Source organism: Puntigrus tetrazona, chromosome 17 (assembly GCF_018831695.1).
Source record: "Puntigrus tetrazona isolate hp1 chromosome 17, ASM1883169v1, whole genome shotgun sequence".
Classification (NCBI taxonomy): domain Eukaryota; kingdom Metazoa; phylum Chordata; class Actinopteri; order Cypriniformes; family Cyprinidae; genus Puntigrus; species Puntigrus tetrazona.
Genome location: NC_056715.1, coordinates 16003094 through 16106354, shown reverse-complemented (window position 1 = coordinate 16106354; position 103261 = coordinate 16003094). Strand labels below are relative to the sequence as shown.

Sequence of the window (103261 nt, the reverse complement as noted above, 5' to 3'; positions counted from 1 at the left end):
TTGATCGTTATATTATATACATCATTATTAATTTAATAGATTAAATTGAAAGATTTTTCCTTCGCTTATCTTTAATTTATCCATAATTTAATTTGATTTAATTTTTTTGTAACTTAAGAAACCAACATTATACTATATTATACTAAAAACAACAACATTAAGAGAAATTGTACTGATTTATCATCAAAATTGTAATATTTATAAAATACTGTAGTATATATATAATATAAATAAATAATTAATATTAATTTTAAGATTAAATTGAGAGATCTTCAATTTATCCATCATTTTATTTATTTTATTTGTATGTAGTTTGGAAAATAAATCAATATTATATTATATTAAAAATAATTAAGATAAATTATTTCTATAAAACAAGTTTCTCAAATAAGCTATGTTTAATTTTTACCTATTTATTTGATATATTTTTAAATGTATATGTAAAATATGTTGTGTATTACATTTGTATTATATTTGTATGTTATATATTTACTGTTATTTTTAAACATTTAGCCTGGTAAGAAATCTAGTTCACCTTGCCTCATATCTGTGTACTATATTGTGTCCAAAAGTTTGCAGTAAAAGTAGTACAGGCATCTTAAAATAGTATTATTTATAATCCAAACTAGACTGGCGGTCCTTACTTCTAAATGATTAAAAAAATCAGCATTATTATCTTTTTCCCTTTGACATTTGTCAGACTTGGATTCACACAGCCTGTCTTAGCATAAAAACAATCCCTTAATCCACTCCAAGTTCTTCATAAACATTCATGGAAGCCAGCCAGTGTCTGGAGAGAGGCCCACAGCGTGTATGGCTCTGAGTGAAGATGCGCACTTCTCCAGTGACGTCTCAGCTTCCTCTTACGTGTCCCTATAGCTGCACGTCCCAGCCGCTGGGAGTCCAGCCGGGCCGAACGGGCAGCCTTGCCTTGGCGCAGTTGTCCAGAGAGCGCAGGCAGGGGGGCGCCACTGTGGATGTAGGTGGGTCAAAACAGAAAAATTTCTCAGAGTGATGGAGCTACTCTGACTAAGCCTGAGTAGTTAAACAGACAGAGAAAGAATGCACGGGATCATAGGGGCTCAGCGGGACTACACTTATGAGTCATAAAGGCAAACCAATAATTTTACACAGACTTTCTTTTTAGTTTCCAGTTAAAAAACAGTTCGCAAAAGAAACAAAAGCCACAGACATGACTCATTCATCCTCATGTTGAGAATTTTTTGAAAAAATATCCAGGTCACTATTTTCAATGTAATATGACCAGTGCTGTTTTAATGCTTAGCGATATGATATATTTATTATAATATTTGTAATATTTTAAGGTAGCTTTATTTTTATATTTTATGTTTTGAAAAGAATTTCTTTTTCTAGTATAGTAATAATATAGCATGTGTTAGCGTCATTTATATATTATTATAATATTAAAATTATTAATATTAAAAATTAGCTTATATTTTTATATTTTAAGTTTTCATTTTTATTTTTAAGAAATATCTCAACTACTTCTCTTTCAATACAGTATAAAGAGTGTTATTTTAGTATAATGTATTTATAATTATATTATTAAAAATATTACAAAATTAGCATTTATATATATATATATATATATATATATATATATATATATATATATATATATATATATATATATATATATATATATATTTATATTTCTAGTATTATTTATATACAATTATAATATTTGTTGTAATATTTTTAATATTTGAAAGCTATTTTATTTTAAAGTTTGCATTTTTATTTTAACTTTAATAATTTCTTGTGAAATTTTAGTGGTGCTGGAGTCATCATGATTGGTATTAAATATAACGTTTTCATTTATATAATAAATATTTGTGTACTGTGTATAGTTATTATGTATGTATAAAAGACATGTACATCATATATTTTGAAAATATTAAAATGTAAGGGATCACCGTATATATATATATGTATATATATATATATATATATACACATATATACACACATAATACACACACACACATGAGTATGAATATAAATACGTAATATTTTATTATATTTTAATATATTATACATGCATGTGCGTGTATTATAGTATATACATAATATAATAAATATACACAGCACACTCCCACATATATTATATACACAAAAAACATATTTTTTGGAGTGATTATTTGTGATTAATTTTGGTAAAATTTTCAGTTGCCAAGACTCAAATTAACTAAAAATAATTTTTACATAATTACAGTTTTTTGAACAGATTTTTGGGTCAACCATCTCACAAATAAATGAGAAAAACAACAAGTCTTATTGTCTCCGTCCGATCAAGAAGACACCTTCAGTCCAGTAAAATCCCAACTGGTTAAAAACAGATTTGACCCGAATCGACATCAGATTATAGAGCTGTTTTAATTACAAACACTCATCAGATATCAATGCATATCATTTTTCCATTTAGGTTTGACAGCTCTGACAAGTTTCTATTTGAACCTGCTCCTTCCGATCAAAAGTTGTACCAAGTTCTGATAAAGATTTACAAACAGTCTGATGGACAGACGGAGAAAGAAAGAAAAGATGTACAGATAAAGTTGTCAAGGTCCGAAATGGATAAAAAACCTTCATAACCACAAACACAGTTAATGGCAGCAGTCAAAAAAAAAAAAATAAAAACGAAACCGAAGCATCATCACAGTGAAATGGGTTTTTTCACAAGCGTGATCAGTATCTATAATTCACCGCTCCTGCAAAACCTAAATGCTTGTAGTACATGCTGAAATTAATGATTGAGCGGATTGCTCTGTGCCTTGTCAACAGTCACTCCAATCAGCTTTCCTCTCGGTTTTTTCCTCCCAATATTTATCCCCTGAATGCAGTAGGGAATCAATTTTATGATGAAGTTCATAAGCAATCCTTGAGTATGCCTTTCAGTTTTCTCGGCCACCAACAGATGAACCGCCTTAAAAGGGACAAATTCACACACACACACACACACACACACACACACACACACACACACACACACACACACAAAAGAAATCTTGCAGTGTGTTTTCTGTGCAAGCGCACTATATACAGACGGTTTTATGCTAATTAGTGTAACTGCAGTGCAAGACGCTTCCTCGTAAAAAAGAATAATCGGCAACCATTAACATTAAAAGCGAGGATGAGAAGGAGTGTATGTGCGTGCTCTACTTGTACGCAATTATTAGTGCAGCAGACCCACTGTGTTTTGTTTATGCTCATTAAGCTGCTCTTTTAAACAGCATGCTGTCTGGTGGGCTGATTCCCAGACCGCGCGGCTGCTGGGAGACGCTGCGGCGGGAGAGACAGACTTGTGTCAAAATTCGCCAAATGAGTCGAGACACGTACTCCTGCTTTTGATTCGCTTTGCGCGCCACATGGAGAAGAGAGAGACACATGAGCTGTCAGCGGCTGCAAAGAGAGCGCTCGTCATTGCATTAATAACTAGTTGTTCGGTTCGGTTTAGTACACACTTCTCGGCTGAATGCAGATGCGCTTGTATGGAAGAAGTAAGAAGACGGCTTAAACGGAAAATAATTATAATAAAGGTCCTCTTTTAAATACATACATTTAAATTAATCATTTGATACAATTCCCTTTATTGTGTACATACGTGTTTTTGCATTGCACTTATGTTTTTAAATATACATACACGCAATTACATCTGTAATACATTGTTGACCCATTCTATTACACTTTAAATCAACCCTTAAACCTCACCGCATACCACTCAAACTGCAGCTCTAACCTTACCCGGTGATCCTTCAGTGTTTTGCAATACAATATATGGACACAATAAGCAAATTGTACTTTATATTTTGATGTAAGTACATAGTAGTTAAGCCACCTGATATATAAAGTGTGACCGAATGAAATAAAAAGAGAAATGTTCTTTCAAAGTGACCTATTATGAAAGGTTCACAGGTCGACATGCATGAAGGTCAAAAAACACACTTTCTTTATAATTTGGATTTTATTTTCACCTTTATTTGTTCAACAACAAAAGATGGAATTGAAAAAAAAGAAATGGAACCTAGTGGCGAGAAGAATGAATTTGCATTTTCATTCAGACCAACGTGGAAAGACCATATTGGGTGGAATAAAAATGTTTTTGGACTCGTTTTTAAAAATGACTCGCTTTGTACAGGATGTTTCATTCACTTTGAGCTGAAAGTTCATAATAGTACACTTATAAATTCCATTTAATGTTTTATTACATTAATACATTCAAAACAGCTTTTGGAAAAATTTCCGCACCATTACTGAATCTACAAAGCCAAGAGCAAATAGAAATGAGTAGGCTAATTTTCTTTTTGGAAAATACATTTAAAGAGATAAAAATAATGTATCTTTCTACTACATATCTGGCAGGCTACAACCAAAACAAATGTAATACGGTTTACTGACAAACTGAGTGATTGTTTTTATGCCGCAAAGCTGATTGAAACAGTGAACAGGCAAATTCTTCCTGAATGCTTCTCAATTCAAGTCATCAAATCATTTCCAGATGTTGAATAAAAAATAGAGCAAACTGAAATCAGTGTCATTACCGACGGATTATTTGTATGATGCTGTATAGTTGAATGATACAAAGTTGCAGGTTTCTTTGCATAAAAAAATATTATATATTACCTGTTTCAAATAAATGCAGCCTTGGTGATCATAAAAAGAAGACTTATACATTTTTTATATTATATATAAAAAATATTATATATTTATTATATTTCTAATAATATTTTTAACTTGTCTTCTCAAAAATTTAAATGGTAATGTACAAAAAATATTCAATATTAACTAATTAACTAGTTATAATTAATTCTAATTTATTAATTAAGTAATTAATAAATAGTAATACATATATTATAGAAATACATTTCGTGATTTCACTTGTTTGGGGTTAGGTTTTTTGTGCTGCTGTAAAAAACATTCTCTAGTATCATAAAATGTTTTTTTATTAAATTATTTTTATTATTATTTTTTATCACATGAAGGCAGCAAATTGTGAGATGTTTGCTACTTCTCTCTCTCCTCAACTTGCCTTTGCTGTGAAGACATATGGTTATTAAATAAAAAAACAAGCTCCTGAGACAAAAGTGTTTTCTTTCCTTATTCATTAAAGAGAGCTGTTTCAGTTAACACTACTGTAACATTTGACATGTCGACACTCGTGCCCCTGTGTGGCCCACCGACCAACAGAGCATGCTCAAAGACTTTAGAAATAAACAAAGTGCATTGTAATGCCATGAATTAAGGTAACATATTTAAATGTGGAATAATTTTTGGTACAGCGCTAATAATGGCCACTGGTCTCGCTTCAGAACGTGATGTGGATCTTTGGGTTCAACCCAACCTGACAGCTTTCATTTGCTTAATTACACATGCACAAGTCTCAGTACAATAACTTCTAGCTTCTGACAGGGAGAGGGTGTCACCTTGAGGAAATGAGGCCTTCTAACAAATAATAATTAGGAAATAAAAATGCACAGAGTGCAGAGCAGCTGGCAAATGAGCTAAATTAAGCTGTCCTGGGACCGGGGGATAGAGTCAGGGCTGTGTCCAACAGGGCCCAGAGGACAGTGGCAGGACTGAGGCGGGACATGGACACACACCAGCAGCGGTGGTATGGTTTCAGTGCCAAAGACACTTGACTGAGTGAAATTTCACATCTGTTCAAGGCAAGAAGGACAAACACACCACGGGCATGTAGTCAGTACTATACAACAGTCGCTATGGACTGATAATTAGTAAAACAATATAAATACATACAAGCTAGATTCTGGTCGATTCTGAAAAAAACTAAAGATGAAACAAAAATATCCAAAAGAAATGATTTATGATTTGAGAATTCATTCCTGAAGCTAGCACCTTTTACAGAAAAAAGTAAAAGTAATATATATATATATATATATATATATATATATATATATATATATATATATATATATCATTACATATAATATTTACACAAGAGCAATACATTTTTACAGTTGTGTACTTCAGTGTTGTTAATGACAATTAATGTAATACATTTTCTTTCTCTTAGTATTGTTTTATCAATATGGTGCAATATTGTGATAAATACATTGATTGCACTACCTCAAATACGTAGTGCAACCAGTAACGGATTAAAGTTGGTCATTAATTAAAAAGAATGAAAAATTCTTCAAATTTGAACCTGAATACCTTACTAACTGGACTTCAGTGCCAATGTAGCATAAAAGCTGAAGAGTAATGGGAAACAGCTCTGGAATGTGTCCATCACTTTCTCAAACGCCTGCATGTAACATGTCACATGTAAATGTGAGGCGAAAAGCGAGAGTAGAGTTCTCTAGACCTTGCCATCAGGTAGTGTTATTTAAGACCTCTATCGAGGGGGATATCAGGCATCATTACAGCCGCCTTTTGATATTTGCCCATTTCCCATCTTGTAATAGGGCCACATATGGCTCTGCTGAATGCATATGGCTATTTCTCTGCTTTACCCATCAAGAAAAAAGAGCTCATCCTTGAATGGAGTAACAGTCCTATCTTTGTTTTTGATTGCAGAACTGCTGTCACAAGGCTGCCGGCACTTCAGAGACAGGCTTTGTTATAAAAGGAACCACCAAGGTAACAAAAACAGAACTGTGTGTAACAGTGTCATGGCCACACATTGAACTGATGCTGTTCATGGTAGATGAATCATCATCAAAATGAACATTTTTAGTTACTGCAATCCTTAAATTAGAACTTAAAGTTCTGGGTTCAGAATTAGTTGCATTCTATGATTAGAATTTTTTTTTTTTTTTTTTTACAAATATGGCCACATTACATAAACATACATTAACATGAGACTAATCATTTTATTATCCTCGTATAGGCCTTATATTAACCTCGACTTGGTAACTAGACGCCCAGACATTTCTTTTAATATAAAACAGCTGTTTCAGAAAACAACTTTTTATGGCTCAAATATCTCCCCATTTTTGTTCCTAAGAATCTGTAGAGCACTTTAACAAAAACATCATTAGCTAAACATTTTAGTTTAACGAATTGAGTCTAAAAATAAGTAAGTCTTCATTTATTGACTTGAGGCCAATGATGCTTTCAAAAATGCTTAACTTGTATCGAACCTGGAAACATCTATTTAAAGATCCAAGATTACACTGTGTGGCCGTGGAGAATGGATGCCCGAATATATATCAGCCCTTTAGTGCTACTACTGCCTCTTCTGACATTGAGCTGGTGCTTTTATCCAAAGCAACAGTATACAATATTTATTACAGTGAAAGTAGCCCTGGAGCAACTTGCACAAGGCTCAATTGTAATGCTTAATGAATGGCTCCACATGCTGGATTCAAAACTGCAACCTTTTGGAAACCGTTCCAGATCTTACCATAGTAACTCACTAAAAATAGTAAATAATAAACACAACAAATCCTGAATAAAAAGTGGTCCATATAATCTAAAAACTATATTCGAGTCTTCTGAAGCAACAAATTATACATAAAGTTGATAGCCAGTGACTGATTTTTGTAATTCAGTGACAGTCATTGAGCAGTAACTTATATTGGATGTAATTTTACTTTGTTACTTTACTTTTACTGGAAGCATTCTTTATTTTGGGCAACTTTTTACACTACATTCCCATCATCATAATATTGCACGCTTTACTACACTACATTTCATAAAACATGCCGCTCTCATTCTTTTTGAACTGGAGAAATCGGCACGCACTATGAGATGCGATAGAGGTGTCCGATTCATAAACGAGTGCGATTCTTTTTAATGAGGCTATTAAATCGATTCGCAAAATCACACTGGATGATGCATTCGCAATTGGCTTGAGTGGAGTGCAGCTGTACTTGAGTCGAGCAACTGATTCAAATGATCCAGTCAGAGTTAACAAGTTAACAGAGTTAGCAAATCAATGAATTCACAAATCTGACTCAAAATGAGCTGTAAACGTGAGATCCTCAGAGCTTTTAGTGCATGTGAAAAGTAAGTTACTAATGCTGAATTTTAGCATTTTTATTGCAATGAAAATCAGGTCATGAATGACCATTTTTTGTGAACTTGAAATTGCTGTGAAAGGCCTGTTGAAGTGACTGCCTGAAATACTCTTGAATGCAGACTATATTTGTGTGTTACCATCTGAACAGGGTAGGTGTTATTTAAAAACTCAAAACATAAACTTCAAATAATGCAAATGCATATACCCAAATGCATATAGCAATTTCAAATGATGTTAAAGTACAATGTTTGAATGACATTTTCTTAAATTTATCTTTGATAACACACATTTTATCCTCATTTTTATATACTGCATGATGTATATTGTTACTTTCACTTGTTTGAACACTTGAATTATCAGCAATAATCAATGCATGAATCAATGATACATTAATTGTTTGCAGGAGGATAGAGTATAAAAATAGCAAAATGTACAAACGTTTATCATTCGCACTTATATGAACTATACTTTAAACATTACATTAAATACAGCACATTAAAAAACAAAATTACTTTAAAACAAAAATACCATTTACTCAAGTATTTGATTCAGCACACATTCTCCACCTCTGCAATATTTTTTTGTCCAGATGAACGTGTTAAATCGGCAACGGAGCCAGTCAGTGAAAGAGATCACTCTGATTGGCTGTTCAGCTTACCAAACAGTAGCAGTAGCGAAGGCAAGCCAATGATCAGATGATTGTGGTAAGTGAGAATTATGTGCTAATACAGACTACTGCCACCTAGTGTTACGGAGAGTTGTTTATTTTTTCACACAGGCACAGAATCTACGCCTAGTTTGCTGTTGTCTTTGCACTGATCAAGCACAACATTTCTCGCCCAAACTGAGCAACATGTACGCGACACTACAGTCAGCTTTTGTTCCCGCTAGTTCTTTGATGTCGGTTTGGTGTGTCACGGCATTAAAAGAGCGGAGTTTTAATTATTTACATTTCAGTCTGTCGTCACACAAAGCTATTTTATAACTTTCCTTTCAGGCCACTTTTATGTCACTTCTGGAGCTTGACAGGCACTTTTACTACATGAAAATACTAAGAGATTGTACAAAATAACTTCTTTTTGTGCACTGTGGCAGAACGGTAAATACGCCTTCATGTCCTGTTTTGAGACAATCTGCTGAACTTATTTTCTTGATACCCGTTGCACCATTTCAGCGTAGTGCTACGCCTGACACTATATCTTACGCCTAGTCAGAGGTAGGTGTAAAGTAAAAAGTCATGATTTGCATTATTTGTGTTTAGGATTCATGTCTGTTGTTTAATTATTACTCATGGACGTGAACTGTAATGTTTATAACTGTAATGACAGGATAAGCAATGTCAATAACAAAGCTTAGTACACTATAGCTGACTTACAACAATATAAAATGTTTCTGTACAGCTTGTAATAATGCAGTAAAATATTACATATTATCTACATTATTATTATAAGCCATACCATTCGACGTGACAACATCTTGCTTGGAAAGACAGTATAAATGCTTGAAATATTTTACATTAGGCTATTTGTAAGCGCTGACATCCAATAATTGCAGTAAGTTGTGCACTTTGTTACTTTTAATCAGAAATAGAGTATTCTGTCAGTTTTATAACGGGATGCAAATTATAAATCAAATTTTTCAGCCGTGGAAAGAGATACACAGTCACAGTCGTAAACACACAGTTATCTCAGGAAAGACATTCATTGCACATAAACCCAAAAATAACTCTAAATAGCAGCATTGTATTACATTCGTTACATAACCTGCGCTTTCAATTGTAATGTTTGTTTAAAAAAATCTGTCATGGGAACATGCAGGGAGACTTCAGACAAAAACAAGGACTTGTTTTGTCCATTTAATAAAATCACGGCACGGTGGCTTCATTTGTTATTGTCTTGAACAATTCAGTTTTATAATAGTAGTTTTAGTCATTGCAGCTATAAGTCCTTTCAGCAAGGACGCGCATTGTCTACGCTGGGCTAGCTGCGCATGATCACAGTTTTAGTTGGTGCAACAGGTGTAAATATTTATGGACACTGCAAAACCTAGAGTAGGGCTTACGCGCAGCTTTAACTAGTGCAACCGGCCCAAGGGGAAGTAATATTTCATATCATTTTAAGAATGACAATGACTATCCCTTTAACTGCTAAGCTACACCAGTCGACTAGCAAAATGCGGATAATGAATTCATATGAAGCACTAAGCGGTTAGTCACCTTGCCGTCACAGTGAGAGGATTTCGAAAGCGTTTGAATATTTTCACATTCATGTAGTCTATCTGTGCTTAACCTTTCACTGCAGTCCGTGATGATGAGCAGGCACACACAGTGCCTTTGATCTACCTCTGCACCGCCCGGAGAAAGAGCGAGAGAGAGAGAATCAAATAAAGAGAGAGCTCTGTATTTGAGATGTGGTTTGCGATGCAGCGGAGGTATTGTGTGTATAGAACTTTGTATGGAAAGCCATAGTGCACTACCCCCTCACTTCACCTCAGTACTGAAGTGAGTGCTCTCCACGGTCAGGCAGACCCATCTAAACCTCTAATTGCTTCACAGGCCGAAAGGCGTATGAAAGATTAATTGAAAAGGGGTGAATGTGAGCTTGCTGCTCTGTGCAGGTCTGCAGACAAGCTGCTGTCACTCTCTGTTCGTGGTACTGATCTCTTCTCCTTTCTCTCACCACTTCAACTAGCTCAAACAACCTCAAGTCTTACGGGCCACCAATCAGACATTTTACACCCCGATTCAGATGCACAGCATGCAGTTTAGTTTGACACAGCCTCGCAAAACTCAGTGCTACAATGATAAGGTACTGTCAAGCAGTTGCTAAGTGGCTAAATAGCAACAAACATTAACTATTAATAGTTTTTTATGTACGTGTTAAAACTCGACTGATGCTAACCGTATAAAATCTCAATATTAAGCTAAAACTGTATTTGAAATACACAATTTTACTTTAAAGTGTCAACATTTTCTGTGTAGTTGGAACACTACACTTGTCTCGTTTGAGACATATTTCATCCTGCTGCACAAATATACATTTATTCATATTATCCAACTGCGTATCATTATATGACCATTATATGAGCTTAAAATCACTAAAACTCAATGAAAAAGTCTTTAGGATTCGTTTTGAAAGATTTATCATACACCACATGCAGGTCATTCTGCCTAGAATCTGCTTCTCAACATGCAACACAATTTGAGGCATCACTCATGTCTGTAGCACATTTGTTGACATCCCTAACCCTGAGTGTCAGCCACAGTAATAGTAATGCTTGCCTTCACTATTATCAAGCACCACTATGAGATGAAGCACTGCAGGCGTTGTTTTCTCTCAATATACTGAGCCAGAGCAAGAGAAGGATGCTTCATTTGCTTGGATCTTTAATTGGAAGGAGGGTGAAGGTGCAGAGGGTAGATGAGACAGACAGGAATCCTATTACCCCCGGTGTGACTCAATTCCACTGGAACAGCATTGATCATAACCACCACGACAGTTGCTGGAGCCTCGCCCCCACAGCCACAAGAAAGCCGTGGTTGTTTAGTACGATTTTTCATAACCTCCTCCACACATATTGTCAGTCTGGCATTTAGTATGGCCTGATAATATTGTTAATCACTCCGAACAAGCTTTCCATTCCCGCCGATCCCAAGACTACAAGCAACAGGCGAAGGGAAAAAAAAAAAGTCATGTAGCTTTTTTGATTCGAAAATCTACACGGCAAACAGCGACGTGAGAAAAATCTATATTCTCCAGCTCTTTTCCAAAGGATGATGTCATTGGTCTACACACACAGTCAATCCCCGGAGAAATTCATTATCCGACATACCTGCCACTCATCTATCACTCGCTCGCTTCTTCCCATGTGTGAAATAACCTTTAGAAACCCTCTCGACAAAAATGTAGTCCACGCCCCGGCGAACCGACCCGCACTCCTGCATACCGAGGTGCACCGCCGTACCTCATGGTGCTTAATCAAAGATTATGATGAGATACAAAACGATGCGAAGCTCTCACGCGCAACAAACACCGAGGGGAAAACCTAGCCAGCTGCAGTGGGAGTGGAAGTCCCAGGGGTAACCGCTACAGAACTATGAGTAGTATGAAAAATACACTGGCAGGCGGGATATGATATGCTGGTGAGGGTAGGGAGCAAGATCTAATGGAGGGAAATCCACAGGAATGGTTTCGCTGCAGTGTTGCATGACAGTAAAGGAGACACAACACGACAGACCTGAGATACGTGTGAGGCGATGGAGATGTTTGGGCTGTGCTGGAAGTGGGTTGCTGGGGGATCCAGGTAAGCAACTGCCTGCATTGCTCTCAGTCTAGTAGATTATTCACACATACAGTATGTGACTGGAATTGGAACTCAAAAACACACTGTGTGCAAGAGAACACTGGGAGGAAATGGAAAAAGAAAGCGCTTGCTCACACACATAGATGCTAGCCTTGAGAATTCCAGGTTATTTTAGTCTGATGGTGGCTTGTTTCAAAGAAATCACAGTGATGTCCTCATCACTTTGTAGGCAAATAAATGCATATTTAGGCCCGTTCCCAAACGGCACCCTAAGCTCTTGTGGCCATCTTATGATTCCTCGCTTTTTTGATGTTATACCGCTTTGACTATCAGGTAGAAGTCTCCTGTGGGGCTGTCCTCAGATCTGTCAAAGTACACGCTGTGAACACCTATCTGAAACTGTAAATGAGGAATGGGACACTCGGTTAGCGCTGTTGACTCTGTACTGCTTAGTACTGCTTTAGAGAGATGGGATTATTCACATGTCGTTTTGTTTGTTGCTCCATCAAGCTCTTGCTGGATCTGCTCTTCGGCTATCAACGAGGAGAACGTCTGTACTTCCAGAACAGACACGGTTTGGTTGTTTAAAAAAAGGTGCGTTCGTTCAAAAAAAGGTTGCGTTAGATCCTTCGCTGGCTGTGTTGATTTAAATCTAGCAGGTTTGGTGTCTAAAAAATTTAATCTCATTGAAAGGAGCCAAAATCTGATAGAAACCACCTGACACTAGTGAACACACAGAATGGCCTAGCAAATAGCAAGGCTCTCAATGCCTGTGTTTGAGTAAGCCTTAGGTTTATTAATTTGGACTTTTGGTCTGAAAGGTCTTTACTGTTACCAAAATATAAATTTTTAGTTTTGTTAGTAAAAAACACATAAGCATACCAAGCCCAGATAAAAAAAAAAATAAGGCAAAAGTAATTCACTACTCCTCATAAAAGTAACTACATAACACAATAAGTAACTTTTTATGTAGTAACAAGAATATTGTAATCCATTTTTAATAGTAACTTTTTCAAACTTCGCTCATAGCCACATTATTGTAGTTTGTAGTATGTAGTGAAAAAAAAAAAGTAATTTATTTTTTGTAAAATATTGAAATAACTATTATTATTATATATTATATAATAAAAATAAAAATAATTCTTATTATATAAAATATTGTTTAAAATAGATGAAATATCTAAGTTCTTTTTACTGAAAAAAAGAAAAGAAGATTAATTTGTGATAATGAATTTTTGAGGTCGCTCCCACCAGTCTCAATTACGATAATTACAAGTTTCTATGTCTTGTAAAAAGCATTTACGGTCTTGTAGGACTTGTAATTACCATGTTGTCAACTAACATTTTCTGAAAGCTCCTATTTGACTGCTGCAACGTCACAGGAAAGAGATGGCTTCACCAGTAAACAGTAGATATATTCTTTTATTCTTTCTGTTTAATAATTCCTATAACTGACTAATGTTAATGCCTTAATAACGCAAGAATAATCTGAAAATAAAATATATACAATGTAGTTGTATTTAACACAGATTCGGATGACTAATGTCTAATATCCTCCTAAAAAACTAATTTGGTAATACAGCATTTGCTTAATGACTGTTTCTTGTTGTATTGTGATTTTGTCTACTGATTACTCTAAATACAGAGATTCATTTTGCCATTAAGAGCATTGTCATGGAAACAAATAAGTCAGAGGTTCGAGTAGAATGCCTGGGTTGTTAGCTGGTAATTACGGTAATTATGTGACGTGAGCGTGACTTCAAAAAAAAAAGGTTTGCGCAAGGGTACAGGCCTGTGTATGGACTACCAGATTTAGTCACTACAAACTGTCATCATATCAGAATGGATCCTTAAAGATTATTATAAAATGCCTACTTGTATCAAAAAAATAACAGCATGTGAGTGTAGAGTGAATCAACAAGTCATCTTCCTCAGCAAGTAGTTGATCCAGAAGCAGTCAATGGAAGAAGTTCGTTTATACTGGCTATAGTGGCATTTATGCAATGCCGAGATTGCAATGCATACTAATTACTACATCATGATTGTGATTGGACACATTTCATAACAACGTATAACTATAATTATCTGTCTTCATGTGCTGGCACAGAGTGTGTTTTATGTCTGAGAATAATACACTCAACCCAAATCAATTCCATCCCGCATCCATAAAGTGCATCTGTTCTTACCCTCACACACAGGACAGCACTCTCCGGGCACAGTGACAGGATTGAGACAGCTGTGGCCGCAGGCAGCTGCTACACAGCGGGCCTCTCCACTCACACACTGGCAGAAGGTACAGTCGTCCTCACGCCAGTGGTCTCCGTGAGCCAGGATCTGCCCATTCACATAGCAGCCGGCTAAATTGAGCACTGGGTAGATGGGGTCTATATGGAAGAAGATAAGAGAACAGAAAGACAAGATGATGATAGTTGCCACACATCAGTACTGACATCTTGCAAAACGCACCCTGCTGAAAAAAGGCTGTTTAAGCTGTTTTAGAACATAGCAGATCAGCTGATGAGTGGTTTGTTGCTGGTTCTGGATGGTCTACAAGTTCGCACAAGCTAATGACCAGCTTGGACCAGCTAAAGGCCAATTTAGATCATCTAATGACTGATTTGGACCAGCTAATGGCCAGCTGGGACCAGTTTGGACTAACTAAATAAATAGTAGTCTGGACTAGCTAATACTCAGCATATACTAGGTGATGACCAGCTTGGACCATTTAATGATAAGCTGGGACAAGTTTGGACAAGATGATGATGTCCTATGCAAAGAGATTCTGGAAAGTTTCTGTTCGTGTTCAGTTTATATATTTTGGTTATTTACACTGTCTGAGCTTTATTGTTTTGTATTGTATTCTTTTTTTTAGGGTCAGTGTTACGGTCAGGGTCTACACACCAACAATGAGACAAGAAATCAATCCTAAACAGCAAAGTATTATTTTTAAAGGTGTAATCACATTTATTGTTTTCAGAATTTTCATGCTGTTTTCTCAATATAGGATTTTTCCTTTGGGTTCAAGCTGATCATGCAAATTTGCCACACTGCCCATGGAAAGCTGCTAGGTTTAAAAGTGACTTCGGTGTGAGCTGTGTACTTTTTTTGACTGTGAAATTTCACTAATGAGACCTCAAATTGGTGGTTGTCAACTGCAAACTGGGGCCCACTAGGCGGGGGCCTGAAAAATGACTTAAAAAATTTGAATATAAAACAAAACAAAACAGAAATTGCAATAAGTGTAAAGAAAATACAACAATATTTCATAGTTTAAGGAATAGTTCACCTTAAAAAGAAAATTCTGTCATTAATTACTTACACTCAAACCCCCTAGACCTAATAAGACTAAGATATTTTTAATGAAATCTGAGAGCATTCTGACCCTGTTTCTATTCATCTTCTCGAAAACTGTATTCATTGATTAAAGTATAACTTCTACAACTGCATATGAAAAAAATGAACTATTTTTAGTAATGCTGAAGTCTTAAAAAACTGTATCCAGTACATCTTGAATGTCACAGAGCCTTTGAATCTTGTGGCCCAAAAAGGTTGGGAAGCACTGTTCTAAGTGGTTGATTAAAATGATTTACCTCCTCTATAAGCCAAGACTGCATATGAGTCAGCGTTTGGAGTCATACAGTCTTGCATTTACTGTGAGCCGTCTAAGTTTAGTTGCCCGATTTCATTTGTTTAATTCACGGCAGTAAAACTCTCAGGAGGACGGCTACAGGGGAGTTAGGGAGTTTCACTTTAATTAACTACATAACAGCAAAATCATTCGCAAACTAATTTCAACATGACCACAATCTGATAAATATAACATGAGCGGAAAATGTAGCAAGGTAATTCCAAGCAGTAATGTATTGGACAACAACACGTACCCACAAGAGAAGCATAGCATTCGAAATTACATGCTCCCTGGCAGCCTATTACAGGTTGTCTACAAAATAAAACAATGAACAGTTTCCCCGAACTAATTAGCCCTGTATGCTCCTGAATTGGGAGAACGAAAAGATTCATCCTGCAAATTTAATGTCCAATTGACAGAATCTTCCATATCACGAACGCAAAAGCGCACAATATCTTCGTAAAAGGTAAAAAACTAGTCACGCCATAATTGCTTTAGAATCCAGCTTTGGACCTGGATGACACTATTCATTAAAATTCACAAAAATCACCTCAATTACAGGCAGAGCATCAACAGCAAATGCAAAGCAGGCCCTAAGGCACAAGGCTAACGCTAAAGACAGCTTGATATCATTCGGAGAAAGGTGCACATATGCCTCGCTATACGCTCTTGACGAGCAGTTTATGAGGAACGGGAATATTTTCTCTTTCTGACCTTCGCAGACAGGACAACACTCTCCGTCAGGGACGTAGTAGCGCTTCGCAGTGGAGGACGCCGCACTGGGCGGTGAAGCACACGGACACCCCACCCTGACAACGGCAGAAGCGGCAGGCGTCCATCCTGAACATGTCCCGTCATGGTACTCCACTCCGTTGAAAGTGCAGGCGGCTTTGTCTCTGCAAAACACAGTAATCCGGATGCAGTGCATTAGAGGTTGTCGGATATATGACTGACAGCACAACAAAACAAATAGGGTCTTGATGACAGGGCCGAGAAGAATAGTTAGTTGTGGGGTACGCAGGACCTAAACGGTGTGCATTTGTGTCCAAGAGAGCTTTTAGCAGCCGAGTTTCAGATAGCTGTGGAATTGATGCTCACCGGTCGCCATGGCAACCTTAGGTACCAAATTCCCTTTCAGCTCATGCATTACAATGCCTACACTTGTGTACATGACACCAGGCTGCATTTTGCTCCAAAACGGCTTAAAGAAAATTATTGCGATTAAAAATCGCGCATAGGTCTCTCTTCTTATATTAAATTAGGAGATAAACGATTAGTTTTAGTTTATAATTGAAATAAACATATACATTTCAATATTATCGAACAATTTGGGGGGAAAAAATCTGATTTTTACTTTTTTTTTTTTTTTTTTTAGTAATTGTTTGGTTTCTATAGCAAGACATGTTTGATTCAGGGAAGGTGTCTGTGGTCGGCTGTCAGTTGAATGACGGCAAACACGTCCTTGAAAACACCTCTGATCAGCCTGTCTACGACAAACAAGAGGCCTTGGAACATCCTATCAAGCGAACGAGTGCCAGATTATCAAAGAATTCCATTAAGAGGGGAATTATTAGAAACCTGAACCAACAAAAGCACCCAGAGCCAAGTGGGAATTGATCTCTGCACGCTTAACTATTGAAAGATCAGCCAAATGTGGTGCACAGCGTTTTTAATTCCAGTGAATAATTTTGTCAATTAGTACAGGCTCAGTGAATTACCTAATAATCTGGTGTGGCAACTGTGAGGTTGTCACACTAGACAGGCTTCACAGAGGACTGTGTGAATTTGCTCAGTTTTCTAATCAAAGCTTTTTTTTTTTTGTTCCATCAGCCTGGGTCTGTCACTCTCCTCTGGGTGACTGCTACCGCTTCTGAGAGCGGCAACTAATTGGAAGGAGCTGCTTAAAAATCAATGCACAAAAGAAAAAAAACTTAAAAAAGTAATAAAAAAATAACCCCCTGCCATTAGACAGCTGTAAAGGAATTGGATGCTAAAAGATATTTATTAGAGGAGAGCTCTCTATGAGTGGAATATGTCAAGTGTCTTGTGCTAACAGGTATCGTCTGTGTTGTATGATCTTAATGATATAGTACGCCAGAAGGATGAGCAGAAGGATTCAGATCTGTTATTAATAAACTATATCAGGTTTAATTGTTTGTCACACACTTTCAGGAACAGAAGGCATCAGATGTGTGCTATCTGGGCAATTAGCTGAGGAATTGTAGGTTATCAAGAGGTCATTAGCTTTTAGTGAGAAATCCAAGATGGTGAAGAGATTATAACAAATTACTAATTAGCAAGAGCAATACATCAATATTGTCTACACACCTTTTGAAGCAGGTCCAAATAAGAATAAGGATCAAATACGTTTTTGAACATAGTTTAAAATATCACATTCAGTATCTTATTCTCATGTTCGGAAGTTGCATATTGCACTACTGAAATGTAGTTAATACTTCCACATTCTTCCACATAAACAGTCGTCAAATGTTGAAGGATCTATGGGCTTCTTCTATGAAGCCTGATCTTTAGTTCTTATTTTCTATTGGATTCAAGTCAGCTGATTGGCTGGGCCATTCTAGCAGCTTTATTTTCTTTCTCTGAAACCAACTGAAAGTTTCCTTGGCTGTGTTTTTGGAACATTGTCTTGCTGAAATGTCCACCTTGTTTCATCTTCCATCATGTTGGGACTGAAACAGCTAATATTATTTCCTCTGACAGGGCGCAGGATTGCTTTCTAATTACTGATATATTTCTGCTGGCGTCTTGGCTTTTCACGGCTTTTGCACCTCTTCATGTGTTCAATACTTTTCCCTGTGTTATTTTTGTTTTATTATGCATAACTTTATTTTTTTGTTTTGTTTTCTGTGTATGTATGGATTATTTGGGTTGTTACATCCGGTGAAAAGATAATGTCAGCAGGACCTTTATAAATATATATCCTAAAAAATGCTGACACATTCAACGCTTATTTTACCTGCTGTATATGTATATAACAGTTGATGCTAATGCTAATGCAAATGAACCAGTTGCAAAAATAAATAAATAAAAATATTCAATAATAATTCTCTGCAAACAATTAATCAGTTAAAAATTATTTAACAATAATTCTCTTGTGAACAGTTAATTGGGGACAAAGACTACTTTTGTTTTCCTGTTTGCGAATATATTTGCAAACAGTAAACTGGTTATTTTATTTTAATCATTTAATAAATGATCATTTCAATGAACAATTTCAATGAATAACTGAATTCAAAAACAAACACAACTACAACACACTCTACAATTGTTTTAATCTTTGCACATTTAGATATTTATCAGTGCAAAATTAATCATAATTAAGGATCCACATTATTTTGTGCCAAGAAATAAAAGGAAACTTTTTTTTTTAAACAACATGAAAATGAGAAATACATTTTTTGAATGAACTAACTATCCCTTAAACTACTTTACATTATAAGTACCTTATAAATCTGGCAACAGTTTGTAAATAGTTTCCCACAACACTGCTCACTACGCTATCGAGTCCCAAACAATTCTGATGGTTGGGATCCGATGCTAACCTGTTCTACCTAAACTCCCTTTCCCTCAACCAACACCCCCCACCCAATATTATTTTTCCCACTCCCATCTTAATTAACCATTCTATCCTGCCCATTCCCTACCCAGTTTCCCCTTATCCTACATATTCCCTACCCAATTAACTAAGGTTTACAAACAATATCATCAAAAAAATCTAAATGCTTATATTCACATTCATACATTCTATGCAAGTAAAAAGGGTAAATGGGATTGGCTTGATCTCTGCAATTAAGGGGCTCACGCTTGAGACTTGACTCAAGCTCTGAAACACCCCTCTGGACCTAATTATAGAAATAAATAGTGCTTGGGTGGTGGAAAGAGTAATACAGCTGTTTATATACAGTACACTTTGCTTTGAGATTGCAACGATATATGAACACACTTCCCTCATGCGCTTATTTTGTGGGAAGACGTCATTTGAAAGTACACCCATGCTTTTTGTATCAAGTGAAATGACCCTTTTCATTTATCTTAATGATTAATGAGCTTCATCTTATTGGCACAATGGTGCAGCCACAGTCAGGTGACGTGTTGTGGCAGAGGTGAAAAACTGAATCAGTATCTTGAACTTCCCAGATGTTCAATGCAATGGACTCACACAAATGGATCTCATTTGTTAAAAATGACACATGCGGCCATCACGGTTAAGACTCAGTGTTGGGTCTTATAGGGGTGACTCTGACATGCTAGAAGAAGGTACCTATTTCTTTATTTTGTCGCACTGAATCTCAGTGTTTATGTAAAATGGCTGCTTAAAACCCCTGCTGCATCTCATAAGTTTTCAAGATAAAGCCTGACCCAAGCCGTCTGAATGTCGTGAAAGATTTGTAGGAGAGCAGATAGCGAGCTCGCCCCCACTTGTTTTGCTGGCTGTTATGACCTCACAGAAGACGAAACCCTGCAGAGAAACGGTAAAAGGAGAACCTGCTGCATTCCCATTTTTGAAGGGCAAGCCATAAGTGCTGGTGTGCAAACAGCTGGCAGAGGCTCACCGAGAGCTTGGTTTATCCCTCTCTCACCACAGTAGGACAAGCTGGTTGTTGAACAAATATGCAAAGTTTGTCAGGCTTGAGCTGGTGGCTCCATTTCTCAACCCACTGGCTGCCTTGATTTGGGCTTTACCCATCACAAAGGATTATACAAGTGCAGCAAATTCCTTCATAGTTTTATGGAAAAGTCTTTGACTTGGACTTATTCCGGAATCCTCTGGCATTAGGGATTGGGTGTCGTGTAGGGAGAACGAGCTTGAATGAATTCTGTTTAATATTCAAAATTTCCTCCCAGGGCTGTAATCCTATAACGACTCTGTCAGGAATGAAAATGCTGATTCAAAGTCTCAGTAAACTTTTTGAAGGAACTTCTTGGAGATGGCCATTGTTTTCTTGCATGGAGTGTGGCTCATATCCCCAAGTTCTAAACTGTTGTGTTCTGACAGACTGAATTGAAGGGTGAAGGAGGTGCATTAGCTCGAACAACAAAACAAAAATAACACAGATATATCAGTTAGTTTAATAACAGATGGAGGCTCTAGCATCTGCAGTTCTGCACCAGTTTTTCTCAAGTCATTTTTGGCACCTTCAGAAACACAAAGATTAATGATACACTGTAAAAAAACCTGCATAAAAACAAAAACAAAAACAAAAACAAAAACAAAACAAAAAAAAAGTTGTTTTTGTGGTTGCCGAAATTCGACCATAAGTAACATTTTAGGTTTTACAGTTTTAACTTAAATGTACAGTTAGATACTGTAATTTCATTAACTGATATAATGTTAATATACCAATGTATTCAAACAAAATTTGTTTTGTACCTTTCAAATATAGAGATGAAAAAGTTACATGAAAGCGAATCACAAGTAGCTTTTAAATAACACAGAAGGTGCACATTGTCATTCACAATAACTAAACACTATCATGGTGAGACTGAAATTAAGATTTAAGATGTAAATAAATAACAACATTACATGTAACATACAACCCTAACAAACATAACTGATAAGAAAAGTTCAAACAAAAGAACTTTTAAAGGAACTTTCAAGTAGCCATCTAACAGGTTTTTATTCTAGCATTTTCACAGTTTTTACTGTTAAAATTAGAGTCACAGTGTACTGAGAAAAAAAGTCCCCAAGGTTCTTGGACTGACATTAAATTATATATTACACAAAAACACCTTAAAACACCTTTAAATTCACACTACTGTCTTCTCTTGTGAAACTATGTGTGTCAAAGGTGTGTGAATATTTCTCTTTTTTTTCCTCTCTCCGCAACACCTTTAAATGAACTATGAAAAGGTACAAAAACTTGACTTGGCAGTTTCTTTTATTCTGTTCAAGTCTGAGGATTTGAGTCTTAGCACATTTTACACTGGTGCGTTACACTTCCAGCCTGAGGCCTGTTACTAGTGGGGTGAAAGATTATGCCGATTATAAAGCTTCAGGGCTGTGGGGGGGCATCCTGTGATTTCCACTGACTGGCGAGATCAGCATAAAAAGACATTTAGGACAATTGATGGGCCACTGCTGCGCGTCGCAAAAAGCTTATCAACTGCACGTTTGCAGCCTTGCCAATTTAAACATAAAAAAAATTAAGGTATTCAAGCACAAGAAGTGAAGGAACTCAACTGAGTATGAGTACACTCATAATTTATACAGTGAAGACTATGCAATGCTATTTTACATTTTATTATTGTGCTATTTGATTATGTGCTATTTGCACAATTTCAAACAGAGGCCATGGGTACAACCTGTTTAGTCTAGAAGGCATCTGTACATGGTATGCGAAGAAAATTGTGTTTATTTTAATTTCCATTTGTTCATATATTAAATATGAATACACACAAGCAACTAAATCATATTGTTTTATGATGAATGTATTATCAATTGCTAAATTTGAGATACTTCCTAATTAATAAAAATAATCATGTGTTAGAAAAAAATGTAAACATTTTTGCTTGAAAGTAACACCACATGACATACCAACAACCATGTTTTTTTGCTTTATTGTCGGCACTCTTATTTTTCAGCATGCACCATGAATTTGTATTTTTTTATTTATTTTATAGAATTCCTTAGATTTTCCTCTAAAAATCAGTGCAGGACATCTAAAAGTCTAAAGATTCCATCTTGATGATGATTCTATAATTTACAGGATCACGTACAAGCATCATCTAATACAAAATACGGAGTGGAGGAGAGTCTTTCTCTCGTCTTGAAACACCACACCTCTGTGTAAATTAGTGGAAGAGAATGGTAACCATGGAAACACTACCCTGAGACGCCAAAGCCTAGTTTTCTCTGCCTCAAGACCGATCCAACAGGTCCCCTCCCCTCTGAGGCCTTGAGGCCAACAGCTGTTAACTGGCCCCACCTGAATTGTTAGAGTGTATGACGGCACTAGCAGTCTGTAGGAGATGAGGTAAGTGACAGAAGTCAACTATGTAATCTATATGACTGCCCAACCCTCCACACATCTGTAGGAGTACAAATTAAGAACGGCTACTACCTGTGCTCTCATGGCAAAGATATAGAATCGCACACACATACACACAGAGTCTTTCTTATTACACAAAGGCCATCCGAAGCAGGAGGGAAAAGAGACCATTTATATTTAACTCTAAGAGTTTGACAGGATTGTGAAGAGGCAGTAATGAAATTCTCCATCTGGAGATTAAAACACCTCCACATCTTACTCTCACAGTTCCTGAAAAGAGCACTGAAGTGCAACCTAAAATAACAACATCTATTGCCGTTCAAAAGCTGCTAACCTTAACGTGGAAGATTTACATAATCTCCCATCTCCAGTCGCAAACTTGTACTTGTTCAGATGCCTCCGCTTGAGGTCATGGTTAAACACGGACCACTGTGCGCTAAACGTAATATAGCAGAAGAATCACGGCCGTGAAACTTCATCCAGGCACCACAAACCGAGTCTCATAGGGTCTTTAAAGGAGCCATATTGTATACTGTAGTAGCCTTTATATTTTCCCTGAAGTCCATTTTTATTGTTAGTTCAGGTTTCACGCAACCAAAACTGTTCCCTTCTGTCCTTTTGAGCAAAAAGTGCTGTATTTTGGAATTCTACACTGCCTTACTACCTGATTGATATCAACGAAATAGGGATCTTGAGCAATCATGCCTGTATCTGTGACTGCCTGTGGCTCTGCAAACAGGCAAAACAAGAGTCAAGAGGGTGGCCCAAGCTCTTTGGCCAGAAAACTAGCCAATCTGTCTGTGATCTATTTTGAGAGTTGGGGCTGTTGACATTTTTCGTTGCTGACATCTTTTAATAGGATACCTTTGTAATTTTTAATGGTTTTTGTATAGAAAACCATCAGGTGTGGTATCATCAATACACTAATTTGAAAGCAAATTTTCAGATTGATTTCAATAATCAGATTTGTGTGTGTGTGTGTACCTGTAGTAGCTTGTAACAAATACTTTTCTGTTAAACTACTTTGCACAAGGTGATTGGTTAAAGCTTGCTGCTTTACATTTAAATAGTTGGTTAGAATTTAGTAGAGCAACTTCCTCGAATCCTCCAGCTTCCTCAGCTCCACCTGTATAGATCTGCTACAGGCCATTTTATATGATGCTTCTGCAGCAGCATGCCTTAACTGTTTCTGTGTATGTACTGGCAGTAGTAAGTTCTATACTTGATTTGACGGCAACTAACAGCAGCATGGCATATCTATACAATTTCAAAATCCAACAAACATCTAAAGTTTGTCAGAAATGGCGTAGTGTTTGAATAGAATAGACACTGAATGAAGTATGTCATATAGTATGAATGTGTGGTATGAAGTAATAGGCTATCCAAGTACCTTTATAAAGAACCTTTTGCGGAATGGAAATAGTCAATACATAATAAAGGTTTTTATTCGAATCTTTATTTTTAAGAGTGAACCGCTTTAGTAATACTGTGAATTGGGGACAGAATGTTTATTTCACATACTGCTTGTCACCTACTTTATAGTGGGGGCTTAGACACCTTCAGATGCAAGGTTAAGGGGAGAAAGGCAGAAAAGAATCTGCACCATGAAGAAGAAATAGATTTTGAAGGCTGAGGAGATTGTGGTTATCTTCCTCTCAGATGCTTGAGATGCTTTTTTCTGTGTTAGTTAGGAGAACGACTCTCTAAAAGGACTTATTCCAGCATTTCTTTTCCCTTCCTGTCCTAGAGCCCAACAGGAGCTGCCTCCCGGTGTTTTTCAGCCCTCCCTCATGCTGCAGGCTAGCTTGTTTTGGCTGCAGCTGCTGAGAGGCAGACTAAATAATGTGATAACGTGCCGCTCCACAGTTGCGCCTTGTGCTGCCAAGACCCGCCACTGCTCTGGACATGCAAATCACTACAACCGCACAACACCTGCAAATCAAGGCTAAGTTGTCGAGAAACAAAACAAAACAAAAAAGACGGCGCCTTTGTGTGCATGTTTTCCCATTTTTTATCAGTGAAAGATAGCGGCCGCTGTGTCGGAGCAGACATAAATAAGAGCAGAGTATAAAAGGAGAGCATAGTGCCTACGGGCCCGTCAATCATCGTAGGGCTTCACAGTGCACGCGTTATTTGAATGGCCCCTCGGTGACTCCTATTCGAGCCCTACCTTAAAATCACTTTCCTCTTCCGACAACGCTTTCTCTGAAAAGAGAAAAAGAGAAGTCCGTGCTTCTCGGTGGGCCATGGTGTTATGTTTATGCTAGTGGTTAAACTGAAATGTTATGTCATTTACTGGCTGAGCTTGGTAAAAATGTGATTTCAAGGCTTATAATCTCTCGAAAGAATGAACAGCCGTTTAAGCATTTCCTTTAGAGTGACGTGTCCTAATCCACGCTTGTCCTCTGAAAGAGCACGTATTGTTCTTCCATACGTCATTTGAGGCTGAACAACATGCTACTGTTTACAGAGCTAATCCTAATGCTAACCGCTTAAGCGTCGACAACACAATCAAGCTTCTCGATGCTGAGAAGAGGATTGAAAGCGGCACTAGTAACCTCTATTACATCGCCCTTCTATCCCTAGGTTGAACAGCTCGCGCAAAGCGCCAATCATGCCCTTCTCCATGACAACTGCTCTCTGGGTAAACATTAACGTAATGATGGGGCTCGTAGCAGTGGGGCTGTATGAATGGGGACTGACAGGTGCGCCAGTTCATGTGTGAAGATGCACAAAGATAATTACGGGACTAAAAATATCACTAATGACAAAGCAAATCTACCATGCACAAATGCGGCAGGGTGGCTGCTGTTTTGTCAAACAAAATGTTCACATATTCACTTTGATTTTGATGCAAGCTTCTATGTGGCAAGTGAAAAAAGCCGCGAATTAAAATTGAAAACAAACCTAACGCGAAACACAGCGGAGGAGCGCAAAAAAAAGGTATCTTTAGCAACACATTTGGTACATTACCAGATGCATAAAACTGAAATTCCTTGGTGTGGTCAGAGTTACCTCACGTTTTGAAATTTTTGGGAAAGTTGCGATTAGCTCAGGGTGGGAATGTTCTAGATTAGATGCGCACATACACTTGCTAATCAGTCCTTCTTCTTATCTTCTCCCCAAAAGGGTGACATCACTGTCTGAGAGAGAAATGTGGTGCGCAAACACGGTCTGAGAATGCTCACTCTGTTGCCATCCCAAACACTTGCCTTTGGAAGTGTATGCGGACGCCTTGGGGAGAAAGTGAGCGAGCGAACGGCTGGCACAGAAAGATGGCATTCTGACTGTCTGACATCTGCTGTTTCTAGACTCATCAAGCCGTGAATTCGTTCAGAAATGGCATGGATGATCTACTCAAATATTCATCTTCAAAACTTCAAAGTTTTGATTCTCTGTATAGATAACGTTTCTTGTATTTACACCGCCCAGCTGAAAAAATAAAGATTAAGCCGGTTTTAGGAATAATAACGAACGGGGACCAAAACTATGTAAAAGTAGGTTGACAGTTTACACTTTAGTTCTAATAAAATGTTTAAAATGTTAGCTATAAATTTCTTTAATGACTTATTATATCTTATACTATGTATCCAGATCAGCTCAATATTATATATTTGGTTAAAGAGATGCCATTAAAAAAGTATTATGTAAAACGTACTTTGTTGTTATAAGATATAGTTTGAGGATTATTTATAAAAAGTTTACAAATACAATTTGTTATGTTTGTGATTAATTGAAATAAAATCACAAAAAAGTATTTATTTACTAAAATGTTTTATGTAATTAACAACAAGAAGCATTTTGCCTCAGCGTGTCATTGTAGTTGGTTAATTTACATGTCCGTCACTTGGACTCCTTCCATCTAAACAGACACGTTTGTTTGTTTCTTTGTCAGAATAAGCTGCAACCTGGTCCCGAGTTTATGCAGACAGTAAAACATCTGGCTACACAAGACTAATTTAGACCATCTTGGACCAGCTAATGACCAGCTTGCAACATTTCCATGAGGTGCCAACGTGACAAATCTACAGGGAAAAACTTCAAATAAACACAATATAAACTGAATTTAATAAGCCTCAAATCCTCATTAAGGCATGCCGCATTGAATAAATCTTATCACACGTTACAGAGGACAGAAGTGAAAGATGCTGGATCCTTCTTCCAATTAAAGATTCATAGAGACAGTTTCCAGCAGCCCAGCATTATGTAAATCAAATTAAAGGGATAGTCCGACCCAAAATGAATATTCTGTCATTATCTATTTACCCTCATGTCATTCCGGTCCTGTATAACTTGACTTCTTTAGTGGAGCACAAAAAGAGAAATTCTGAAGAATGTTCTGCACACTCATTACAAAATAATGAAATTAAATGAGGACTTGGGCTGTAACGCCCAAAATGGTGGTTAATATGACTTGTGGAGTATATTTTAAGGCTTCTGAAGTCATACACTAGCTTTGCCAGAAGAAACAGGCCAGAGAAATCTAATTATTCACTAAAATGCTCTCTTTTGACACATTCATGAGTATATTATGGTGTTCTTTTGAGTTGGATCTTTTCAATACAGTACGTCAGTTAATCCAGCTCACAAGATTCACATGATTAATTCGAATCATTTGTTCATAAACCTCACTCGGTACAGTGATCCTTCAACTAATGGAAGATTATCAGGTGAATTACAACCGAAAGGAATATTTGGCCCAAAAAAATGCAAGATCTGTCATGATTTACTCACTCTAAAAGGTTATTCCAAACTCGTCTCTCATATCATTATTTATCCTACTTTTATGGTTATTTGGATTATTTTTAAGATACAAAGCTTTAGTCTCCGTTCACTACCATTCCAAAAAAGTACTGATATACTAATCCAAATCATGTGTTTTTGCTCCACAGAAAAAGACCGTCTGTGGTTTTCTCGCATCTGCAGCGTATTCATCTGTTGTGCCAATTTGTTCATGCCACGACAGTCTCGAGAAGGTCACTCATCTAATGACGTCCGTGTGATATCTTTTGAATATTAATCAGTTTCTGTCCATCCAAGGGGATGAGTTCATCTTCTCTTTTCGTCACTCCTTCATGTTCTCCCCCACCCCCCTCAGCTATGGAATATGAGATCGGCCTCTACACTGTACACAGCCACCGGTGGCCAGATGTTCAATTAGCCTGTATTTCTGTTCGGAGCTTTGATGCTCCCCGCGCAGCTCTCCGGCCTCAGCGCTTTGTTCTCAAATCAGCCTCAGGCTAATTTCGCCGCCCGCTGTGAAGACGACACGCAACCTGGCACCTCACACCACACCGCTATTTATGCTAGCTTGTTTATATACATACGTGCTTGAAAGGAAGGTGACGAATATGGAAAAGCAAGTCCTTGGGTCGCGCTCTCTTTGCTTCACTTTTCTGCTACGTCTTTCATGTATTGTGTGCCCTAGGCCTAGGTGAAGCGGGAAGGAAATAAACAACTAGAGGGCAAGTGGGATTGTTTTCATGGGTCCCTTTATTCAGAGCACCACTCTTGAGGCTTTGCGTTTGGATGGAGCCCTGATTCTGTTGTCTTCCTCTCGGCGGTTGTCTATCCACGAATATGGAATAGGCCCAATGCGCGACATACGGCCTGGTGCTCGCTGAATCTTTCCAGCTTTGATTTGGTGCTGATTTCCTGTGGCTTTTGTCCACCTGTCGCCTGCGTTCTCTTCATCTGAAAGAGTTCTCCACCACCTGCACACAGCTCTGCCCACAGGTACTGTGGGGTTAAGCTCTCTTTTTCTGTCCCAATTCTCAGTGCAGGTTTTATTAGTTAGGGAGCACTGTGTAGCGTTTGTGCATGGTTGTGCATAAGAAGCACAAGTGCCTTCAAAAAGTGGGTAACCGCAGATGTCACTTATGAATAATAACGTATTTTGTATGTATATATGTGTATATATAGGTTTGGCCAATATATTGCAGGATATATTCATGCTCATCTCGAAATTTACCGCTAATCAAAGAGATAAATTTACTGATGAGATTGCCTAGCGCATAAATATTTTATGTGATATATTGCTAGCCCTATATATATATATATATATATATATATATATATATATACACTGTATATGTGCTTTTAAAATGTGGGAAACCACAGATGTCCTGTCTGAATAACAGTGTATGTACAAAATGCATTTTCTAACATATGCTCATTTGAGTGTCTCTTGTTAAGATTTTCCAATTTCCTTCCCCACTTCTCACACACACAAACATATGCTTAAACTGCAATGGTAGCCTAGGCTTCTTTTTGTTACCACCATTTCTACACAAGATGTCACATTTTAAATAAATGTGTTTATCACACTGTGCTTCTGCCTTTTGAGTGTTCGTCCTCTCTATTTGGTAAAAAAAAATCGACCTAACTTTAAGAATTCAAAAATGAAGAAAAGTATCACCATCATGTATAAATAAAAAAATACAATAAAAGTATCAAATATATTAACTTCAAAATACAAGTATAAGAAGGCATAAAATCTTAAATATACAAATGTATAGCAATATAATTCATTCATGCTGTTTTCTGCAATGATCAGGAAATTGCTGTTAATGTAGCTCTAACTACAATACTCAGCCGACATTCTGCCTTGCAGAGACACAGAAAGAGTAATTTAGGGAACAATAATAAGCTATGCCTTTTTGGGGTTTATTAAAGCCATTAAATGTAAAATGAATTAAAATTCCATCCAATTAACATTAAAAACACTGCAAATTGATTTTTTTAAAAGAGAGAGTACAGATGTAATAAAAGTATGTATTTTCTGTAGTGTGTTTTGGGTAATGTTCTGTTTTAGCTAATGGCCGGTCACTATGGCAGCAGCGACAGGGTTCTGCCCACTGACTAGACGACCTTCCCAAAACACCTACACATAAACACTAATTAAGACACACAGAAAACAGAACCTACCGTTGACACACTCGAACACATCGCAGCACCTCCCAGGTGTTCCATCGCCACGGGACACGACCTGTGGGGAAGTCCCCGCTGAGCACTGTGGGAAGGTGCAGAGGCCAGGCAAACACTCGCATCTGAGTGGAAGAGAGGGAGAGAAACAGGGAAATTGAGAGAGAGAGAGAGAGAGAGAGAGAGAGAGAGATGCTGGCGGGGGGCCTGTCATACCTAATTCATAACAACAAAACACTCTCTTCTGTCACTCTGAAGTTATTAACTTTCAGTGCTGAAATAATACAATATTAATACTCCGAGACACACTGGGATTTGAGAACCGAGGCTAAAATGGTGAAAAATAATGTTCTTTGGGCAATCGTTTTGCTCTAACCTGGATTACTGGCATGAGACAGGTGTATAGCTATCCTATACCGTAGCAAGAGTAATGTCTACACGAAACATGTAACATCTACATTGTCTGTAACAATGTAAATGGGATTCGTAAGTGTGTAACAGGTGTAACGTCAAACATACCTGTGAGCATGAAACCGTGTAACTTGGCGACCATGTTTACATTATTTTATTATAAATAAGATAATATTATGGTTCAGGTATTTACATAAATATGCTTTTAGAATGTTCCAATTTTACATGTTATAGTGCACAGATTGATTCATGGCACGCGTCATTACATCCAACGTCCATCCAACATCCCCTCCAGTATTTCACGTGTAAACATATAGTTCCTCTTCGTTATAATATTTGGGGCACTTTTACTAAAGCTTCAAGTGCAGTTATTTGTTTGTAATGCTACACACGCAGTTTGTTAGTAAGTGCCCCTCTTAGGGATTGTTGAAAATGACCTTTCTTGCAGTGTGTAACACAGCTCTAACCGAATGAAAACATTCTGCACAGTTTTAAATCTGATTGTGTATAAAGTTATCGACTCTCAAAACATCGTCACGAAACATTAGCGTATTGCCCGCCCACTTGTTAGTCTTGTTGGTCCGAACAAAAATGCGGATATGATTTGAGTTTGGTGTAATAGTGTACCTGGGATTACGAGAGTTACACAGGTGTAACATCTAATCATACGCGCGAGCATGACACCGATGTAATAGTGTAACTGGGACTGTGGGAGTTAAACCGGCAAACAGATAACTTCTATCTTGAACACTGTGGGTGATAGATATAACAAGCGTACCTAATTTGCAAATAGACATAACGCTAACCTGAATTGATTATGAGACGTGTGTAACGTTTTGAGTGTGAGACTAACCTGGTAGGAAGGGTGCAGCAGCCATCTGCTGTCAGTCTGACCTGAGTCTCATAGCTGTCTGCCGGACACTGGACAGGCTTCACCGGTGGACACTCTACTGTGCTGCAGTCTACACTGAACACTGAACACAAAACAAAACATGAAACATTTAGCACTTCACATCAAAGCCTATAATTAAAACACTTCATCAAACTCTCATCCAAGCAAACGATTTACCTGTTATATCACACCATAAACTTCAGCACATGCTGTTTACAGTGCTTAAGTCTTTTATAACGTAGGTTTAATGTCAAATATTGTGTAATAAATTGCAGTCGGTTAACATTATCAAACAGTTTCAGAGGTCAGTTATGACTATCTTTCAGTTACATAATATGAACAATGTGAACTGATGAAATTTATCAAATGACTAATTGCGATTAATCGCATTCAAAATAAACTTTTTTGCATAATATGTGTCTGTGTTTTGTGTATATTCATTATGCATACACATTCAATATACATTTAGAAAATGTGTCTATATTTACGTATGTGATTATATATAAATATATAATAATAAAATGAATATTTGAAATACAAACTTGCATTTCTATAAATAAAATAAATATTCACAGTACACATACATACAATATGTAAACAAAAAAAATATTTTGGATGTGATTGATCGTGATTAATCGTTTGACAGCATTATTCAAACTTTTTTTTTTTTTCATGTAAATTTTGCTAGAGTTTTAGAAAACTGTCTTACAAAATCAAACCCAAAGCATTTGTGTCCCATCTACCAAACTGTCTCTGGAAGCAGAACCACTCATGTATTTTCAACAGCCCATGGATTTGGCATGTCTCAAAGGCTTTGGCAAACTCCCAAATCACGAAAATCGCGCTCTTTAGTGTATTGGGAAATGAATTACTGTTGTTTTTTATGTCATGTTGAAGCCAAGTGCCTATCTCTGCTCAAGGCTGCCATATTGCAGCAAAATACAGCATGACACGAAGAAGATATATAAAAATTAAGGTACTATGACAGCATCTTGAGATAACCTGCAAAGAATTCAAATCTATCACTGTAGCCGGTTCCTGGCTTGGATTCCCAAGACTCCACAACATTCCATCCGTTGCTGTAGCAGGAAAAGAATTTGATATTGCAAGAAAAGTTTAGGCTGCATGCTTTTTATTTCAGAAAAACCAACATAGAGAGATATTTCACCCTCAAATGGAAATTTGGTCATCATATACTAACACCTCATGTTCCAAACATGTATGTAGTTTGTTTTTCATTAAATATAAATAACCTGGTATCATAAAATGACGTGCCTGTGCACTTTTGCCACAGTTTCATAGAGAAATGTCCATTGAGTGGCACTAAAACACAGGTTCAATATGTGAACCCTTGCACATTTTTTATTACGCTGATATAGGTGCGTTTTGTTAATGCTCCACCATGTTGGAAATATGCCCTACACCAAATACAATCCTAAACCTACTCGATAGCGTTACCAAATTCAAAACTGATATAAAAAGTCATTTGTTGATGCAACTGTGGAATTTCAACTACCTTTTATATAGATTTTTATCTGTTTTGTCGAACTGTAGTTACATGGGATTCAGATCAGAGCTCCTTGTCTCTCATGTACATTACTGTACTCCGTGAGCTACCAAACAAACCTACTGTTTATGAAAACCCATAGATATGAAGCTGCATATGTGTGATGCTAACATTCAAAAGCATTCGATTTTAAATCTCCCAGCATATTAATATTATTTCAAAATCGCATAATATTCTTCAAGCAATTGTGCAAAAAATACGCTGTATTAGTCAAAATTCTGTACATTTTTGTGCAAAGGAATAAAATGTGTGAGAGTTTTACTGCCTCAAGTGTTCATTTCTTTCAGAAACTGCAGTGAAATGTAGTTGTTGGTACATATTTTGTGTCTCGCTAAAAAGTGCACCCAGGTGTGTTCATGCCATGAGATCAGGTAGAACATAAAAGTTGAAGCTCTTAGAAGAACTTTTACACCATACACTATCCTTTTCTATTTTTTTGGAGAACTATTTGTTTATACCCTGCTAGCGCAGACTGGTTTATACCGGTCTGGTTGCCGTAAGCTAGTTGACCTACACGGTGCACCGCGTGACGATGGAATCAAGTCACAACATATTGAAATGTATTACCTGGTTTGCATTCGTAGAGGTCACAACACTCGCCAGGTTTGCCTGAGCTCTTGGAAACCAGGATGTTGAGGTGCCCGGGCTGGCAAACTTTCCTCAGACACCCAGCTGGGCTACACACGCAGCGGCTGGGCAGGGGGCAACATTCACCTGGTGGAGCATAGCCCTCGATCAATATAGAGTCTTCTGGGCAGCGTGGAGAAAACTGCACCTCACATCTCGCCTTGGAACAGTCTGGCCTTTCCTCTGCAATTAAAAAAAAACAAATGTTGTCATTTCCGATGTTCAGTTATGCTTAATTGATACTCCTTTCTTGTGAGCAACAACGGTAACATTATTAAGAACTGCAATATGGTTTAAATTAAATTGTAAGACTGTCGCCGATGTAAGTAACAAAACTGTCTATAAAAGAAACATCTGTCAGGACACATTTTTACCTTATTACCTTTATTTTTACCATGTGGTGATACATATGCGAGTATTTGTCTTCATGGTTTTTTTTTTTTGTGACAGTTACCGTATCACCGAGAGACATGCTGTTCATCACATATATGCATAACAAAAATAATAATAACCACATTGTCACGAGAAGAAAAGTAATAAAACGAACAATTCTTATCTGTTGAAAACAGTCGTGCTGCTTAACATTTTCATGGAAACTAATACATTTTGATGATTATTTCACGAACTGAAGGTTCAGAAGAACAGTATTTGAAACAGTGACAGTAAAAATATATATATTTGAATATTTTCTTTTAAAGTATTTATTTAAAACATAGAATAAATAATAATACAAAACGTCATAATGTCCACAAACTTTGGAACAGTGGTGTAGGGTGATGATGATGATGATGATGATGATGATAAAAACAACAACAACAACAATAATAATAACTTAAATTCACCTAGTGGTAAAAAAGGAAGCATACTCTGTATATATTTTTCTCAATTTCTTTCCAGTAATTTAAGATGATGTTATAAAAGCGGGGCTGACTGAAATTTCTCTACCTCGAGCAGACATACGATGAGCAGCTGCTTCACTCCCTTATTTTCAACTGAATATTGACCATGCAGTTCAAAGTCCAGTGTTTTATGAACACACTCAATTTGACCTTCCGTCATTCAAGGCATGATTGCTTTTATTCGTTCTTTACAAGAGAACAACAAGCTAACAAAGGAGGAAGGCAGAGAAATTGAAAAGGTGCATGGGAGAGACATAAAAAGAACCACAGAAAAGAAAACTCATGCTGATGTGAATGTGAATGAATGGCAAATGTCAGCAGGAGAGAAACGGCTGGCTCGCTGTAATGCTCCTGTTGCTTGTGTGCTGTCTGATAACAGTTGGCGGAGGGTGTGTAACAACTCTAGGCACGGAGCTACATGTTAAAACACAGGCAGCAATATTAATACAGCCACAGTGTCTGGTTTATGCAAACAAATAAACTGATCTGGGCCGTACTGTGGATTCTCCATGAATATATGCAGTCTTAAAGGGACGGTTCATACAAAAATATTTATTTTATAAAAATACAGGTTCTTCAAATCAATGCCGTAGAAGAACCATTTTTGGTTCCACAAACCATTCGGTCAAAGGTTCTTTCAAAGGTTGCTTTCTTACCTTTTTATAATCTAAAGAACGTTCTTTCACCACAAAGAAACAGAAAGGTTCTTCAAATATTAAAGGTTCTTTAAGGAACCATTTTGACAATAAGGCATCATGAAGCACCTTTATTTTAAGAGTGTACTTACATTCATTTTATGTTTCTCTGAACACTACAAACTACTTTATAATACTTTCTGAAGCTACATTGTCTTCAGTAGAATGAAATTTAAGACTAAACCTCTGATGCAAATGACACATTATTTTACAAACATATAACCTAATATTTATTCTGAAGCAATGTTTTGCCTGTGTTCTATCAGCTTTTACATTTCTATTTATATTAACCTCAGGAGCTTATTTACTTTTATAAAGGAAATTTTTAAAATGTATGCATCATATTTCATGTCAACTTCTTAGTATCGATCAGTAGATTCCATTTACACTAAGGCTGTTAGCAAACAAATGAATTTACATAGCACAATTACAACTGCATTCATGTTATGAGATTAATGTTTTAAATGCAATTTTGAATACACAAAATGGAAATATGGAAACCTTGGGGAATTAACATGCTAACCCCATTGTGGTAAACCACTTAATGAGTGAGTCTAGTGTCTATTTTTACCTAGTAGTTTTTCTGTGAGTTTTTTTGTGTGCTCTTTTGCTCATTTCATACACTCATTTGATTTGATTTCATCCATAAAAGTCTCTTACAAAGAAACAGGCAGCGCCACCCTAAATAGCACCATAATAAACTGTTCGTTATCAACCGCTGTTTATGTTGACTGTAATAAAATTCTTGGCATTCTTGCCAAGAATCATTCTTGCGTTTTGACTGGTGTTTCTGTATGTGAAAATATTTAAGAGATTTTTGAGATTTGAGATTTTTTAAATATCTTGAAACTTGCATTTTCCAGGCATTTTTTTAATATTTAATGTGTGTGTGTCTGTGTGTCTGTGTGAAATATCATAGCAGTTTGTGCACACGTGAACGTCACGGCAACGTACAACACAAAGTAGCTCACGTGGGACAAATTTCATGTAAAGCGTAAATGCACATAACTAACATAAATCAAGCAAACTAATATGCATAGGCCACTGCGTGTTGGCGAAATAACATTACAATTAGAGGACCGAAGGGAATAATACAAACTTTTTTTCAAGAAAACCTCTTGCACAAAGTAAAGTCAAGGACTTTCAAGGACCTGTATCTGTGTATGCTTGTTTGCAAAAACTTTGAAAAAAAATTCTGATTCGCAAACCTTCAAGGATTTCAAGGACCTGTGGGAATCCTGTTCTAACAATACTATTTCTCCTATTATCGTGCCAAGGACTTATGCCTTCAAGAGACCCTAATGATTATATAGTTATGAGACCCTAAAATAAAGTGTTATCAAGACTTATATTGCAGACTCATAAAGAATCCCTTGAAAGCTTGAAATTTTTGGTCCCAGTTCAGTTCGAATAGAAAAGGGTGACCTTGACAGTCTTTAAAATTTCACTGAAAAGTACATATTTGGACCAGCATAAGTATTAGTGGATTTTGACCATTTTCGTACTCAGATGAACTATCCCTTTAAAAGCCACCAAAGACCCCTTCCCTCAGAAATGCAAGTATATAATGATCAAACAATTGCTCCGAAATGATGAATAGCAAGAAAAAATGCACTGCAGGGCAAAACCACCGACTTTGTTGACTAAGGTTACATACTACGCAAGCATTACTTGCGACACTGATTAATTAACTGCTAAACTTATTAAAGGGGATGTACTCAAGCCATTAAACACATTGTTCACCGCTTTGTTTGATCTTGTAGGAAAAATTACATCTGATGTATGAAATGCATGTCTTACAAAGAGACTACGGCCTATTATTGCCTTCTGATGTGTTATGATGTGTTAGGAGAGGAGAGTCCTCCATAGAAGTACTCCTCTTTTGAGAGAGAGAGAGAGAGAGAGAGAGAGAGAGAGAGAGAGAGGGTGTAATTACCTCAAATGATAGACAGAGAGAGAACATAATGCTTGTGAATTCACAATAAGAGCAGTGAAGATAGATACCTCTTTAAAAAGCTCCTCATATTTAAGCACTGTGTTTATGTGTCATTATACAAGCGGCCAGGCCTTTTGTTCTCACCAAGAATTTAAGGACAATTATGACGTGTTATTTTTTTGTTTGCTGGCAAATGCCACTTGAATGTGAAATGACTTGATAGGCGAAGATGTGATGGGCGAAAATGAGACTAGAGTGAATAAGTGACATGGTGAAGTGTCAAATGAGACATGTTGCAGTCACCAAATGAGACAGAATATCACAACACCTTGCAGTGATGGATGTGACATTTCGTTTAACGAATGTATTAGACAAGACGAGCACGCAGAAAGCGACCTGCGGTACGTTCGAGGTACGCGTGCTACCTGGGAATCGAACCCATGACCTTGCTCCTACCGCGATGCCCTATTAGATGAGCTACAGGATGTTATCACATTTTTCTTGTTCTTGTTCATAGAGCATACTTGTCCCATCTACGGCCATTAACAATTTAGATTTTTCACCGCGGAATGACTTCATGAATAAAATTACACGAGTTCATTTAAAGTTCATATGTTTATATGGGTCTCAAAGTTGCTGTTTAAACATTTTGGAGAAACCACCACAGATGGAAGCTCCTTCTTCCCCTTTCATCATCTGTACATCTTCTCTCCTCTCAAAATATTCAACAATCCCCAATACATCAACAGATCTACCCTTCAGCTTTAGTATATATGTTCTCTCCCTCTCAGGAGTGCACTGCTGTAGATAAACAGCCTCTAATTTGGTTTTATACTCTGAGCACAACCCAGAGTTGAACCACAAAAGCCTTGCGGTGTACTATACATACATCTTACTTGGGAATGTTTTTTAACCCAGAAAGATTGTGGGAAACGCTTAAGATGTTTTCCACCTAACTGGTGTGTGCTGAAAACTTGTAAGAACTGAATGTGACCACAAAACATAGCGCTATCAACAAATATGTGTATGTGTATTTAAAACTGATCAGTTTGTAGGGTGAAGAGTTAAAATGCTATCTCTCCAAATAGACTGTAGCACTCGCACTATAAAAGGGTTGACTTTAAAATAAAATAACTTATTTTATGATATAGCATTCTAATAAAAAAAAAGCTGAAAATGTATTAATGTATTATAATAGCCATTCACAAAAAAAATGACGGAGGACTGGAAGTGTTATGAATCACGAACTTAAAGCATTTCAATATATATTTTGCTGTTAAACAAAATATTGTTATACTTTATTTTAGGGTCTCATAGCCAGTTGCATATTAGCGTGCATATTACAAAAATACTAGCCATTTATTTGTAATAAAAAAGCACATATTAATGCCTTATTCTTCATCCCTAATCCTACCCAATACCTAAACGTAATAACTACCAATAAAAGCTATTTATAGAAATTTATTGAAGGAAAACTGTAGTTAATAGCAAATAAAAATATAATCTATATACTGTAAACTAGTAAACCTACCAGGCTTCTAGTTGGTTGCTGGCCCATCAATAGTTAACCATCATGATAATCCATCCATTTACAGTACTGCACTCCTTGCTGAGCCTTAATGGTTCTTATTAATTACACCCTGATGAAAGAAAAGGTGAGAAAAACACTTCCTCACAATGACCCCCCTTCCCCCTTCCTTTGCTACAATGAGAACTACCCCTCAGTTCCCTTTTTCATGTTTCTTTTTTTTTCACAGCCTTCGCTGTGATTTCTCTTTTGACAATGACAGCTGTTCACCACTGATCGCATGGACGTGGTTGCCAGGCATCTGCCGCTGAGATGGAAACAGATTGTTACATATAAATTCAATCTGGGAGCAGCCTCGACCCCTGGGCTTATCATACTTCCACCTCCTGAGATGCGACAGGACACACATCTCCAGCCTCTCACCATAATGAAGTCCAGAAACACCTGGTACAGTGCGAGTGCGCAAAAGCACTGTAACGGCCATTTAGATACCAGCTGGAAATCTATACGACTCACATCTACGCCCGAAACCTTGAGAAATGAAGTTTAGACATTGATTATTGTGCCTGTTCGTACAGACGCATAATTTTCGACCGATGAAAAGACTCGCCATGCATAATTATTGCCTATAGAAAAGCTGTTCTTCAAAGCACATCATCAAATCAGCCGTCATTGATGGAGACAGGACTCTGGCTGAGAGCAGCAGGTTGGCTTGGCACTGTAAAGTCATTACTTGTTATTCCACAGAGCCGGTGTAGGCTGCGAAGTCCTATGTGGTCACGGAGACCAGGGAGAAAGTGGCAGAGAAAAGCATGGAGCCCATGGAGAACATGGAAAACCCAATAAATTGCAGATAAACAAGCAGGCAGCTCCTACCAAGTAATCATTCTCGGAAAGGTTCATTGGCGTAGAAGGGATTCAGTAAGTGCAGTAGAATATATATGAGCACGATCTATAACATTAAAAACACTGCTCTGAGTATGGCATTTAATTGAATACTTTCTAGGTCATTCTGTTTGTGCCCGAGCGAGAGCATCACGAAACTGTTTGGCAGTCCCCACACTGTTAAGTGTCATGTATTTGCTCTGGTTTGGAGAACAAATCTCAATTCGTGATGGCTTCAATCTTGTTGTCTTGTTGTGGACCTCTATTATTCTCCGCCTACATCACAGATGAGTCAGCTAAGAAATCCCACCACGATATTACATGGCAAGCTTATGTGAAAAAAAGATTTTCTTTTAATCTCATGTGTCATGTCATGACTTATACCATATATTATATATTCATACATTATGGATGCTGTTGGATTGCTTTATACTGATGCTTCATATGTAATTTTTTATTCAGAGTTATTGCTTTTTTAATACTTATGTTTAGTACTTTGTTCAGTTTTGAATTTTACATCATGTACATTATGCAGAAGTGCAAACCAAATTGCAAAATTCACTTTCATGCTTTTAACATGCCCATTCTCGACTTTTCAAACATAGTTGATGTGCATGTATTTATATTATTTATATCATACACAATACTGTTCAAAAGATCAAGGGTCGGTTAGATTTTTTTAAATTACTTTTCAGCAGGATCAATTCATTTGCTATTATTTCACAATATTAGTGGTTTACTATAGTTTTAAACAAACAAGTGCAACCTTGCTAAGCATAAGATTTATATATACACTATGATATATGGTATTATTTTACTTAATATACTATATCATATATTTGATGTCACATAATTTTAGCATGTCTGAAAACGCTGTATTAACATTAACAACCAACTTCCCATTAAAATGTGTTTTATCGATGTGTTATCCTTATAATTGTATTTAATATGGATTTATGCAATACATGCTGCTTGTACCAAACCCAGGCTTTTCCTTGCGTATGCATTACATTTCAAAAAGCTCCATCTCTGGATCATAGCGCTAAAAACCATAAAAAGCAGTTCGTTTTATCACATAAAAATTAATTTAGAACATCAGTCAAACTCTGATTTACCTTCCCACGTGTCAGCGATCCATTTAAATGCAAAACGACAGAGAGAGGTTTGATGAAATGTAAATAAGGAAGGTGAAAGATCAGCCTTCTCAGCCTAAGGCAAACAAGAATGAGGAATGATTTGAGACGGTTCATGTTTTTCTTCACTGATGGAAGCTGCTCTGAAAGAAGCGAGGCACATCTGTACACAGTGTGCAGTTAAAGCACATTAACACTGGAGTGAGTTTAGCCACGTTCCAAAACACAGTGAGCTGCCTACATGGAGAGCGTTTTAAGGCAGCGGTTCAAAGCCTCTTTGTCCAACAGTTTTATTTCATGTTAACATCTTTATTTTCTAGAATTCTAAACATAACTAGAACATAACTAAACTCAAATAATTTGAAGACTTTCGGGCCAGCAGGTTGATAATCACGGTTGCAAAGGATAGTATAGTGGATATTTAAATGCAAATACAATTTTTGGTAACACTTTATTTTATGGTTTTGCCTATTAGTTGTTTAATAGCACGCATATTACTAGAATACTGGCCATTTATTAATGCTAATTAAGGACATATTAATGCCTTATTCTTTATCCCTAATCCCTAAACTTAACAACTACCCTACTAACTAAAAATAAATTAAATATTTATTACGAGAAAAGTCATAGTCAATAGTTAACAGGTGTTACCTTTTTTAAAGTGTTTAAACAGTACAAAAGGTACAAGTAACACTTTAATATAGCGACCAATTTTCACTATTAACTAGTTGCTTATTTACATTAACATATTAGCTGTTTATTACTTCTTATAAAGCACATATCCTTCATCCCTAATACCCAATACCTAAACTTAGCATCTACTTTACTAACTTTTATTAAGCAGCACATAAGTTGCAGTTACTGGTTTGTTAATAGCGAGAACTGGACCTTAAAATAAAGTGTAAGGTTCATTATGGTGTGAAAAGGACCTTTAAATGATTAATTATTCACACTTCACTCTCAAAAGGCCCTTTTAAGAAAACCCGAATGGTTCTTCTACTGCACTCACTGAAGAAGTTCCCTATTTTAAGCCTTTATTTTTAAGAGCGTAGGTCCCATTAGACACTCAAAGGCATATATTTTCACACTGGATCCAGACACAAACCAGCAGAGAGTACACATAAAGAAAAATGAATCAAAATGAGCGTACATGAATACGGCCCTCTGATGACTCATTACGGGTGCTGGTTAATTGAGACAGTCAGAGAGTCCAACGACTATCCACTCCACAATACCGTGCCCCTAGAGAACATCACTGACACACTTCAACCAACCCATTACGCACATCTGGCTTTGGAGAGCCTGTAATGGTCCACATCTGTAGAGCGTGCATGCCCAGCAGCGAGGGTGATTGAAGAGCATGCATGCACCAGAGCACACACGCCCACGCCACGGTCCACATTTGCTGTGTAAATCATTCCATGCTCAGAGGTGCTGTTAGCACATCATCATCATCGAGCATCCATATGGGCACGGCAACACTTTGTCCCTGTGTCCCGTTTCTTTGGCAACCGTTCACAAGTGTGTTTGGTGAGCCCTCACACAGTGAGGTGAGAAACATCTTAACATGTTTTCAAGATGACCGCGTAAAACATTAGGTGGGATGAAAACAGTCGCAGTAAGAGGGAAAGATGTTTTCCTTTCATAAAGTGGTTCGAGTCCGCCGTTATTCTGTGTTTATAAATATTTTGTAAGATCACAAATGCTTCTGCGGTTAATATTTTTCTCATGGCTAAATGTTTCGAAAGGCAATTTTGCCTTTATTTAAAAACACCTGCAAAATAAAACCATTATTATAATAATTATTAGCGCCAAGCCCAAAGTATCCTTTGATTTTATTACAATTTTTTTTACAGTGCAATAAATGCAATTTTTGTTATTAAGTACATGCATACTGCACATGCAATTAAAAAAACCCAACAAAATCAAAAATAAAAAGTAAATATTTTTGCACTGTTAAGTTTGTGCACAAGGTAACAACAATGGCCCAGCCAGTCCTTTTTATAGTTAAAGAAGAAACGAAGGAAACAGAACAAAGACAATCTACTGGAGACCACAAAAATAATACGCAATTGCACATTTGCATGTATAGAGTTTTTGAAGAAAAGATGTAGTGGACATCAACAGGTTTAAGGTCCAAATTGCTGTTTCAACGCAGATTCAAAAAGCTCTACACAGTCCTAGGCAAGTAATAACAATAAGCAATTTTATTTTCAATATAAAATGTATATACTTTTGTTTAACCACAATGCGCAGCTTGCTCTAGTTCTGCAATGCGCGTCCACGACTTCACATTATGTAATCACATGAGAAGGGCCATGGTGTGAAACTTCATCTAATTTTTTTCTTCTGAAACTTTAATCCCCTTCGACATCATTGCGTAAAGGGTGTTTAGTCTTTGCATGTTGCCTTTGTTAACATTGGGTTGGTGCTTCCACCTACGCCATACTTGTGGAAGTTGGAAGCACTACGTCAAGTTTTGTGGAAGCACATTGCAGAACTAGGTATTTTTGTTTAAAAAGTATATACATTTTTACTTTATTTAGAAAATGACCAACCATTTCACTAGAAAAGACCATTTTTCCCTGTCTAGAATCACATAGAGCCATTTGAAGCTGAACTGAAATTGTGATATGGACCTTTAACCCATTGAGTCCCACTGTCCATTGTATGGAGGAAAATTATTTTGTCAAAGAATTTAATTTCTATTCACCTGAAGAAAGAAAGGCATGAACATATTGGATGATATGAGGCTGAGTAAATCATCAGGAAATTTTTATAATGGAAGTGAACTAATCCTTTAAAAAAAAACCCCTTTATACTCTGGTCTTTACATCTGAACATTCCATTAATAAATATGAAACATGTTATTATATGAAAAACAGTTTCTAGATAGTTTCCAAGACTGATGATTTACGTTGCAACTGCAAATTAGTCACCTTTTTGTTTATCTTACGAAAAAAAGTTTGCGTCAAAATTTAAGCATACTTTGGCCTTTCAACACAAGCTGTTTATTTAATGTACATTTAAATATATTAGCCAGTTTCTAGCCAGTTTTGCTGACTTCTGTGACAGTTTGCAATTTGTAAATAAATGGTTAATTTGTTGTCACTAAGTTTATCAAAAAACTTACAGTAATGGCACGTTTTTGGCATTACGACACCAAAAACAGTCTTTGAGGAAAAAACTTGATGAGATATTTTTAAGACAGATGGCACTCTGTCACTTACAAACATCAAACTGTTGGCATTAAATGCGGTGAGAATCCTCTAAATTATCATTCCGTGTTTGTACAGACACTCCTGGTGGTTGAAACAGCACCAACTATACAACATTTTGGCCTTTTTCCACTGCGAACAAGAAAAAAAAACGATTGTCAACAGCTTAACAGTAGCAAGAGCAAACGCATTATAGCTGGTAAACCTCCACTGACAAAAGTGGCATGTTGAGTTCATGCTCATTAGCGGCTGCTTAAAACCACTCTTAAAAAATGCTAAATGCTAAATACGATGCTAAATTTGTGTGAAATGTTTATGTTCAGTAAATTCTCAATTCACTGCCCAATAACAAGTGTTGTGAAAAAGTTAATTTTCTACAAGGCTATAGTTGAGCTCCTCCGGGGCTGGTTGAAAGATGGTTTGGTTGAGCAGACGATGAGAAAACGAGGCGAGAGCGAGAGTGAGAGAGAAAATTGAGGGGAGTTCAGGGACCGGTTTTACAGCCAGATAACTCGCCCGCGCTGTGAAAGCCACACACCCCAGTGAGCAGTTTACTCTCCATTAAATGACACAAACACTGACCCAGTGCCTGGTTTTCCGCACAATACAGGCTTCTTTACCAGACAATAAGCTCAACACTGCAGTCCACTGATGGGGAATCAGTCAGCTAAGTGCCATTGAAAGGATTATTGCGTTCTCTTGTAAGTACCTGCTCTTTGGGGTCCGTATCTTCAAATAAGAAAGCCACACAAAAAAAGCACATGAAAATATGGATGGCCGTCAGGTAGAAAAAGCCGTTTTACAAGTGTAAAGATGATCCCGCCTCGCTTTTGGAACAGGCAGTGCAGAGGAATAATTCTGCGAGGACACAAGAGGATAGGGGAGTGCCGCCAGGTGTGGCTTTGTGCCTCCACACAAGCTCTATTCTGTGACAATCTGGCCACCGCTGAGGAATAACGCCCAGCGCAGGGAGCGTCTGAAACAACAGCATGTCTGTCTGTCAATGCTGAGCTCCCATTAGCCCCATCAGCCGCTTTTTCATGGAGTGTTAGATTACAAGTCCCGCGGAGAGGACAGTTTGTTTGTTTATTATTGGGTCTTTGGAGCTGACTGCGCCACGCTGTGCTGTCAAGTGCCCCACAAACTAGAATAAAGACAGATCTTGACCCAATAAGGCGCCAGATTTGGGGATTTATGTTTTGGAACTTATTGTCATCGTGGCACTTTAATTATTATACACACAAGACAAACCTAAGTTATTTATTCTGCCAACAGTGTTCTTCAAGCACGAAAGCTTGCAAATAAAAACCAGGCTGCGGACAATGTTTGCATACAGAGAGAACAACTGTCATATTGGACTGACCACAACACTGGACTGGGATGCAAGACACCTAATCTGCGAACAAATTTAGTTTCTTTACCAACTACTGTCAAAGAGGAAACTTGCTAAACAAATTAGTCACCATCGACAAACAAGTCATTAAATGTTTCTGTATATGCACACAAGATGGCAAGAGCTTTTTCAAAATGACAAGCTTCAAGCTGATTGGCTGGTTTTTGCACAACTTATGGGAGTTAGAGACCAAGGCAAGCTTTAGCTTACAAGCTCCTAGCTAGTACCAACTACGTCATTGATGACTAGTTTCAACAAAGTTTGTGAGATTTGTGATATTGAAAATTAAAGGCTTTGCATTATTTGCTGTCAAAATGTTGATAACGCCATTTTCAAAATGTCATATTTTGGTGACTATATATATAAAACCTTTCGGGTTTTAATTAAACTGGGTAAAAATTTGTTAGATTCATTCATCCTGCATCCCGACTGTCAGGAATCTCGTAAAGGCAGCAAATCAGAACAGAGCTTGGCACATCGAGAAAGCTCTTTCCATTTTGAGTGGGCTGGGGCTAGGAAGCATTTAACTTCAGTGGTTGAGAGCTTAAATCTCCACACTACAGCAACAAGCAGATCAACAACACAGTTTGCAGAGAAAAATGCTGACCGAAGAAAGATTTGCCAATCTCCTCCACTGACAGACTGATAACCACTGCTGTGAGGAGATACTTACAACCGATAGAGGGGATTAAAAATAGGTCAATGGAGGACCGGAGACCACACCGAAAATCTGGATTCAAAATGTAAAGGTTTCCATTTTAATATTTGTAAAAAATATTTTATGGTTTATATAAAGTTATATATATATATATATATATATATATATATATATATATATATATATATATATATATATATATATATATATAGTTGTTCTTTAAACATCTCCATTGCTTGAAATAAAGTAAATGTTAAATTAAATTAAAACATAATTTCACTGCAGATATTTGCCAATGGGAAAATGTCCAATTAAATTTTTTTATTTAGTTTAACAATAAAGAAAGACGTGCTGCTTCAAGTCATTACACAAGATGTTGAAACATATAAATTGATAATAAAATAAATGCTAATTTAATTTTAATGGAAAGTAAAGGTTAAAAAAATTTGAACTAACTGTTGAATACCAGACCAGAATATAAACAAAAGACTGGGAAAAGAATACAACTTTAAAAGGTACTAAAATCCGAAATGGTCTCTTCACCAGAGAATTGCCCCAAGATTTAAATACACTTGTCTTGTCTGTAACTAATTCAAAGCCGAGCGGCTCTTTCGAGATGCATGTGCCTCGCAGGCTTAGCATGTGGCGCACTTTTCATTGCAGGTAAACGCCGAGAGCTCCTCCAGCAAACACTATCATCTCACTGACAGCCGGACCGCTGTCTTTAGACGCCTGACACCGCAGCAAGTGGAAGAGAGAATGCAAGATGTGGACAGACAAAAAAAAGGAAAAGACGCAAGACGCGGCGGGGAGGCAGGAGATAGGAAACTGCAGCAAAACAGAGACAGAGGATGGAGCGTGATAGATGTACAACACCGCAAAGATAGCAAGAAAAAGAGATGGGGAAAAAAACAGATGGAGTGAGGTGACAGAAAGAGAGAAACAGACAGACAGTCAGAAAGAGATCTGCAGCTCTCTGGCCCATAGCCAGGCAGGGTGAGGATCAATCTGTCTCTGACTACGCCAGAAGTCTCCATGAATAATGCAGCCTCATTCCCAGGCGTAGTCCTGTCTGTAATCTGCATAGCGGGAACGATTTTACCCCCAGGTTGCTGTTCCGCACAATCACCGCCGGCCTTTGTTTATTTATTTATTTACTTTAGTTCATCAGGACGCACAGACCCGTAAGATCACAGTCATTTCCTGACGGCTGAGCTCCCCGTGCCGAGCGGACGTAAGGCCCTGATGAATTGCAAGGAGCGCTGAACTCTCCTCGCTTTCTGTGTTTATTGCTTGTATGTGTGCGCAGTGTGCATTAAAAGAGCAGAAATACATAACTTTCTTATAAAACAAACGTCCTGAATTCTGTCCAAACTCAAAGGAATACAATGCAAAATTATATTCAGCGTAAAAAAAATGAAGCCTATTTTTAGCACCACCGAGGTTATTCAGCATATTTTGCATACCAAACTGCAATAGATTATTTTGTTTAATTAAAAATGTGCATAAATTAAAATAAAGTAAGTATGTTAAAGCGTGATTTTAAGGCGCAAACAAAAAACTATGCATTAAAAAAAATATGAAAAGAAAAAAATACACACATTACAAATTACAAACAACTGTTTTCTATGTTTCTATATTTTAAGATTTCATTTAAAGCTGCCTTATAAAGTACTACTCGTTCATGAATAGATTGTTCAAAAGAACAGGATTTATTTGAAATAATAATTTTTTGTAATCCTGTAAAAGTCTGTATGATCACTTTCATCGATTGAATGTATCCTAGCTAACTAAAGTTAATTTAGTTATAAAAATGTTTAATATAAATTTAAGAATGCTTCAGTGGATATACACCACACGCTCACAAACATACTGTTATTTTGTGCACTGTAGCTGTCCTTCAGCTACGCTTCCTGCAGAATACAAACAATGCTATTTACAGTGATAGCAGAGCTTAGCTGGCTTAGAAGAAAGTTTGTCATATTTTAAATTTTCTCAAAAGATTAAGTCTCTCAAAGCCTGAGAGCTGAGGTGCAGTAAGCAGTACATATACTCCACTCGTCTGCCTTCTGCTCTGTCAAACGCACCAACGAGTGAGAACAACACCTGGAAAACTCTGATCTTGTCTCAGTTTCTCCTCTCTTCCCGCCAGGTTTGCTGTAAGTGTGTCTGTGTGACTTTACGTGTCAGTAAACGAGTACGTCTGTCTGTTTTTGAGGGGTGGAGAACTTCAGGAGCCAGACGGATTAGTGCATTTCTATCTTATTAAAAAAACCTTCAAAATTGAAATGCGCAGTCACTGGATTTGGCCTGGAATGCAAAATGAGTGATTTCATCATTGCCTAAAACAGTTTCGAACATTCCACTCCTCCAGAAAAAGTGAACCTTTGTTTCTTAGTGAAAACCTCCCCCTTGGCACAATTCTTGTTATGTTTTTCAGGTTAAGACAACAGATAAGAGTAAAATGCCAAGAGTTCAACACAAAGGAAAGAACAGACCGCTCGAATACCTTCATCCCCTTTGATACTGTGCTGCATTCATCGAACTACATGGATAACTGTATTATTTCTAACAGATGTAAAACGAGATTTCCCAACTGAATTCCTCAACAGATTAAGCGTCCCTTAAAAGCGAATAAGCAAACCAAGCTGAATCTTAGATTTTCAAACACTGCAGCTAGTCACTGTTAAAAATAGCTCATCATTTGCCCGTCCTGACTGCATGCAGAATGTCTTAATAAACAGCATTGATTTTCTACGGCTTTCTCAACCGTAAGGTCTACATATGTATCGATCGCAACAGTCGGGTCATGGCACCAGATCCGGAGAAGCTTCGCAAGTGACTATTTAATACAGCAAATGGGTGTACACTGATGAAAATCTGTGGATTATTGATGAACTTCATGGAGAAACAAATCATAGGGTGTAGCTCTTACCATAGGAACAAGAGATGGATTAACCCAAAACTTCAAGCTGAAAAAGTTATAGAGGCTTTATATGGTTTGTAGCAGATTGAAACCGGACCTTGACCATGATAAATAAATTGAAAACTTTAGTTCAAATTAAATGTACTCTGTGCACAAATGTAATTTTTTACATTTTACACATTTAAAAAACAACAACAACTTTTTTTATACAAACAATGATTTGACACAAATCAGACACAAAATTTGGAAAATAAATACATGCTCAACTTAAAAGAGGAGAATTTTGTGATGTCCAGTTAAAGGAATAATCTTTCAATTCTGTAATTACAGATCTAGTCACCCTCATGTTGCATATTTTTGATGAAGTTTTCTGACCCTTCATAGATGGCAATAGAACTAGCTATGAGAATAATCTGTGTGCACACAGACAATAGACATCTGCTTGGTGGATCATGTGGTCTACCAGGGTTGGCACCAAAGTTAACCTAATAATCCATGTTGGTCAAGCGGTTCAAAGCTGGCAAAGCACAAAAAAAACAGTCAACATGTTTCAGAACAAGCTTGACCACCTTAAGCTGGCATGACCTGGATTTCCCAACAGGGATCAGTGATATTTAAAAAATATATATATTTGGAACAGCCTTCTTGTGTTTGATTGCACTCTGAGATTTCAAGATATATAGGTACAAATTTCAACAGTAGAATGACAATTTTTGATAAAGAATGACGATTTGATAAAAAGACACTCCAATTTCGCAATGGTCCATTAGTAGAACAAGAATACTTAAGAATACTTTCCATTCCAACCACACATGGTGGGAAAACATTTTGCCCATTAATGCCAGTCTAACACCCACAAACTCTTCACTCATTGTAACCAGTCAGTCATCCTGTCATGCTCTAGTCTCTGGGTCTGGTAGACTAGTCTTCATCAAAAGTGAGTGGTCTTGTGTTGAAAGGAGTTGGAGGTGATATGAGCGGTTCAGATGGAAAAGCAGATGAAATAGCTCAGCCGAGAGTGTGATTTAAAAAGGCTCTGTTCAGAATGAAATCAGCACCCTGTGTGAGGAAATGACTAGAGAGATTGCACAACGCTGGGTTAAAAATGAAACGAGAAGTTTAAGCTTCTTGGCTGCAACGGCCTCATTTCTATGATCAGGTTGCTTGAGTCCTAGATTTCCCAGAGCATTAAACTTGTATATGAATAACTACATCATATCATCATTTTTTTTTCTTTTTCATGTAACGCAAACATGTCTATTACAATCATCTTCATACTTAGAGTTTGAACAAAACCACGAAAGTTAAGCAACAAACTTGGGTGTATAACTCATCTCACTACAGAAATGAATGATATCACTCTTCGGATTTTTTTATTTCAGGAGAGGTGCGCTTTTCTTAGTGAGCTTTGTTTTATTTTTTTTTGCTTGATGGATGATAAAACATTGAGGAAAAAAATTCTCATAGATTTATATTTTATCACATCTAGAGACTAAGTCGTATATCAATGGATTACCGCATGCCAAGTTTACAAAAACTAGCCTCGACTTGTCATTAAAATTCATGTGGGTTAGGTGAGATTGCCGCTATTATTTTTTTTTTCTGGTTTTATTTTTTTGTTTTATTATTATTGTATTTTTAATTTGTAACATGTTTCTACATGAATATGTTGGCTACACCACATGATTTTGAGATAAAGGAATAAACAAACTAACAAAAATAATACGTACACTCTATAAATACAAAATAAATACAAAAGCTGTCACTGGGGCGTATGTACCTTTAAAGAGTCCATTTTGGCACCTTATTACATACTATTATCCATTGTACTTACATGAAATAAAATGTACTTATCATCTAACTAAGTTATGAGACAGTCTATAATTACAGTTTGTAATGTAGATGTAACAGGCAGCAACTGTTACACATGTAACAGACAGAGTCTGTTACACAGCTACTTACACTCAAATACAATCTTGATACATTTTATTTCAAGTAGCTTATGTCTGTTTACTTGCATTTATAATTATGTTGTATAAAGTCTGCAACACCTATGTGACAATCTTTTGGTTACATAAGCAGCTGTGTAAGCAGCCTATTACATATACATAATTACAAAATTCAATAACGTAGCTACACGGTAAGTGCATTTTATATTATGTAAGTACAACGCTACTACTATGTACTAATTAGGTAATTACTCTGCATTATGGACACCTTAAAATAAATTGTTACAACACAATTATTTTGTTTCAAAAATAAAGGAATTAAGAAACATTTAAATATAACATTAGGTAAACAGGTACTAATATAACTACACACAAACCTAACTAACTACTAACTGGCAGAACATTTTATTATCGAAATAATTAATTGTTAGCCAACCTGAAACCATTTTTACAGTTTCGGCAGCTCGTCTACGCTTCGAAAAACCAATCTATGATATAAAACAGTTGACGAAAGAAAGGAAACAAAACAATTCTGTGAGCTGACAGAAAAATATGTGATGCAAAGTATGATTCATTACGAAAAGCGACAAAAGAAACGGAGGCAAGCTCTAGACATCTCATCTCCACATTATTATAGGCTGATAAGAGGTGCTTTTAATGCAGGAACCAATTACGAGGAGGGACTCGGTCTGATAAGCCATCGCCTTGAACATCCAAATACTCTGACAGGGTATTACATGATGAATCAAACAACGAACGCCAACGCAATCTTTTCTGTCCCCTCCACAATAACATCAGATGTTACGAAGATAAAAAAAAGCAGATCACTAAGAGGGTTGTAACAATGCATCGGGACAGCAAGTTGACTCCGCTGTCTACCCCGTCTTTCAAGTCTTTTTCTCTCTTTCACTCTATCCCGACACTCGTTGGCCCCATCGCTCTCTGCGTTTTTCACCCCGTCCTTGATGCGCGTCATCCCGCTACCTGCTGCAAAGCTACACTTCCTGCATTCCAGCACGTGGCCAGTCATGCAGAAAGCAGAACGCTCAAAGTCACAAATGATTTCCCAACATGTGTTCTGCTGGGTTATTAATAAACGCGGAGGGACGGAGCAAGGCCTGGCTCTGGGCAGGAATGGCATTAGAAGGACTTACACGGGCTGGAAATCAACAGGCACCGAACAGAAGAGAATCTATGCGAGGCTGGATTGCACTAGCCATCGCAGGAGGTGATCTTTTCGCCCCCTGTGAGCGTTACGGAAATGAGCAGGAAATGGGGGTTACCTCAGATTAGGGAACCTAACCCTGGAAGAATATCGGACCATATGGTATAGTGCTTTGCCATTACACAACAACAACATGGACCTTTTTTCGCCATCCTGGCCTCTGAAAATGAGACTCTGGTGTCTCAGCTAGCTGCGGCCGTCTGAGTTTGGGGGTTGCGTTTGAGGGCCATTAGCACATGCTATTACATTTAAGGTTCAGGTCAGGACGCTCCACCAAAGAGAAAAAGAGTGACACGCAGCCACTTTCCTCATTCGCCCTCATTCACCGCCTTTATATTCTCTTTGAGTACAGTTTCCCTTGGGAAGCACACGGTATCGCCAGTATCTCCATGACATTGTCAAGAAGAATGCACAATATCAACCGGCACTAGGGTTTTTAAATGATCAACATTAGTACGATTTAAGCGGCAATTAATTATTAAGACGTTTATTGTAATTTTTACTGTGAATTATATGTTTTAAAATCTAATTTCTAATATCAAATCAGTATCCAACCATATGGAATATTCGTCAGCAGAGGTTGCCATTTACAATCAAGTCGATGTATGTTTTGCATATTCATGTTTTTCTGTTCATTTTTGATGATGAATTTTGATAACGCTAATTGGTTTCCAATCCAACCCACAAATTTATGCACACTTCCCCCCACAAACAGCACAGAAATGCAAAACAAGTCTGCAGATTCAAGCTGAGATTGACCTTAACCAAAATAATTGCCAGCTATCATAATGCCATAAACTACAGACTCGTACAAATGGCTCCTGTCAGGGACAAGTACAGCAAAGACACTCTCTATTCCTTCACGAGACATAAAACCACCAAACTGTCAAAAAATTGCTAACCTTAATAAAAAAAAAAACTGAGTAAGGACTGCTTTAAATGCCCCACGTTCAACTATTCATCAAATCTTTTTTATCCTTGACGTATTTCAGAGAGAAACAGCATGCAGAAAGTCGCATGGAAAGAAATCCCTCTCAAATCATTTTTCAGAGACACAGCACGCGCTCTCGCGCACACACAGACAGACACGCACCGCAAAAAAAAAAAAAAAGAAGAAGCTGTGGCTGGAAAAACAAAACAACACACTGAGTGAATTAATCATTTCAATAAGAAGCCAGCGAGCGGCTCAGCGGTGGCAGATCAGCTGATTGTCGTCGTGTGAGCGCTACATCCCCGGCTTTCTGTTTTCTTTGCCACTTTCCTCTCGCTTTTTGGCAAGACGCCCCTTCGTAATCTTTCTCCCTCAGCGGCTCTCTAATTGAATCTGTTTAATAAAACATTCCTCTAATTGCCATGTCAGATCTGAATCACCGTATGACCAACAAAGGCGCAAGCAGAGATACCTGCTCTGAATCACCCTGTTTAGACCAACATGGCCTCGCATAATTTAGTTAACTTCAGAACTCAACCCTTTCGGTGAGTTTCTTTAAACATTGGAAGATGGATGATAAGCGGAATAGTTTTGAGGTAATGAGGCCTCTCCATCACTGACGAGCGCACATGCAATGCTGTTACCCAATTAGGGTGCTATCTATTCTAATTAGAATTTAAGATTAAGATTAGTGTGTCCCAAATCAGAGTACGCTAAAAATAGCATGTCAAAGGTTTCAAACTAATTCTGTTGGATTTTCAAAGACCGCAGCTGTTATGCAAATCAGCTAATTTCCCCCACAATTCCATGCGCTGCAGAAGAATAGCTCGAATGTGTTTAGAATACAGTTCTAGATTAGCGCTTGAGTTGAACAAACATGAACAGCATCGCTTAAGTTGGGAGCATGTCACTGATAAAACCTGGTGGACATAGCATCTATATTGGAGGTACATGAGTCTTTATTTTTCTTTACAATAAAATTAGCTTAGCTAAAGCCGATTAATGATGGAATCTTCATGCCTTTAAACAAGCTTGCTTGTCATGTGAGAACAAAGCGTTTTTCGTGCATCAAGCAAATAGAATTGACCTAATTTACCATATTTTATACACGCTTCATATGTGTGTTTTTAAGTGGATAAACACTTAAATTATATAATTTTATTATATAGAGCAGCAGTGTCTTTTTAGATCACTCAATAAAAATCGATTGACTCATTATGAATACTTCAACATGTTCTCACCTTTGGTGTCTCTTTTTGATGTGCAGGGTACCCCTTTAGCATCTTTTTTTGATGTGCATGTGCTTCAAGAAACCCTTGGCGATGCGAGATACCGGGAATTTTATTGTCATGATTAAATTATATATTGGGTAATGACATTGCCATTACTGCAAATGTGTTGGGGTGTGATTTTTCAATGTAAACAGTTTTATTTCTAACATTATTTAAACATTTATGAGCATGTAACCCAACCCCTGCAGCTAAACCTGCGATTTGTCAATAAAACACAAGATTTAACAGGCAGATACAACTACCATCATCATTTAATCAAAAAGGTTTTTATATATTCCAAGTGTTCTAAGCAAAAGAATTGATTTGTGAGACGAATAGACCTTCCCTGTCGAAAGATTATGCTAAAGGGTACCTTGAGCATCAAAATGTGACGCCAAGTGGTCCTGACCACGCTTCAATATGTGACGAGTTGGGATTGTGACCCTGTTGATTATTTTGACAATGCTTTCGTGAACTTTTTGAAGTTTGAAAGTTTTGTTGAATAGCCTTTCAACGCTGGGACAGAAATCTCTACGGTTTCATTTGTTGTTCAAAAATGAACGAAAAAACTTGTGGGCTCGGAATGACATGAGGATAAATAAACGGTGACAGGATTTTTATTTTTTGGGTGAACTATTCCTGCAAGATTGCAGTTGGTATCACACACTACAAGTATTATTTCTTTTAAGAGTGGCAGACAAAAACTCCACAAGAGGCCTTTTAAAAATGTTTTATCACTGCTTTCACTCAGTTTTAAGGAGAAAGGACACAATAAACAGGCTGGGTGGAAATGCAATTCTCAAGTAGAAACTAGAGAAATGTATAAAGAACATGAGTTGCGAAAGTTATGCCCCTGAAGCCACAAACAAGTCATCAACAGCATGGGAAAGAAAGAATGAGAGAGTGAGAGAGATGCACATTAACTTGTGAAAAGTAAAACCAGCAACCATTTATTTTGCCACAGTCTGCCACATACACCGACTTAATACTACAGCTGTTGCATTAAAACAAACTATAAAGCTTTCTATATAGATTAATCTCAAAAAGTCAGCCACATCATCCTCTCTTTTCTGGCACATACATAGATTATCACATTATCACATGCATTCACAGATGAATGAAATTCAGTATCAGTATTCAGTATCAGTATCACATTCTACAGTAAGAGAAAATGGTGCTAACTGCGCTTTTGTTATAAATCTGATTACTAATCATTTTTTAACAATTTAGATTCTCCACCACTACCTGCACTGACAGAGATATTTTCAGTTTCAGTACCTTTAAAAAAACAGTTTGCAGTTGAAAAAGTGGAGGAATGCTAGGATAATTGTCTCAGAAGTGAGGTAAAACCTGCCTTCCTGGTCTCATGGCATACTAAGGCACGTAAAAAATTGTGTTGCATAAAAATACATAGAGGTATGTATTTTTATGAGACCGGTTGAAACTGCATATAGGTCCTTGAACTGTGATTGGCAGGATTAGAGAAACACAATCTTTCGTTCAGAACTCTGTTTAGCTGAATCAGGCAGTTTCTTAAAAAATATCTCATAGTGCTGTAAATCATATGTGCTTCCAAAACACGTTCTGACAAACCATTAATCTAACCTGCTAGTGCAAACAATAAGTTATTCGAGTGTCTTTGCTCAATCACTATTCATAATATCAAAGAATGCTGAACACACAGCCTCCAGTGTGAGAACGTTATTACAGAGCGGCTGTAAGAATATGAAATGGCATATCACTGGCTACAGGAAATATACATGAGGTCTCTACCTCCCTTCCCTCATAAATGAATTTCCTTTAGTTTTGTTCCCTGGTTACGCTAACTAAACATTTTGGACAATGTGCAGCTCATTTTATAAGACAGAAGCAGATTTTTATATTTTCTATGAGTGAATGTGAGCAGCGCTTGTTTGTGCAGACGTCGTCCATATGTGGTTGCTAAGGTGTTTTGGGGCGAAATGTGTTGCTCTGCAGTTGCTAGGGTGTTAACTGGCCTAAGTCAAAAGAGCCAACCTCCAAGCCTTTAGATTCATGTACACTGTGCAAAGCATCAGGAGTGAGAACTGATTTTGAATGCAGAGGGAATGTGCTAAACTGTCATTGCAAGTAGGAACAGAAAGCACAACCAAAATGGAGTTACTACCAAAATGTCAGTCCGAACCGATGTTGTTAAATTGTAATGGCGAGTGTGAACGGAGTACACAATCACTTCACTTCACAACTGGAGTTGCTACCAAAATGACAGTAGCAACTAGCAATGTTCTGGTATGTTGTTGCTGTGAATAAGAAAATGTTTGGCAAAAGGATGGCAAAAGTTTAACCTGCATTTTTTTAGTTGTCGCAATCAACATTTTTCAGGAGGGATTTTATAATACTGTTCCCATTCACTCTCTTAAATCATCATCATCATAATACTAAAATACAGCACAAGAGGAGTGACAACTGTATTTAGCTGCAGCGTGCACATGTTATTCCTCCAGGTTTTGTTGTAAAAAACAAAAAAAACTTTATTAAAATAATCAAAAATAAAATAAAAATATCAGATGACAAAAAAAAAAAAACATTGCCTTGTTGCCTAACTGAAATGAGTTTAAGTACTACAATCATGAAGTGAAAACAGATGAAATGTATGAACTAATAAAAATGACAAAAACATAAGTACTAAAAATATAACAAAAAATTAAAATAAAAGCTATTTCAAAATACTACTAAAATAACACGTTGGTAGCTTATGAATAATTTTAAGAACGACAATCTATATACTTTTCCCAAAATCAAATGTAAAGTAGCAAAGCCACCTATTTAGATCATTAAGGCTTACATCAAAAAGTGTAGCAAGGTTTAATAGTTATTATGGTGAATTAATTTATATGCCTAACCCCAAGTATGAGCAATTGTAATAATGATGCCTGTCTACAACCACTGCAAATTACATTGATCTGCCATAAATGATGGTCTTGCCATTGACCAAATTGCTTCACACTATATTCGAGGTCTTTCTGCTCTTGACAAGCTTTCTCAATAATTATGGAGAAGATTGAAGCTGCTCCCCTACAAGCTTTCACGCCTACATCAAAAAATTGAATATCAGACTATTGATGTTGTGTTAATGAAACTTTAAAGATCACCAATGGAAGATGTTTGCATGTTAAGAAAATCGTCTGCTGAGGATAAACTATTTGTTGTCTCTGTGTAGGTTTCAGTTACGGTTTCTTATAGGACCACATGGAAGGAGTTGAACTTTTATGTAAATACACTGACCAAATCTATATTGGCGTGTCACACAAAGACACAAAATGTGCAGAGAAGAGCCCAGGAGAGTTATGCTATGGAACAGCATCTCTTTTGCTGTGATCTCGCCTATTGAATTTACTGTCACACAATCTGCTGCGACTCTCAGTTGTCACAAACCTTCCTGTCAAGAGCAAACCGGTCACACGTGACGAAAGCGCAGCACTTTGGGAATTCATTGTGCTTCTGGCTGGGGCTACTTCTATGCTTTAATGTCCTATATTTCTTCAATGCTCTGCTTGTTCAACGAAATCCATTCCCAAATTGAACACTACCTCAAATAAAGACAGTCAGATGTCAACATAAATAAAAAAAGTCCTTCCTGAGGACTCCACGGTTTCAACCGGCGGTTTCAGACTCAGAACCTCCGTAATTCCTCCGCAGCACTAGGGCAATATTTCCTGCTTTAGCGAACGCTTTCCCAATAATTCTGTCACTTTTTTCCTGTAGACGTGAAATGATCAGTGCATTTGGCAGATTGTAATGCCGCGCAGAAAGGTGATTCTAGAAGAGGGCGGGCAGAACATGTCGCAAATGATCGTGCTGATTTAACGATTATTAACAGTCATTATCGGGCCCTCAGCGAACATGGTGCTCTGCCTGAAGAAAACGCTACTGATATGTTCCTCATGGTACTTGAGGTGATGGTTCAGGATGTGATCGCCACTTAAACCAGCTGGACAGCTTAGCTTTAGACTCCTAATAATGTTAGAGGAGAGGCACATCTTTCCAACTAGCAGATTAAGGCAAACAGAAATGTTATACAGTCTACTCCTAGTCTCATCTTTTCATGGCATGTCTATAAAAAAAGGCAAGAGTTGGCAAAAGATTGCTGCTAATATATATATATATATATATATATATACCAAAATCTGCGTAAATTACCACCAGCTTCAAGAAATGCTTATTTTGGGTGTTAAATAATGCCGCAAATAACCGGTAATCCACATTGCAACCTGCAAACTCTTACAAATGAATATTCAGTAAGGTCAGGTGCAAAATAAATGTGTCCATACTTTTTCAGCACTAAATATTCACTGCACGTCTTGAGTAAATCCTGACAGTACTATTTTGACGCCAAAAGATGGTGTGCACTGGCTGTAAGTAAATCTATCCCTTAGATTGCTGTCTCATTATTGTAAATAAACTTCCCCGTCATCTCACTAGTATCAGACTAGTGTTTTGGTAACACTGATTCTAGATTTACTCATCTCAAGAAAAGAAAGGAACAAACAAACTGATTGTTCAATTACAGATGGCGGGTCAGATGGCCAAGTGGGCGTTTCTTGGCCAGATTAAGCTACAGGGTGGACCAGAATTTAGGCCAATTTTCAGAAGTCTGGCTCTGTCGGACTAGAACCTTCCAAACGTTAGACGCGGGCTTTCATCTGAAGCTTACCCCCCTCCTATGTCGGTGCTCGCAGAGCTCTGATCTGAGAGTACAGGGTGCGATTGGCCGCATGCCCTTTCCACCTGTGTCTATGCGCATTACAGCTTCAGCCGTTAGCCTTGACGGGCCCTGACGTCCCGCATAAATCCACCCACTTCCTGTCAGATACGTGTTATAAATGAAGGACACCGGTGGAAGAACGTAGGAAAGATTTCATTTTTCCATTTGTGTTCTTTCTGCTGGCAGGGCAGATGGGAGGGTGATGGATGTGTCCATGTGAGGTCTGCGCTGGTGAGGAGCGAATGCAAGAGCATGCCGAGCCAGCGTGTACCGCCCCATGTCGTCAAAAACCCACCAGCCGCACAGCATGCATACATCAGCGGGAACCGACGTGGCGGAAAGAAGGAGTGAGCTGACAAGCAGATAAGCGTGGCACTGACAGGTCTATCTATCACATGTCTTTATTCGCTCATGTTAAGGTTTGTTTTTTAAATGACTGGACATCTGTGCATTCATATGTCTTGTTGTTTCTGAGCCGTTTCTCTTTATTGAGAACTGAGTTACAGAAATAGTTCACCCAAAAAAGAAATAAATAAAATAACAAAATAAATTAATAAATAAAGTTGTCTGACAAACGTGACTGGTCATCATGTGTCTTGTAAGAAAATGCACCGTGACAAACTGGAATATGCACATATGATAATGACATATGAAAGTTACTCTAGAAGACAAGGTGTCAAGTGAAAAAGGTTTTTATTTTGTTTGTTCATCATACAAAGTTATTGTACAACTTCTTGAGAACTTGGTATTTAGCACACAATTCGTATTTATCACGCTTAAGAAACCTTTATGGTATTTTTTGATTGCCAACATACATATTTATATAAATATAAGTAATCATCTATCTATCTATCTATCTGTCTATCTGTCTATCTATCTATCTATCTATCTATCTATCTTAAATTAAAATGGATACCCAAATGGAAAAGTTCTAGATTCTGACTAGATAAATCAATTAACAGACACCTCAACTGTCTTATTTGTGGTTAAATTAAAAGACTTAACAGCCTTTTGGGATTTTCTCTTTGTGACAAAAGCGATAAATGAAACAGAGAATTGCATTTGACATTTCAATTCAAAGTATCTTATGTGTTTCTTTTGTGCCTTAATCTGGTCCAAAGGAATGGCAGCCATTTTGCATTTCCCTAGGAGACCAGTGGTTAAGTGGAAGGATAAGGATCACAAAAAGGCTCCTTACAATCCAAAATAACATCTCCAGGATAAATGAGACTCTCAGAGTGCTCGTATTTCACCTGTTACGAGGACTATTTGAGATGGATACTATGCCAGTTGAAAAAAAAGAAAATGTCTCTCAGCAGTCGATCTCATTAATGTACAAGCTTTGCACAGACAGATAAATCTGTAGTTAGCCATGTGGCATTTCTAGCATTCGTGCCTGTCTCGCAGCAAATCAATATTGTTGACCTTTACTGATGGCAGTCATATTGAAAGCCAAGCCATCATTTGCCTGAAAACACACAGACAGAAGTATTGAAATATTGAAAGAGACAAGGAGACTATTTTCCTCAGGGTTTATATACAGCGGTTTGGAACATTACTAGGGCTTTAGGGAGCCAGTGGCTTTTTTACAACTCTTAAAGGTCTTAAATTCAACACAGTTGTCAATTACTGCCCGCTTCAGTTGTGCGGGTTAGGGGTGGCCAATATACCAGTTTGACACCAAAAACAGTTTAGAGTATTTTTGAGTATGATTTCTATAATGTTTTATGCCAAATCGCATAAAAACTGCTTAAAAACTGATCTGCTGCGACCACCAATTTAAATATTGAGTGCAAGAATATCTAAAGAAATGATGAGCAATAAAGAATATTATATTATTATTTTTTAAATGTTAAATGCAATATATAACTGATCATCTATCTATCTATCTATCTATCTATCTCTCTATCTATCATCATATATATATATATATATATATATATATATATATATATATATTCAAAACATTTTTAACAGATTTTTTATGTTCTATAAGTCTCAAAGTACAGCAAATTTTTTTTGCCATTTTTACTATTTCAAATAACTACTGTACTATTTTCAGTAATAAAAAACAATGTGCATACTGCACTTTATGTTTTGATCTTGATAATAATATATGCTCATATCAGTCCAACCTTGCTCAATACTGTGATGGAGGTTTTTGAAGACCGAAGGTCTCACTTTCCTGTTTTTAATACCATCACCAATCCTCCCAACAGCAGGGCATTCTCTCATACGCCTACAGTGACATTCCTTCATCAGACTGTTCAGGCTTTAGAGTAGCCCCAAGTCCAATATTCATATACCACGAGGGGTGTGTGTCTGTGTGTAAAGAGGCAATGAGGCAAGAGAGGACAGAGAGAGGGATGAATTCAGGCACTGAGAGAGAGAGGAGATGATGAAAAGGAGCTCAATTAAAGAAGCTGTGGCATGTTACACATTCCAAACGATAAGTTGTAACATGCTCTCCAGGATAAATCCACAACAAATATTCGGTTACAAAAACCAACATAACCATTAGATGGCTAATGCTGTCTTCTGTGAACTGTGAACTAAAGACGTTAAAAAAAAAAAAAAAAAAAGAAGAAGCAGTATATTTTTTGGTTAAGAACAAATTTGCCCTAAACCAATAATTACATTATATAATTTAGACTCCATCATGTCATTTTTAACCTGTAGTAATATAGCTACTTATTGCTTTTTCCCATGTGACTAAAAAGAGATATGGATTGTCGTTCTGGCAAAATAAACATTAATAAAAGTAGCTCATGTGTCTATATGTTCTATATTTCAGAAACTAAATCAACCAAAGTCAAATACATTTTCACAGATTCCCCCCATCTGCCACAGGTTTATGTTAAAATATGGACTGACAAGACACACAGTGCCAGATTTAACATTAATGACGTCAAATGTATGCCATATTTAACTGCAGGAAAACAGAAGCCAGAGTAATCTAGAAAATAACCTAACTTATGGCATTCAGATGTTTTAGAAGGACCTTTGCTTGTTTTTCTACTGTAATGTTCTTCAGATTTTTTTTTTATATAATATTTCATCTCTGTGCCAAGAGGGAAAACTGATGTAGGTAAATTACTGCATGGATAAACCGAGCTTTGAAATCCTGTCTCGAGCTACGTCTAAATGTAGCCTCAAGTGAACCATGTCAAGTTCCTCTCTGCGTCTGAATCAGGGGCCTGATTTTCCCTTCAAACCTCTTGCTTCCTTCATTCTTCCAGAATAAGCTCACTGAGACCAAGATATACTTTTTCTTTTTTCTTCAATTTGTCGCAATGACACAACAAACTTTCTCTCAGCCAGACTGCCAGTCGAAGTGACACATGACCCACCGGGTCTCTCCACAACCGGTGAACAATAAGCTCTTGTTTTTGCACATTTCATGTTTTTCCCCTCACAGCCACTTTGGTTGTGAATTATGCGCTCTGAGGAAAAAAAGGTTAATTTTCTCCTCATAACCCACACACACTTTTGTCAAAACAAGTACACACACATGCACAGACTCACAGTTTTCTGTGTACATTGTAAACAGCCAGCACTGACCTCTCTGGAGCTGAAATGAGTTAGCAGAGGTCACTCTCAACAACAATTCAAAGCTCTTTTCTGATCTACAGTCACCTTTGTCAAGAACACAAAAAAAGGCATCAGTATTTGAATAGCTGAGAACGTTAAGGGTCAAAAAAGAACATTAAATAAATGTTCGGTTAAAAGAGATCAGCATAGGGATTCTGAAAGAATGAGACCTGAAATATCACTTTCCAGGCCCGAGACTGGAGTTCAGCAAATATGGTTTATTGGAAATTTTCATCCTCATTTACTTCACAGTAAGGGTGAAAAACATACTGTAGTGAACGCAGATGAAAGTCTCATTAGATAACAACAATTGGCAAAAATTCAACAGCTTTAACACATCGTATTAATTCTCACAGTTGTTAAAATACAAAGCTAGCAAAATTGTGTAAAAACAACATATTGTGAGGCCACAGTTACCTTTTGAAAGAATATAAAGGAAGCATCCATTTATTCAATTTTAACCAGCAGACAAACCAAAATCAACCCAAAGAAAGACCAAAAAATTAAATGCAAACATCCATAATGCATGATTTAGATGTAAGTGTCCTAACATCAACACACACATCGTAACAAAGACAATAACAGTGATGTCAGGCACTTTAATTCAAACTACTTTAGAAAATAAATTGCTCTGCTTTTAACGATAGGGAAACTAAACATTCGAAACCAAAAAAAACCTAAGTTGGCAGTGCTGATTAATTATTTACTATATTCTACTAATCCTTATAAATTTAACAGAAGCTGAGAAAAGACCGTAAAAGATGTAGAACATTTTTCAGTCCTTTGACAATGTGAAAAAGTACAGCTTCTGTATTTCCCTCGATTGATCATTTGACGAACTGTCAGAATAATTGATAAAGCACTCAAAACGAATTGTTAGTTGAAGCCTCGAGTGTCTCATCTGTTATATCCATTCGGAGTCAAGACAACAGGATGTGTACGATTCCTCTTTCCTGTCGATTTGACAATGCAACCTCTTCCGCAAAGCAACAATTAGAGTGTCTTGGTGAAAAAGCAGATGCAGAAATCTTTCAATTACACTGACACGGTCACTTTGGCCCACATATACATTTTCCCTCACAGCATCTGATCAAATGTTCAAAGTATATAGAGCGAGCAGAAAGCACTCGAGGACCATGCTGGGAGCCACTGCGAGAGAAAAAAAGCCCCTTAAAGGTTCTGTGTTATCTTTACCAATTTAAAGGACAAACAAGTGGCACGCTTCGACTGGCCGCAGTGTGATTCATCTTTATCAGCGAACCACACCAAACCCTCAGACCACGATCTACTGCCAGACACCACAGGGACACCAGAATGTCAACAATTGACTTACAAACAAAACGCCTCACTTCCCCAAAATATCATCACATCTGCCATTTCAAGTCCGTAGCCATTGCATCCCACCTCAGCGCTGAGTAATTGCTGGCCTGAGGCGGAAATCACGAGGAAATAAGCTTATCACAAACGCAGCAGTTTTAAAGCTCTTACAGGAAATGAAAGAAACTGACCAAACTAAATACGTTATCGGTAAAGGAAGCAGCGATTGTAGGCAAGTGTCAGTCTAAATGTCAAACTTTTCAAAGAGCGGTTCGAGGTGGACATACGATGTTTGCAAAGTTTACAAGATGTTTGCCGTTTGGTGTTGAAGTGATGAGCAAAGAGGCCACATGTTCTTATTCGTCATACACTTTAATACAAACTGCACACCACAACAATTTACTGTACAATATGACAATTATGAACGATAGGGATGATAACAATAATATCAATAAATACAATTACAAAATATAATGGAAAAGTAAGTAATCTGCAATCTGATCCGTGACTTAGCATTTTTTTTTGAAAACGCTCAGCTGTGAGAGCTTTTTTTTTTTTTGTGAGATGCTGTAGTTGTATCAGCTGAAGTAATGGCAAATGCTTTGTGAATGAAAATGTTCTCCAAATATAATATTACATAACGATATTATGGTAGACCAGCAATTCGATGTAGTAAAGAAATAAATACTCTGAGACAAGCAATTTTAAGTTCTCCATTGTTGTTCAGTCGGTAGTCCCGCCTTTCCTTCACTGTGATTTGTTGACTGACTAGAAAGTGACAGTGATGAGCGTAGCTTTTACTTAAAGTTGAACATTCTTAACTCTCGGCACTGAATGCCTGAATGCTCAATGTGAAAAGACTCTCAGCACTTGTCACGCACCTGGAGTTTTAAGAAACGAGGCGCTCCCATTTAGAACAATTGAAAAATACGCCAGCCTCAGGAAAAAGTGCTTTGGTTTACATGACCTTACTGTAGTTAAAGCCCAATCTGACTTATATAAATTACGACGGCCCATTCTTTCGTTGAATAAACATGAGCACTGCAAGTTTCAAAATCAAAGCGTGTGTTTTTCTTGAATGTATCTTTGAAGGGAACAAACTGAGAAAAGCTTTATGTAGAGCTGTTACCAGGAATGTTTCTATTGCTCCAAAAGCACCTCCTGCTGGAAGGGAGTGAAATTGCATTTTCAAAATGTCTCCAACAACGTGTTTTTGCTCACTCTTTTCTGCAGCAGAAGCACTTTTAATATTCTTCATCCTGCCTGAAGCACTTTAAATGGTGACTGTTAATTTATTCTGCACCATTTATTCGCTTCTAAAATATTAGTATGTATAGTTTTATAGGAGGAGGTTTCATAGACTTGGCTAATTCATTTTTCAGAAGTTTGCAGGAACAGACATCCACTGTGGGCATTCTTGGCAGTTTTTTCTGAGGATTTAAGAGATATATATCATGATATAAATTTTGCTATATCTTCCAGCCCTACTGTAGAGACATTGACGTTTGAGACCCAGCACAAGAATATCATTTAAACATTTGGATGTACTGTACTTGTTGTACTTGTGGTGGTTTATAGTTCATGGAAAAAGAAAAATTTGAAGGTCTTAAGGGTTTGGAACGAAATGAGGGAGAGTAATTAAAGTTTTTGGGTGAATTATCCAACAAGTCCAACATGACACCACACAACTTTCTTTGGAAAATGAAAATGTATATAGTTACATTTTTGTAATACTTATTACATTTATACAATTCGTTAGACTGATTGCAGGCAATTTAAGCGATTTTTTGTGATTTTTTTTACCCCCAAGTTTGATTGACCAACAACAACTTTACCATTGCGCTAATGCAGCGTAAAATGAGCATACATGTTTGCATTTATCTGCATTTTACAACAAATCTGAGTATCGCGATGATCTTTTATAATGTGGCATTTTCCACAGTTTGCGCTGTATTAAACAGCTTCAACTCTACACGATCCCCTTGTTATATTAATTCATTACGAAATCAATTTGATAGGCTTTCATACCGAACAGGTTTACACTGCTAACACGTGGCACTTTTGTTAAGCTCTAGCTGTGCTGTACTCCAAACGCTGCCCCATGAAATCCATCACTGGGAAGCAGCAGCACTGATGTATCTGCAGCTCTGTTGATAGGATTATCCGCATGTGACAAGAAACTCTCAATCAGCTGAGAAGAACCAGGCTGGGAGACCCATGTCAACATCCGACCTGTCCTGTACATGTGTCAGAGGCTTGAAATCTTCCATACCAGTGGAGCTGTCAATACTATGAATGTAGAGAGCAGATTAATAACCGCTGGGGACTGACCACGAGGGTGTTAACAGATTAATTATCGGAATAAGGCCATTGGGCTAATGGTGATTTTCAGATAATGTAATTCGATTGTCATTGTTCCAACCACAAAGGGCACACTGGATCATTGAGGAATCTAGTTCACTGGGCTTCATCAAAGCTCTGACTGGGTCACAACACTGCTGGGGGTGACCCTCCAAAAGGCACTTTTATTGCTGTTTTTTAACAGCTAGGAGGTCTCAGCGATGTATTACTGCCACGTTTTTTTGGTAAATAGGAAAAAAATAACATAAACAATGGTTGCTGTAAGAAATGTAAAAGATATAGAATTATGTGGATAGCATACTTCATATAATTTGGTTTCAAATAGTGACTGCAAAATGTAATATGGTTCAACCATCAAGTAATCAAGCAAGTTCCTAATCACTTCTTATACACTGAATACACTTGACATATCAAAGGTTGTTCACATATATATATATTTTATATAATTTATTTAATTGTAATTATCTTTTTTTTTTACATTTGACGTTGATTTTAGTTCTCTCTGACTTTCTTTAACAAACAGCACTAGGTATTACTTCACTAATATTATTCAGTATTTAAAATTTTTATTATATTTACTTATTTTTCAAATACCATGAACATATGAAACTAATGTATAATTTATTTACATCTTTAATCATATATAATGTTTTTTTTTATTATTTACTTGCGTATTTAAATATATAAAATATTTGGAGAGTCGCACCCCGCTTTACAGTCTGCCGATGTCAATAAATCATCAATAAGCCAAACTTTAAAGCATCAATATTGCCAATATTTAAAGACGTGACTTACATTGACTTATCTCGTGAGACAAATCTTAAATGCAGGAAAACTGAAGCGAAATGACCTTTTTACCTTTCTAGTGTATCAGCAGTCAGTAAATGGTCACCCTGCTGCAAATACCTTTTAATCAATTAATTAATTGTAAGTCGAGGTCTAAGTCCTACAAAGCTCTTTACACTGCGCCCGGAGGATAAGATGTCACGGTCACAAGCGAGGCCACCGCAGCTCACACGCCACTAAACTCCCAAACAAGATTTATTTACAAGGTAAATGAAAAAGATTTGATTTTAAAGGCGATAAGCTCTTAAAGAAGCTCTACTGACAGGACTCTGGCAGAAAACTGCACATGGCAAAGGTGACGGAATCAATGGTATTAACAGCGCTAATTTTCCGCCTCAGGAGAAAGAAGGGAAACTACTCATGTCGTGCAGTAGAGCTGACCCTGCAGATGTGACAGGGCCGCATCCTATTAACACCCGTTTGCGATGTGGCGGCACTCTGGTTCTCACAGCGTCTAGGATGTCCAGACGCCCGGACAGATTGATGTGAGTGAGTTTCAAAGCTGCATCGCCTCTAAATCTTGGATCCCGTGAAGAGGAAGAACACATTCGTGCTGAACAGACAGTTGTCCTCAAACATTTACGACTGCCAAAGTCAGGGAGGATAAAATAACACGCAGCGAGAATGCTGTGGATATTTTTACAGACCTTTGAAAAACCACAGAGATTAATTACACTCTACCACCACAAAAAATTCATTAATGCTTACAGCCGTAAAATGAGGTTATATGTTTATATTTAAATTAACCTAAATTCATTATTTTATCTTATTTAAATTTTTATTATTTTTTTATTATACTTTTTTGGCAATTTTAGCAGTCGGGAATTAATTAGCACGCTGACAGCTTGCTGTGCTTTTAGACAGCTGGCATGAGAAAACTACTCTAAAAAAGTTTCTTAAATTTTTAATTTAATGCAATCCCTTTAAAGCACCACAGACACATTCACGGGGCTGTGTTTCGCAGCTGCATCAATGTTCTTGCCCTTTTTTAACATGTAGCCACAAGCTGCACTTCTAAGATGCCATGCCAAGTTAAAAACAGTGTTTTTTATTCTAAAAATAAGTCTTGAGAAACCCATGCTTTTGGTTTCACTCCGCTGTTCTCCATCCAGCAGCTATTGAAGATGTTGTCTGATATAAAACATTTAATTGGTGTGAACCTGAAGCCAGTCTAAATATAAAGCGCTTCTTTAACACTCATTATTACGTATTAATTATTACATTTTTTTAAATTTAGAAATCGTAGTTTAGCTATTTTGATTTAACTTTTTATTTAGCCATTAAGTGTGGCAGCACAACACATGAACATCTCTTTGCTGGTGTCAGAGTTATTCATTTCATAATTTATTCATTTAAAATTTGAATGCATTTGCATTATTAAATATTGACAGAAGTCCTGGCATGCCATTTTTTTTTCCTATTGCTTTAAAGTTGGAAAAGCTGTTTTGACGCACTGTTAAATTTGCGCATCTAAACGGAAATTGTTTTCATAGAAATCGGCGATAATTTTTCACTTGCATTTATTGACCGCGCCATTAAAATGAGCCTCTGAGCCATTTCAGAGCAACTACATCAATATTGTGTACACGTAATATGAATACGCAGAATTTCCCGATCCTAGTCATCTTTAGAACCGAGTACAGTTTTGAAACCAGCAGCAGTTTGTTCATGGTGCTCACACCCTCACACATGGAGCTCTGCCCATGTTCCACATCAAACGGCTGAATGCCTTTGCCTTCGCCTCTACGGGACAACAGGGAAAGTCAAAGTACAGTACTTTCAGGCATTCCGTTCTTGGGTTTGGCCGACCCCCCACGCTCTCTTTGAAAACAGGACATTGTTAAAACAGAAACATGTTGCTTTTTGGCATGAGAGGCTGCTCTCTCCTGCATACAACGGGGCCTGCAATTAGCATGGCCGGCTCCCCAGAACAAATATTCTCCACTGTAATCCTGCCAAGGCAGCAGAGACACAGCTCTACTGCAAGAATGCTTGGCATTTCCTTTAATGTGCTTTGGCCGAGCTGGGTCAGAGAAAACCAACAGTAACAGAAGAGAAGTCCCACACAACAAAACTTCCTGTTCACGCTCACTTTCTCTCGAACACGCATGTTTTTCCTATAGAAAGGAAACAGCTTCTTTTTTTTTTTACTGCTACTGTTCTCTAATGGTTTTATATATATATATATATATATATATATATATATATATATATATATATATATATATAATAAAATCACACATGTGGCTCACACGTGTAAATCAGCTTACTATTTCCATAGAAACCTCTGGCACAATTTCAAGTTATATCTTTCAAGCGACAGTTTCTAAAAGTAGTGCATTCATCCACTTACCAAATTACTGCAACCTCTGGGTCAGGGTCTAAACTGGATCAGTGGAAGACTACCATTCACCTCCATGTTAATTTCAAATACAGGCTCTCTCTAAAAAAGAGGGACCGGTACATTCCCTTGCCGCCATTTAGCCCAGTCATTTCTCGTTGACAGTAAAATTGCCTCGAACAACCTGGACCCACGTCCTCAAAAGTCTCGGTTGACCTGAAAAAAAAAACGTTTGATGGCCAAAAAGCACTCTTCCGTTAAAAAAGTATTTTACACCATTTCCCCATTTGTGTTTCTTCAACATTTTTAAATAATTTTAAAAGAAATATCTCTCTGCTGCAAATACATCTGAATGACATACCATCTTTTTCAAAGTCATATCAGTTGGCTAAAAGCATACAAGTTCAGCTGCTGTCTACATGAATGGAGGAAAATCTACTTGTCAATGACATCTTAAAATAACAAACAAATCTGTCAACAGCAGTATCAAACCTTTTCGTAGCCGTTTTTGTAGCCATTCTAGATCTAATAAAAACATACAGTGCATCATACGCTATCATATTTTAAACTATTGACATTGCATTACACATACTTTCTCCCTCAATATGCGTGAATGTACCAAGAGGCACAGATTCTGTGTGGGGCTAACCTTGGTTGGCCAAAAATTGTATTCCTCAGTGTGTCAAAGTTTAAGTATTAACTTCTCAAGCAAATGGACGTGACTAATTAATTCGGAGAACCTTGAACAGTGTCTGAGTACCTCAAAGATCAATCGTTTTACCTTTCTTTAAGTCTCATTAGACTATTACTCTTGCTAAGAACCGCCCACTTAGAGACTAACTGGCCAACTTTTTTTTCACGTGCCATTGGGTTTATTTAAAACAGATCATGGTACAACAGATGAAGCAGGATGTGAAAACTAGCATACTGCTATCAGGTCTGGTGATGATTTACTGCACAGGAATATTTTTTTTTTTACCCTGAGAGAAAATCTACTTAGACACCAAAGGTCAACATATTATTACGGTTTTATTGGGGATTGATTTCCTGTAGTACCAACGGTACCAGAGAATATGGATGTCATTAGAGAACCTTGAAGAGGGCACCGTGACGGCATTATCAATCTTATCGTCCTTTCAAAAGACCCCACTCCTCAAAGTACTGGCTGAAGAAATCCAAGAGGTCACAGCACTGTTCAAAACAGAGCCTGCTCCGATGCGCTACTGATAATATCAATAGCACTTATCTATTCAGCATTCGCCCTTGTGTCTGCCAGCTTCCCGTAAACACTAAACATTCCCTTGTGAGGAAGGACGTTTTTCCATCGGGCTGAATAGGGTGAATGACCTCAAAGAACGAGCCCATATTTCAGGTGATTCTGATTTGGTAGCACGTGCGGTTGCTTAAACACACTCGCCCGCAGCACAAAGAGAACATTGGAACTGAAGTACGAGATAAAATTTAATCATATTACGGCGACAGCTCCACTTCTGTGTGACAGAAGCAATTGTTTAATGTAAAATCAATAAAATCTCACAATGTCTGCTGACTCTACACACAAAAGATGGCCAGGTTGATGAATCACGACAGTAATGTTTTTCTTATGCAAATGATAACTGCTGAGCGCATACCATTACAACACTGCAAAACATGTGCTTTGGCCCACGCTCCTCACGGCACTGAACGCAAACAGATGTATGAGGGAGATTGGAGGAAAAACAACTTTACGCACAGCCAGAAAACCCATCACATTCTCAAGCAACAAAAACCGTATTCGGTAGGCCAGCTAGGTGGGTAGTATCTCTACACAAAACTTTTATTATTGAACTTGCTTTGGACTAGCGTGAACAAAACAACTGCATGACCAAAGCATGTCTTCAGATATGAAGGACTAAAACACTTAAACAAATATAATACTGTAGAATTCATTTCAACTTCAGTTCGAAAGTCAAAATTGTAAATGTAAAATAACTTTTTTTAGTAAAAACGTAGGCACCTCATACAGCAGGTATGAATCCCATAAAACACAAGTCATTGCAATATATATATATATATTTCATGTTAATATTATCAGATATGTTGAGGGTAAGGTTTAATAAAGATGGCACGCTATTATTACAAAACTGCCAAAATACAAACAACAACCGATGTAATAAATCTCTTTCGGAAAAAAAACTGAGCACATTTTTAGCCCCACTCTCTGGACATTTCGCTTTGAAACTTGCAATGAGCAATGTAATATCATTTTGCTGAAATTTTGCCACAGGCACGTTTTTTTCCCCAATGAGCAAGGAGTTGGATTTCCGTGGTTGTCAGTCGTTACCAGGGTGGTCCCACCACCAAGTTAAGCCCACCACCAATGACATATTTTTTTTAGCAGGGTATTGCTTAGTGTAAGTCTACAAAAACATTTTTCTGTTTCATCAACTTAGCTAATAACCAACTAATAACAACTAATAAAACACTGAAGAAAAAAAAAGACATCAAAATGATTGACAACAACAACAAGCTACTCATCAAGAGAATTAAGTAACTATTAGACAAAACATTTCTAGTAAATTGACAACTCTACCCACAGACAAGCAAAACAACATCCCAGACTAGACACAACATCACAATAAACAAGTGACAATTGCAACAACTCAACAGCACTAGTCAAAACAACATGACAAGCACCTATTAGTAAAACAAAACAGGGGGTAAACCTTCAAAAATAGCCACCGCCTGCTTCAAGGATGACGGAAAGCACACCTGCCGCAATAAAACAACAAGCCCTGCACCCGTTGCCAGGACCGTTGTGATAACAAGCATGTATTTTTATGTTTAATTGCCAGTGTGCCACCAGCTCAGACTCAACGCGAGGCACGCTCAGAGAATGTGAGCAAGTATCCATCAGGGACTGCATTTTTCAACGCAACATTTGCATTCTGATAGCTCTAAAAGGAAACTTATCAGCCTCAAGTAAATCAGCTTGTTTGTTTGCTTAATCACAGGCTTCTAAAAAAACTTGTCATATAAGCAAAATGCCTCTTTTTATATTTATACCCCACCCTTTAGAAAAAAATTGAACTTAGAACAAAGAACCATGTAAAATAAAAAAAAAAACATGGCTCCAGGGATTTCGAATACGCTGGTTATGCAGATAGTTATGCAGTTGCTTAGGAAAGGCAAAAGTTTTTTGCGAAACAAGTATTTGTTTAAGGTTTGTATTTATAGGGGAAATTTGAACAAGACACAGAAATATCTGCATAAAAATAAATGACCTACTGCACATTTGCACAGAAAACCGAACCGCATTGACTGTCAGTGACAGTTGTATTAATATGCATTAATTTAAATTAATTCACAGGTTAAATCATCCCTTCAGTGATGCCAAAAATTAACACTTAGGTTATTTTTGGATTCTCTCAAAACTAATAAGGAAGCTAATTCCAGTTAGCAAAGAAAATTATAGACAATTAAAAAGAATTAATGTCAGAAGAACTCTTGAGATTCTTGATATATTTACTAACTTGCGAGTTTAACCTTGCAACAATTGTACAGGGACTCGTTATAACGGCTGTTTTTGAGTGTGCTTGCAAAATCAAGCAATATACGGTTCAAACACATATTTTAAAGATGAAACCCATCAAGGACGCATTAAACAGCATGATGACATTATGACTACTGCAGAAAGATATGAGCATGCATGTACAGGTTTTACGCTAGAAGTAGACAGAGAGAAAAGATAATGAGAATGCAGAAATAAGAGGTACCTTCAATCTTCTGCAGGGCTGTCTGACAGGCTTCCTGGCTACCAAACTCAAATGGGTTGTTGCATGTTCGTACACTGTCACATTCACACTTCCCATCAATGATGTTACAGCCCGTAACCAGGTTTTCATTGCATGGCTCAAAGCCCAAGAGCTGGTCGTCATCCCAGTTTTCATCTGAGCGAAAATGAAAGAGACACACATCAATGAGGACGCCACAGAAACAGAAATTCATAGTAATAAATTACCAGATCAAACAGAGCAACCAGATATAAAAAAATTCTGAATCATCCCGATATATTTTTACGGTATCATTAAAATTGCGGGTTCCCCAAAGCCAACAGGTCTGGCGATGCTGGAGTAATAAGGCTACTGTATGCTAGAGAGGAGCACATGGCTAATTACGTGTGCGTTTGAGGTCCAAGGGGTATCGTAGAACTCGGAAATAAGAGAGAGAAACGTAGGCTTGTTACAAAGGATTACGCGGTTCCTACGTTCCTAGCCTCTCACGACTTACACGGTAGATAAATGGTGGCAGAGAGCAGCACATTTTCAAAATAAGAATGACCTCGACCCTGAAGACGCTTCTATCTGCCAGCAACATTATGAAGTCTTATTTGCAGTGCAAACACACATTGCTGATACAAGAGCTGGTATTTCAGCCCACTGCGTGTTCACCTTATCGGTGCGCATGCATGTTTGTGTGCTTAGGACGGATGAATACACTCAGGATGGGGGTTAGCTGATAGACAGAATAGTTATATTAAAAAAGACATTTAATAAAAACTGTATGTATATCAATTTTTGAGGATTAGTAAGATTTTTAAGTTTTAAGTTTCTTATGCTTATCAAGGCTCCATGCATCTGCTGAAATAAAGAAAAAAACAGTAATACTGTAAAATATTTTTTACTTTATTATAGAGACCAGTTCTCACAATTAACTAGCATGCCCATTATTAACATATTGGCTTTTACTAGTATTTACAAAGCACATATTCTCCATGACCATATTACATCATAGAACAACTAGCTTACTATTAATAAACAGCAAATTAGGAAATTAAAAAATAAAGTGTGACCTAATTTTTAGTTTTTCTATATCAATATACATATATAACATTTATCTATTCTCATGATGCAAAGCAAAATTTTCATTGGCCATTAGTCTAATCTTCAGTGTCACATGATTCTGCAGAAATCATTATAATATGCTGATAGATGCATCTGCATGCATGTAATTTGTGTCTCTTGGTCTCAGAGGAATGCAACCCGCTTGCCAATAAATAACGGTCCTTGCGAATCTATGAGCAATTCGGCTGTTGAGTCAGAAGCGTTTCTGCAGAAACCTGCCTCATACTGCAAGAATAACCTACGATTTGATTTAGCAAAAATGAGACTACATGAACTACAAAATGACTTTGTTTTGTATCCATAACCTCTCAGCCCCTGGGTGGGTCATTTGAAATACTCAGAGGATAAACAAGTCATTGAAAAATGGAAAAACACTCGTCTGTTTGTTGTAGCGTCAGTCATTTGTTCAGCTACCGGTGCACAGCTGCACATTTGCGGTCCAAATGTTCGTCATCTGGATATTATGGGAGCGATTGCAGGTGTACGGCACAACACCCATACCGTGGGCCGAAAGAACACAAGCCTATCCCTATCCCTGTCTATAGGGGACTGTGCGTATGTGTGAGCTTGTGATCTCCTAACAATCAAGGACTGGAAGCTGATGTTCCAAAGCCCCTGCGCTTGTTGTTTTCACCAAAGCCACAGGGGTGAAGTCCCCAAATAGCTGCTGTCAACAGCTGATTCTCCGGTAACTAAGCATGGCTCTCCAGACTGGCTCTGGGTCGTTTAGCTGGGCGTGGAGGGTTGAGTCTCTTGCCAAACAAGGGTTGTCTGTAGCTTGGCGTAGGGTTTACATGATAAACATGTCGTGGCGGTCTGAACCACACGCCGGGATTCGGCCTGGAGTGTTCACAGACAGAGTTGCCTTGAAGACCTCCTGGGAAGTTCCTACTTACGAGTTCGGAAATCATAATTACGACGTGATGTGCATTCAAGCGATTTCAGTCACAGAAAAACTGATACACTGTCATATTTCTTTATCTATTTCCCACAATGTTTTTAGTGCTAATGCAACAAAAAATTAATGTATATTCATTGATTTGCTGTGTATTTTAAGCCATGCACAATGAATGATGACAAAGTTCAGCCCAATATTAATCAATAATTTCAATTATAGTTTTAATATAATCAGAGTCAATTATTGTGCTGAGTTGATAACCCTAGTACAATGTAATTGTTGAGCAAACATTGACAATTACTACTTCAATCATGACTAATTTGCTCATATCATGAGTCTTTAATTGACATGCCCCCAAAACCCAACAAAGAAAATCTGTGCTCAATAAAATATAATTTCCCACTGGAAATTACAACATTGCGGAGGCAATGTATGTTCTGAAAATACAATCAATCAGACACAACTTTACAGCTGGATTACTGTATTGTATTCCCCAAACTGTAAGAACTATCTTAGAGACTTTAAATTCACCCAAACCAGCCAAAATAACCATTTTAACTCGCAATATAATGTAAATAGTGGGGGGTTTTTTTGGTAACACTTTATTTTTGTCACCAAGCCAGCAGAGGGAGCCCTGACCTCTGGGTGATCTGCATCCACTCCCTCTGCGTTAACTTCCTGTTCATGGACTATAAAGACTGCAGCAAGCCACTCACCTGCAGGTTGCATTGTTTCACCTGTCTCATAGTTAGATCGTTCGTGGATTATAGTTTCTGGTTTTGACCCTGTCTGTTCTCTGATTCTCTGATCGTTTGCCGCCTGACCTGACCTTCTGCCTGTCTCTGGATTTCGTTATTGCCTCGCCTCCTATATATCTGTTAGCCCTGTTTGACGCCTGCCTGTTATGACCATGCCTTTGTTTAATAAAAGCCTGCACATGGATCCGCACGCCTCAGACCGCTCATTCGTGACAGAATGCAACCTCACACCAGGATCCAGCGGCTTTTCACCCGAACCATGGCCAGGTATGCACCTTGCAATGTCTTTGCTAACCCTCAAGCAGGGCACCCGATCACTTGAGGATTATACTCAGGAATTTCTGGACCTGGCTTACTTCTCTGATTTACCGGACTGTTTGCTAATTGAATTTTTCACGAGGAATAAATCAGCCACTCAAAACACAACTTGTTCAAGAGGGTCCACGTGAATCACTTGCACACTTTATTGAGTTTGGTTTAGTGACTGTGGGGTCAGCTCTCACGTTGGGTATTATGGAGGAAGAAGACACTGCATTTATTCCCAAGACGGCTGCCTTCCCCGAGCCGCTGCCCAAGATGGCCGCCTTCCCCGAGCCGCTGCCCAAGATGGCCGCCTTCCCCGAACCGCTGCCCAAGATGGCCGCCTTCCCCGAACCGCTGCCCAAGATGGCGCCTTCCCGAACCGCTGCCTGCAAGATGGCCGCCTTCCCGAACCGCTTCCCAAGATGGTCGCCGCCTGCCCAGAGCCGCTTCCCAAGATGGTCGCCGCCTGCCCAGAGCAGCTTCCCAAGATGGTCGCCGCCTGCCCAGAGCCGCTTCCCAAGATGGTCGCCGCCTGCCCAGAGCCGCTTCCCAAGATGGTCGCCGCCTGCCCAGAGCCGCTTCCCAAGATGGTCGCCGCCTGCCCAGAGCCGCTTCCCAAGATGGTCGCCGCCTGCCCAGAGCCGCTTCCCAAGATGGTGCCGCCGCCTGCCCAGAGCCGCTTCCCAAGATGGTCGCCGCCCTGCCCAGAGTCAGCTTCCCAAGATGGTCGCCGCCTGCCCAGAGCCGCTTCCCAAGATGGTCGCCGCCTGCCCAGAGCCGCTTCCCAAGATGGTGCGCCGCCTGCCCAGAGCCGCTTCCCAAGATGGTCGCCGCCTGCCCAGAGCCGCTTCCCAAGATGGTCGCCGCCTGCCCAGAGCCGCTTCCCAAGATGGTCGCCGCCTGCCCAGAGCCGCTTCCCAAGATGGTCGCCGCCTGCCCAGAGCCGCTTCCCAAGATGGATGCCGCCTGCCCAGAGCCGCTTCCCAAGATGGATGCCGCCTGCCCAGAGCCGCTTCCCAAGATGGATGCCGCCTGCCCAGAGCCGCTTCCCAAGATGGATGCCGCCTGCCCAGAGCCGCTTCCCAAGATGGATGCCGCCTGCCCAGAGCCGCTTCCCAAGATGGATGCCGCCTGCCCAGAGCCGCTTCCCAAGATGGATGCCGCCTGCCCAGAGCCGCTTCCCAAGATGGATGCCGCCTGCCCAGAGCCGCTTCCCAAGATGGATGCCGCCTGCCCAGCGCCGCTTCCCAAGATGGATGCCGCCTGCCCAGCCCGCTTCCCAAGATGGATGCCGCCTGCCCAGCGCCGCTTCCCAAGATGGCTGCCGCCTGCCCAGCGCCGCTTCCCAAGATGGCTGCCGCCTGCCCAGCGCCGCTTCCCAAGATGGCTGCCGCCTGCCCAGCGCCGCTTCCCAAGATGGCTGCCGCCTGCCCAGAGCCACTTCCCAAGATGGCTGCCGCCTGCCCAGCGCCGCTTCCCAAGATGGCTGCCGCCTGCCCAGCAAAGCCTCCAGTGCCCGCGCTGCGTAAAAGCCTCCAGTGCCCGCGCCTGCGTGCAAAGCCTCCAGTGCCCGCGCCTCGTGCAAAGCCTCCAGTGCCCGCGCCTCGTGCAAAGCCTCCAGTGCCCGCGCCTCGTGCAAAGCCTCCAGTGCCCGCGCCTCGTGCAAAGCCTCCAGTGCCCGCGCCTGCGTGCAAAGCCTCCAGTGCCCGCCTCGTGCAAAGCCTCCAGTGCCCGCGCCTGCAAAGCCTCCAGTGCCCGCGCCTCGTGCAAAGCCTCCAGTGCCCGCGCCTGCGTGCAAAGCCTCCAGTGCCGCGCCTGCGTAAAGCCTCCAGTGCCCGCGCCTGCGTGCAAAGCCTCCAGTGCCCGCGCCTCGTGCAAAGCCTCCAGTGCCCGCGCCTCGTGCAAAGCCTCAAGTTATCCCACCCTCCACCCTTGCTACACGTCAACAATGGATCCCAGCAGCCCCTGCACTCATCCTCCACCCTCCACCTGGAGCTCGCCACGGGGTCTGCCAGTCTCCATCGCCGCCGTGGGTGAAGGATCCTCGCTTCACCGTCCGCCTCTGAGTCCCAGACTCCACCCGGCTTGTAGACCCGTGGGCTTCCCTTAGGCTTCTAGCTCCCTCCTCTCTACCGTGCTCTGTCATTCCACCAGCTTCACCAGGCTCCATCGTCTCTCGGCTACGCCTTGGTCGGTCGTCGACCATCCGTCGCCTCAGGATTCCACTCCTCCAGCCGCCTCGTCCCTCCATTCCTCCGGCTCTGTCAGGCTCCTCCTTTCCCGGCTCCACCTCAGTCCTCTGTCGCTCTGGCTCCGCCGCGTCCTTCTCATTCCCGTCTCCGCATCAGTCGCGGCCTCAGGACCTCCAGCGCCGCTGTGTCACCCTGGCTCTTCGGCTCTCCGCCTCAGTCTCCCCGACCACCTGCTCCGCCGCCGTCGGTCGGCTCCATGGGGTTGATGACCGTTACCTCTACATGGCTCCTCCCTCCGTCGGCTCCACCACTGACCATCATGGCTGGGTTCTGGATCGCCTCCCGCTCCGGACTCCTCCCCCTGCTTCACCCTGGCTCCTCCCACCGTCTCTTCCTCCCTGGTCTCAGTTTGCTGACTCCCTCCCGGAACCCCTCCCAAGCTCACAGTTATGTTTTGTTTTGTGGAGCGCCAGGAGTCGCTCCTAGGAGGGGGGCTATGTCACCAAGCCAGCAGAGGGAGCCCTGACCTCTGGGTGATCTGCATCCACTCCCTCTGCGTTAACTTCCTGTTCATGGACTATAAAGACTGCAGCAAGCCACTCACCTGCAGGTTGCATTGTTTCGCCTGTCTCATAGTTAGATCGTTCGTGGATTATAGTTTCTGGTTTTGACCCTGTCTGTTCTCTGATTCTCTGATCGTTTGCCGCCTGACCTGACCTTCTGCCTGTCTCTGGATTTCGTTATTGCCTCGCCTCCTATATATCTGTTAGCCCTGTTTGACGCCTGCCTGTTATGACCATGCCTTTGTTTAATAAAAGCCTGCACATGGATCCGCACGCCTCAGACCGCTCATTCGTGACAATTTTAAGCACCACTTCTCACTTTATTAACTAGCATGCATATTACTAACGTATTGGATGTTTATCAGTACTTACCAGGAACATATTAATGACCATTTTCTAGATCCCTTAACCCTAGACAATGCCTAAACCTAACAACTAGTTGTGCTGTTAAACATACATGCCATTATATTTAAATATTTTTTTAGATATATGCTGTATGCGTGTGTCTTTATATATGCCTAATAAATATACACAGTACACACAAATCTATTACGTAAACAAAAACTTTTATTTTGGATGCGATTAATCGTGATTATTTGTTTAACTGCATTAAAAACTAGCCTTAATAACTATTAACAAGAAGCAAGTTATTTAGTTTTATAGAGGGAAAATATGTTCCCTAATTTACGCTGTTACCATTTTTTTTGTTTAATTTCTATATTGTGATGCACATCAAAGCTTATAAGTTATCAAAAAAGAAAAAATGCAGGGGCTTATCAAATGTTAATTAGTTGAAGGTAGATCTAAATTACAAGCTTGTAAAACAGGGGAATTTAAGCCGAATTAAATGACTGGAGAAGACACCGGAAGGATGAGTTGTGATATTTTGATTAAATTATGAGCTCAGGGTGGATTTCCACTCGATGCCAACTTTAACGTATCATTGCGCTCTCTGTTTGAAGCACGCCTCAGATTAATGCGGTCAAGGATGGGAGTTATAACAATAACAGTTTTAGAAAGTGTGACTGCTCTTATTACATTCTCTTTGGGATTCCATTCGACTTGTATTAAAACGCTATCTCTCGCGTTGCCTAATATAGATCGCCTGGTAGACAAAAAGCGGCTAAAACAATGTGGAATCACAAAAACTGGAGGAACAAAATGAGCCCGCATTCAACACAGCGTTTCTTCATAAACAAACACAGTGAAGAGTGTTGTTTTGCTGATACCAAGACGCGATACCAAATCGCTGCTCGTCCTCAGCTTGCTGATACACGGCCTTCCTGCTGTACTCTGCAGTGGCACCTGGTTGTTATCAAGGCAGGAGTCCTTCCTGAAGCAAGAGATGCTTGCTAATTTGCAAACAAACCAATTAATTACTGTGCCGGAAAAAGACAGGATTTTTAACACCCAAGTTGTTACATGCTATTCATAACTTACACAACAAACAGAGGACAGGAAGACAAATATGCTCAGAATCAATGTAAATGCGGTTAAGGCCCGTTTACATCAAGCTAAATGACGATAAAGATAACTATAAAGATAACGATATTGCACTGCCACTTTTTTCTCAAAATTCCAATCACGTTGCACGAATTCATAAGAACTCGTAAAATCGATGTTTTCTCAGGAGATTGAGCCGAAACAGCTATTTAGGTTTCAGAGCTGACTCCATTCAAGAATGTTCACAATCCAACCAATTCCTGTTGCTTTTTCCTCATTAAATACCCCAATAAATATGTTACGTTACCGAAGCAAATCGGCCGCAAAGCCCATTCAGAGTTGACTTCAGCAACAGAGGACTATTTTTGCTGAAGTGATACAGTCTGTGTCCTCTGTTCATTGTTCAAACACGGACCCCCTTGTGACACCAACTCTCCAGTCCCTGAATTATAACCCCCGAAAAGTCCCGCCGGCCCCTGCGCAGCACCCCTTGAGAACACTTAGTACTCTGAGGAGCAGGAGAGAGACTTCAGGGAAGTGCGTGACAGGGAGGCTGCCGAAAGGGGGTACACATTTCCGCTTGTCTTCACTGACTACACCAGACAACCGGTTTTCTCTCAACAAATTTCAGCCTGCCTGTGCTGTCCCTTTTTGTGAAAAAGAAGAAAAACATGGGCAGAAACATGCACTTTGGCTGGCAGCGATGCTCTGCTTTGATGAAATACTTCACCCCCAAGATTCTGTCACCGGTTACTCACCCTCACCATGTTACAGGTATTACTGTTCTGTTACATTCACATTTATCCAAAGCAGCTTAGGAAATAGCAACAAATACACGTAATTCATCATAAAGAGGCCAATAAAAGACAACATTTGAGACATCATTTAGGATAGTACAAGCTACATGGAGGCATTAGGAAAAGTGAAAGCATAGGGCTTCTGTTACAATTTACTCATCCTCACTATGTTACTCCAAACCTGTAGCACTGCTCTTAGCTTTTATTCCATATACAGTCATTACAAAGAATGGGGACTAGTGCTTCAAACGGGTCACCTGATTCAGATCATGAGTTAGTTCAACTCACTGACTCAACGATCCGTCCGTTAATGGCTCACTGGAGGGGAAGAATATCAATAAATAATGGCTTTAATTTCAGTCTGTTTTTCAGAAGACTGGAAATACAACACACATTTTATGCGAGACATTATTAGGACATAAAACGTGATTTTTGCAGAAGGTTTGGAACAACATGAAGGAGAAGACTCTTGCGACTTAACATCTGCACGACTTCATCACACTTACACTAAAATAATAATATGATATTGCGGTTATTTCTCCGATATGTGGACGTGCGTTTCGTGAAATGAATGTACGGACAAAAACCGCTCTCGGAATTGTCTCTTTCATATATGAATCCTCTGAATCGCAAAGGATCTTGCGCGTCAAATGAATGGTTTCAGCTCTCTGCTTTTAAACCGCTCGCAATTAAAACCAACACATAAAATATCCCCCAATCATCATCATTTAGAGAACAGCTTACATTTTCGAAATCCTGCAGCGCTCCGACAATAAAAAGTGCGTACGTCTGCTCATACCCTGATGTGACACTCATTTTTTTTCCACGTTGAAAGCGGTTTTTGTAAATATGAGCGCTTTAAGCGTAGATTTAAGTGTAGACACGCACTGTGATCACATCTGAGCGTGTGCACATTTTATAAATGAGGCCCCTGGTAGCAGTACTTATTACTAATTACATTACTTTTTTTATTGAAGGTAATGCATTGTTACTTTTGCATTACTTTTTGTCTCCTGGGAGAGGCTTGCTAATATATTTTTTTTAACAAAAATTCCATAAGTTGTATTTTTGCAGCTGTAAAGGCCCAATGAAATAGCCTAAGCCTGAAGGAATGGGGATGGGAGAGCTGTAAGTGAATAGATCGGAAAACAAAGTAACTTCCGTTTTAAAGAGTAACCTTCTTTTAAATTTGTAGGTAATGCATTACTTTGCAAGTAATCTGATTACATTACTTTCAACGCATTTCTCCCAGCACCGCCTGCTAGTGAGGAAAAATGAAACCATACTTATTAAAATTGAGTGGAACTGCTCGCATCTCTCTAACTTGGATTACTTAGTTTATTTGTGTCCTGAATTGCATTATGTTTCCCAGTCATCGCATAACCTTTGTTTAGATGTTTCACTTAGTGTTTTTGGCAAAGGAATGCCTTAGACAAAAAACAGTCCGCCTGACAGTGATTACGGCCAATGTGGAGCTGCTTTGTTAGCAGACAGAGTCCAGGGTTTGTATGGATGACATTAATAAGGGCAGGCACGCTTCATTCTGCAGGTGTTCCCTGCAAACAGATTGTGTATAATCACGTTCCATTCTTCCAGGTCTGAAGCCATTTAAATGATAAAGACCACTGCTTTTCTCCTAGTCAGGAAGATTATGATTTGAGCCCGGCGCTGTATTAACAGTAACGTGGTGCAGTCAGTTGGGGATACGAACTGTCGAGCTCAGGGCTCCGATTCCAGATGGTTGGACGGGGTGAAGCTTCAGTAAATACACTGGCACATAAATGGTCAGAGCGAGTATGTCAAAAATGTCAGCCATGCATGTTGTCATGGAGAAGGATGTCAGCCGCACAAATTAATCAATTATTTTCTTATAGCGCTGCAGGACTAGAGCGAGTGAAGTGAATGTTGTTTCAGATTAAACTAAAACTACAATCTATTTTTATACAAATAAACATTTAATATTATATTACATAAACTGTGGAGTCAACTGATTAATCGTGATTAGTCGCATCCAAAATAAAAGGTTTATATTTGAAGTGTGTAACGTGTATATTTATTAGGTAAAAATGAACACATATATTCCAAATTATATAAAGACATATTCGTACATACATACATAAGTGTGTATATATATATATATATATATATATATATATATATATACCATATTATTCCTAAATATATACATGCATATAGTTATATACACATTAAACACACATATATGTTATGCAACAAAATGTTTACTTTGGATTTATCACGATTAATTGTTTCACAGCACTGATGCAGCATACTATATGAAATATGAATAAATATTTCTATTCAAAACTGATACAGAACCAACTACGCTTACTGAATAACTAAGAAACTGCGTGGTAATAATAATATTTTTTCAAGTTAAAGATTTTGTTTCTGGTTTCAAATTTCAGTTTCAGGGACAGTTCCCAGAATAATAAAAATTCTGTAAAAAAACGTAGTTGTTCTAAAACCTTCATGACCTTTTATTTATGTGTACGCTGAACGTGAAAGGCAGCGTTTTTTTAAAAGAAATTAATACAGAGTAAAAAAGGGTGAGCAAATGATCACAGTATTTTTATTTTCCACTATCCGCTTAAGAATTCACCAAATCTCCATTATTAGCAAGAACCATTCCATAAATAAATAAATAAGAAAGTGTTGTCAATATATTAAGCATTCTAAAAAACTGCATGCAAAATCTTTCAATTTCTAGATGCCTCAAGTTCAATTTAGATTCATTTCTGTCTCCATACTAGGTCTTCCGCTGACTGGCTTCATAAAAATAGAGCAATCTGTGCTTTACAAGGCACGTTTTTTTCTGACGCTAGTAAAATCTGTTATAATAATCAGAAAACCTGTAAAGCGGTTGTACAAGAAAACCACAATAAAGCAAAAATAATCGATAGAATAGTCAAAAATTTGTGCTTTGCAATGTCTCTTAAAAAAAATCGATAAACAGTGAATTTAAAACACTGGGACTGCGTCTGAACTGATGAAATTGACGCAGTTTGAGCGAAGGTTGTATAAAAGTCTTTTCTTGTTAAGATAAGGCCCAAAGTAACTCTCAAGTAGAGCCGGCTTCACACAGGGACCCCTGACTGCTTTCTCTGAATAGAGAAGCGAGACATCATACATCACTTCCCGGGGAAAGCTCACCTGGAGGGTCCTGACACTAAACCCCCTTGGTGCTCCATGTGATGTGCTTGGTAAGCCCATCTCCAGAGAAGCCCGCGGGGCATTTCAAGACCATCATCTCAAATGTATGTGTTCACTGTAAACAGCCTGTCCAAAGTAATCTCACGCTTTGGAATGCACAGGAATTTATGGACTTGGACACGAAGTGCACGGTCAGTTCAAACAGAAAAACGCTTTTTGTTGTTTCTCCTCCGCCCCATGGATCGCGCGTTCGATTTAAAGGAACGGTTCACGTAAAAAGAAAATTCTGTCATTCTGTTATTTACCAAGCATTTGTGTCGCGCCGAACCTAAATGCCTTTATTTCTTCTAGAGTTTATGTATGTAATGACTTATTTTTTTCTCTGCTCGGCTTCGGATGCGAGCCGCTTTATTGGTTCTTTTTTTTGAAGCCCCGGCTGTCAATCGCCTTCGTTTAATTGAAAACACAGCCAGAATATCCTTCAGAAATCCACCTTTTGTGTTATACAGAAGAAAGCGAGCAAGCCACACAGGTTCGGAATGAAATGAGGGTGCATAAATGATGACAGGATTTTCATTTTTTGGGTGAACTTTTCCTTTAAAGGCCAGCGACCTTTGATGTCGCGTAAACACAGAGAACTCTTAGATATTCATAATTCATGGTGACTCACGGCGGCACGGTCTACATCAGATGCACTTTGGAGACTAATTCACAGTTAGGACCCTCTGAGGTCTTAGTTTGTTACGAGGTGAGGGTTAGCAGGTTGTGGCCTATACTGGCATTTGCTGCGCTCTCTCATCTGACTCATTTATCCGACAGCCGTGGCTGTGGCACTCAATGCCGCAGTGTTTTCTTGGCTGAATTACAGCAGATGTCACCCCGGCAGTTACATGTCAAACGGTCGAGACGCCTTCAATTTTCATAGCCAGCCATGCTGAAACCTGACCCGTGACATTGCAAAGCGTGTCCTCTGACCAAGCCGGTGTTCCAGCTCGGACTAGGCCTAACAAGCGACTAGGCTCTTCAGAGAAGAAAAGTAGACTTGGTACATCGTGCAGAAAACGTTACAGTCTGTTCGAAATCTGTCTAAATAGCTAATATGACAGTTTTGATCACTGCTGTTCCAGTTTTAGATCTCTAGGGTTATTTTCTGGTAGAGCTGCTTCATTAGTTTACAAAGCCTGCAAAAAGTTTCAGTAACGATTTACGGCTTTCATTGTTTCTTCAGCGAGCAGAAACACGAGCTAAAAACAACGACAGGCCGATAAATTGGCTGATGTTTGACATTGACGCGCCGTGAAGAGATAAAACTGCATTTCGACTGGCGTAGAATAACCAACCTGTGTTTACGTTACTTACTTATTTACGACAAACGGACGAACACAGATTTAAATGGGATTGAAACGTCAAATAAATCAGGTCCGGCTGTTTAGTCTCCAAAACTACTGCGCAGGTTAACGCGTTTTCCAATTCTTTTATCTCAGAGGCAGAAAACCGAGTCTGAGTTTATTTAACAGCCATAGAGCTCTCGAGTATTTAATCAGGCAGGCGACGGACGCCAAACAACGTGCCCGAGAAGGGGCTTCGTAACCCGGGATTTATAAACACCCGTTCAAACTGAGATGCACTAAGCCAGGTTTAAGAACGTGAAGTGCAGAGAGAAAGCCCCTACGCTGAGCTAAGACGAACGCTTGACAGCGCAATTAACCGAATCAAGGTGAGGCGAGTAAAACACATCCCGGGAAGCAAAGCCTCATGACTTGAGGGTATTAGAAGCGCACGTCCCTCGACGGTCCGATGTCAAATACACTGGCTGAGGCGCAAGTGAAGTTGCATAGCAGACATTCCGATGAAAAACCAACAAGCCTCGGCGGAAAGAGCGAGGCTGGCACCGCGTCCAAAAACAGCACGGAATCCGTTAGCCATACCCCAAAGAAACGGAAAACCGACATGCTGCAAACACATTAAACCAGCGCGCCTCTCTTTCGCTCCGCTCCAGACGATGTACGGGGAAACGCGTTAACAGAAGCAACTCTGACATTCAGCCTCGCACCCACGGTATCCTCTCCATAACGGCTTTGCAATCACATCACGATATCTAACGAGAGCCGACAATGCTTCGTTTCTACTCGAATTAGCCGCAGTCATGACACTTAACGTACAGGAGTCGTTATTTTCTCTCAAAGCCGAGCTACCGTGGCGTTAACGTTTGAATCAACAACCCACTGTATCGCAGATTTAGCATACTTTACACTTTTATTTTCCCCTTCCATATGGACAGATGCTGTGGCAAGCCGTTTATACATTTATTATCATTTATAAGCTAACGAGTAGTACGCATTTTTATGTTAGCCTGCAAGCAGCCCCATTAATTCAATACTCCGTCAGCGACGAATAAACTTTTTCAGGTGCGCTAGTATAAAAGATATAATGTTTTTTTTATTGGGATTCATTTTTGGTTTAGATACAGATTATTCGTTTCCAACTAGCATGTATTCTGGCGGCTATTCCACTTGATGGACTTTGCTATGTATCGTCTGTGTAGAACTACCAGCAACATTAAAGAACAACTAGTTACCACTGGAATACTAGTAAGAATGGTTACTAGTGGGATGAATACTGGTGTCACAAATACAATACATAAGACCTAGTGAATCTTGAATGTATGCTAGCGACTGTAATAGATTCTACTGCTACTACGAGCCGCCACTAACGTAAACAGAAGTGAATAATTCATATCTGACTTCCAAAATTCTGAGAAATACTTGCAAATTTGTTAGCAGCAAAAATATAATAGCCTACTTACTGGGATACGATCGGTAGTGATATTAAATAATTACTGAATTTAGCTGACTAGGCACTGTTTGAATAAACCAAGTAAAAACAGTCAGTCAGTTTTACGAAATAAAGTGTTAAAGTGGCTTGCCAGAACACATCCGCTTTGGTTGAGTTTCCCCAATAAATACAGACAGAGGCAGAAGTGATGAGATTTATTTAATTCCTTTCACCGTCATTAGGCGCGAATGAAGCGACGAACACGGATGACAACTTCTCAAAGAGTGAAAGAAATGCGTATACAGACCTTCACAAACTCCAACCTCGTACTGCGTGATGGAACCGCCGTTTAACGGGGGTCTGATCACGCACCGGAGTCCGCGGTCGCAGGTCCCGTACAGACCGTAAACGCCTCCGCAGCTCTCGTTCTTCTGCTTGGCACAAACCGAGCAGCAGCCGCAGATCCCCAACACCACGGAGCCCGTGCAGTGCTTGGGCTCCTCGCATTTGGATTTATCACAGGGCAAACAAATGAGCGCCCGACCGTTCTTCGCGATCAACACCACAAGTTGGAAAATCAGCATGCATTTCATAAGAAGATACATCCTGGAGGAGGCCGTGAAGGAAAAGTGAAAAATATAGATATCCAACCCACCCCTGTCCCCCAAAAAAACTACACGACGGCGGAACGGATCCTCCGGCCAAAGCAACGAGCGAGAAATGTTCCGTTCGGAAAGAAGCGTTTTCTTGTCGAACAGAACGATACGGCGTTCCTGGCGTCAAACTTTTGTTGAAGAAAGCCACCGAAAAGGCATCCCCTTCAAGCGAACGGCACCAGAAGAACTATCCCACGCTGTACAACCAGTGCATGGCTCGTGCGTCACGATTTCTGCGCTGTTCCGTCCAGTTTGTTTTCGCGTAGGAAAACTTTCCTCACGCGCCTCTTCCTTGGGAGTCTTTCGTGCGCGAGCCTGTCCTGCGTCTCTAACGCCAACGCGCGATGTTTTTCAGCAGTTCCCCGTCGAAGCGAACGCGGTCCTGCTATTTGATTCTTTTCTGTTGCTGCCAGCAGAGATTCATTCAGCCGTGCGAATAAACGTTTCCAGCTACCGCGTCCGTCTCATGTCTAGCGCTCGCGCTCGCTGCCGAGCGTTCAGCTCAGTCCCTCGCCGTGACCTCATAACGGAACCACTCCCATCTCGCATTACTTTGCTCCATTGGAGAGTTCGTTCGTTCCAGATATGAGACACAGGAAATGCTGGTAACACGACACGCTCAAACGCAGGGAGCCTGAGATATAGTTCCCGCTGGTGAAGGTGCACGTGTGGAATGTGGGGCCCGCATAACTTTGAAAGAATCTCGAGTTTGCGTGGCCGCGCACCTTCGGGACGATTTTGTTCAAAAAAAAGGATTGTTGTGTCTTGCTTTGCCCGTACATTGTTTCCTAACATCCAAACTATGTTTTATTTACACAGCAGGAGTGTTTACGCACGATATCGGTGAGACCGCCATGCTAAAAGAAATCTTCTCGTATAGCTAGTCATCCATGTTGTGAAATTCAGTGCATAAAAGAAAAACACAAGTTCAAAAATGGCACGGTTATACCAGAAACATTCATTAACTGTATTATGTAATTATGTTGTTTTCATACATAAGTAAATATTTAAAGCAATAATTAATATTACATATTCCTGGTCACAGTCAATGAGTATATTTTATTAAAAACAAGAATAAAATGCTTTCATCAAAATCTTTTTTGCAAAATGTAATAACTTGCTCTTTTTTTTATTCAGTTTGAGATTCTAAAACGCAAAAAGTTTATTTAAAAAATATAAAGGAAATAAATAAAATGTAAAAACGCGTTCAGATTAACCTAAGGATCCATCTTACTTTCTAATACGAATAAAATAAAGTATCACTAAAAGTACTTTCTGAATACTTCGGATTTATTTTTGATCAGCTATGTATTTTTTAAAATCAACCTCAAACGGAAAATTGCAGACATCTTTTATATTATGCATGCCCAAAAAAAACGTCTCTTCAAACGAGAAACGTTGGGTGGGACTTGAATTTGCCCGCTGGGAACTTATTGGCTCATGTGAGTGACAGGTTGCTGGAGGGGATGGATTATGGCCCGTTGTACACAACATCAGAGAAGACGTGTCATTGCAAGAGGAAGGGGACATTAAGATTTTTGATTAAAGATTACGAGGGCTCATGAATATTTTAGAAATAATGATGTGCATGGATAAATCTTTTATAATAAACGCTGCAATACTCCATAAAGCCCAAGAATCGTCCATTTTGATTTGGTGGTGACTCTAAATCACAATTGTACAAGCTATCTGCAGCATGCTTTATCTTACGTTCAACGCCCCACACCGAAGCTTTTCTCTGCAGAGTTATATCAGCGCTATCAGATGTCATAATCCTGTAGATGATGACTGATAAATGTGGTAAAAGCCAAGAACGGGGCCTCTCTCCTTGCCTTGAGAAACCATTTGTACAGCAATCTTTGAAGAAATCAGATATCTTTGGATTATATTTGCTGTTCTTTCATCTCCTCTCTTTTTACCGCGACGGTGTCCTGGCTTTGGGCGATAGCCAATTAGCAATAGCCTCTATTCAAGTTAGCTATGAATATCATTGCCAAGCACAAGATCAGAGGCTAGAGTTGGCGTCTACATATAGTTTTAGGCTGTTTGGTTGCTGCTAAATGGATATGATTGCAGACACATTGCTTCTGTTAATTCTGTTCTCTATGCAGGACATGGCAGTCCCCAGAGGGCCTCGAACGAAACACATGAAGCCCTTTTGATGCGGAGATGCTGTTTTTATAGATCGATAAACCACTGTTTTGGTCACCCCCTTAAATTCTACTTATTTTCTTTCCTTCCTCTTTTCACATTTCAACTTTCAAGTTTTTTTTTGCCTATCCTCACTGGTGTTAGGTATTTCAGAGAGCATCTGAATGCAGCAATACCCAATAGTTTGTTCTCACACAGGCCTAGACTTTAACATCATTTCCTAAAAAGCAGTAAAACTGGTAGGGGTTCTAGGAGCCAATCGACACATAACTGTAAGAGTGTATATAATGTGAGATATCTTATAAACAATTCCCTTTAAACCAGTTTGCTTAAAACAGGACAAATTGTTTTTCATAAAGCTTCAAAATTCATTTATTTTTATAGCTACCTGCGGTATTGATATTTTTCTAAAGACTGCATATTTTGTTATGTTTGAAAGAAATGTTCAGGCTCCTTAGAGGGGAAAAATGTTGTGTCTAAATTTAAACCCATTTTGTTCAGTCCATATTGAAATGTCTTTTGACGGCACAATTTGGTATTTTGGCAGGTCTTGGCACAGTTTAAGAGTTTGAGACATTATCACAGTCCCTTCTGAAATTATGTTAATTATGTCAAAGAGAGACATCCAATCTCCTTAGGTAAGATAAAATATTGTTTTAATTTTTTATTATTTTATTTTAGTCATCTAGCTTTGTATAGTTTGAGTTCATAAATGTGTATGGTGTGTGTATATATATATATATATATATATATATATATATATATATATATATATATATATATATATATATATATAGTCACAGCACAGTTTTACATTGTTGTAATCACTTCTGAATCTGCAGTAATTACTTTTTTTTTTTTAAATTGAAGATCTCCTCGGAAACAGCCAAGGTCCTTAAAGAGGAAATCATGAGGCCTATATTTTCATTTTATTTTATTTTTAGTTCATATCGAGATCTCTTTTGATTGCAGACTTTGTTTGCTTGGCAAGTCTAAAGCAGCACAGTTTGACACATTGTTCCCTTCTGAGGAGACATTACTGTGGTGCATTCTAAAAGAGAAAAATCCAAGAAGCAGGAGATTTCAACAAAAATCCCCACTTGCTCCAATTTAATCTGATTTCTGCCTACAAAACATACTATTACTGTTAACTATTAGCAGGTTTTTTTGTTTTTACTGGGTTTTTTAGAGCACAATTTTCTTTGGGACATTGACATTGTGAGGAGGAGTTAACTGGCCCGATGCTTCGGGTTGTTTTCATTTGGATGTGTCTAATTGTTTAATGATGTTAGGTGCTGGCTAATTGAACACCCACTGTTCCAGTACCACTGTTTGTTGTGAAAGTTCCTGGGGAAACTGCCACTGGTTTTCATGCACCCCATTGAATTAGCCCTGATGAGCCTGGTCTTATCAGCCATCTCCTTTCAGTCACAATATGACCCTCAGAAGTCCTCTCTCCAAACCGACAACATTATGTATGCCAAGGACGGTGAGGAATGCTCCCCAACGAAAGGTCCCTCATGCGCTCAGCATAATCTTGGTCATCAGCCCCACATATCGTGTTCAAATGAGGGTAGAAACGTCTTGGGAAACAGCTCATGTTTAGTCAAACCATCCCAATCCCATTTAGCAGGCCTTTAACAGCTGTAGCCATCAACAGCTCAAATACGTAGGTGGCATTCCCGCTGAGGAACAAAATTAGATTTTACATTAAAATGACTCCGTCTTTCGTAACTCAATTTCTCGACGTGTTTACCTGTCATGTCAAAATCGAACTCTGAACGACCACTGAGAGTCTACCTGCGGTGAAACAGACGTCTGTCAGCGACTAACGCCATTAATGCCACCTTTCTCAAAAACATCACCAGCACATTGACTCGGGACTCACCAGCCCTCTTTCAATAATCATTAAGTTCTTTTCTTTTGTCTCTCAGCCTCCTTGTGGTTTCCAGGTACTGAGTGACGGTTGGCTATTGTACGCCAGACAATGTCCTAGACAGCGCATTGTTTTTTTTTTTTTTTGTAGCTCGGAGGACAGTCTTTGGCTGTATTGTGTTATATGTAAATTATAATCTCTGTGGCATCTCCTTTGTTGGAGCTGCTGTATTTAACGCAGATGATTTGATATTGTCTCCCAGCGGCGGCACTTGTGAGCCTGTATCAAATTCATAGAGGTCAGTGGGGGAAGAGAGATGGAGTGTTGGATAAAGCAGTGAAGCGTCTGATGTTTTATGGAGATTTGCAGCCGTGTGTGTGTAATCGGTGGCTGATCCTACTATTACCATCAGGTCTGTTTCAAAATGTTTAACCACCTCGTTCTTTCTCGCACAGCTGCCTTCTGTATCATTTGCTCAAAAGCGCGGTTGAAGCGCACAAACAATGTTTAGGTTGATTAGACGAGTACTACATTCATACTTGTTATTCTCATTGTCCCTCCCATGGCCTTTCCGCACAGCGAGTGTTTACTTTGGCATTTACTTCTACGCATTTTCTCCTCGTGCTCCACAACAACGCTCAGATTAATGGCATATCTTAAATTAAATAACAAAAGCCAAACGCAATCTGCTCAGGATAGGGCAAAATAAGGGACAGAGAAAAAAAAACTCACAAGAAAACAAATAATTAATGTCGCACAAGGAGTGACGGCTCCAATTCATGAAGCAATTTTATTCCCTGGCCGCTGAGACACGCAGAAGCTGTAAATGTTGGGCCAGGGAGCAGCATGAGGGTGCAGAGGAGCGCTGATGACAGCCAGTAGACTCATTGTGACTGGAGCGTTGGCTCTGCAGCCGCTGGGCTAACTGCTCCATTAATCATCCACACAGGCCTGCACATCACCCCCCACCGCCACCAAATACACAGCAGCAAAAAACCAAGCATTTATCCCAAAGTGGAAGGAGTACTGGAACCCACCTTTGCCAGTTTCTCAATGAAATATTTCTACTTTAATGGTTCAAAATGGCAAAATCTAGATAAATAGATAGATAGCTAGATAGATAGAGCAGAGATAGAGATAGAGATAGATGACTAATAAATATGGATAGATGACTAATTTGTTTCCTAAATAAATTGGTTGAGCAAATGATTCAATGACTTACTCAAAAACACAGTGGCTGCATCCAAAATCGCATATTCTCAGACTGTCGTTTAATTACTTTTCTGTTGGAAAAGTTAAGTAACAATTGTATATCAAACAATAGTGGTTTTAACATAAAAATGTAACATCTTCAATATTTTTCATGTTTAAAACTTGACATGTTTAAGACTTGCACTAAGACCGACTGAAAATGAAAAGTTGCGATTTTCTAGGCCAATATGCCTAGGAGCTATACGCACGTCTAGATATTTCTTCTATGTGTTCATGGGTCAACATATTTTGGAAAGGAAATTAAGGAAATTTGCTGCCGTATCATGGATGCAGCAGGCACAATGATATTACGCAGTGCCTGTGGAAAACAGTCCCCGGCATTTTCAGGCAAGAAGAGTTTTTAAGAGTTTTAAAAATATCTAAACTCTTTGGTAATTTTTTTGATCTAATCAGATTCAATGATCTATATGGTAAGCTGTAGCTAAAAGTGCTATTGCCAGACCTGGAGATCAGCTGAATGGAATTGAAAATAGCATTGTGTCTGTTTTATTCTTCAGGCAAACAAATGCACCCTCATCTTTAGAATAGTCTTTGAACTTCAGTAGCTCTATAGCATTTAGAAGCATATACCTGGTGAAGTGGATTATTGTAGAGTTAATGAACGTCATTATGTGCATTGTGATGTTCGAAGCATATGTAAACTTGTGCCCACATTTTGCTCATTGAAAACATGGCAGAGGCTCCTCTTATCTAGACTCAAGCATGTGAACCATGAGGCAGTACACTAAGAATAACCCCTGCAGTCTCATGTCGAAAACATCTACACTGAATAAACGTTTTGTGATGACAGAACAATTACTTCATAATTGAATTTAAGGCTCATTGTCCGTGAGGCACAGAAAGCTTGGGCTAATGGCTTTCATTCAAATGACAGCCAGCATTCATCTGCACTCATCAGAGCATTCCAAACATCTCAACCATTCCCCAACGGTCCAATGTTTATACACCGGAATGCAAGTAAAATGGGCCTGATAATTATCAGCATAACTTTGGATCTGATGATTTTAGGCTGTACAGTCAAACACATTGTTCTTTATCCCCATCCCATGATAAGATACAGACGCACACATATAAAAGAAAACATCCCCAGATCTATAAACAAGGAACGACCAGCATAAACATATTAATTTCAAGGATGCTTAAAAAAAAACACGACCACATCCTTGAGTGCATTTCAAATGTGGTTCTCCTTTGAAACACCAGCCACATACAAACTCTCTGACACACTCACAAAAGGGTTAACCCTAACTGTAATTTTTCCCTTGTGTCTCATACCTTTTTTTTCCCTCGTCTTTTTGTGAGCACATGATAAAAGAATGCATGGAATGCCAGTGAGCGCGGCGCCAGCAGCGTTTCCAGTAGCACTGGCCGATGAGAACTGGGAGGGTGGAGGTGGGGTCGAGCCTCGAGAGTGGGCTTTCTTTACTGTGTTTGGGGAAATTACTGCTTTTTTCCATATAAAGTAGCGCATTCCACAGGCTGACTGGCAAACGAAACCTCCTCTCGCTTCGTAAAGGGACAGAATTAGAGACATAAGGAAGGAGACATAAAACTGAAGAGGGAAACACATTCCTAAATCCTGAATGTATACAGCACTCGAAAGTAATGTACAGTTACAGGACTAAATGTAGTCGTCTGTATGAGATCACTTCCTCAAGTGCATTCAGAGGTCAGGTTCTAAAAACATGGGAACTGTGAATAAAACTAAATGTATAAAGCGTATGAAAGCGCTTTATTGTTGGGGACAATGTATGAATTAGGTGAACGATTTAATGACATGCTCATGAAGACACTCTGATTTATTCCTAATGAAATTGTGGATTGAGAGAAAGATTTAATGACTCAATAATGAACACGGCCATTCTATTTGTTTCTAAATGAATCGGTTGAGTAAATAATTCAATGACAATAGCTGTGTCCAAAATTGCATACTGTCTGAATAAACAATAACTAAAAAGTATGTTCTATGTAGCATGAATGTAACATACTAAATCTGTCATATAGTTATTGTCATGTGACCAAAATGGACTGAATGAAATTTTCTGTTGATTTATACCTGACATATTAAACTTATGCGATATACAGACGAGCACGTTATTGACTATATTACACCCAGCACTGCAAATATACATTTTTATGGAAAGAAACAGCATCGCGATTTCCGTTTGCTAGTGATCTGTTAAAACCCAAAACAAAAGATGCAAAATCGAGAAAATTCAAACGAGTCTAAAATCATATACAAAATCATAAACATAAAACAGCTGTAGGGTAGGTCAGCCATTATCTTACGTGAAGCTCAGGGTGATAAATCCAAAGTTCCCCATCTGGTAATGCATGCCACTCTGTCTCGGTCCTAGATGGCAGTTCATTCAGACTTTCTAAAAGAAGATTAAATTGAATGTTATGTTCTGTGCAGATAAAATTCAAATCGCATATTGCCATTATTTGATCTTTTCAAATTCACCAGGGAAAATGTGTTTTCTTGCAAAAGGTAATTTTACACCTCTGCCTCGGAAGTCATAAGGTTCAGTCTAGCGCAGCAGTTTTTTCTTTTTTTAAGTAAATGATATACTTCCCACACGCTTCAACTCAGGCAGGCTTGCATTTAAAACTTAATTTTTAATCAGCCATTTGTCTGAATATATACTGAATATGACGCTGCCTTTATGTGTTTGTAAAGATATATTTATTTAACGCTCACGTTGTGTTCTGGTGTTGTGCTAGTTAATGTTAATGCATTGTATTTACTGACTTTGTTAACACAGGGTATGGGTATCGAAAGAACTTTTTGTACTCTTTTGGGACCTTTTATTCAAAGGCCTTCATCAGACACTGAAAGAAACTTCCAACGAAAGTCTTTAAACTGAAACACTGGGTGGCCTTAACTTCAATGCACTTACATTTAAATGAATCATTTGATACAATGCACAGTGTACATATATGTTTTTTGTTATTTTAAAAGTACCTGCCTGCAATTACATCTGAGATGACATTTCTGTAATTACATTTATAATTACACTGCTGACCCATCCCTCACACTTTAATCCACCCTTAAACCTTCTCATACCGCCAAAACCTGTCTCTAACCTTACCTGTATCCCACCTCAAAAGCAACTTTGCTCTAGTCCTTCCAGGTTAACCCTCTCCGAACCTCCCGGCACAGCAAGAAAGCCTGAATGACAGGGAAAAAGAGATACAGCCACAGCACTCAGCACTTATTTCTTTCTTTGTTACACCAGAGTGCTGCTCCACCTTTACTCAAAGCATGAGGTCGGATTGTTCCTGAAACGGCTCTAAGAGCCGAAAGAATCAAAACAAGTCAAAGTGCTCATTCCTCCGGAGTTTCTGAGATGCCATTAGAGAAGTCACTAGGGTTCATTCTTCTCTTGACACTTAATGAACAACAGTAGCCAGACACAAACCCATAATCTGCTAATGTGTTGGGCCCTCATAGCAAGCTTCAGTGGGCAGCTATGCCGTAATGACGCTCTTGCCCTCTCTTTCCGTGTGCAGGGAGACGTGAAGCTTCACAACATCGAAAACAATATGGACATAGATGATGTTTGTTTCTGGCCTGGTAAAGTCAAAGAGAGGATCATTTCATCTCATCAAGTCTGATTCACTTCCCCCGTCCCTCTAAAATACATTCAAATGTGCCTTCAGTAAAAGATTGGTTTTCAGTTTTCACTTCCCAGAGACCAGAAAGTCTGTTTTTCTAAAAGTATAGCCTCGTAATACCCATTACAAAACAAAAGAACTATAATAAAAGCTATTTGTACTTCACGTTTTTTATTTCTATGTTACACCCCGATGTACTTTTAAAACAGGCAGTCGATATATCCCAGGTCTTTTAATGCAGTTCATAACTTCCCGAACCTTTCATAAACAGGCTGAATTGTTGTGGCAATAACATTCACGGTGCATTTTGATTCAGCTCGTATATTGATGTAATATGCGTTCTTACGCTATTTATAGCGTCATGTTGCTTGTCACATTTCAGAACAGACAGAATTCCCTGTTTAGTGGATGGTGTATTGTCAAAGTGATCTAATTAGATATGTTCTCTTTAACAAAGCGCCAAAGGCAGCTCTGCACCCCTATTTTCTTTAGCCCGTCTTTCTAAACAGGATTTAGATTTCATCAACCTCATTTGTCTTCTCTGAATTTGCTATTGCTGTTTAAAATCAGACTTTCTCGAGGCTGTATTCAAATATATGGGCTCTTTCTATCAACAATTAAAGGCTGTGAAGTTGTTAGTCTTTAATCCCACAAAGCCTGCTGTAGCATATGTAACACATGGATTTCTGAGGCCTTTAAATTATCAGCATGATCAAAACTTTGCTGAAAAACCAGTTGCACACAATCTGCTATGTGCCTTCTGTCATCTGACTGTTAGTTAAAAAAAACTCTTAGTATAATTAAAAAAAAAACCCTTTTCAAGTTCAAGTCTTTTGCTGTAAAATCATTAAAGAGTAAGTTTATACTGTTAGTAACATTTCAGGTTGAACTGAACTTGGGTTTATTGATTTAACAGGCTTTGTATGTATGACTGAATATCTAGCCTGTATTTTAATGTTAGATCTTACTTTTCCGTTCTTGTTTTTGTTCATTTCACTAACAGTAGCTCATCTCGCCAAGAATGTCTAGTAATGCTAGTATAATGCTTAAAAACAACAACCTTGACAAATATGCACAATTTTCTCCCAGCGGAAAAAAAAAGTAAAAGAAATCCTAAAGTTTCTGTAACTGGTAAAGTATGGAAGTAGCAACCAAGGTCACGGATTCAAGGCACAGGTAACATTCGCAAAAGCCAAATGTATATGCTGTTATGCGTATGCTGAATGCATTAGTTTGCAGATAGCCCCTGCTGCTAGATGTCATTACTATACCATCAGACCGTCATTCAAATGTAATGTAGTGTATGGCAAGATAGAAAGAGGTGTAAAAACAAGTATGTGGTTTGCATACTTCTTGGGTGCAACTAATTTCGACCTTCTTAGTTTTTATGGGCTCTGATGAATGGGCTGTGACCTTGATTTTGTATAATTCTTCCTGTAGTCGCTTCTTCTCGACGACTCAATATTTCCCCAGCATCACATTCTTGCATTATTCTGTCTAAGCAGTGAGACGGTCTTAAAATCACATTGCAAAAACCCTAAAAACAATTTAATTTTTCATGCAGTTGGTATTACATAATATTCTTTTTGATAAAAATAATAATAACTTCACACAAAGGCTTATTCACGCCAAGATGATAATGATAAAGATAGCCTATAGTTACAAAAAAAAAAGAATAGCCTAGTCTACAACGCAACTGATAAAAGAAAATAAGAGAAATTATATCATCCAGCAGATGAATCACACGAAGAATGGCAGCCAATCAGAATCCATCCTCGAGAAAGCGGCGGATGTGCATGCGAATAAGCAGTCAATATCGTTCGCTGGTGCGAAGCTAATATCATTTTCTTTAGTAATTTTAGTAGTTATCGTTCAGTCAACAGGGCTTAACACTAGACAATTTAAATGACCACATAAATCACATTTTTATGGTGCTTTTAAGAAATCCTAAGTGGCTTAGCAAGCTAGTGAAAAATCTGCATAGAGCTCTTTGTGCCTCCTCAGATTTTTAGCCGAGTGGATTTTTAATGCAACTTCCAAAAATCCTTCTAGCACCTTTGGGGATAGCACTGCTTGATTATTATAGTTTAAAATTGTCACATTTACACAACTTCCCCGAATTCATTCGCTTCAGAGCTAAAACGTTAGTCATCAAATACCCACCCTCAGAAACTCTTTATTATTCACAAAATAGGCACCTTTCACCAGTGCTCCTCATGTTCTTTGTGTGTAGTGCACTTGGTACAGCAAGAGGACGTCACGCTGCTGAACGTAGCTCCCAGAAGAATGGGTCACCCGACCTTCATGTATGTGCAGCGGCGTTCGCGATGGCTCCGCCGCATGCCGCAAAAAGGTCCCCTGACATACATGCGCTAATTAATGTTTAAGAGCAAGAAATGAGCAACCTTGGACTGTGTGTCCATTAGTTCTGTAATCATTGTCTGTTAGGACATGTGCGGTCCATTCCATGACATAATTTGAGCCTCAATTTTCTGTGCAATTTTTTGCAAATTTTCCCTCTGTTCGGATAGGTCCCTAATGTGTTTTGATATCTTTTGAGTATGATGTCATGAGACTCGGGGGTGTGTGTGTTGAGCAGGTTTCGAACCCTGTCGGGACGTGATGCACATATAATAAGAGCCTCTACGGTGAGCTGTTTGCTGCGTGTCTGACCTTGCAGTGCATTTGGGCTGCGCTCATGCATAAATGCAGCCTCTTACAGTCCTTTTGGACATCATTATCAAACGATACACCTACTAGACAGATATTATTTGTTGGATGTTACTCTGATAGATTACACATCAACAGCGTCGGTGTGGCTGGGAATAAACTAGAGCACATTAAGCCGATCTGTTTCATATCCTTTGTTGTTTTCATCATTGAGCTCGTTTATGGTATTATTCTTCATTTGAGCAACATAAAGCTTAATCAAATGCATCCAAATGTTACTGAGAATGTACGCCTCATAAAAACACATCCCACAATTCCTTCACACCATTGTTCTCCGTGATTGTCTGCTGCCAGATTTATCTTTATTCGAACTGAAAACAACGCGTGCAAGCACCGCTATGGTCTTTAGGTATTCCAGGACTGTGAAAATGTCTCGCGTGCCAAGAAAGTGATATAAATTGAGAATGTGTATGAAGTGAAAACAATAGCCGGTAGCAGGAAATCTACCGAAATTCATCTGTAGAAATAATTACAGCTGGTGATATGTGCTGGTGCAAGCTAATGGCTGTAATAAAAATATGTTGAAAGCCTTTGAAGATGAAGCCAAACCATAAGACATCAATTTGGTGGTATTAAGGCACATTTCTACTTAGTTTAACACTAAGTACTTGGAAATGAGGGTAATAAAAATGAGACGAAGTACTAAGTTTTCTTCATCCAAAATGCATCTGTATCAGTATCCATTCGTCACTGTAAACGGTTTATCTGAAAACTCTCTAACTTTAATTATATAATGTTAGAGAACATGAATGGATAGATAGTTAGACGTACAGACAGATAGATAGATAGATAGATAGATAGATAGATAGATAGATAGATAGATAGATAGATAGATAGATAGATAGAGAAAATCAAGACACAGACAGATATGTTGCTCTGCAAAAAATGTATTTCATCATATTTTTAAAATTCTCGTCACTGAAGTAAGAATGTTTTTTACAGCAACATCAACCAGCAGAGGCTCAATGGCAAATTTAGCAAGGTCATAATTTGGTCTCGAAAGAATTTGATTAAAACAAACGTTCAAATCAAATTCTGTTCACATTTATATAAGGTGGCCTTAACTACTATGCTCTTACACCCAGTTTTTTTTACAATGCACTTGTGTTCATATTGTATTGAAAAACATTTTGCTGCTATTGAAGTGCGGGTGAGGTTAGGGACAGGTTTGGTGGTATGGGTAGCTTTAAGGGTGGGTTAAGTGGGTCAATAGTTTAATATTAAATGTAAGTACAAAATTGTATACAATATAGGTATTTTTAAAAATACAAGTACAATGTGAAAACGTGTGCACACAATAAGTGCCACCTAATATAAAGAGGCATCCAAACTCTTTGACTTGTGGTCGAGACCGATGTCTTTATAAATATAAGCTCATTTAAAGAGTTTTTTTTTTTGTTATGGCATAAATGATGCTTGAATACTTTTTTTTCGAAGCCTCCATTTGATGACCGTTTATTTTCATTGTTTACAAGAAGCAAATTCAAAAATATCAAGATATCATTCGTGATTTGGCACCTGCGTTTCAATGGGATTTACTTAGCGTTGCATTTCAGATCTAATCAACGGTTTTAAGCTCCATCAGAGACTCATCTCCCAGGATTCATCACCTATTGGTATTAACCCAAAACACACTAACAAATGAGTACACGCACATGCATGAATTCCTGATTTATCAGCCTCAGAGTCAATGCGGTTAGGTGAGAGACCAAGAACTGTTTTATGTAGAGGTGAAGCAGAATCCCAAGAGACAGATCAGAGGGAATTATGATGAGAAAGAGAGAAAGAGTAAGACCTAGTACAATGCTTACCGCATCAACACTTCAAAAGCCGTTTCTCCCGCCACCCTGTCTGAATTAACACAGCAGAAAGAAACAGAGATAATTTATGAAAGCATTTACGCAGAAAAAAGATCATCGCCAGATCAGAGACCCTGACTGATGGACTCATCTAATTCACATATAATATAATGCGATTATTACCACGTTTAAAGCGAATAAGAAGCATTTTAAAACGCAAGTGAAAGCAATCTAGCTCGAGATCAGGATTCGTAACCGAGCAGGAGATCGAATCGAAGACCATGCAAAACGTGACAAGAAACCTGTCACTGTTCTGACAACACCATTTTCTCAGTGGAAAGGAAAACGAAATCAATTCTTAACAAAACGAGCAAACTAAGACAATGATTTACTGCCCGTCCGGAAATAAGAAAATGTGCGAAAAGAGGTTTTAAAATACTTTTTTTTGTTCTCTCATAAAGGGCGCGCACGTCACTGTTTCTAGTAGTCTGTTTACAAGGAGGGCATTCCTGTTTCTTTCATTTCGTGTGTGGCTCTTATGCACTTACACTTTTATCTTTATGAGTGGATGAGTGCGAGTGTGTGCCTGGTTCATCATGCCTAACAGCTTTGCGACATTTTCATCAGAAGAGCAGCACTAGCACTATTACAAACTTTGTGCTAAATACGTCGGCCGTTCAGTGAAGGTCAGACCATTAATCTCACCCTTCAGGAGAGCTACAGTGTAGTTCGTTTCGCACGTGAGCACACGGTTCTAATGTATAGAGTGGCTGAGGTCCAAGGAAAAAAAAAAAAACTGTTTGCCTTTACAGAGCTTTTATGTTTGCTATTTTATAAGGTAATTTGCAACAATTACGGTTTTCACCAAGTAGAATTTGCATTCATTATTCACGGCTGTCTGGTCAGATCCTATGCATCCTATGCAACGGTGTAGAAATAAATTGAAAGCAGGGGTGGACACATTTAGAGAGGGGTATTGATTATCTACCAAAAGTGGGGAAGGTGAAAGAAATTTGTAAAGCACTGTTTTTTTAAAACCTAGTAAGCTGTCTTGACTTTATTTCTCGTATTTGAAATCATCTCACAGATGCTACTTTTCTGTGGTTGTGATTTGAGAACGTACAACTGCAAATCCATTGTATTTTTTTCTTACAAATTTCATCTTGCATCTCATAATTGTGGCTTCATTTCTCATAATTGGCGTACTTTCTTCTAACTGCCGCTCTGTTTTGCATAATTGCATTTATCACAACTGTGATTTCATTTCTCATAATTGTAACTCATAAATGTACATTATTTTAAATACTCCTCATGCATTTATATCTTACAATTTGACTTTACATCTTGACTTTGTCTCACGCAAAGTGCTTTATTCCTTACTCGTGTGACATCGTATCTCGCAATGTATACTTCATTGTACTTGCGATTTTATTGAACCCAATTGTGAATTTATGCGACTTCATATTTCACAATTCATCTAATTTTCTAATTGACCTTTCTGTTTTAAGCCATCTTAAATATATTTCGAACTAAGCTTGTAACAGCATATTCTGACGGAAGATGTGACAGTAACTTAGATCAGAAGGCAATATAATAACATCTGTACCTACCAGTCGTCACGATTATAGTACACTAGGTTTCGGAAAGCGGTGATTGAGATATTATGGTTATATGTGTGTAATGCAGAACCAAGGTATATATCTGAGTGTATATGTACACATGTGCACAGTACAAGCATATATTATGTACACAACATGACACGGCACACTCACATCTGACAAGTATTGTGTTTTTCAAGCTGAATAATGTTTAACGATAAACATCATTAAACATTCGAAAGGATTTGAGGCAGTATTGAAGAAGAGCGATCTATGAGAGTGCGATATGATAGACCAGTCCAGTGTGCAGACACAAATAAGACTCCTCAGCCGGCGTGCCCGTGTAAATATTTGAACTCTACCCAGCAGATATCGGGGCCTCTAGAGAGAAAGACACTAGCTCAGGTGAGAAAGGGTTCAGTCCCGTACCGCATGCCTGCTGCTTGTGATCTCTCCCTGTGACTTGTGTGTTCTTGCTCTGCATACGGATTGGTGGTACAATAAGTGCGTAAACAGGACTGTGCAAAATGGCTGTTAAAAAACTGAAAATGCTAAAGTTAAAACCTGT

General features: G+C 38.6%; 1 pseudogene; it reads right to left on the bottom strand.

The window, feature by feature from the left end:
* Nucleotides 1-760: 760 nt before the first annotated feature.
* On the bottom strand, nt 761-88549 carry LOC122362006 (annotated as a pseudogene).
* Between the last annotated feature and the right edge of the window lie 14712 nt (nt 88550-103261).